Here is a 144,179-nt window from a genome sequence, read left to right as displayed (position 1 = left end):
GAGGCCGGTGTGCGTGCGTCTGTCTGCCTGACAGGTCGCGTGCTGAGTCACTTTGACTTGACCTCTCTGGCTTGTCACCACCCCCTCCCGCCCCCAGGAAGAATCCTCCTTCTAGGGGCCCACTCGCCAAATAGAAACGACCAACGCAGAGCCCACAGCCCCCCACCTCCTTCCAGGCTGTCAGACTCTCCGACTCTGGGCCACTGTCTACCTGGCGTAATCACCCCCGGGCCAGGTACCAGATCATTCGGACAGCCCCCACCCAGGCCCCAGGGTCCTGAAATTATCCACATTAGCCAATCCTAAGCGTGTCACCTGCCTTGCTTGTTCCCTCCTGCAGAAACCACAAGTAAGGCGCCTGTCACAATTGTCCCTCCTCCTGGGGTTTCGTCACGTGGCCCTGCACGGTGTGGCGTGCCCCTTCCTCCTGGGAACCGTGAGTAACAAACTCTTCTCAAAGGCATCGTCTCCTGATCTGTAGGCCTTACTGAACCTCAGATTTTCTCTAGATACACTTTATTTTAATGCGGCACTACCAGACCCTTTGCAGACAATTAAGAGTAACAAACAAATGGACTGTATACGTTGTCATGACATCTTCAGCAAAGTTAATGTTATTAGAAGTCCTTCCCCCCCATAAGATGAAGGTTCCGTAAGAGCGGAGGGCGTATAGGAAATGACCCTGAGCAGACCAGGCACCTGGGAAGTTCTCGGTATCTGTCTCCCAGACTGAGAGCTCAGGTCCAGTCATCCCCAAGTCTCGGGCTCCACCTTCCTACCGTGCTTGCTGTTTGGTCGGTTTGTCAAATTCAGCTTTTAGACTTGTCAGCTTCGCAGGGAACTTGTCAGCTCCAAACTCATCTTTCAAGCAATAATCAAGTTACACTGTGCACGAGACGGCCTGTTCCCGGAGTTATTTAATTAGAATCCGCAGCTATTAGCTGGGCGAGAGTCAGCACAGCCTATTTCAAAGCCAGCTACCTCTCTGGCGGAGGGTGGGAATGCACGGTGTGGGAGGGAAGAGGATGAAGTCCCTGAAGATACGAGGTGGACTTCTTATGTTGGGAGCGTGGAGCCTCTTGTATTTCCAGGGAAGCCCCTGAAGAGGGGAGGGCTAGAGCCGAGCTTGGCTGTTCACCCCACGGAAGGAAGGGCTGAGAATTTCGGAGGGCTGTGGTTCTGAGAGCAGCCTGGCCCAAAGGAAGTACACGGAAAAGTCTGCCCCAAGACTGCTGTCCTGGTTACGACAAGGTTCAGCTGCTGTCACGGAGGTGCCCCGCATGAGTTTGCATCTCTCTCTGGCTCGGTCTACAGGCAGACGGTCCAGGGCTGGCCTGGCAGGGCTGCCCCAGGAAGCTCCTCTCCCCAAAGCCCTGTCATCCCAGAGGAGCCACCCTGGGGCCAGGGTGGGAGTTTGCGTTCCCAGCAGCAGGACAGGGAGAGAAGCAGAAAGGGCCTGATTCTCTGCTAGGAGACACCCCAGAAGGACAAATCGCTTCCTGTCCCATCCAGGGCGGAGAGTCTGGTCACTCAACCGGCCCTGCTGCAGAGGATGCCGGGAACCCTAGGGTCTTGGGCAGCCACACGCGCAGTTCAAAGTCCGGTGTCTGGTTACTCCGAGTAGTGGATAATGCCACCGGGAGCCACATGGACACGTCTGCCACATCCCCTTTAATGTCCTCTCTCAGCACTGACCACTCTCTACCCTGAGTTCATGTTTTACGAGAGACTGTTCATCGCACAAGCTCTATGAAGTAATTTCATAATTCAGGAAGCAGGTGAGAACCCACCAGGGGTGTCAAATCGCTGAGGGACGCGATGACTGTCTCTGAAGCTCCCCACCCAGAGCCCACTGAGTACCTGCAGCCAAAGGTGTCTTGAGTCGCAGAAGTCGTCACGTTGGTCCCCACTCTTTAGAACATGAAGACTGTCCCCAAGAACCCACTTGGACTAAGGAGACCAGAGGCAGCCAGGGGCCCTGAGCTCACAGGAGAAAGTCTCATTGGTGGAGCATCCCATGCTCCCAGCAGACTGCTTCCCAGGCCCTGAGCTAGGGGACATTCAAGTTTGGGGATGCAGAGCAAAATGCACTAGTGGGTGTGGTCCTGGAAATAAGGGGTGCTGCTCCAAATGCCCACCCCTGCCTGCCTCCCCCACCTCTGTCCTGTATGTGCACAGCTTCCTTTGGTGTTAAAACCCTCCAGGTTCCTGTGGTGGGGGGGGGAATCGCTCCCCATGTGGGACATGGAAAAGCTAGACTCCTGCATTACAGTGGAGACTCAGCTGCAATGTTTGAGACCCCTAAGCTACTTTGGGGTCCCACCCCCACGCCATTTCCACTCCCACACAGGCCGGTTCTCGGGACTTTGTTACCCTGTTGTGAACTCTTGGTCATAAGCAACATAGGCCACAGGACCTAAATGTTCCCCTTGGCCCTTCTGAAAATGTGGGGCAATGTTAGTGTAGGAAGGTAGGATACAATCTCTACATTGCTTTCTTTTTTTTTTTTAACTTTTTTAAATGTTTATTTATTTTTGACAGACAGAGAGAGATAGAGCATGAGCATGGGAGGGACAGAGAGAGGGGGAGAGACAGAATCCGAAGCAGGCTCCAGGGTCCAAACTGTCAGCACAGAGCCCGACGCGGGGCTCGAACCCACAAACTGCAAGGTCACAACCTGAGCTAAATTGGGACACTTAAACAACTGAGCCACCCAGGCGCCCCACAATCTCTACATTTCTGTAAAAAAAAAAAAATTTTGTTATAACATTTCTTTATTTTCGAGAGAGACAGAGACAGAGTGAGAGCTGGGGAGGGGCAGAGAGAGAGGGAGACACAGGATCTGAAGCAGGCTCTGGGCTCCAAGCCATCAGCGCAGGGCCCGATGAGGAACTCGGACCCAGGAACTGCAAGATCGTGACCTGAGCCGAAGTCGGCCACTCACCGACTGAGCCACCCAGGCGCCTCCACAGTGGGCATTTCTGCCCTGCAATACTCCCACGACAAGTCCCTTAGGTGATTTTTCCATTTAGTTGTTCTGGTGAATTCCCTAGGACTGCATCACTCCACACTCCTCCGACCGTGACATGCGCGGCCCCAATTCTGTGCGGCGAGGATGCAAACAGAGTATCTGTGATACACCTTTCTGTGGCACCGACTTCATTACAAGATTTGGAATAACGGCCTCCCTCCTCCCCATACAAAAAACACAAGAGCAGGGGAGGAGAGAGATGCCTCAGGAAAAGCAGCCCAGTCTCTAAAGCTTCACCCAGCTGGGGACAGAAGGACAGACCCGCAGCTAGGGTGGCCTCTCCTCTTGTAGGCCGCGGACACGAGATACCCTCTTGATGGGAATCCACTGCAGAGAACTCTGAGGGGTGTGCACATTCCCGTTGTCCACGGGACAGTATCTGCTTGCCCGGGCCACTGTGTCCACACGGTGCACGCACGTTGCATCACACACACCCGCGTGGGTTTGGGTCCGATTCCTGGCCAGTGTCCTGCACCTGTCCCGGGGCTTCCTGGAGCTCAGCATCTTTCGCTGCACTTAAAATGCAGGGATGGGGAACCTGGGTGGGCCTCAGTCCCTCGGCATCCCACACGTGGTTTTGCTCAGGTCGTGATCTCACAGTTTTGTGAGTTGGAGCCCCACATCGGGCTCTGAGCTGATACCACAGAGGCTGCTTGGGTTCTCTCTCTGCCCCTCCAGCACTCGCACTGTCCCTCTCTTTCAAAACAAGTATTTATTGAAGTTGCTTTAAACTTCAAAAATGAAACAAAACAAAACAAAATAAAATGGAGGCATGGAGCCGTGGTTCTCTCATTTGGGTTTTATTTTACTTTACTGTTTTGAAAAATCTTTTTTTTCAATCTGTATGCAGTTTCTACACAGCGGTTTTCTGGCTCTAGGGACGTGCTCGCTGGCTCCCAGCGTTCTCTGTGCGTGTCTGAGTCTGTGGTGAATGGGTCACACCTGGCCGGGCTAATGGTTCTCATGATGCTGGTTCCTACAGAAGTCAAAAGGCTCCGCTTTGAGAATATGCTGGAGCTGCAGAAGGCTGGAATGAGGCTCCAGGAGAGGGCTGGGCTCTAGGCTGGTGGGAGACTGCCTGGACATTTTGCCTTCTTCTCTGTCATTACCTGAGGCAGCTGGGGGGTCCTCGGTGTCATGGCCTGGCTCCACATAAGGACTGAGTCCTTCCTCCTGCCCTATATTTTCCCATCGGCCCTTCATAACGGCTTTGAACTCTGCTCTCTTGCTTGGGTGGACGCTCATCAATTTCCTCCAAAGGTTTTCTCATTTAAGGGTCGCAAATACTAGAACATAGTTGCATTCCCCGCTCGGTATTTGTCCTGGCGCATCCCAGAAGAACCCCCCCCCCCGCCCCAGATGGCTGGAACTTGGATTGGGGAAGGGCTGTGGCTCATGGAGTCAGCAAAAAGGAAGGGCCTCACCATGATGGTGTGGCCCTCCACCTTGTGCTTCCTACAACTCCAAATCCAGCAGGTCACTATCCCACCGACACTCCTCCAGCCTGTGAAGCTGTTCTGGATCTGGTCCCACCCATCGCCCTGGCCAATCTCCTGTGCCATGTCCCCGGGCTTCCTGGAGCTCAGCATCATTCCCTGCACTTAAAACGCAGGGACGGGGCTCCTGGGCGGGCCTCAGTGGCTCAAGCGTCCCACTCTTGGTCTTGCTCAGGTCGCCATCTCACAGTTTTGTGAGCTGGAGCCCCGCGTCGGGTTCCGAGCTGATAGCACAGAGTAGACTTGGGATTCTCCCTCTGTCCCTCCCCCACTCGCACTGTCCCTCTCTAAGTAAATATTCATTTAAGTTTTTTGAAACGGTATCCCTTCCCACGTGCTATGTGTTCAGGGGTGTATATTTCTTGACGTGGGCACTCGCCCAATGGGACAGGATCCCGTCCTTGGTGTTATCTCTGGGGCTCTTTTTTAGGAGTTGGGGGGAGAGGGGAGACCCAGGAAATGGGAATTGACCTAAGCAGGGGCTGGCATGGCTGGCTGCCCAGCCTTCTACCCAGATCCATTCCTGGCATTAGAACTTTTGTTCCCAGGGAAAGTGGTCTCCTCTGCCCCACCCCTGGGCCCCACTGTGCAACACTGTGTCTGTATATTGTATACAAAGGTACTTGTCTTGTCACTTTGTAAACTACAATGGGCATGGATTAAACCAATATAAACAGATAAAAAGAATAATCAAATACAATAAAACCCAGGTAAAGTGAAAGAACAAAATAAAGACATGGACTGTGGCTCAGCTGCTTCCTTCGGTGCAGCTTCCTATCTTCCTTCAGGGTAGGTTTCAAATGGTGTTATTTGATATTTATTAAGGTCAAAGGGGTATGATTTTATTCCCTTTATTAGGTGTCACATAGCAAAACGCTGTTACTAAGAATCTGAATAACCTTTGTACCGGTCCCTTTTGGCTCGTGTTGCCAAATTGGGATCCTGGGGTCATTGTCCATGGCTCCCAGTATTCACTACTGGCGGTGGACCTTGTTCCCCATGACAGAGGCTGGGTCCTGTCGGTTCCCTCTGGGGCTCAGCCTATTGCTGGGGGTGTTGCTGCCGGATGATGTGCCCAAGCTCCAGTGGGGGGGGGCGGGGCGGGGCTAAACTGGAGCTGGAGGAGAAGGCTCCAGGGCTCCGCTAGGGGGCTGGGCTCCCTTTGGGGATCCTGGACTCTAGGCTGGCTGGGAGACTGTCTGGCATTTTTTCCTTGTGCTCTGTCTCCTGGTGCCCTTCGGGCCTCGGTTTCTCTTTGAAGAGTTCGGCAGGTATAGCGGGCTCGCTGGCAGTCTTTTGTCCTGCCACTGACCTGTTGTACCTCCTGGTTTGGGGAAGGACTGTGGCTGTGGGAGTCGGCAAAACGGGAGGGCCTTACCATGATGGTGTGCCCTGTGATGAGGGAGCATAAGGTAGGCTGAGGGCAAAATACAGGCCGGTACTGCACCCCTCCCACCCCCCTGGTTGGAATATGTTTGATAACCCCAGACAGTCCTGGCTACCCAAGAAGAAAGGAAAGGGGTTTAAGGGCTTGCCATGGTGATGTGTGGAAAGTAAGGCCAGTGGAAAATAAATCCCCTTACTGCCTACAGCCCTTTGACAAGTCCTTGAAACAGGCAGAGTGGCCTCCCTGTGGGAGTTCAGCTGCCCTGAGGATGACATTGTGGTGGGGGACAAAAGAGAACCTTAGCTTCACATGATCCCAACCTCGAGGATCCTTGAGGATCCTTTCTTCGAGGAAGTCTGCTTCCTTTGTCTCAAGTCCCCCACGATAGAAGCTGGCAATCATCCTGCAAGCTTCTACTTTTCTCTTTTCCTCCTTTACTCTCATTTCAGGGGCTTTTCGGGGAGTGTGGTCTTACTGGAACACTCTCCTGTCGATTGAGCAAGCTGCCACCCTCTAGCCCCGGCCACTCTGTGGGGAGGAGAGCGCCTGCCCTTTGGCTGCAAGTTGGTACCCTGGCCGGGATGGTAATGAGATCCAGAAACTTGATGTCCTGTCTTCACTCCTGTCCTTAGACAACGTTGTCTGCATAGGGCATGGGACAGCCACCTAAGCCACGAAGCCTAAGACTCCCAAGTGAGGTTTCCTCGTCAGGGGTCTAATGCGATCCCCTCCACCACTCTGGACTAGCCACCTGTGGCCGCAACAGCTCCACTGGGAGACAGCAGGAACCAGTACCTGAGTGAATTAAAACCCAACTGGGGACCGTTCCCTAGGGGAGTTGCTTGTGAAGACTCTATGGGTGGGACTGTCACTTGGACCATGATGGATTTCCCCCTGTGCTCCTTTCTGTCAATGTCCTCTACTAACTACTACTGAAATTACAAAACTGGGCAATTGATTCCCCCTTGTGAAACTTTTCTAGTGTTTTCCGTGGGTTACAAATGGCAGGTTCTTCAAGAACCTGGAGCCTGGCCTCTGTGGCATGCTCTTCAAAGACCAGGGAATCAGGACATGACCATCAGGGCCCTTTTCAAGCACGGCCTTCGGGGTAAGGTATTTCGGTCCATTCGCCAGGCACCCATCTGCAGTCTAGAATGCAACGGGGAAGTGGGGGGACACTAGCATCCCTCCTTCAGGAGCCCTTACTCAGCCAGTTGGAGGTCATGGAGATTTTATTCAAGGGACGCCTGGGGCACATTGACACCAGGAAGCTCTGACATACCGTGTGCATGGGGTGCCACCCAGGCGTCGGGGGCATGGTCAGCGGCAACGGAGCCTCTCTCTCTTTTCTTTCGACTTTTCTCTCTGGGAGGAGCATGGGGGCTTCTCCTCAGTCTCCAAAGATTCTCCCTTGGGATGCCTTTGTAACCCACTGGCAACAACTGGGCTTGCAAAATGCAGAAAGGACTGATCCTGTAACACTGTGTGGCCTTAGTAAATGGACAGAGGTACCCACCTCCAGGCCTTCATGGCTACCCGGACCCTGGGGCCCCTTGGGGAACGTGCTCAGGAACCAGGTCAGGAAACTCCCTCCTGATATATCGGAAGATAATTGTCTCAACAGGCCTCCTTCCTCCTAAGAGAACCCAGGTTAAGGGAGGAAACTCAGGCCATCCCTGACAAAGGGGACGCAGACTCTTTCTCTCTGTTCCTCCTCCTACTAGATGTGAGGGCTTCTCCCTCATTTATTTCCCGGCTTCACAGCTATGATTAAAGCCACGTGTGCTTAGTCTTCCTTGGACGGGGACATGAAGGAATATTCCCGAGCAGCTGCTAAAACTCCATTTGTTTTCCCCTCTTCTCTGGCCTGACCCAGATCGCCCATTTCCACTTTGGGGGAAGAGAAAACATGGCATCTGTGCCTCTGACAGAGCTGATGAGGTTGGAACCAGGAAATTGTCCTTGCCTGCCTTCTGCTGGCACCTCACCTCTTCTGCCTTCCCCTCCCCCTCCTCCTGTTTCTGCACCACCTTGGCTGTGGCCTGAGTACCTGGTTCCTATCCCATCCTCAGTGCCTCGGCACCGCCGGCTCCTTCTCCTACCCTCCAGGTCAAGGAGCCCAGAGCACCCCTGGGACCACCCGCCCCAGATCCCCCCCCCACTGGCATCCCGGGAGAACAAACGGATTTTCTTTTTTTAAGTGGACGCAGGTGAAAAAATTCAGTGTTGAAACTCACCTAAGTTTGGCGGACCTGTCTTTAGACTTATCTGCATTAAATAGAAAACGTTTTTTCTACCAAGGTTTGCCAAAGGTCAGAGAAGCTCATTTTATGTCGGTTGCAATTTGTTAGCACAAAGATGACTTAAAATAATGGTTAGTTGTGCCTGGTTCAAAGTTGTCACAGGTTAAGATAGCTTTCAAAGTCTTTGGTAACATGAAACTTTAAGGTTTCGTTGTTGCTGTTTTTTTTTTTTTTAACATTTATGCATTTTTGAAAGAGAGCAAACGGGGGAGGGCTAGAGAGAGAGGAAGACACAGAGTCCGAAGCAGGCTCTGGGCTCCAAGCTGTCAGCACAGAGCCTGACATGAGGCTCGAACTCACGGACCGGGAGGTCATGCCCTGAGCCGAAGTCCGACGCTCAACCCACTGAGCCACCCAGGCGCTTCAGTAACCTGAAACTTCGAAGTTTTCTTTCCAGTCTGCATGCAAAGGAGATGAAGTTCATTGGATATCTAGGGGTTTTTTTTGTTTTTTTTTCCAAATAGGACCGAGTGCTCAAGCATTGATTCCTAAATATAAGGTTTGTCTGCTTTGGAAACAAGGTTCTTTTTCTCAGTTGTCTGCCAGGAGAACCAAAGCTTTCTAAAGCATTCTAAAGCTTTCTAAAGATCAGGTCTTTGATGACCTCAAGTGAAAACGTGTCCTTGGTAAAGGAGCTAGGCTTTGCTAACAGCTCTATGATGCTACACGTTTGCCTGTAGGATCTCTCATTGCCACCTTCAACCTTGGTTGAATAAATAAAGTTGTAAGGTTTGTAATGACCTGCAATCCTATTTGGGACAGGCCTCATAACCTTCTAAGGTTTTAGCAGACTTTCCCAAGATTTCAATTGTAAATGAAGTCTTTCTGACCAGGTAGGCCTTTTCATTTGGTATGTTAAGTTACTCAGAAAAGCTCTATCAAATGATGGTAAACCTTGGGCTGTACTGCACGGGTAAATGTTGCAACTACCCCCACTCTACACGCGATTCCTAAAGTTTTCAGTGTTTTGGCATAAGGTCCTCACTTGATAGTCTGATTATTGAAGTGTTATGTGTTGCAGAAATAACTGAGTTTCCTCGTCAGCTGCATCCTTAAGGACCTCTCGATTCGGAAAAAGGGCTCTGTGGACAAACACGGGTTTGAAAGCGTTTGAAAACGGGTAAGAATGTCCAGAATTCAGAATTAAAAAGCCGCAATCAAACTGAACAAGAGTTGGGAACGTGGGACTGAACGAACTGAGGAAGATCAGAGTTTTGGGACTCTTGTCAGAGACACTGCTGGTTTTCCGATGTTTGCTCTTTCTGGTGAAGGAAACTTCCTCTTAAGATAGCTATGATCTACGGAAATGTCATCAAGCATTCCTTTGTGAGTGGAAGCGTTTATCTTTTCTCTCTGCCTAAACCCTCTGGCATTCACACCCTCCCAGTGAGTATCCTTTCCCTCGTGACAATCGTACTCATTTGCGTTAAGTCCTTGGAATGGGACACCATTGGAAATACTGGTTATTTTTACCAAGGCTTTGACTGGGACGTCCTATTTGAGAGCCATGCACAGACTCAGAGGTGTGAGCGTGTAGCTCCAAGGGACCAAGGTTGACTTTGGGAAACATGGAGCCATACAGCCCCTTGGAAATGTTGACCCGATACCTTGCTTCCAGAGTTCCCAGTAGCCTCCCCAGGTGAGTCAAGAATGTCACTTCCTGGCAGGTGCAGGAACCTCAGGATATCTCGGGGACCTCGTGAAGAGAAATTCGTCCAATTCCACAGATATTGCAGGCCTGTCTGACAGAAGTAACTGGCTTGGCTTCTGGCCCGGAGAGGCTACAAAAAGTTCAGTCTGGAGATTCCTGATAAAAGGTTCCGGCAGAGCAGACTTGAAAAGATCCTTATGATCCATCGCTATTCTTGCTGAATTTATGGAAACAATTGGGCCAAGGTTGTTAAAGCTGGACTTGTCCTACGAGTGAATTAGTCTCGATTTGGCCATCTCTGGAAATGAGGGTTTTTACAGAGACAAACTATGTTTCAAGAACGCATCGTTAGGGATGGTAAATCCTAGTTATGATTGTCTTTAAAAGTTTGTTGTTTGCCTAAGCTAGACAACTCGAGGTAAACTTTGTCACAGTAGCACAGGTATGGACAATCTTCTTGCTTGTTATTCTCTGGGAATAATAACCCCATGGGTATATGATTTAAACTACTGGAATGTGGGATGGATTCACCTATCAATAGACAAAGAGGCTAGTGGTTTATTCATCCTTCACTTGAGGCTGGGTTAATTCATAAATCTCTAAGCATGCAAACATGTCCCTCCTAAACCTGATCTGACAGTTACTAGAAACCTACCCCATAGAAACCCAAAAGACCTGGTTTATTCAAAGGATGGAAAGTCGAATACAACAGGGGATTTGACTCCAAAATAAAAGGGCTGCAGTCAAGTTACAGGGGCATTTTTCACGGGCACCTGTATCTAAATGAAACCTGTACCCCCTTTCGCAGGAAATCCATGAGTACACGAATGTGCCTTCTTCTTCCTGTGAACCTGTGGAACACTTGTTCACACCTCTTATGATGATGGCAACTTTCTTTTTCATTCTCTTTCCCCAAGTTCTACTAACAAGTCCTTCTTACAATGGGCCATTCAAAAGGACCACCACAGACATTTGAGGTACAAACCAGAAAGACCAACCTCATTCCTGCTGCCTCTTCCCACTCTCCTCTGAGGATGCTTCCCGCCCGACATCTAACATCTCACTGGCAGAACTGGGAAACACTAAGTTTGTAATTTGCTCTAACCAGTCACCCTCATTTTTCTCGGTTCCAGAAGAGTACCTCTGATTAATTAGCTGATTGCTTACTGAACCAAACAGAGTCTACAGGATGGCTGTACATACATCACTTGTTACACAGTTAAGGCCTTAAATGACTCTCAACATACTATTATAGTGTTAAATACGAACATAACTCGAATGCAGAAAACAGTTCTACAAAATAGAATGGCATATGTGCTAACTGCTGCACAAGGTGTAACTTCTACTCTCATCAAAACAAAATGCTGTGTGTACATTCCAGATGACCACAGAAACATTTCTGGATTTCTCACTGACATGAGTACCACATGGGACGACAGTTCCCAAGAGGAGACGGGTCCTGTGTGGGACCTCGATGCGACCGCGGTTAGGCTAATGTGTGCCCCTTTGTGGGTAAGAAAGAGGCACACGCCCCTCCTCCCACCTCTCCCTTTCCACCACCCCCCACTTGGCACTGATCTGTCTCGAAATATGTTTCCTGGATTATTGTTGTTATTGGAGATACTTTACAAAATTCCTCAGTTTTCAGGCAGGAAAAGTGATGGTATTTTACAACGAAACCGTAAGATGCATGCTTACCCGTAGAGACCCAGCTTTGCAGGGAGTGCTGCGTCAACACCTAGGATCGTGTTTACATATCTGCTGTCTTTTCAGCTCCTTTTAAAGACAAACAAGAGGCTTCTTCTGCATGCAGCGCGTAATGGAAACATCGCTCTATGCTGGGTGACTGAAGACATTTTTAAGCAAGATGTGCACATCATATTAGGATGAACTTTATTTTTACATTGTTGTACAATTCATTCGTAAACTTAAAAAAAAAATACAAACACATGATTTAATTGTTGTCCCAGAACAGATTTTTGTGGTGCTACCTGCCGCTTCCTCTACTCCTGCTCGTGTCAGAAATGACCGTTTCACTGGAACAATTTGCACGACTTGAGAGAAAGGTCCCAAGTGTGTCCTGACGGTGGGGAAGGAGGACACAAACGTCCTGCTCGGCGTCCTGCTGCCTATCCCCGGGGTGGGGGGTGGGTGGACGGCAGGCCCCCACAGCGCTGACCCTGTGGCAGGCTGGGGTCTAGAAAGAACAGTCCCACGAGAGCGCCACCCAGGGGGTGGGGGTGGGGCGCGGGAAAGCAATCTGTTGGCAGTTTTTGCTTCCCAAACGAGATTCCGGGCAGCGTGGCTCCAGCCTCCTTGGAAACACTCCCTGGAGACGCTTCCCAAGGTAAGCATGTAAATCAAACAAAGAATGATGAAGCCTCGCTGACCTGAGCCCAACACACTATACAAAGTTGGACACATGGGGAGAAAGGGAATTGGTTCCAGAAGCCCCCTTTCACTAGATCCGGCCGTGTGGCCACCAGACCACGCTTCAGGACACATGGACGGCAGTTTTGGAAGTAAGGGTTCTGAGTGGCCCGTGGTGCACGAAGGACGGCGATGGAGACAACGCCCCCGAACCCGACCCCATCGGCTTTGCTGTCCACCCTTTTTCATCGGTGGTCACCCCTTCAGAAAGGGCAACCTTGTGCCAAACAGCCTGCGTCTTTTCTGGAATAACCTCGAGTTTACAGGTAGACTCTACTATTGGTACAGAGGGTGAAGAAAGGCCGACATATTTAATATGTTATCACTTTACTTCAACTATTTGTCAACAGTAACACTGATATAGTTTGCAAATACACAATACATAGAGTGTGGCCTCACACGACTGACGCCAGATGGCATGCAGTACAATTCGACTTCTCCTGGTCAGAACAACAACCTTTAAACCGCAAGACAGAGAACGCCTCGGGGAGCCTGATTCTGCAGGAAAACCAAGAATCTAGGAACCGGTGGAAGCAGGGAGCCTCCCACCAGCCTGGCCTGGACCAGATGAGATGCACCCGTGCTTTGTACACATCCCTCCTTCCGAGCAGGTGCCCGGGAGAGAAACACGACATGATGGGAAGATAAAGGTGGGCAGGTTAAAGTCACACTTCTTCCAAAAAAAAAAAAAAAAGGCTAAACTCTAGATTGCTGTATTTGCTCTCTGTGGAGATTAACAAAGTGCTTGGTTTGCAGATTTGCTGCTATGGTGGCCTTGATGATATGACAAAGGGGCGGGTGGGGAGGGAAACGGGCGGGGGCCCCCGGCCGGCCCGCCAGGTGGGCTCCCCTCTGTCGTCCTGCCGTCTGGCCACGGCGCACCACGCCGTCCATGGCATGCGGAGCCTGTGGCCCGCGGAGTGCAGCACTACCTTCGCCCTTTCTGAAAGAGCTCTCCGCCGGGGCAGGGGCCGCGGGGCAGTCCTCCAGTCCCACGGCTTAGGAGTATAGCACTGGCAGCTGCACTAGCTCGAAAGGCTGAAACTACAAAGTACGGCCCGTGGGTGACTCAGTCACAGAACTGGACGCGTGTGGCACCCGGCCCCAGGGGAGCCGATGGTGTCACCACAACACGGGAGCGACAAGAGCACAGCTGAGAGTCATGTGATGCCCTGGCAGCTAACTGTACCATGGGAAGGCAGCGGGGGCTTTGCTGGCGAGGGCCGGCACTCGTTGGCCAGGAGGTGGGGGTCAGAGGGGCCACGGTGAGGACACAGGGGTTGTGCTAGCACATGGCCACATGGAATCACGATGATCGCGGCTACCGCTCAGAAAACAAAATGGGAAACACACACACCGCCCTGGGTTGCTACATGCTAGAATCAGCCCTCGGGTTTGGAGCGGTTCCCAGCGGAAACTCACTGGGGTGGGGTGGGGGTGGGGGTGGTGCCTGTGGCAGTTGGACACAGGATGAGTTAGTTATGGTGTTGGGGAGGCGATTATGGGAGCTGGCCGCCCTCATGTTGGAGATGGCCGCCCTCATGTTGGAGATGAACACTTCTGCCATGGATGGGTGCCCCCCTGAGAGGACTCTGAATGAGTGTGCATTAAATCATATGCATATAAAAGAAATACGGATCATGGAAATTCACAGTTATCACAGCCATTAAAGTGTCTAAGAATCTGTGGAACCAATATCCTCAACCAGTTCCTAACCACTTGTCCTGAGTTGCTACTGTAGAGTTTCCTGCATTTGTATCTATTTGCTTACCTGAAATAACAGAGTAGTTTATAATACTGATTACTTATGATAGTTTTCTGTTAATAAAATAAGGATTTATACAAAGCAATATTGGACTTTCTAAACAGTTAGATGCTATGTTACTTGGCACAGTTAGTAATGATTGCGTAAAGAATTTAGCCAGTCCCTGGAGGGACTTCTCCTCTTTTTTTATGAAAATATGGAAGTATCTGAATTTGTTCCTAGCGTTTACGTTTTTGGTTTACTCTCTCACATTCATGTAAGATACTGTCTTCCTAGCGGGTAAGTGGAGCTCCTTGGAAAGTCTATATTGCTAATTTTGTGGACTGAGACATTTCCTTTCACACACAAATACTACCTATACGGTATATATATATATATATATATATATATATATATATATATATTATATAAAGTTTACTTATGTATTTTCATCAACCATATCAGGTCTACTTAATTTTCTGCCCATTGTCAATAAAAGAGCAATAAATGCAGCAAGTTTGGTTTGTTTTTGTTTTTGTTTTGTCTTGTTCTGTCTCTGGTTTTTGTGTCTCGTTTCTTCTTTTCCTAGGCTGGGTTTTCATATGCGTGTACAGTTGGGGAGCAGAGGTGAGGGCTGCTTTGGGGTGGGGGACAGCTCAACATCTACGTGGCCGGTGGCGCCGTTTTCAAGGCTGATGGTGGCCGAGGCCCACCCCTTGGGTCCAAGTGGATGGAACCCAGGACACCAACGCTAAGTGAGATCGTGAACTTTGTTCCCTGCAACACAAGCCCCGTGGGCTCAGAGGGCTCCATCCAGGCCGCGGGGAGCAGAGGGGAGAGGTGGAAACAGAGGTGCCCTGGGTCTGGTCTGAGGCCGGCCGCCCCCAGGCATGGCTCTGTGTGGTGTGCAGGTGTTCCAAGGCAGTCTGGGACCCCGCCCAGGCTGTCTACACAATTGTGCTGATGCCGCTGGGCAGTGGGGCGAGGGGCTGCCCATGGTGGTGCACTGTGTGGCCATGGCCCATGTGGCCCTGGTGGCTGGCGTGGGCCGAGGGCAGCGGTGGGTGGCTGTGCACGTGGGCCCCATAGGGTGGGTGCCCCCCGTGGGGGCCGTGGTGGTACTGGTGTGCATGCTGGATGTGCTGGGGGGGTGGTAGTGGTGGTGGTGGTGGTAGGGGGGCGGGTTCTGCTGCACGTGGCAGTACTGGGCGTGGTGCCCGTGCTCCTGGGCCTGGGGCAGGCCCTCAGCAGGCCCCTGGTGGTGGCTGGCCCCAGAGTGCTGCACGTGGGGCAGGCCCGGTGGGTGGGGGGGTGGCTGGGGAGGGGCTGAGGGCAGGTGGGCCTGGGGAGGGGGCTTCCCTCTCTTACTCCCAAATAAGGAGCCCAGGAGGGAGGGTGAGTTAGGCATAGTCTGGTGTGGGTGAGATGGACACTCTCGTGTTGATGTAGCTCTCTGGCGCATGTGAGGACTGCTAATGATGGACCCCTAAAAAGGAAATTCATAGAAATCAAAATTAAAAGACCTTACAGCACTTATGTCAGAAGGATTTTTTTTTTTTTTGATGTAAAATGTTCACCCACTGACTGCTAAGCCTTAGTTAACTCTCTGGCTGCAGAGGGCGGGGCTGGGTGAGGCTGGGTCAGTGCCACCTCTTCTCATGCGACTGGGGGCCACAGGGACCCAGGGTGGCCTTCCACTGAGAGGAGTGGGGATGGGGTAGGGGATGAGGGAAGCTCCTGTCTGGTCAAAGCAGCAGCAGCAGAAACATAAGTGTGACTTCTGCTCTCGTCCTGATACGGAAGGCGGCCTGAGCTTTCGGATCAGAAAGACTGGCCCGGGGGTGCCTGTGAGCGCCATGTGCTGCGTGGAGTAGGCTGGGCTGATGTGCATGAAGAAGAACCCCGTTCCTGCTAAAACTGCACCATCTGCTCTGCCTGTGTGGGCCCCGAGCTTTCTGGGAAGCTGGTGGTAGGGACCGGGCGGGGGCTCGGGGGACCTTGTCCTTGTTGGAGGGGTGGGGGGGCTGCCTAGGCATTTCACTGCAGCTACCTACTGCAAATCAAACAAGGAAAAAGAAGGAAACAAAAAGGTCTGCAAGCTGAGGTTATGATGTGAACAGTAATATAGAAATGGTTGGCAGATGAATGTAATCTCATGAAATCCACACGGACTTTTTTCTTTCTCTCATGGCTTTCCTTCCCCGAGCTAGCTAAGCAATTCCATGATGTCCTGACTGCAGACACACAGCAATCAGAACTCCAAGAAGGAAGCGATGGGGATGGCGGAGCATGGAAGTCAAGAGATGGACAAAACCCACCCTCCCGCCCCCGACAGTGAGGGTGGAGGGTGCACAGATGCCTGGCGGGCGGTGATTCCCGCCCAGGAGCAGTGTCGGCAGGCCGGGTCCCCGGGGTGGGGGTGGGGGAGTGTCAGGAAGCAGGGATGTTAACCATGCTTGGGGGGGGGCACAGGGGACGGGGTTAAGCGGGAACTAAAACACGAAATCCAGAACCACCCCCACCTCCCATGGGTCCAGCCCAAACAAGCGGTGAGAGACACGGGCGATTCTAGGAGGGGGGAAGCTGGCATGCACTGGGGCTGAGGCAGGCATGGGGGACGGGGCGTGTCTGCGCCTCTGTGTAGTAGGGGGAAGGAAGAGCAAAACGGAAAAAAAAAAACCGAAAAAAAAAAGACAACAGATATAAACCAAGGATCAGGGAGGCAACACACGACAGCCAGCTGGACGTAGGCGCTTCCTACTTACTTCCACATTGCTCTCTAGCGATCCCGCACTGCTGCGACGCCCTCGCTTCCCTGCCCAGAACATGCAATACCAGAGGTTAGACACGGACATGAGGCCAGGCCGCCGCCTGCCTGGCCCTGGGTCACCACTGCCGCAGGACGGGGGGACGGTCAGAGGACTGGCTCCATAGGGAAGCCCCTGGGAGGGCAGTAATGAGTTTCAAAAGAAAAAAAAAAAAAAGGAGGGGGAGTTCAAAGAAAAAAAATCGTTTTCAACCAGCCCCAACTTGATACCACTTCTCCTGGACTGGCAGTCTGTTGGTGGGGAGGTGGGGGGTGGGGGGATGCCTCCAGGTGGGCTGGGGCGCGTGCACAGTGGGGGCCAGATGCCCTGGCTCCAGCCACCTGCCAACAGGGGATGGGACAGGGGCAGCTTCTCCAATGGCTCAAAACAAACAAGATGTGGTCCTATGTGGCCCTGACTGCGTGGATTTCATATACATATGTATATGCATATTCACACATACATATACATCTCCCCCCTTGCAGGCAGGGTGGGGTTGATGGTTAGGAGAAAACTAAACTTGGTGTCCTGTCTTTTCCTTCTGGGGAGCTCAAATGTACTGGTGCCTCTGGAGCCAACTGTTTCGTTTGTGCAGTGCCCTGGCCAGGGGCAGGAGGCAGGGTAGGGACTGCTGGGAGAGCCCAGAGTCCTGCTTCCCTTCTGCGGGTACCACCCTTCCGGATGCCACAAGTGCTCCCTCAGCTGTGAGCGCTGCCTGCCGATGGCTTTCTACTACCCCCCGGCACATGGCATATAGTAGGCACTCAATATATGTTGGCTGTGTTACAGGAAGGCTGTGTCTTCTTGGTTCTGGAGGCCTAAGGCTCAGCCTGGCCTCCAGGGTCCTTTTGGAGGCCCTCTCCATGGATTCCTGCAGGACACTGAGGCTGGCAAGAATGGTGGGTGCCCAAGCTTCGGGGTCCAGCCCTCAGGAAAGCAGATAGGAAGAGGGGACAGAGAAGGGGCCGCCCACTTGATGTTCTGGAGGCTTTCACCTGTGCAGCCCTGGCCACGAGCCGAACACATTTGTTCTTGGTCAAGCCCCGCAGCAATGCAGTACAGGTGTCCCTTTGTGCCAAGAAGGAGGAGGAGGTGGAGGCTGAGGCTCATGGACCGACTGTCCAATTCCACAGTGAGCGAGCGGGACTCACACCCAGGTCTGCCTGTCCATCTCTGGGGCTGGGAAGCTTGGCCATGCTGCCTTCTGAGTGGAATGCAGGCTGAGTGAGCCCAGGAGCCTGAAAGATGGAAAGGCTGCTACGTGCCTCTCTGTGGCCAAGAAGCTGTCCCTGTGCGGCGTAGAGAGTGGGTCTGTGGGTCCTTCAGGCCTCACCGTGGCGTCTGAGAGTACTGGGACGGAGCCTTGATCTTGGGCATACAACAGTGGACTCGGGGGACATTCGGACCCTTTCCTTGGCCTGCCAACCCCCAAACCTGAGTCCCAGCTGGGAACTTTGCTTGACTCAGGCATGTGTGAGAGGGCTTCAGAGCTCGCTCAGGACAGGGCCACACAGAAGATTAGGGCAAGAGTGTTTTCCACCAGTTGCTGAGGACCAGGGAGAACCACGTAGGACCTGGCCCTTATTCCCAGCTGGAAGAAAGATGAGGGTCGTCACATATCCTCATCTTTCAGCTCGTATGAGAAGAGAGGCTGGCCATCTTCCCTTCCTGCTTTTTGTCCCAACACAGTGGTCCAGGGACATAGAGCAGAATGAGGCTCTTTGGCTGAAGAGGTAACCCCACCTGGCACTCCTTTGATTCTTTAGCACAGTTTCTGCATCTGTGAAATGGGTACACGCCTTCCTCTGAGTAGGGTAGACGGGAGCATCAGATACTCGGGATCTTGTGGCACCATGCAGAAATGCTGAAGTCAGATCTCTGCTGTCTCTGCGGTTTTAAAATCAGCTCTCTGGCCCCTCGAAGCCTAGAGGGCTCCCTTAACTGAAAACCAGGGACACAGTAAGGCCAGCCCGTCCCACCAGTGCCCAGCAATGTCTTCCGACTGATGTGCTTCTCTCAAGGGGACTTAGGCCAGGCCTGGAGCTAGGTTTGGGGGCTCTGTGTGGTATCTGACCTGAAGTACAACAAAACCCTCCTCCTCCTGCCCCCAAGTGGGCCAAGACTTAGGACACTTTTAACTTGGATGTCTTTGAGTGATGCTAAGTTTCTCAGAATCCATCTTTTCAACTTCCCAAATAAACATGAGATGTGAGGTATCCCTACCTCACTGCTGTCTGCAGTCCAGTCCCAGAGCACCTAGTCATGGGCACACCCCACGACACCTGCTCGCTATAGACCTGTGTCCGGGTGTGTGCACACAGGTGCACATCATGTGCTAATGGAGGTGAAGCATGCTGGGAAAGTGGCTCTCACCCATGCACCCACACTATCCCTCACCTGCACTCTATCTCCTGCTATGCTCCCTCTCTCTTGGGGGGGGGGGGTCCTGCACCAGCCACAGGTGAGCCCTGCCCCGCCCAGTGCCTCTCCCAGAACCTGATCAGGCCCTGCCAGGCCAACCGTGGCCAGGATCAGTAACCACGTCTGGAAGGAGTTCCCAGCATGGCTCTTCACAGCTTTCTCCTGCTTCTTGGTATCGGCACAGAATGCAGCAAGGGCTCTCAACCCAGGGTCCTACCCTGTGGTCCTTAATAATGCTGGAGGCTGAGCAGGTGCTGCTTTGGACACTGGCCACCAGGAGCCACCAAATCTCCCCTGAGAGGGCTTCCCGGGTTCCCTGGGGCAGAACGTGGCAGGTCTCTGGCTAGGCCCTGGAGCAATGACAGGTGCAGGCAGGTCCCATGGCCTCTGGGAGACATCCTATCTCTGGAGACTGATGTTGGGCAGCTTGGCTGGGAGGGGAAGGAGGACCCTGGGGGCTTGGGGATAGTGTCCATCATGACTTGACTGATCTGGGCCAGGGGTTAAGGCCGCAGTCACACCTGTGTCCCCGGTCCACGCAGGCCCTTGATCGCAGTCCGACAGGGCTCTGGTGCCACTGAAATGAGCATGGATCCCGGACGAAGGAAGACCGTGTGGAGAGAATTGGTGGTGGGGGTTGGGGGATCCACGTCTGAGGTGTGTCGTCACCCGGAATGACGTGTGATTGCAGGTCCAGGGCAGACGTCCCCAGAGCAGTGACGTGCCAACAACTGAGCGCTAGCTTTCCCGAAGGGAGAGAGTATCACCGAGGCCTTGCCTTTTCTCCAGCAGCCCTCTTAGTGAGGGCCACGGTGGGGAGAGTGACATTGCCTCTGGAGAGCTTCACTCCGACCCAGTCTGGGGCACGTCTTCGGGTGCTGAGCCCAGCATCTTCCTGGATGGCTGCCAACATTGGCCGGTCTCCCTCTGGAGACTGCACGTGGAGGGCTCCCAGTCTGGGGCCTTGGCAGCTGCCAGGATTCAAACACACCCTCCAGGCTTCCTGGGGACAGGGGGCTGCCTTCCCGGGGGATTCTTCACATGGTCTCCTGGGAAGACTCAATCACTAGAGTTTTTCTTAGTTCAGAATGTCCAAACGACAATGGCAATGGCGACGATAGAAGGAAAGCAGCTGAACTTCAGCACTCTGTCCCTCACACAGGCCTGGGGGTGCAGCTCTATCTGACCCCCAGGAGCTGGAGCCCTAGGTGTGGCTGTCCACGCTGGGAGCCTCGGTTCCAACAGAGCCACTGTTACCTGAGGGACTGGACGGGACCCATCCGCCCTCCAGGTGCTGCATCAGGGAACAGAGAGGCCAGGCCTAATTCCACTGCACAAACCCAAACAGAGGTCCCGGCTACCAGCCTGCAGAGGCCCAGAGCTGTCCAATTACATTTAGCTGGGTTTAACAAGCCATAGGGAAAACCAGTGGTTCTCAACCCGTGGCACTTTGCCAACTAGGGGTGATTTTTGTCCCCCAGAGGACCCCTGTACATTTCTGGAGACATTGTCTGTTATGACTGGGGGGGGGGGATACTCTTGGCATCTATTAAGTATAGGCCCGGGATGCTGGTAAACATCCTGCAGTGCACAGGACAGCATCCTCCAACAGCACGGAATTATCTGGCACAAAACGTCAATGGTGCTGGGGTTGAGAAACCCTGGGTAAACCCTCATGCTGGCAATGGATTTCTGATTTTTACTATAAAAAAAAAATGACAGGACAAAATAAGGACAAAAAAATTCCAACTCAAAAAAAGAAAAAAAAGAAAAAAAAATTCTGGGAAATGAGTAAGCTGGAGGGAGGCAGTGCGGCCGGTGGGGCAGGTGTGGGATGGAGTCATGAGCGGGCTCTTTTAGTAGCAGGGCCCAGGGCTGGCCACGAGGTAATGTCCGAGGCAGGGTGGGGCAGGTGAGGCCCCTAGAAGTGGAGGGGGCTGCCAGGCCCCTGGAGAGGAGGCGGCTGATCTTGGCCCAAGAAAGGGTCTTTTCCAACAACCCAGGGCCTGCAATCAGGCTCCTAGAGCCGGGACACCCAGAGCCGCGTGCCCTCTGTGGGACAACGTCCTGTAACCTCTGCTCCATTGTAGCTGGAGCCTCCTCCCAGGAGAAGCTGCCTGTTGAGACGTGACTGGGGGGCTTCAGGGGCTGTCCCTCCACAGCTTCTCTGACAGCACTGCAGGCAAAGCAGGCTAAACAACATTCACGGGTGGCTGGCCCAGGGGACCCGGCCGGGCGAGCGGCCCCCAAAAGCTCCCTGACACTCTAGACACACCTCCTCCCCTGGGAAATCTGGGAGGCTCTAGGGGTGCTGCTTGCTTAGGGGTTAAGAGGCTGGCAGCAAATAAACACACACAGAAACAAAGAAACAGTAACAAAAACCACGGTTGTGCCAGGGCTCTCCCCCCTCCCCCCACCGCCACGACATCCAAGGGGCAGCTGCGGCCACTGCCCTTGGGCCAGATGGGGGCCCGGGTTTCCCAGGAAGGGAGACCTCCGTGAGGGAAATGAGACCAGGGACAGTGGGAGAGGGGGGTCTCCAAACACAGTTTCGAGGGCTTCACTCCATTTCATTCATCAGCATAAAACACAGGGACGCGGCAGCACAGAGGACAAGGGACACATCCATCAGTGGGGCCTGGCTCACTCTGTGTGAGAGCAGTTTCTGGAAAATAAATAAAAGAAAAAATAAAAACCCTAGAAGAAGAAAGGGAGAATAGGGGTAACCTCCTGGCTGTTCTGCCTTGACAACTGGATCCTGTTTCCTCTGGCCTTTTTGGGACACCCTCTCTGTGTGGTCAGATGCTACTACGGTCTGGGGACAGTCACGGGAAACCCAACGGCACTCCGTCCTAGCCCTGCCGCCACCAGCCGCCACTGCAGTCCTTTCCCGGCACGTCTGAGTGCCTGAGTGTGCTGGGCTAGGAAGGGGGTCCTGGCCCGCTCTTACCCGCTTCAGAGAGGTCCCGCAAGGAGCTGCTGAGGGCACTGCGCTTGAGGCCCTCACCGCTGGCTTAGCTGTTATCCAGGCAGGCTCGGCTCAGCGTCCCGTTGCCGGACTCCTTTTTGAGGCTGGAGCACTGGGACATGCTGGGCCGCACGACGCCTTTCTGTTTCTCGAGCTCTGCTGACACAGAGGGGGCGAGGGACCAGTGAGAAAACAAAGCCTTGAGGGGGAGGCTCTGGGCCCTCTGTGTAGGCTTGGCATCACACCCAGCTGCCATCTGTTTAGCCTGAGGAAAAGTCAGGGCCCACGGCTGTCTTGGGAAAGAAAGAGAAGGTGCGAACGCTGCCTTTGACAAAAGGGAGCCAGGAGGAAACTCTGAAAGGGAGGCTGGAGAGGCACGGGCCTTGGGGTCTGCAGGAAAGACCGTCACTTTGCAGGCTTGAGGGCTGGCAAGGAGACTGTCTGGCCTGGGTCTGCGGATGAGCAAGGGGTAACCCGACCTTGCCGTGGGTGGGGCCCAAAGGTGGGGGTAGTTGTGTGTCTCCAGGGAGTGAGGCTTGGAGCCAGGAGAGAAAAGATGATAATCAGGTCCGATGAAACCCACAGGATGGGCTTGGTGGTGACTTCCCTGACGTGGAAGAGGAAAGAAGAATAAGCACACCAAGGTGCAACGAGATCAGCTCCGGATCTCCGGGAAATCTCGTCTCGTGGGGCGACGGGGGAACCAGGCTCTCTCAGGCCATGCCATGTGGTCCCACAGGCAGGATGGGCCTGGGCCATGGAAGCCCTCACTCTCACGTGGAGGCCTCTGCTGCCCTCCCCACGCCACCTCCTCTGGCCTGGGTATGGGGGCTGCCCTGTCACAGGGCTGTGGGAAGGCCAGGTGAGACCAGGGCACCTCACTTTTGTGGGCCCCCAGAGTCCCTGGCACCAGATGGGAACCAACGGCCGCGTCCAGCAAGTCCCATGAGATGCCGGGGCTGCTGGCTCTTCCTCTCCAGGGGGCCTGGGACTTACACTCTATCCTGTGCTTCTCCATCTCCTGCACTTCCTTGATGGACTCCCGCAGGTCGTTGGTGAACTTCCGGTCTTGAGGATTGGGAGCATTAAAGTTTATTAACACTTTGATGTCTGCTCCAGGGACAGCAGATGTGAGCTGGATGCCATTGGGGTAGTCTACAAAGGAGAAGGGGAGGAGAAGAACCCATGGATCCCTGGGTGCTCTCTGCACTCTCTCTGCTGGTCAAGAAAATGCTAAGTCTAAGGGTCCAGGCTCTCAGCAGACATGTCTAACCAGGGAGGAAAAGCATCCACAGGGCAGACCAGAGAGACTGCCAGGAAATCCCCATCTCCTGACTTGGGTCTGTGTTGTTCTATGCAGAAGTCTGGGGCAGATTTGGCCAATCTGAACAGAGGTCAGGGCCCCTATTACTTCCTCAACCTGAAGGTCATGGAGCCTAGACCCTTCAAGTCAAGGTCCTTGGTCATTGCCTGAAGCTCGAGAATGGCCAGGGGTGGAGTCCGGGAGTCACAGTCAGTGTCCTGTGCTGGGGGGGAGTCTTATCTGGTCTCCCTGGGCAATTCTGAGTGCACACTGAGCTCTGTTCTCTCACAAGTGGCCTCCAGACCCTCAGTTCCCTTGGGTGCTTCATGGGCGCCCCATACCCAATGCACTCTATGCTGAATGCTCAGTCTTTCTGGCCTGTGACCTGCCTGGTGCCACCTCCAAGCTCACAGAATCTCTGTGGCTTTTGTCCCCTGGTAGCATCTCTCTCCTCAGTGGGAATCAAGCATAAGCTACTGGATGTTTGGAAGTTCTTGGTCCAAACACCAAACCCACTTTTGCTCAGACCTAAGTCAAGGCAGGGAACTCAAATGCCTAGTGTGTTCCCATAAATGTAGGAAGTAAACCACATGAGACTGAGCAACAGAGTGGGGGGGGGGGTGAGGGGCGTGCAGCCCATGACAGCCACATGACGTGGGAATGTGGGCCTAGCAAAAACCTTCTCGGTTTTCAAGAAAACTCAAAAATATCTAAAATTTTAGTTATTTTATTTTTTAATTCAATTTTTTTAATGTTTATTTTTGAGAGAGAGAGAGAGAGAGAGGCAGAGTGTGAGGGGGGAGGGGGCAAAGAGAGAGAGAGGGAGACAGAATCCAAAGCAGGTTCCAGGCTCTGAGCCATCACCACAGAGCCCGATGCAGGGCTCAAACTCACGAACTGTGAGATTATGACCTGAGATGAAGTTGGACGCTTAACGGGCTGAGCCACCCAGCTGCCCCCAATTTTAGTAATTTTAGATATTAAGTATCAGCTCAACAAATTTTTTTAAATGTGTAAACCAAACACATAACTGGGCTGCGACTGACCCACGGCTACCACTTTGAGATCCCTGCTATGAAGGCATGTCCCATAGAAATGTCAGTGTCGACTCTTGGGCTTATGCCAGGACCTTGGGTTCAGGGCTGAGGGCTGAGCCCTGGGAATGTAAAAACGAGGAGGGCACAGCCTCTGCCTGTGGATTCAGTCTGGTCGGGCCCACTGCTGGGAGCATCACAACCACCGCCACCACTTCAGAGAGAGGGCCTTCCGGTCAGGACGATGTGGGGTGGCACCATGCTCCCTGAGGCCACCTTCCACCCTGGTAGAAACCAAGGCAAGGCAGGGATGGCCCAGGCACAGGTCCCTGGTTCTTTTTCAACCTGCAGATTGAAAGCGGATCAGACGGTAGCTTGGCAACCTGTCTGAGAGGATGAGGGCTTCCCTGCTGCTGGAGATATCATGACGCTTGACTGGAACGGTCCTCCCCTGGGGCCAGTGCAAAATGGGCAGGGCAACAGGATCTCCCCCTCACCCCCCATCTCAGGAGGCCTGGCTCAGCCTACAGCTCAGGGACCTCCAACAGGGACGGGAAAAAGAGGGAGAAAGGTAAAGGGAAGGGCTTGGGTATCAGAGAAAGACCAGGTCAACAGAAAAAAGTCAGTGGGGGTGTCAGCTCCTCCCCCAAGTCCTCAGGCCCCATGGCCCACTCATACACAGAGAAGACTCCAATAACACCTAAGAATAAATCCTGCTCTAAGCACTTCATGTATGGACTCACCTAAGTCCCTGAGGTAGGTGCTATCACCCCACTTTACAGACAAAGGGAATGTGGCCCAGGGACCGCTAGGACCTGACGCATTTGCACCCGGGCTCTCCGCTCAGGACCGGGCTCCTGTCCTACAGCCCCCCAGGCCTTTCCTGCACCTGTTTGTTTGCCTGTGTTTGCACATCACTGTGCCATTTACTTGGTGTCTTCCAGGCAACATTTTATTGGCATAAATCCACTCCTCCCTGAATTAAAAAAATTTTAACCACACGGTAAGAAGACGTAGGAGCAAAAGCAAAGGCGATCACCACCATGTACAATGTTATCAAAATCTCCCCAGGTACTGTTGCTCGTTAGACCCCTGGCCTGCAACCTTCTCTCTGCTGGCGAAGCAGGAATGCGGAACACACGTGGGAGAGCTGGGGGAGATCCCCAGGGGGAGATCCTTGGGGAGCACAGCACTTCGTGACTACAAGGTGGGAGTTGTGACACCGTTTCCGCCACGTGACACACGGCCACGTGTGGACGAGTGCTCCAGCACGCACACTCGAGGCCGGGCCACGGCAGGCCCCCAGCACGGACTTACACTGGTTCTCAAAGAGCAGAACCTGCATGCCGTACAGGGAGAAGGACTGTCAGAAGCTGTACGTCACGGAGTTCTTCTTTTTCTGGAAGATCTTGGTCACCTGGGGGCAGCCAAAGACAGAGGCTGAGTTGTATCGCCTGCACCGCTCAGGGGCAACTCTGGGCGCTCGGGATTCTGACCGAGACTAACGTCAAAACCCTCTCGGCAGTGCAGAGGTCAGGAGGCCTCTGGGGCAGGGCAGGCCTGTGTGTCCAGGCACATCCTGACATGGATGCTGGCATCCGCTCCCGTGAATCCCAGCTGTCGTCCTGGCTGGCGATGAAGCCCCTCAGCAGAGAGGTGGCAGGCACCGTGCTGCACATGACCCCGAAGGCGCCAGGCCGGGCTCGGACACCCGGGACCCCACCTGAGCTCTGTGACTGCCTGAGAGATTTTGGAGGAGGAAACAGAGGATCAGGAATTTGAAGTCACTTGCTTGAGGTCAGGGACTCTTGGCAAAGACTTGAAACCCACAGGTCCAGATTCCAACCTCAGCAGTCATAGAGAAGTGGCTGGTTCTCAGGCAGGGAGGGGTCAGGGACAAGGGCCTCTAGCAAGAAAGCCCGGGGAATGCAGGAGAGACAAAGACCCAAGGGACAGTTTCCCCCCCATTGTCTCCAGGGGCATCTTTATCCCCAGTGGCCAGCATCCATGCCACCTTTTTTTGGGCAAGAGCTCCGCATTTTCCCTTTGGGGAACCCCCTCTCTGCCACCCGGCACTCCTGGGGGTGAGCAGTGACCCAGGTTTAGCCAATGAGACAGCACTGCACCTGCCTGGCCCCTGTGAGCGGCTCAGGCATGGGCCCGGGAACCAGTAAGACCTCTGCCAGGACTCTTCCCAAGAAAATCCCCCTGGTGGCTGGGGATGCAGGGAGGGGGCAGGATTAAGCCTGCAACTGCGGAGACTGACTTTCTCTTTGTGGACAGAGCTCCTGAGAAGGGACCCCACGCAGCTGAGAGACAGAGAGCCTAATAAAGCAGTCCCACTGACACTGTGTAAGCTTCTAGAAATAGTTGGGGCTGAAGCCCCACACCCCCCTCTGGGCTTTTACATAAGCTGACGAAGCCCTGTTTTCGTCGGCCGCGCTATGAGTTAGATTCTGCCTCTTGTAACCCAAGACCGTGGGGCTGACTCCATCCCCTTCACCTCCACCCCACGCACGTGGGTGCCTTTCCCCAAGCGCAGGCACACAAGGCCAGATGGGAGACCTGAGCTACAGTTCAAGGCTGCCCCAAACCACGGGTCCCAGCCATGACACGTTCTGGGGAACCACATACCACCAGGACGTCATTAAACAGGAAGATTTCTCACTGGTGCAGCCCGAGCTTCTGGGGCTTCTTTGGGTCTGGAACCTCGAAGAGCCGGCAGTAGCCGACCGGCCGCTGGTGGGGCAGAGAGAGCACCTGTATGGGGAGGAAGCGCTGCGTCAGCCCCCAGCCCCTCCGCTGCAGTCCCTGTGTGCTGGGAACCCAGCCTTGGGCCTGGCCTTCGAAAACGCCTTCTCCCACCAACCGCACACAGCAGACGTGTCTGGACTCCTTGCAACTTTCCCTGCTCTTCCTCAGGAGTTCTCCTGAAGGGCCGTGGAAAGCGTCCCTGCCTCTCGCGACACCTCCTTTCCTTTCCTTCAGGCAGGTCCCAGAAGTCTTAGAGCATCACGTGCACACGGGAGCCCCCACAGTGAGGAATTCGTGATTTCTCAGTCCCCATAAAGTGCCCATCACACACATAAGCCTGTTAGTCCCGGCAAAGATTTCTCCAGAGTGTCTACTTGAGATGAGGACACTGAGGCACAGAGAGGTTGAGCAACTTGCTTCAGTCACACAACTGGGAAGGTGCAGAGCCGAGAGAGGATTCCAGGCCCCTCCTAAAGAATCCCGATGCTTCTGATGGTTCCCTGCCCCAACTCCTGGGCCGGCAGCCACACCACCCCTTGGGGCCTGGCCTGGGCCTCCACGCGGAGCACGCCTGCCATGAGTTCACGTGAACCCCCACTCTGCCGAAGGCCGAGCCACTCGCAAGGCCAGGTACAACCTGTATGGTGTCTAAGGGCTGTGGTGAGAAGTCACTGGGAAGGCCCAGTGGTGGCTCTGGAGCACCCAGGCTCATGCAGGAGACAGCAGGTCTCCTGTAAAGGGATGTGCTGGCAGGGAGGGTTCACTCTGCAACGGGTGCCCTGTTGGTGGGAGGCCGGAGCTCAGCGCGTCAGGAAGATGGGAGGAAGGGCTTGGCCCAGGCTGGCGTGCTCAGGGAGGGGCATCATTTGGGATAAAAGCATGAAGGGGAGAGGGTGGCAGGAGGCGGGGCCGGAGAGGTGGGTGAGGGCTGGCCACGGCAGCGTCTAGTGGTTTGTCTCTAGGCCAAGGTGGGAAGAGGGGGGAGCAGACCGGTTTGCGACGCTGACTCTTGCAGTGCAGGTTGCCTGGTGAAGGGTAAAGACAGACACATAAGGAAAGTGCCACGTGACTGCAAGGCTAGCCTTGCTGCTCCTGGGGTGAGCAGGCAGGCAGACCTGCTCAAGGTGGTGACAGTGGAGTGTGGGCGGCAGAGGGCTGGTTGGGTGGGCAGGCCTGCAATGGCCCATCAGCCTCATCTGTTTTGGGCACAGTGCCTCAGGTCGGAGGCAAGCCTTGGCCTCTGCGCTCAACCGGGCCGGGTGAGAGGGAGGGACACCATCTGCCCTGGCCTGAGGGTACACAACCCTCCCCAGGTGGCTGCAGTCTGGGCCTGCAGAGGTTCGAGGCTGGGAGAATTATGAAAATCAAATTTCTTATCACTCTGGAAAGGAACTCAAGCAGCCAGAATTGTAGATCTGGGAACCAGGGCATGCAGGGAGGTGAACACAGAACATGGTGGACCTCTCTGCCCCCACCCCAACCCCAACCTGGTGCGGGATATCAGCCAGGATGTAAAAGCAGAGGGATACTCACACAGCCAAGCCCGTGATGCAGGGATCCAATCCATGTGGGAAACATTAAACAAACAAGAAAAGATATTAATGATCCAAAGCATGCACCTGGGACATGAGAGAGCTAATGGGATGACATCCGAGTAGGTAAGCACCCCTCCAGAGGCATGTTCCCATAGCCTTTGTCCAGACATGCCACACACAGCTCAGGAGACCTCCTCGCTGCCAGAACTTGGAAAGGCCGATAAGGGCATTCCCAGGCCACCAAGGGACCACTGCTCAACTTGGGCTGGTTTCTTAAGAGCCTCAGGCTCTCTTTAAATATAACCCAGGGCCAATGGTTATTATTCCCCAATATCAGGCAGGAGCCACCCTAAAGCTAAAGGAACCGCCCCCCCCCCCCCAACTATGCCCCGAAGAAGCCAGGTTCCAAATGGCATCAGGGCCCCTGTCCAAAGCTAATGCCAGTGGGGCAGGCCTGGGGTCGCATCAGGGGGGTGGGTGGGAGTGAGGGAGCCAGGGATGCAGGGCCACCACATACTCGCTTTTTCCCCACGATGAGCTTTCCCACCTTCTGCACCTGGGACACATGGTCCTCGTTGGTTTTCAGTTCCCGCTTGCGAATGCGCTCATAGATCCCAATTAGCATCTCCCAGGGAATGTCCTCACCATCGTCCACACCTGGGAAGGAGACAGTAGCCAGGCATCAGGGCGGGCCAGGGTCTGGGTGGCTGTGGCACCACTCAGCTTCAGGGCCCCAGGCTCACCCCTGATTTACCAAGTTTCTAAACCCAATCAGAATATCAATCCCTTTCATCAATCCTCAGCAGAACCAGAGACCTTCCAGACCCACAGCTACTGAACACCTTCAGTCAATTATGAAATGCCCTAGGATCCTTCCACCAGGACAAGGCCAGCATAGCCACCCAGATCAGCACACAGAGGGCTGTGCCAGCTTCCAGCCATGCTCCAAGGGCTTTATAAACATCAGCTTGCTAATCCTGACCACAGCCCCGCTGGGTGGGTGTGACTGTCTCCATTCCGCAGCTGGGAATGCAAGGCTCAGGGAAGGGCCCGGGGTTGGGGGTGGCTGTGAAGCTGGTGTTTGTGGCTTCAGGCTCCCACAGGCATGGGCCTAAGTTCTTGCTTTGCCCCTCACGAGCCGTGGGACCGAGTCTCTGCGCTGGGGGTCCTCTGTGAAGTGGGCCACCAAGCGCACGGGTGACTTCATGGAGGTCTCATGAAGAAGACAGAGCAGCGGCGGTGCGTTCCCAGAAAGCGAGAACTCCGTGCACCTGAGCAGCGCCACCAGCTGTTGTCCCACGTCACATGCGAAAGAAGCTGGGGTCTGGCCTTGAAGCCAGGTTGTTCTGACGACAGGCATGCACCCTTTCCGCTATACCCTGAAAAACTGCTGCGAGGAAAACTCGGCCCCACTCAAGAGAGAAACTCAACCCCATGCCAGTCCTCAGACCACAGACTGGCAGAGGTCCAGAGGTCTGGTAAACTGCGCAGTTGGCGAGGCTGTGGGAAGGGGCCTCCCAGCCACTGCTGGTGGGAGGGTCACAAATATACACTCAAAGCCCCTCTGGGCCAGTGGTTGCATCCGGGGGAAATTTATCCCATGGGCCATGATGCACAGACCAGGGCACTCATGGCAGCATGGTTTCCAAAGAGCAGAAGATTGGGATTCACCCATTTACCCATTAATAGGGGACTGGTTAAGCCATCCCTGCACAGGTGCAATGGAATACCACACAGCTGCCAGGAAAATGAGGATGACCACAGGGAACGGACACGGAACTGTAAGGGGGAGGGTGTGGCCTTGGGCACACAGGTAGGGGTGGGAGGGGCTCTGCTACTGACCATTCATACTTTTTTTTTTTTAGACTTACAGAGTGTGAGAGCGGGGAGAGTGGCAGAGGGAAGAGGGGGGGACAGAGAGAGAGGGAGAGAATCCTAAGCAGAGCCCAACACAGGGCTCAATCCCATGACCCTGGGATCATGACCTGAGCTGAAATCAAGAGTTGGACGCTCAACTAACTGAGCCACCCAGGCACCCCACACATTTTTTAAAACCAGACTATTTTTTAGTACTGTGTTTTAGAGCAATTAAGTTCACAGCAAAATTCAGGGGAAAGCCCAGAGATTTCCCCGTAACACCGGCCCCCACACACTACCAACTTCCCACACCAGAGTCATATATTTATTAGAAACAGTGAACCCACACTGACACACTATTATCACCCAAAATCCATAATTTACATTGGGATTCACTCTTGGTGTTGTGTGTTCGATAATAAACGTTTACCGACACGTCTCCACCATCACGGAGTCAGGTGGAATAGTGTCACTGCCCGAAAACTCCCCCGTGCTCTACCTCCTCCGCCCCTCCTCCCTCCAATCCCTGGTGACAACTGATCTTTTATGTCTCCATAGTTTTGCCTTTTCCAGAAGGTCATATGGCTGGCCTCCTATGGTATGCAACCATTTAAGACTGGCTTTCTTCACTTGGTGGTATGCATTTTTAAGGTTCCTCCCTGTTTTCTCATGGCTTTTTTCTTTTTAGTGCTGAATAATATTCCATTGTCTGCATGGACTACCGTTTATGTATCCGTTCCCCCACCGAACGACATCTCTCGACTGCTGCCAAGTTTTGGCAACTATGAATAAAACTGCTATAAACATCCTGTGCAGGATTCTGTGTGGATGTACGGGGTTTTCAATTCCTTTGGGTAAATACCAAAGAATGTGATTGCTAGCTTGTCTTACTTTGTGTGTTTTTTTTTTTTTTTTGAAACTATGTGAGGATAATAGCCATTAAAAAAAATTAATCTAGAAAACTTAAAAACAAACATCAATAAAAGAAAATCATTGCTCGTCTGGCTGCCATGCTGGTGAGCGATTCCTCCCCCGCTTACCCTCCAACCCCCCAAAGGCACTCCTGCTGAGGGTCTCCCCGGGGGAACCAGAGTGAGGAATTCCAGAGAAAATGCGCCCAGTGTGTACAGGGGGGAAGGTCTCCTCTACAAACACCAAGCTGGACGTCTGCCTGGTGCGGAGCACCAGCCAGGCTGTGGGAGACCAGAGTCCTGCCCCCGTGGACGTGACCTTGGGCAGATCCCTTCCCTCTGCCTTGGCTACCCTTCTGAACACAAGGAAGACTGAACAGAACACTCCTGAGTTCCTGGCTTGAAAAGATGGGATTTGGAGGGAATGGTTCAGGCTTGGGAGACAGCTGACAGCTCGATCTCCTGAGAAGTGGGATGATAACTCCCCCAGACTGCTGGGATGGTCGGGTGCAAGGCCGGATACAAACGACAAAGCCACTGATGTGAGGGTGGCCGACTGGCAATATGACTGAGAAACCCTTCCCTCCCCGAGCCTTCTCTCCTCTGGGCTAATCATTTCAGGCTGCTCCTGTTGTTCCCCATACAGGGGAGTCCCAATTATGTGGGTGAGGTCTAAAGGCAGAAAAAAAAAATCAGAGTCAAATCGCAAAGACCTTTAAACTGCAGCGCATGGGGTCACCAACAGCATGCAGCACACAGCCTGCTCTCTGGGCAGCGAGGGAGCACAGGCCTACACGCTAAGGCCACGGGGGACCCTGTGAAGACCAGAATCAGGCTCAGCCCTGTGAGGAGAGACAGCCCCTGTCCCATCAAAGCATCTGCTGGTTTCTCTCGCACGCTCTGGTGCTGAATTGCCATTAAGAAAATTCCCAGATTCCTTAGCTTCCTGGGAACTGTAGCTAAGACCTGAATTCCTTGGGGTCCACAGCACTCCTGAGATCTAGCAGAGGACCACACACCATGAGTGCTCTGGGCAGGGAATGGCCGTCTGGTTGGTCTGAACCAAGCCCTGCCCCTCGGCTTCCCTGACTGATCAGGTCCTGGAGCCCAGCTGGGAAAAGCGGGCAGCTTGGCACTCTTCTGGATGGGCACCCCATTAGCTGGCCTGTTGCAGGGTACCCACCACCAGGGGGCGCACCAGGACAGTTCAAACCCCGCTGCGGGTGGGGGGGGGGGGTGGGAGGGGAGGGCCTTCCTGCCCCAGGAAAGGGGACGACAGAGCGGTGGTTTTATAGGAAATTTAAATGGCGCAACAAAGATCAAAAACTTAAAGTTTTGTCATCAGTTCAGAAGACTTAAAGAACTGGGTAGGAAAAAAAAAATAGCTCAACAAGCTGACAAAGTTGGACCTGATTCAGACCAACTTTTTTTCCTTTTTTAAAAAAAATATGACACCCTAAGGGGATCTCAGCCTGCTGCAGCTTGGTGTTTCCCAAGGAAAGGGACATAGTCCCTCCTCCTCCTTGCAGGGACTCCAGGTAAACGAGGACATGCTGTCAGCTAACATGGTGCCACTTGGGAGACAGCTGTCTCCTTTTCAATTCCTTTCCTCTGCAGCAACACCAGGAAGGCCTTCCTTCCTGCTGCCCACCGTTAGCACCTGTCTAACATGGGCCACTCGCCCCGGCCTGGTGTTTTCGTGCACTGAATTCATTTTTACAATGGCTGCCTACGTGTGGCAAATGATACGGTCTTCCTGTTTACAGTGTGCTTATATAAGGTTCCTCTTAAAAATACACACAAGGGGCGTCTGGGTGGCTCAGTCGGTTAAGCGTCCGACTTCCGCTCAGGTCACGATCTCATGGTCTGTGAGTTCGAGCCCCGCGTCGGGCTCTGGGCTGACAGCTCAGAGCCTGGAGCCTGTTTCAGATTCTGTGTCTCCCTCTCTCTCTGACCCTCCCCTGTTCATGCTCTGTCTCTCCCTGTCTCAAAAATAAATAAAAAACGTTAAAAAATTAAAAAAACACACACACAAAAAGCAAGTCAGGGGATGCCTGGGTGGCTCAGTCAGTCATGTCCGACTTCGGCTCAGGTCATGATCTCACGTTTTGTGGGTTCGAGCCCCATGTCCGGCTCTGTGCTGACAGCTCGGGAGCCTGGAACCTGTTTTAGATTCTGTGTGCGTGTGTGTGTGTGTGTGTGTGTGTGTGTGTGTGTGTCTGTCCCTCCCCCGCTCCCACTCTGTCTCTCTCTCTAAAATAAAATAAACATAAAAAAAAGTCAAGTCAGTTTCATAAGGAACACGGAGTGTAGGAAAGGGCACAGCAGGGATGGTGGCACAGACACTCTGCCCAGCCCCTCCCCTGCCTGGCTTCCCCCCCTCCTGCCCTGTTCCCGACTGTGCTCCCACACATCACCCCATCGGCCTCTGTGGACCATGTCTGGCCTGGCCCTCCCGAGCTGGGCTGAGCTTGCCCACCTGTCGAATCCCTGTGCATCTTTGCGAAACAAGCTAAAACCATCACAGCACAAGACCCGGGTATGGGTCACTCTGTCCATGCTCCCAGTGTGTGTCACGGAGCGTGACAGGAGTCTGCCCTCTTCAGGATGACTCGTGCCGTGTCTGTGGAGCCGGTGCTCACCCAAGGCCCCTATGTGCGATGGTTGGGTGCGCTGGAGCCCAGCTCCCTTGCGCTGCCCTGAGCCCAGCACACTCACGTCCTGGCCCCACGCCCAGCTGGGTGTGTGTGCAGATTGTGGGACGGTTGTATGCCACAGTCCGGGTCCCGGGGCCGCTCACCTCGCAGATTCTTGACGAAGTCCTCCAGCTTCATCTTCCGCTCAGGTTTGACGTTGGGGCTGTACATGTCTGTGTTGAGCAGGATGATGGCAAAGGCCAGGATGAAAATGGTGTCTATGTTCTGGATCTGCCGAACCACCCCAGGGTTGCAGATGCAGTACCGCTGGCTGGGGGCCGGGAGAGGGAGCAGGGTCAGGACCACTTCAGTCAGGGCAGGGAGTGGGTCTAGCCCTCAGGCCTGGCAGTCACCCTCACTTGGGCCCTGGCACCTAATGGCTGAGGCCGGGTGCTGCCTTACAAGCCTCAGTTTCTGCATCTGGTAAACGGGGGTAAATAGCACCTGCCAGGCAGAGTGCCGCTCTCTCCACTCTCTCCTTCTCACACTGGTTACATCTCCCACCTGTATTTAGGCTGGCAATGCCTTCTTAGGACGAGGACTGCGTGCCCCAGTCTCCCTCGGGATTGGATGCAGCCCAGAAGGTGATTAAGTTCTGGCCAATGGGATAAGAGCAGATGGGATGCGGGCATCCTCGAGGCTGTACCTTAAAAGGCAGAGCCCACTCCTCTCCCCTGTGGTGGTGGGTGTTGGCCCTGCTCCCTGGGACCCGGAGATGAAGGGAGCCCGGCTTGGGCCTCCTTCACGCCAGCTCAGAGGGAGATGCACTTCCATCTTGTTCCAGCCACGGCTGCTGGAGCATCTTTGTTGCAGCAGCTGAAGCAACAGCCTCACTAATGTATTCTGCTTATTGTTCTCATTGCCTCAAATGTGCGCCCCTGCCCCAAACTCCAAGAGGCCCCCAGCCACTGGGGACTTCAGGGGGAGCTGGGTGAGGGGGGCAGATCAGAGAAGAGGAACCATGGGGTGCCAGGACTAAGGCAGTGGCTATCACAGCTCAGATGACGTGGGCTTCAATCCTGCCTTTTCCATTAGTGCCACCACCTCCAAGAAGCCCTCCTGGAAGGAAGTGCCTGAACAACCCCCCACTCAGGGCCCCAGAGTTGTCCTCCTATTGTGTCCTTATTCCCCACCTTGGCCCCACCAGTGGTGCTGAGCCTGGAGGGCTGGGTCAGTGGCTGACTCGTGTGTCCCATACCCAGCAAGGGCACAGAGGATCCCACCCAGTCACTGTGCACACAGTCCCGGGATGAATGACTGTAGGGTCGTAGCTGCCCTTGACTATGGGCTCTCTCATGCTAGGCATGGGCTAAGCGTGCCCACACGTCCAAAGGGGTTCAGTCCTTCCACTCTGTCCAGGGCAGGTACTTTCATTATCCCCACTCTATAGGCAAGGACGTGAGGCACAGAGAGATGAAGTCACTAGGGCAAAGTCACACAGCTAGTAAGCGGTGGAGCGGGTGCTACAGCCAGGCCTTGTGGCTCTGCAGCTTGTGCTCTGGGTCACTGTGTGAGACTGGCTGCCCTCTGTGAATGGGCGGACGATGGGGACACGGGCTCACGAGTGAGTGACGCTCATGAGGACCTGGAGGAAGACGGACTGTCCAAAAGTCTGCTTCTGGCAATAACCAACACAGCCCCTGGCATGCAGAAGGGGCCACTGCCTCATCTCCCCAGGCAAGGGCAAGGCCACCTGACCCTGCTTAGGGGAGGGGGTGAAGGGGGATGCGGGCCCTGGACCTGGGCTTCATGACCAGTAACCTTCCTCTTGCCCACACCCACCCACGCCTTGCCTCGCCCCCGACCTGAACGCCTCGATGAGCCGCTCCACCTTCTGAGCCTCCCCTTGGGCCCAGATGTGTGCCTGGAACTTCCGGAGAGCTTCGTCCAGCTCCATGGCGGAGAAATCCATCTCGTCTACCACGCAGCTGGAAAGAGACACCAAGGCCATGTCAGCGCCTGCTGCCCGCAGGGCCTCTGCCGGCCTTCCTGCTGGGGGCGGAGCGCAAAGGGAGTCAGTGCAGGGGCAGGTGCTGAGCTGCCTGGAGCCGGGAGGGCCGGCCGCCTCTTGTCCAGGAGGGTCCTCCGCCCGGCTTCCTCCAATCAGCAAACACTTCAGATTATGTAGCCCAAAGACCCCCATGCTTCTGGGATGTCTACAGACCCCACTGAAACTATGGGAAGACATTAGTGCTTATATCTATGTGTGTAATTTTTTCTTTTTTCTAAAAATTGTTTGAGAGAGACAGAGACAGCATGAGTGGGGGAGGGGCAGAGAGCAACGGAGAGAGAATTGCAAGCAGGCTCCCTGCTGCCAGCGCAGAGCCCGACGTGGGGCTTGAACTCACACAACTGCAAGATCATGACCCGAGATGAAATCAAGGGTCAGACACTTAACCAACTGCGCCACCCGGGCACCTCGTACGTGTGTGATTTTCTACAGAGGAGCCAGACAGAGCCTATGGCTGCTCCTGATAAAGGCCGCCGGGGCACAAACAATCGGCTCTCGGGGCGCGTGGTCCACAGGGCACAAAGCGAGACGCCCACAGGGCACAAAGCGAGACGTTACTGCTCCAGTCTGCTCGGGCTGTCCTCGAGAGATGCCAGGAGCACGCGACCATCTTCTCCAGGAGGAAGCGGAGGCCCAGGGTGCTACCTCGCCAGGCAGTGACTCTGCCCTGAGCCGGTCCTCCCACGTGGAGGGTTTGGGGCGAGGTGCCTGGGTTTTGCCGGGGATTTTCGAGAGGCATCTTGGAGAACCTCTGCCATCCTCATCTGCCAATCCCCCGAGTGGAGGCGGAGCTGACAGAAGGCACTGGTAACCGGGTTTTGGTTCATTCCACTCATCCCAGCGCTGCCCCCCAGCACAGCCTGCTCCGTTTCCTGAACAGAGAAGGCGGGGTCTGCACCAGGGACCCACTCAGCAGGCTCTGGTATCCAGTGTATCCATTTGCAACAAAGCCATGGCCACCTCGGGTGTGGCTGCAGAGGTCTCGGCCATGGGGGGGGGCCTAGTCCTCGCTTCCAGGGCCGCCCTCCCTCTGTTGGGTGCCATGGACTTGAGCATAAACTGTGCTGCCCCCAACTTCTCTGAGTGCTCACAGCTCTGGGGGCAGCATCCTTGGAGGCTGGGGCAGAGCAGGTGGGGGAGGGGGATGGGGCCACACTGAGTAATTTTGCTGACTAGCATCTGAGCTGGACGCCTGGTGTGGGGGGGTGGGGGGTGCGGTTAGGATTGCTACTTCCTCAGGCTGCTGCTATTTTCTGATGGGGAAGAACAATGCCTGGATTTCCTACCACCAGCAGCCAGCTTGGGGTGTGTGGGGGGGAATGCAGGAACGGGGGCAGTGGATGGAGGACTGGCACAAGACAGCCTTAGGCCCAATTCTCTAAGGACCTCATCTGCTTTCCCCTGGACTGCTTCCTGAGGCTGGGTTAAAGGGAGAGAGGGGCACTAGCCACACTAACAATGCAGCAGGCTTTTCCTGATGGGGGAACACAAATGCCAAGCAGGGAGAAAGCAGCCCAGGTGGGCATGCCCGGTGCCAGGCACAGCCAGCTGCCACCAAAGGCCTGGCTCACTGCATCCTGTGTGCCTGCGCATCTACCTGTGTGTACAAGTGGGTGTCTGTGTGCCGAAATGAGGACAAACGTGTGTACGTGAGTCCGTGTGTGTGTGTGGGGATGGGGGGAGCACCGAGGCCAGCCCCTCCCTGAGCCAAAAAAGAGGCCCCAGGCAGATGCCCGCCTCCTCCCAGGGAAGTGTAGAGATGGCGGGAACACGCATGGCCAGGCTCTTCCTTATTGCAGAGGCGCCTTGCCCCAGCAGGCCTGAGCCCGCCCCCCCTTGCTTTGTTCTTTCATCCCGTGGGGCAGAGCTGGACAGATGCAGGGCACTGCCCTTGTTACTAACAGTCCGCTCTTTACCCTGCTCTGATTTCTGCTCCTGGCCGACATGTCTGTGCAGCTGCCTGGTCAGGAAAATCTTCAACGGGCTGCAGGTGCTCCCCCAGGCCCTGAGCCACCCTGTGCCATGCTATTCTGCAGTTTTGGCTCCTCCTCTGAGAGAGGGAGTTAGCGAGACCCGGCATCCCCCGACCCCTGCGTGTGAGGGGAAGACACAGGGCTTGTGCACAGTAACTGCACTACAACAGACCCAAGGGTCCAAGCGCAGGGTGCCTGTCTACTCAGGGCAGTCTCAAGGAGGAATGGAGAGATTTGGGGTCCGAGCTTTTCAAACTGTCGGCAGTTTCCAGGGAGCTGGAAACCCGGCTTTCTGCAGAGTTCCAAGTAGCTGGGAGGGCTCTGGCCGTCAGCCATGGTTGGACTCTCACCCTGAGATCTCCCAGCCAGGAGAGGCAGGAAAGAGGCAGGGGAGGGAGGCACCGGGGGTCTCTCTGGGCTCCCCACCCTCGCCCTGAGGGTGTGTTGGGACAGCTGGCAGCCAAGCTGGGGAAGGGAGCCTAGACCTCCAACCCCCCAGCCCTGCAGTGGCTCGGCTCTGCTGGAGAGGGATGGAGGTGCTGAGGGTGTGTGCCAGGGGGCCCGTGGGGTCCATGTGTGACATATGGTGCCCAAGGGTGCAAGCACGCACGTATGCGGCAGGGTGTGATGTATGAACCCGTGGGGGGCATCCGTTTGTGTCTCAGAGCAATAAAGAGATAAGGGGAGGATTGGGTGTATGCTCCAGCAAGCAGGCGAATCTGACGCTGCATGCGCCACAGGTCCCTGCCCCCACCCCCCCAGCCGTGGAACTCACTCCAGCACATCTCTGTTGAACTGTTTCTGTCTGTTGCCCAGGAACTCGCCGATCATCTGCCTGCTGAGGCCCTTCTGCTGCAGCAGGAAGTGGGCCACCCCCACTGGCGTGTCAGGCACAAAGCCACGTTCGATGAGGTACTGGACGCCTGTCTCAGGCTTCCTGGGGATGGGACGAGAGAAGGGCTTAGCCCTGGCTGTCCTGGCCCCTCCTGGCTTGCCTCTCTCCTCCCTGGGTACCCTAAGTGCCCTATCCTGTTCCGCCCGGAGCCCGCAATATGGGGGAACCCGGGAGTGCCCAGACTGTGCACCGGGCGCGGGCTGGGACTGGGCCACTGGCAGGAGTGTGGGCACGGGTGCTGGAGCAGGGACCCTCCCCACCCCCCTACCACTCTGCACTGCCCTGTACTTCACAGCCAGGCAGACTGGAACCCCCTGCCCAGCATATGCTGGCCTGCCCTCCACCTACCGAGAGTAAACAGTCTCTAATAGGCGCTGAGCACTTACTCTGAGCACCAATGTCCAAGCACCTACACATATTAACTTTCTTCTCACACTCCCCCTGCCGGTTGGCACTCTTGTAACCTGGGCTGTTTAGGAGCCTGACAGCCCCGTCACCTCACCAGGGGCCTCAACCACCCTTGTAAGGACTTCCTGAGTTTGAACAGAGTCAGGTGCCTGGAATGATCTGTGCAGTAAGCACCGTGGAAGGTTCTCGTGACTAGCTCCAACTTATGGGAGAGGAAGCAAAGGTGCAGCATTGACCCCTCCTGGGCAAAGGGAGTTTCCGGGAAGGGCTGGGCTGGCCCTGCAGGGCTGAGTGTGTCCACCTGCACTGGGAGCCATGGGGCCCTGGTGGGCTGTGGTGGAGGGAGCCCCCTCAGGGGCTGGGCAGGAGGCCCAGGACAGGCTTGGCTGACCTCACAGGGTGGTGTGACGGGGCCACATGTGTGACCCTAGGAAAGCAGGTGTCCTCTGACAACTCCCGAGCCTCAGACGGGCCTGAGGAGCTGTGGAACCGCTGTGGTGTACCTGCCACCGTGCAGGGGTGAGATCAGCAGGGCTACCTGCTGACTGGGAGCCTCCCCCTCCCTTGCTCCAGCAGGTAGAGATCCGTGTACTGCTGTCCCCCAGGAGCCTGGAAGGTGAGAGCCAGTGTCCACCTGTCCCCGTAAACCATGAAGCTCCTGGCTGACAGCAGCGTCCAGCAGGTACTATATTTCCACCTGCCAGGGAAAGCAAACTTCCTGCTGCAAGGTGACCTTGCTATTTTTACCCCAGGATGACCACACACCCTAACATCACCTTCAGGAGTTTTGGCAGGGAGCAGCTGCTGGCCAGCTGGGCCCAGCACAGAAGTCGTGACAGAGTAGCATTGCTCCCCCACCCCTGGTGGGACCCTACCTCCACCCCCTGCCACATACCCCATTCCTCCCCATGACTCTGGTGTATCCAACCTAGAACTGCTCCCGTCCCAGGCCTCCCCAGCCACTCAGCTGCTCATGCTGTGGTCAGAGCAGGTCATGCTCCCTCACAGCCCTGCTTCACGCCAGCCCCTACAGGACTCCAGCCCTGTGGCAAGGGGTCACCACGGCAAGCCCGCAGATGGGCTTTCTTTAGCTCATGCGACATTAGCGGAAAGAATTCTAGTTAGTCGCCAGCATTTAGAAATTGGGAGAGGTCAACACAGAATCCAGATTTCTGGCTTCTCTTGAAAAATCAGGCTGTCTGGCACTCCTGGGCCTGTGATCCCGTGTGGCAATGACTGGAGAGCTGGGCTGGACCTCCTCGCTCAGGCACCCTGCATCAGCCACCCACCCCGGGGCCTGCCTGGTCCCTCCCCTGAGTCCCCAATATGGGGCCCAGATCCAGGCCCAGCCTGCCAACATCACACAGCATGTCAGACTTCCAAGATTGGGCTCCTCTACCCGGGGAGGAGCAGAATGCAGAGGGAAAGTGGAATGCACTTTGGAAGGAGAGTCTTACAAGGGGCCAGGGGAATGCGGATTCTTCAAAAATTAAGGACAGAGAGTCTACTTTTCACTAGGCCCAGCTCAGGATGATAGCAGTGAACGGGGCTGGTCATGAACGGATGCCTAGCACAAAGGCAGGCTCTAACCCTTGGTCTCAAGGACAAAGGGACAGAATGATGGCAGGAGGGTGTAGGGAAGTTCTCCTGCGGGTGAATCAGAGGACTTCTCTGAGCAGGTGACATTGGGCACCTGTCATTAAGGATCTTCCTAGGTGGAGGCAATAGTGCATGCAAAGGCCCTGAGGCAGCCATGGGCTTTGCAGGATTGAGGACCAGGAAGCTGCTTGAGGGTGGCTGATAGTGGGGGCATGAGGGGAGGGGCAGAAAAGCAGCAGGGAGGGTGGGCGAGACCCCACAGCACTGTGGAGGCCACAGGGGGAATCTGGTTTTCCTCTGAGTGGGCCCTGAACCCAGAGTGGGCTTGATTTGTTGTTGGGTAAACCATGCATTAAATCCAAATGGATACGAGACTCAGGGCAGATGGAGCCTCAGGACAGGACCATGGTAGGGGGTGGGGAGTAAAGACACAGCTCTGAAAGGCCCAGAACCACATATATGGGGCACATTTCAGACTCCGGGTTCCTCACACAGATATCAAGTAGGCACTGCCCATGGGCACCTACCAGCCCATGCTCCTTAGGGCAACAGGTGAGGTGTGGTGGTCACTGGTAACCTCGTGTCCCACTTTGGGCTCTGTGCCCAACCTTCAGCTTCTGCATCCTGAGCAACTTCAGCCTTCTGTATGGACTGCTCTGCATAATGGCTCACTTAGGCCACTGGTTCAGGGGCAGAAGTGCTTGCCAGGTAGGTCACCCCCAGGGCACCCTGAACCTCTGTGTGGCTGGCCTTGGGGGATGCAGGAATTACTTCTGCCCAAAATTCTGCAGGAGCACATGGTGACCATACAGGACACAACCTCTTTGCTTTGCAGGTGGGTTTGGAGGCTGTAAGGGAAGTTCTTCCAGCCAGGATGGCTGTGAGAATACTGAAGACACAGCATGAGGTTGGAGAAGTCTCTGTCTCCAGACAAGACAGCCCAGGAGCAGGCATGTCCCCATGCCGCAGGCATTCAGCTTCCCTCAACACAAGCCACTGAGCATAAAAAGAGCTTGGGATCAAAGTGGGTGGAACGGTAGGTTTATTGGCTTCTCACCTTTTGAAATCAACAGGTACCTATTTTAACTACTCCAGTGCCTTTTTTTATACAAGTTGAATTTCCCCTCCCTGTCCCCATATCTGCTCCTACATCTCTTCAACCAAGTGATCATTTAAGAAACGTTTTGGATGCCCTGTGGGTCTGCAGCCTCAGTGGGGCTGAGACCAGGCAACTATGCAGCTGTAAGTGAGGGGTTTCTGGGGCGGGGCAGCCTGCTCACATACTAAGATCTGCACTGTAGCCTCTGGCTCCTGCTGTCCTCTTCTAGAAGAAAGGGATTGTGGCAGCACGGAGCCAAAATAAGAGGCTCACATGCTTAGAACCAGGTTTGTCCTTTGCCCCTCATCACTCCTCCACCTACAGCACCCCCTAATACACCCAGAACAGTCTTTGGGGAATTTACAGCACAGTCAGCATCAGCACCAGGACCTGGACTCCTTGTCCTCAGTGCAGTCAGTGAAGGGGCCAAAGGAAATCTCAGGAAATAGGATTTGGAGATGGGGTATGTGACAGCTCTCGAACTGTCCACCAGCATGGAGACTCCATTCTCAGGATGAAAGATATTTGGCTATGACCAGGGCTCCAGGGAACCCATGGCTTCCTCAGGGCTCTAACAGTTCTGAGATTTCAGAATCGTAATCCCACCACAGCCAAGCACACATGAGGAAAAGGTTCATGGAGGAGCATCATGAATTTAGGACCTTAGCTTTAAGCCTTGTCTCTTCCTCACACTCAACCGTGCACTGCTGGCACAAGGCACAAGGTGTCCTTGGACTGAGGTCCCCAGAATTAGCTGCTAAATGAAAACCCAGTCCCTTTCTCCTGACACCTTGAAGAGCAAACACGTCACCTGGGGTTATGGTGCAGGCACAGTGGGCAGAAGGAGCAGGTGGCTTGTTGCTGAGTCAGAATTAGCTTGATTTTTTGTTCCTGCTTTCCTTCCCCACTGTTGTCTCTGCAAATTACTGATTTTGTGCCTGTGGCTTCCATTGAGTTTTCCAGAAAAAAAGAGTTATTAATGTAAACAATCTTGGCCACAGCAACAAAATGTCCTGACGTGTTGAATTGTCATTTTATCACCAGAGCCAAACCTTTGCTTTCAGTAAAAGAAAAGAAGATGCACTTTTTCTTGAGGAAACAAAGAAGTAATTGTATCCTAAAGTAATGTTGATTATTTAGTGAGAGAAAACTTAGGGTTGCCTGGGGCGCTCAGTCCATTGGGCATTCGACTTCACCTCAGATCATGATCTCGTGGTTTATAGGTTTGAGCCTCGCATTGGGCTCTCTGCTGTCAGCACAGAGCCCACGTAGGGTCCTCTATCTTCCTCTCTCTCTGCCCCACCCCCACTGGTTCTCTCTCTCTCTCTTCATAATAAATAAAGAAAGTAAAAAAAGAAAGAAAGAAAAATGAGGAGGGAAATTTTAGGACAAGAGAGAACTCCAGACTCAAAGTCTGTGACAGATCGTGACCCTGACATGACTAGAAGTCAACGTGATTAGAAGTGAACATGGCCAGAAGCTGACACAACTCAAGGACAGCAGAACTCTGCAGAATGACAAAAGATCTCTACAAAAAATGCATCAGACCTCAATCTTTCCCTGACGAGGTCAGAGAACAGTGAAACTATATAAGGATTTGCTGCCATGGGACTTTTGAGAGAATTTTTATGGGAGACTTCCTATCCCCAGAGCAGAAATACTAACATTCATATTTTACAATCTTTGGGATAGGTTCACCAATGTACTCAATCAGAAAGCACTCCTTAAGTTATAAATTATTAACAAGCAACAATGCACTTGGTTCCCCAAACAAAGAACTTATGATCTGGATATCTGGGAATGAGTACAGAAAACATTAAAAGCTCAACATTCTGAGGAGGCTAATGCCCCCAACCCCGAGGTAATCCTCACTCAGTCCCTTGTCCATTCTTCCCTTCTCCCCTTGAGTTCAGACGATGTATATGAAGATGTAGAATTACCCAAAAGAGAGGGGAAATAAACTTTTATAGTCAGCCTGTGCCTTTGGTGCCTTTACAGCCAAAAGATACTCCTCCCCCCACTCAAAAGGGTTAGAAGATATTGAGCGTCCAGAAACCTCACTGACTAGCTCTGATAAAGTCCTCACCCCAATGCAAAAGTACATTAAGGATGCCCATAAGACCGGTGACTTCCAGCCATTTCACACTGTCAGGCAAAATGGGCAATATGTCCATGAAGTCCTGCTCTGCCAAATAGTAAAAGAATTGCAGAAATCAGTTCAGTTGAATGGTCTCCACAGCCCTTTTAAAATCATCAGTTTAGAACCTATTTGTGGCACTTATTCCATGTCTGCCTGTGATGGGGGCTCTCTTATGAAAATCATTTTGAGCCCAGCCGTCCATGCTGTGTATGCCCAAGTGTTTTATATGCTTGTGTGACTAATGTCATGCTTAACTTTGATGCTGCTATCCTGGTGTCTTTTGAACAATTTTCTGGCCCAGGACACTATTCCCAACTAAGGCAGCTAGCCCAGCTTCGAATAATTGTCAAACAACAATGCACTAAAATAGTGTGTCATATTCTACACAGGCCATCCCTATTGAAGGGGACTCTAACTGTCTCTCCCCGTTTCTCCCAATATCTAACTTTATGTGGGAGCTTCTCTCTCATTCATTTCCTGGGCCAATGACTATAATGAATAGAGCCAATTGTCTCTGATTAGTGTACCTCGGGATGGAGACTTTAAGGAATATTCCCTAGCAGCTGCTGAAGCTCCTTTTGCTTTGGGGAATGTCCCTGTCTTCTCTGGCCTGACGTGGACTGCCTAATGCACTAGTGGAAAACCAAATAAAACAAAACAAAAATCTGTACCTGCTCATATATCTGAGCTGACAGGCTTTGGGACCATGAGAACTCTTCCTCTACCTTCTGTGCCTTTGTCTGCCTCCAGGCTACTTGGTGGCACCTCACTTTTTCTGCCTTCCCTTCCCCCTCTAACAATTTCTGCACCACCTGGGGTGAGGTCTGCATATCTGGCTCTTCAGTGTCTCAAGCAACGTTACCTACTACCTACACATTGTCAAAGAGCAAAAAATTTCCCCCTTAGACTTTCACCACCCACTTCAGATTTCCTCACTGGTTCCACAGGAAAAAAAATGACAATGGTAAACTTTTAAGAAGACACAAATGAAATAAAATTAGGATAGACATGCATTTTATTTATTTTAATATAATTGATTGACAAACTGATTTGCAGACAACACCCAGGGCTCATTTCTTTTAAATGATCAGAATTGAATAATAAATATTCATTCATTCTACTAAGGTTTACTGAAGGTCAAATTAGCTCATGTTATCTGTGTTCCAATTTGTTAGCAAAAGGATAACTTAAAGCAATCTTTAACTTTGTCTATCTCTACTTTTCATGGGTAATTGTTTAAATGCCCTTCAGGGACTTTGGTATCCTTCCACTTTAGTTTTTATTTAAATGATAAATTAAGTTAAATCCATTGGACATTGAGGTCTCTTCCACAACAAATAGAATGCTGAAGCATTGCTTAGTAAATATAGATTTGTGCTATGGGTTTCTATGGCAAAAAAAACCCCTAAGGTTACTAAAATCCATTAAAAATATAACTTGTGCTTCATAAGTCTGCCACCTACAAAATTTCTGATATAGCAGAGTTCACAAATGTTACTACTAAGTTTTCACTAGAGACTTAGGTCTCTAAGCTTTAAAATTCTGCTAAATGTAATTAGGCTAATGTAAATAAAGAAAGTCATTCTGTGTATAAAAGAGTAAGAGATATGTAAAAGAAGATACGAAAATAAAAACATATTTTTGTTAAAGATATAAATAAATAAATAAAAACACAATCTTAACAAATAGGGTTTAAAAAAACAGAATAGCATGCCCTTTTGAGTTTCTTACTTAAGGCTTGGTCAGAATTATGCATTCCTTTTAATCTATAAGGCAAAGCAATTGTAAAATGAGCACATAATAAGCTCAAATATATATCAGAAAAGGGGGGGATACCTTGGCTGTCTGCATAACAACCTCAGCTCCTTTTTGTGCTGTGATTATTCTTAACTTCTAAAATCTTAATCTTCAAGGACTAACCACAGCTATGCCACATCCTTCAAAATCAGAGAAACCTTCTCATCCTATGGTGCTATACAAAACCCCTGGAGGGGGGCCCACACAGACTTGGCCCACTAAACTTCCACATGGGTTGAGGATATTCCTGTGTTCTTTTAGGACTGTATTCTTTCTTGGACTTCTGTGGGTTCCCTCTCAGTTGGTAAAGCTGTACCATGGCATGGTGGAGACCACCATGATATCTTCCAAATGACCAAGACTTCCAGGGAATGAGTCTCGGAAGAATGGGAAACCACGCCCCCCTTTTTGGAAGAACCCTCTTCATTGACTCTTCACCCTGAAGCCACTTCGCAAATGCAAGTCTTTGTCCCTGATATAACATTGGGAAGCCTCAAATGTCTGTCTAACCAGGCAAGCATCCTCTTACAACACAATGGTATTGCATATACTTCTGAAATGCATCTGATAGCCATGATATCAATCACTGACAGGAATTCGATACAGGTAACCCTGATTCTTCTTCTTGCCTTCATTTGTCCAGGCCAAGCTCAATATTTAGATTATGCTCATCTACATAACACACCTATATGTGACAAGCTTAACACTCCTAGATGGGGATATACCTATTAGCAATAATGACATGGAGATCATGGGAGGAGCCAATCTTAACCCACCCTTCCAAGCTGAACAAGAGCACTGGCTTTATATGACTAGACCACAATGGTGGCTTACTTCAGAACCTCCTTAGGTGTGTTACTAAACTTAGTAGCTTATGTGCTTGTCTCAAATGAAGAATCAACTGGCATTTACATGTACAGCCCAAAACCTCTACAAGGCCAGACAATTTAAAATTTTTCTCAGCCACAAATTTTGATATACCTCAAAAACAAACTTATCTCATACTCCTAATCTTCTAGCTTGCTCTAATCTCAAGTATTCATACCACCGCTCGAATAATATTCTTTGGACAACCTGGTATGGAGAGACTGAGCATAATATTCGCTAGGTCACTTGGACCTTAATTGACTGGGTCCCAGAGGCCACCTTGAAACAAAATATTTGAATAAGACCATATCCTTCGACCAATCTAGTAAGAATAATATATTTTTTTGGAAGGACAGAGGTTGGTCTGGCCCTATATTTCTACTCATAAAGGAAAATGTAAAATGGTTGTTAATCTTTGCGACCTAGGCCTTCCCTTCTTGACTCATAGTGTTAGCCATGATGGAATTTATATAAATAAACATATTAACAAAACATGGGACTCCCTGACCAATTTGCATGGCCTACTATTTTCATTCCTTCTCCTTACATTCTCTTTATTACCTCCACTTTACAAACCCAACCAATAGAAAATAAGTATAACATTTCTACCACCATGGGTGGGTTTATGTCCCGAGTAAATAAATATAACATCTACCAATTAAATTTCCCCTCTTTATTAGTTCTTAGTGTGTCTCAGCCTGGGTTCCTATTAATAGCTCTGAGCCCTATATGCATCCATCAGGATGAGGCTCACTTTCCAAGCTTGTTAAACACTGGTATTCAGCTTTAAGGCAAAAATGATTTGTTGGCCATTTAATTATGGGCACCTTAGCAGCAGTAAGCATTATCCCCTCTGTCACTGTCACTGGAATTGGCCTGCATCAAACTGCCCATGTCCTCATTAAATTTGTGGTCAATACTACCAAAAAATTAATAAACCAAATTTCTATTGATAGACAAGCTTTGGCCTGCCTTGAAGCTTTTGAAGCTGCAGTGGAATTTATTGGAAAAAGGCCTTGTTCCTCCACTCTAAACTGCCCCGTGACCTTAACGACCAGCATATTTGCATAACTGCCATTCATTATGGTCACTCCCAAGCCTGGGATGCTTTCCAGACACACCTTTACAGTGTTTTTTTTTTTTTTTCCTTTGTATGCCTCTAACATTATAGGAAATTTGGTTGTGACATTGAGCCAACAGCTACAATATACAGACGACCAAATTAGAAATGAATGGCCTGATTCCTGGGCAATGTGGCATGACTTAAATCTTTTCTCACTTACAGCCAGCACACATGTCAAATTCTGGATAACTCTGGGAAGCAGAATACTTATACCGTGTCTCTTTTTATATCTTTGCAGAGTCACCCGCCAAGCCACCCAAAAACAAAACAAGGACCAGGAACTTGTCATGATGGTCTGTGAACAAAAAACTAGAGAAAACCAAGAAAAAAAAAAAGGTGGGACTGTAGGAATTGAGTATAGGAATCCCAGAGCTTGTACCAATGGGTTAACAAGGCTAAGGATGAAAGCATCCAAGTTTAGGTAAGCAGGGAAAAAGCGTCCTGAGCATGGAAAAAGACAGAGGAAAGGAAGTCGCAGGATGAAAGCATCCAGAAGAGGTAAGCAGGGGGAAAGCACCCCCAACATAGAACAAAGACACAGGAATAGGAAGACACAGAGTGAAAGCATCCAAGATTACGTAAACAGGGCGAAAGCACCCCCAGCATAGTACAAAAGCAGAAAGCTGCTTTCAGAAGATGGAAGCTCCAGAATAGGTATACAGGTAAAGAGGGATAAAGACAGCCTCAACAGGGTGAAATCACCTGGAGCAGAGCTAACCAGCAACAGAAACCTGCCTTCTTAACTCTGAGGTAGCATTCTCTGTCTAACCCGTAGGCAAATTAAGATAAACAGACAATGTGTCTCATGCCTGTCATGAAGAGCCATCTGCTGGATGCCAGGATTTGTTTTTTATATTGACCCAAACCCTAACACCACATAACATAAAAAGCTCCTTTCTCTCACACACATAGGTTAATAATCAACCTTTTATTCTTTCTATACATCCATCATGTTGGTAAGCCTTCTGATGCTAAAAATACAGAGCAAAGACCCTTACTCAGGGCTCTTTTCTCCTTCCTGACAGTAGCCACTCTTTTATTCAGTTCTGCATCCACTCTATTTCTAGATAAGAGAAACATTGAGAATCCAAGTCTACACAAAGGCAGGATCCTCCATGTTCCTTGTTTATAATCTTATCACACAGAAGAAGGACCCCACCTCCCCAAGTCTGGACAGAACATGATCAAATGCAAAGAGAGCAGGCTGCAAGCAGGGACACAGGATGGGGACTGTCACTTTGACAGCACAAGGGTGTATGGCAGGTGCTGTTAGGGTATTGGTCCTGGATTTGGGAAACTGAAGCTGGCAATGCACTAGGACAGCACTGCAGTCCTGCTGATGACACCTCATGCCCCCAGAGTCCACCTGCCCCTGCAGAAGAGTCGCATCTGTGACCCTGAACTCTGCCAGAGGATTCGGTCCTTCACCACAGTCACAGGCACATCCTCTCCTGGCAGCCTGGGAGCACAGATATTCTGAGGACCTCAAGCCCTGGGGACAGAGCTGGTCAGGGGGACACGGTCACACAGCAGACTTGAGCCTCGTCGAAGGAGGCAGAGCGCAGGAAGGCACAGACTCTGCAAAGGAAGATGCCTCATGTGGTGACCCCTTGGGGTCATGCTCATGGATGGAGTCAGTGTGCTGGGCACATGGCAGGGACCAGAGATCACCTGCTAAATGAAGAAGAAGTGAGTGAATGAGGGAGTTAATGAGAGAAGGAGTGAAGAAGTGAATGATGGAGGTCAAGTCCACACAGCAGGGGAATTTATTTGGGCTGAGGTCAGAGGGTGTAACAGCCTGGGTCCTAGAAGGTGGCACAGGGTGTGTCCTGCTCTCCTCCCATGGCTGGCCTTCCTTCGTGTAGCACCTGCTGATATCTGGGATCATCTCCATCTCCTCAGACAATGCTGAATGTTCCCAGGAGGTGGGAACCAGGCAGAGACCTGAGCAGGGTCTTCCAGGAGTGCCCTGCCCTAGAGGATCATGTGGCAACCTGCCAGGTGGCTCTTTATGTCTTGTAGGCACCAGGCAATGATTCACCTCATCTCTCAGAGAATCCAACAGACAACCCATCAAGAAGGCCAAGTTATCTCCTCCAGTCACAGATGTGGAAACTAAAGCTAACATCACAGCCTGGGTTCACTAGTAAAACAAGCTAGGTGAGCATCCCAGTACCCTTGACTTTCGATTGTCATAACATCAGGCCTGTATCTCAGCATTCTGGAACTCAGATCCTACCTCCTGGAGCACCCCACTCTCCTGCCATGAGGCCCCTCTGAACTCAGGGGAGCAGAGCTGAGCCATCAGCCTGGGACCAGACATGGTGGCTGGGAAAGGGAGGACCCTGGGCTCTGTAGGCTCTCCCAGTATGGGACCACCAGGGCTCTGTGGTTTCTCTTGATACCAGATGAGTTGGGCTCCATGAACTCTCCTGGTACTGGACAGCTGCTCCCCTTCAGGTCAGGACTTCTCACTGTGAATCTCCTGGGGCTTGGTTTCCTTATGTTGTCAACGGACCTGCTGCTCCCCAGATCATAAACCACCATCTGAGGGCGATCAGCACTGCCCCATAGGGTTTAATTTGCCTGAATTCCTTCCAGGAATGCCCCACATCTCTGACAACTGCTCCCCATGGAGGTCACCTCCCCTTGGACCTGCATGTGTCTGCTCTTCATCCTAGGAACACATGGACTTTGTAGTATTTTAGGAACAGAGGCTTGGGAAACGTTTCTCTGGAGTTGGGTTGTGAGTAACACTTTTCCCCTATGTGGTGCCACTGTCCAGCTTTCTGCATTTCCTTCTTTATGTTTTCACCAAAGGGGCAACAACCATGTCTTCCCTGGCATCAGGCTATGGTGTCACAGAAGAAACAGGAGCCTCTACCCTAAGGTTATGACCAATTTTACCAAAGGGGTCTAATTTTTTCACATCCAACTTTTAATCCTTTGGGGATTTCAATATCATATGAGAAAAATCCTGTTTCAAATAAACACAAAATACAAATATTAATCTGTCCCATCTTAGAATGTGTGGGCAGACACAAAGGCATCTATTGTGAGGTTCCAGTTATAGGAAAAGACACAAAGATAGCTGAGAACTTCCCTCATCTGGGGAAGGAAACAGGCATTCAAGTCCTGGCAGCACAGAGAATTCCCTTCCAAATCAACAAAACCAGGTCAACACCACGGCATGTCAAAGCGAAACTGGAAAAATACAAAGATAAAGAGAGAATTCTGAAAGCAGCTAGGGACAAAGAGGTCTTAATCGACAAGGGAAGACACAGAAGGGTAGCAGCAGACCTATCCAATGAAATTTGGCAGGGCAGAAGGGAAGGGTAGTAAACAGTCAATGTGATAAATGGGAACATATGGAGTGAAGAATCCTTTCCCCAGCAAGGCTGTCATTTAGAATAGAAAATGACAGAAAGGCTTTCCAAGACAAACAAAACCTAATGGAGTTCATGAACACTAAACCAGCCCTGCAGGAGACCCTAAGGGGAGATTCTGTGAGTGGAAAGCAGCAGAGACTACAAAGGACCAGAGGCCTCACCAAAAGCATGAAACCTTCAGATAATACAATGACACTAAATCCATATCTTTAACTAATCACTCTGAGTGTGAATAGATTCAATGCCCCAATCAAAAGACACAGGGAATCAGAATGGGTAAAACACAAAACAAAACCAAACAACAAGATCCATCTATATGCTGTCAACAAGACACTGATTTTAGACCCCAGGACACCTCCAGATTCAAAGTGAAGGTATGGGGAACCACCTATCATGCTACTAGAAGTCAAAAGAAAGCTGACCTCGCCATACTTCCATCAGACAGACTAGATTTTAAACCAAAGACTGTAGTAACAGATTCAGAAGGGCATTATATCATAATTTAGGGGTCTATCCATCAAGAGGAGCTAACAATTGCAAATGTTTATGTCCCCAAAGTGAAAGGCCCACATATATGAATCGATTAATCACAAACATGAATAAATGTATACATACAAATACCATGATTGTAGATGACTTTAAGATGCCACTCATGGCAATAGGCGCATCATCAAGGCAGAAAATCGGTAAGGAAACACAGATCCAATGTGTCATTGGACCAGACGTATTCAGATACACATAGATATATATTGGCCTTAATATATACCTTTATATACATGGATATCAACACCGATATATTGAGATCTTTTCATCCAACAGCATTAGAATGCACATTCTTCTTAAGTACACATAGAACATTCTCCAATATAGATCACATCCTGGGTCACAAAACAGCCCTCCACAAATATAAAAGGACTGAGATCATACCATGCATATTTTCAGATCACAACACTCAGACACTTGGAATCAACCACAAGAACAAAAATTGGAAAGCCTCCAAATGCATGGAGGTTACAGAACTTCCTACTCAAGAAAGAATGGGTCCACCAGGCGATTAAAGAAGAAATTAAAAACCATATGGAAGCAAATGAAAATGAAAACACGCAAACCAAACCCTTTGGGATGCAGCAACGGCAGTCCTTAGAGGAAAATACATTGTAATCCAGGTCCATCTACAGAAGTAAGGATGGTCCCAAATACAGAAACTAACTTCACTCCTAAACAAACTAGAAACACAGCAGCAAAGAAAGCCCAACGTCAGCAGAAGAAGGGAAACAAAAAAGAGTAGAGCAGAAATAAATCTTATAGAATCCAAAAACAAGGTTTCACACATCAATGAATCTAAGAGATGTTTTTTTTTTTTAAATAAGCAAAATTGATAACACCCTAGCCACACTTCTCAAAGAGAAGAAAGACAGGCCCAAACAGATAAAATCACAAATGAAAGACGAGAGATCACAACCAACCCCACAGAAATACAACAAGAATCCGAGGATACTATGAAAAAGTATATGCCAACAACCTGGACAACCTGGAAAACATGGACAAATTCCTAGACACGCACACACTACCAAAAGCCAAACGGGAAGAAATAGAAAACATGAAGAGACCCATAACCCGTGAAGACATTCAATCAGTTATTAAAAATCTCCCAACAAATAAGAGTCCTGGGCAGGATGGCTTCCCAAGGGAATCCTACCAGACATTTAAAGCAGAGTTAATCCTTCTTCTTCTTCTCAACAAGATACTAGCAAACGTAATGCAACGGTATATTAAGAGAATGATTCACCAGGATCAAGTGCGATTCATTCCTGGGCGGCAGGGCTGGTTCAATATTCACAAATCAATCAACATGACACATCCCATCAAGAGAAGAAAAGATAAGAACCATATGATCCTGTCAATAGATGCAGAAAAAGCATTTGACAAAATACAGCACCCTTTCTTAATACAACCCTCAAGAAAGTCAGATAGAAGGAATAGACCTTCAATCCCTAAAAGCCACATATGAATGGCCCACAGCTAATAGCCTCCTCCGTGGAGAAACACTGAGAACTTTTCCCCTGAGATCAGGAACACGAAGGGATTTCTACTCTCACCACTGTTGTTTAATATGGTGTTGGAAATCCTAGCATTAGACATCACACAACAAAATGAAATAAAAGGCATCCAAGTTGGCAAAGAGGTCAAACTTTCACAGTTTGCAGATGACACGATACTCTATGTGGACATCCTGAAAGCCTCCACCAAAAAAAACCTGCTAGAATGGATACATGTATTCAGCAAAGCTGCAGGATAAAAAAATCAATGCACCCAAATCGGTTGCATGTTTATACACCAATCATGAAGCATTAGAAAGAGATATCAAGGAATCGATCCCATTTATCACTGCACCAAACCATAAAATACATAGCATTAAACCTAACCAAAGAGGTAAAAGATCTGTATGCTGAAAACTATAGACAACTTATGAAAGAAACTGAAGAACACACAAAGAACCTGGAAAGTATTCCATGCTCATGGGTTGCAAGAACAATCATTGTTAAAATGTCAATACTACCCAAAGCAATCTGTACATTCAATGCAATCCCAAACAAAATAACAGCAACATTCTTCACAGAACTAGAACAAACAATCCTAAACTTTGGAGAGAACCACAAAAGACCGAGAACAACCAAAATAAGGTTGAAAAAGAAAACCAGAGTGGGGGAGGCATCACAATCCCGCACTTTAGCCTGAACTACAAAGCTGGACTCCTCAAACGCACGGTATTAGCTCCAAACAGGCACAGAGGCCAATGGAATAGAATAGAGAACCCAGAAATGGGCCCACAGATGTGTGGTGAACTAAGCTCCAACAAAGCAGGAAAGAGTAGCCAATGCAAAAAAGACAGTCTCTTTAGCTAATGGTGCTGGGAGAACTGGACAGCAACATGCACAAGAGTGAACCTGGACCACTTTCTTACACCTTACACAAACATAAACTCCAATGCATGAAAAAGCTAACCGGGAGACAGGAAACCATCAAAATCCTAGAGGAGAAAACAGGCAACAACCTCTCTGACCTCTGCTGCAGCAATTACTTACTTGAGCCAAAGGCTCAAATTACTTACTTACTTTCAGAGGCAAGGGAAATAAAAGCAAAAGTGAACTTTTGGGACCTCATCAAGATACTAAGCTGCCACACAGCAAAGGCAACAATCAACAAACATTAAAGGCAACCGACGGAATGGGAGAAGATATGTATTTGCAAATGGCATATCACATACAGGGTTAGGATAAAAAAGTCTATAAAGAACTTGCCAAACTCAACACCTGAAAACCAAGTAAGTGAAGAAAGGGGCAGAGGACGTGAATAGACACTTTTCAAAGGAGGCATCCAGATGACCAACGGACACATGCAAAGATGCTCAACATCACGCATCATCCAGGAAATACAAATCAAACCCCACTGGGATACCACCTCAGTGGGTCAGAGTGTGGTGGTGACATTCACAACTCTGGAAATAACAGATGTTGGCGAGGATGTGGTGAAACGGGGACCCTCTTGCACTGTTGGTGGCAATGCAAACTGGTGCAGCCGCTCTGGAAAACAGTGTGGAGGTTCCTCAAAAAAATTAAAAATACAATTACCCTACAACCCAGCAACAGCACTATTAGGAATTTTCCAAAGGATACAGGAGTGCTGATTTGTAAGGGCACATGTACCCCAGAGTTGATAGCAGTTCTATCAACAATTGCCACATTATGGAAAGAGCCTAAATGTCCATCAACTCATGAATGGCTAAAGAAGAGGTGGTGGTCTATATACAATGGAATAATACGACTCGGCCATGAAAAAGAATGGAATCTTGCCATTTGCAACACTGTGGAAGCAACTGGAAGGTATGATGCTAAGTGAAATAAGTCAGTCAAGAGAAAGATATCATATGTTTTCACTCATATGTGGAATTTGAAAACTTCACACAAGACCATAGGGGAAGGGAAAGAAAAAATAGTTACAAATACCTAGAGGGAGGCAAACCATATGACGCTCTTAAAAGACAGAACAAGCTGAGGGTTGATGGGGATGGGGAGTTAAAGGGGTGGAAAAAAGGGATGGTGGGCATTGAGGAGGGCACATGCTGGAATGAGCCCTGGGATTATCCGGAAGTGATGAATCACGGGAATCTACTCCCGAAGCCAAAACTACACTGTACACACTATATATTCCCTAACTGGACACTAAATTGTCAAATAATAAAAATAAAGAATAAATAAAGAATAATAATGAAATCAGGGGAGGGGCACCTGGGTGGCTCAGTCAGTTGAGTCTCTGAATTTGGCTCACGTCATGAGCTCTTGGTTCATGAGTTCGAGCCCCGCATCAGGCTCTCTGCTGTCAGCACAGAGCCTGCTTTGGATCCTCTGTCCCCCTCTCCCTACCCTTCCCTTTCTCCCTCACTTTCTCTCTCTCAAAAATAAACAAACACTAAAAATATTCTTAAGGAGTAAAAATAATACAATAACAAAAGCAGGGTGGAAAAACATGAGATTCAAGATTTCAACTCTATATTTCAACAGTAGTTTTAAGGATGTAAAATATGCTTTTACTAATATAGACAAATAGTCATTTCTGTAATGAATGGCATTAAGAGTAATAAAATATTTTAACTGTGAAACACTAATTCAGGATTTTATATGAATACTGCTTTTAACAATTAATCTTGGGACCCCTTGGTGTCTCAGTCAGTTGGGCATCCAACTCTTAGTTTCAGCTCGAGTCATGATCCCAAGGCCGTGGGATCAACCCCTGCGTCAGGTCCACACGAAGCATGGAGTCGGCTTGCGATTCATATGCTCCCTCACTCTCTCTCAAGAATCAACATTAAAAAAATAGTAAAACAAATGAAAAAGTTAATCTTAAGGCACAAGATTTAAAGTATAGAAGAGAAATACAGGATTACAGAATTTTGAGCCATTTTCCAGAACTACCATGAAGTCTAATAAAAATATAAAAACCGATTTAAAATTTCATATAGTTTTATTATTCCACTGGGAACAGCATATGAAGAGCTCTAATTTCCTATCTACACCATATTGGAAGGTAGTTAAGGACCCGAGAAGGAATCTAGCATTAAGCAACTAATATGTTTATGATCAACCAATTTGAAGATTTTAAAGTCTTCAAATACATGTGTGATTATCAACCAGGACTGAACATTCCCAGGAGGAAATAAGAAAGGGACTAAAAAAAATCAACTCAGCAGTCTTTCTCAGTTTTACACATGAAAGAATTTACATGCTAAATTGAAAAACTATGAATACTAAAGTTTCCCCTGAATAATATAAAATATATCTTGGGGTGCCACGGGGACTCAGTCGGCTAAGCATCCGACTTCGGCTCAGGTCACGATCTCATGGTTCCTGAGCTCGATCCCCGCATGTCAGGCTCTGTGCTGACAGCTCAGAGCCTGAAGCCTGCGTCAGATTCTGTGTCTCCCTCTCTCTCTGCCCTTCCCCCGCTCATGCTCTATCTCTCTCAAAAATAAATAAATATTGTTTTAAAAATGTATCTATTGTCGGAAATATTCAAAAAAGTAAAAATCATCTCCTACAAAGAATATTGCATACACTCTTGGAAACATTTCCTGCCTTATGATTCTGTCATGACAAAGAGTTCATATTAGACAAAAATTTATACATGTTGAGTTCATTCATTTGGTATGTGTGCATGTGTCTATTCTATGCAGATACTATTAAAACAAGAGTGGCACCTGGGTGGCTCAGCTGGTTAAGCGTCCAACTTGATTTTGGCTCAGGTTATTCAAGCTCTGTTTCAGGTTTGACACTAGCAGCACAGAGCCTGCTTAGGATTCTCTCTCTCTCTCTCTCTCTCTGCCTCTGTCTCAATCTCTGTCTCTCTCTCTCTCTCAAAATATATAAACAGTTGAAAACTTAAAATTAAAAGAAGATAATTCAGAATGCAGAAATACTATTTTATATATATTTTTTTCTTTCAGAGTGTGGCAGCTTAAGTGGCACCTGGGTGTCTCAGGCAGTTAAGCATCTTGATTTGGGCTCAGGTCATCATCTCACAAACCGGTTTGTGAGTCTGAGCTATGGGTCCAGCTCTGTGCTGACAATGAAGAGCCTGTTTGGGATTATCTTTGTCTCTCCCCTCTCTCCCTGTCCCTACCCTGCTTGCTCTCTCTCTCAAAATAAATAAATAAGCTAAAAAACAAAAAAAAACACAAATTCAGTGTTGCAGCTTCAAATTTAGTTTTTCATTTCACGGATAAAGAACCTTATTTACATCACCAGAAATTTTATTTAATGAAAAGAATAAATGTTTATTTCCTCTCTTTCTACTCAAAAAGACCTAAAATATACCAAGATTATACCACACAGTAAGTTAGCTTAGAAACCCCAAAAAGACAATAGCCAAAAAGTGAAAATTCGCAATCAACCTGGTATGGCCTAAAACAGATTTCACTTTGCATTCCTTAGAAACACAGGTTTTGCTAAACTAAATCTAGGATATCACCTTTATTAAACTGAAATGTAAGGGCAAAAATTTCTTCCAGTTCTTAACAGAAATCAGCTGTAAGTCATTCAGAAGAGTCTAAGCATATTTTTTTGTTACCTGGCTTTTTTTTTTCTTAATTTGCACTTAAAATATTCCCTCCCACATTTTATAATTTAAAGAGCATCTGCTCTGCCTTAATCCCACTATTGCTGCTGTGATTTTATGATACTTTCTCTCAACTCTTCATACTTTAAGTTCAACTCGCCCTTCTAAAATGAATTCTTCCCCTTCACCCCCCTCCTCATCTTCATATGCATCGAGCTATTCTTTCCAGCTGCTTTCTCCTTCTTTGCTTCCATAAAGGCATACCCGAGAATTGTCTACTCCCACCAAACTTTATAAATTTCAATCCTGTACCTTCCTCTCTGTTATCATTACACTGATTTCTATTATGATCTTGAGGACTTCCGTTTCTTCCTAAGATCCTTCTCATCATTATAAAGAGCAAGAGGATGGTATGGGGTGGGGGCAGTATAAAACAAAACAACTTACCTTTGCAAGACCAAGGACAGCTACCGTCTTGAGAGAAGGTTTCAGAAGAGATTTAGATGATGGTAATACAGGAAGATGATCACCATAAACTCGGGCTGGTGTTTTGGAAAGAGTTTCAGCCACATCTTAATTTTGAGAATCAGGATTGTTGTCCTCAGATAAGGTTCCACCTTCTGGTTTCACAGTGCCACGTTTTGGTTTCACTTAGTAGAAAACAAAGTAAAGAGGACATGAAAATATCTGTAACTTCAAATGAGTGAATAACACAAGAATGGACAAGAATTAGTGAATAATACAAGTCTTCCAATAGCTTACCGTTTTTCATGAATTGCCAAGAAGAATGCAGGAGTTTTGCTATGCATGGTTTCGGGACATTCTAGAATAGAATTAATAGCTTTAAGGATTATAAGAATCCAATTCAATAAAATAATTGTAATATTCACCATTACCAAATGAGCACCATTACACAAGGAACACAGGCTTTGGAATCATTCAAATGTAGATTCATATCTCAGTTATGCCATTTACTATTTATTACCAGTCTCCATTTTTTCATGTGGTGAGAATTACAAGAGATCTCATAGGTAGTCTCAAAATGTTACTCGCCATACCTGTAACTGATTAATATCAGGTAAATGCTTTACCAAAGTAATCTCAGATAAACATTGAACCCTAGGTAATTGAAAGCATGTTGAAAAAACTAACACTAAGAAATTTAAATATGTTATCTTGTGAGGTGTTTGCATGATTTAGACTGGCATGAAGTATCTCTTGTAAGAGTAAATATACAAACTTACTCTTCAGTGGTATCTTATGTCGGTAAGTTGGAATTGCAAACAGTTTAAGTTGCTTCTGTTTCTCAAAACACTAAAAAAATATGACTGTTCAAATGTAGCTCCTTCTGGGATGCCTGGGTGGCTCAGTCAGTTAGGTGATCCACTTTTGATTTCAGCTGAGGTCATGAACTCACTGTTAGTGGGGTTCAAGCCACACAGCAGACTCTGTGCTGACAGTGCAGTACCTGCTTGAGATTCCCTCCTTCCCTCTCTGTCTGCCCCTCCCTACTAGCACTTGCTCATTCTCTCTCTCTCTCCCTCCCTTTCCAGGAGAAATACAAACATTACAAAAACATTTAGCTCAGCTCCTTCCAAGAAAGAGGAAAAAAGAATAATAAACCTTGTGGGGAATAAGTCATGGATGAAACCACACACAGACAGTAGAATTCCATAACCAATATGTTGACAACAGAGTTGACAGAAAGTGATGTACTAAAAGGACACTAAAGAAATGTTTTTTGCAAGGAAACATTATTGTAGGAGTAAACCATGAAAAAAAAAGCATGGTGGGGGGAACACATAGGTGGCTCAGTCAGTTCAGTGTCCAACTTCAGCTCATGAGTCATGACCTCATGGTTTGTGGGTTTGAGACCCATATTGAGCTCTGTGTTGACAGCTGGGAGCCTGGAGCCTGCTTTGGATTCTGTGCCTCCCTCTGTCTCTGCCCCTAACCTGCTTGCACTCTGTCTCTCTCTCTCTCCCTCCAAAATAAATAAACTTTAAAAACATCAAAAATACCTTAAAAAGCATGGGGGAAGAAGAGGAAAAAGGAAAAAAAAACAGAACATGAGCAATCAATCAAGCATGAGCTTAAGACAAGGAAGAAAAGGAGAAATGTGAGCAAAATAAGGTAAGTGGAAACAACATACACTTTTTAACGGGTACATAAGTAGGATTGGGAATATACTATGAGCAATAGTCTTTTTTAAACCTTTTAAAGGTTATATATATATATATATATATATATATATATATATATAAACACTATACGTAAAACAGAGGCTTCGATTCACAGTATGTCTCTAATAATACTGACTTTTATCACTCTAGAGTTATCTGCTTACAAATACTGTAATAAAGAATTTAAGTTTTTTCACTATAAAAAATGTTTAATTACTGGCATCTATCCCTTCCGAAAAGCTATAAATTATTACTAGACTAACAAAAGAACAGAAAAAGAGAGGTTCTTAACACATCAACTTTCACTATGGAAAAAGAATTGGGAATGAGAATTCTAGGAAGAAATGTGAACCTTCAAAGGATGTATGTAATGGGACACAGTTGGGGTTACACAAACAAAGGCTGAGGACTTTTTCTCTGCAATTCGAAGCTCACAATGGGAGGATACTAAAAATAAACTGTAACCTTCTTTCATATGTAACTCTTGATTTCCTCAATAGAATTCACTTGCGTTTATACGTATTAAACACTAAAACGGAATATAAACTGAAGCCTGACTTTTTAAATTCACATATTTAACTGTGATATATCATGCGTATTTCATTGCTTTTCAAACTCCATTCTACGGAATTCCATTTCCCTACTCATTTGTTCACATTCAAAAACTATGACATTGCTTCTTCCAAGCAAGACTTTATTCTAGGAGCTCCAGAAGTCAAACAAGTAGGTTTCCTAACCTCCAGTAGCTTATAATGATTTAGGGGTTTTGAAATGAATATTTAAATAAATATCAGATGTCTGAAACTTTAAATTTTAGAATCTGACACAAGGACTAGGAGGAGATATTTTTAAAAGCTAGAATATGAAAGACTTCTGAAATTAGAAATTTGACAACTTGGCTATGAAGAGCCTCTGCTCATAGAGCTACTCTTTTCAGCAAAATACGTATCCTGCAGGGAGATGCACAATTTTAACTTACTCTTCGTGGAGTTATTTCAAAACTACAGGGAAACACCTTTGTGAGGTAAATGTTGAGAAATAATGTAAACATCTAACTTTCTACATTTTCTAATATTATTTTAGTCTAAATGTAGAACAAAGGATAGAGCCAAAGGAAAATCCTGTATCTTACCAAAATAAAACTTGCCCGGGGCGGGGGCAACCTACAATAGATACTTGGATCCAATAAGATTTCATTTAGGCATGAGTATTATCAGTCATGTTACTATCACAGTAAGAATCCTTATCCTTAACCAAATGTCATATTTCCTCCATTATGGGAAAGCTTTTCCCAATATAATTTGACCGTCATTATATATTTTCCAGCCCATTCTTTTATCAGCCTCCATCTCTAGGATTTACCAAAGTAAAACAAAATAAAACAAAACATTCAACGCATCATGTATGTGTAAAGAGGTTTGTTCTTGCTAACTTTCCATGACACACATAAAATGATGATACACAGTCTCCTCTTAAATTTTCAGAGTAAATAAGGGAGAAAACTAAATTCAGAGCAGGAAAGTGAGTTTCACATGAGGGTACTTTACCTTGGTACCAAAATCTAAGTCTTGGCTAGCTGATGTAGACCATGAATCATCAGGACCAGGTTTGTGGGAAAGCCTTTAGAGCAAAAATATACAACAAACACATGTTCATTTATATAAAAACAAAATTTAAAACATTAAGTGAAAGTTCAGCTATCTGTTTATTAAACAAAGTTTCTTGGTATAATTAAAAGTTGGCCTCTGGTTTTTTCATTAAGTTTTATTTTAATTCCAGTAATAGTAACATCCATGGTTATTTTAGTTTATTAATATAGTGATTCACCAACTCCATACTCACCCCGTGCTCATCATGACAAGGCAACTCCTCGATCCCCATCACCTCTTTCACCACTCCCACCACTCGCCTCCTCTCTGGGAACCATCTGTTTATTCTCTGCAGTTAATTGCCTATTTCTTGGTTTGTATCTCCCTTTTTTTTCTCCCTATGCTCAATTGTTGTTTCTTAAGTGCTAAATGAGTAAAATCATATGGTATTTCTCTTTCCCTGAATTTGCTTACCATACTACTCTCGGGCTCCATCCAGGTGATTGCAAATGGTAAGATTTCATTGTTTCATGGTTGAGTAATATTCCAGTGTGTGTGTGTGTGTGTGTGTGTGTGTGTGTGTGTGTGTGTGTATGGATTACGCATACAAACACACATACATACATGCAGGACATCTTCGTTCACTCATTTGTCAATGGACACTTGCGCTGGCTATTGGAAATAATGCTGCAGTAAACACAGGGATGCGTGTGTCCCATGGAATTCTTGTTTTTGTATTCTCTTGGGTAGTATCCAGTAGTGCAATTACTGTATCATAGGAGAGTTCTGTTTTTAATTTTTTGAGGAACCTGCATACTGTTTTCCACAGGGGCCGCACGCATTTGCATTTCCACCAACAGTGCAAGAGGTTTCCTTTGTCTCCACATCCTCGCAAACACTTGCTTCTTGTGTCTTGGAATATAGCCATTCTGACAGGTGTGACGTGGTATCTCGTTGTAGTTTTGGGGAGCATCTTTTCATGTGTCTGTTGACCATCTGTATGTTGTCTTTGGAAAAATGTCTGGTTATGTCTTCTGCTCATTTTGAACTGGGCTTTTTTGGTGGGAGGGGATGTTGACTTGTATCAATTTTTTATATATTCTGGATGCTAACACTTTACTGGATTTGCAAAACATTTTCAAATATGTTCTCCTATCCCAGAGCTTGCCTTTTACTTTTGACGGTTTCCTTCACTGTGCAAAACATTTGTGGGTTCATGTAGTCCCCATAGTTTATTCTTGCTTTATTTCCCTTGGCTCAGGAGACATAACTAGTAAAATTTTGCTACAGCCAAAGCCACAGAAATGACGGTCTGTGCTCTCTTCAAGGATTTTTTATGGTTTCAGGTCTCACACTTAGGTATTTAATTCATTTTGACTTTATTTCTGTTATGGTAAAGAAATTGGTCCAGGTTCATTCTTTGGCATGTGGCTTGTCCGTTTTTCCCAACATCATTTGGTGAAGAGACTGCCTTTTCCTCACTGGATACTCTTTCCTGTTTGTGGAAGATGAACTGACCATACAGTGGTGGATTTAATTCTGGCTTTTTGGTTCTATTCCATTGAGCTATGTGGCTATTTTTTACGCCAGTACCCACCATACTGTTTGGATTACTACAGCTTTGAAATAAACTTGAAAGCTGAGATTGTGATACCTCCAGGTCCTCATTTTCAATATTGCTTTGGCCATTCAAGGTCTATTGTGGTTCTATACAACCTTTAGGATTGTTTGTCTACCTCTGTGGCAAATGCTGTTGGTATGTTGACAGGGCTTGCATTACACCTGTAGATTGCTTTGGGTAGTGTAGACACTTAAAAATATGTATTTTTCCCATCTATGAGCATTGTATGTCTTTCTCTTTCTGTCACTTTCAATTTCTTTCATAAGTGTTTTACGGTTTTCAGAGTATAGGTCTTTCAACATTTGGACCCTGTTAAAGAAATTGTGCTTTATATACACAATGGAGTACTATGTGGAAATGAGAAAGAATGACATATGGCCCTTTGTAGCAACATGGATGGAACTGGAGAGTGTTATGCTAAGTGAAATAACCATACAGAGAAAGACAGATAACATACGGTTTCACTATTATGTGGATCCTGAGAAACTTAACAGAAACCCATGGGGGAAGGGAAGGGAAAAAAAGAGGATAGAGTGGAAGATAGCCAACTCATAAGAGACTCTTAAAAACTGAGAACAAACTGAGCATCGATGGGGGTGGGAGGGAAGGGAGGGTGGGTGATGAGTATTGAGGTGGGTACCTTTTGGGATGAGCACTGCGTGTTGGATGGAAACCAATATGACAACAAACTTCATATATTGAAAAAAAAAAAAACTTTAAGTTCTCTATTTTGCCTCCACCTCTCCTAACCTGTGAAATCTCCAGGAAAGACCCAGTCTCAGTTTCCATAACCAAGTGTGACAGGCAGGGAATTCTCTGAAATGGTTGAAAATTATATCTATAAACGTTACCAGAATGACTTCTCACCTCACATCTGTCAGAATGGCTCAGTTTCAACACACAGGAAACAACAAGGGTTGCTTAGGGTGTGGAAAAAAAAAAACCCATGTGCACTGGTCATGGGATGTAAATTGGTATCGCCACAATGAAAGCCAGTAAGGAAGGGCCTCAACAAATTAAAAGTACAAATACCATAGGATCCAGTAATTCCACTACTGGGTATTTATTTACCCAAGGGAAATGGAAATACTAATTTGAAAAGATATATGCACCCCTATCTTTATTATAGCATTATTTACAATAGGCAAGATATGGAAGCAACCCAAGTGTCCACCAACACATGAAAAGACCACACACACACACACACACACACACACACATACACACACACACAATGGAATATTATGCCGCTATAAAACAGAATGAGATCGTGCCATCTGAAATATCATGGATATACATAGACGGTAGGAGGCTAAGTGAAATAAGTCAGACAGAGAAAGACAAATCCTATATGGTTTCATTTCTGTGTAGAATCTAAAAAGGGGAACAAATTAACAAACAGAGAAAAAGCAGAAACAGACCCATAAATGCAGAGATTTGACTCTTGCCAGAAGGGAGGGGAGGTGGGGGGATGGACAAAATGGGTGAAGGGGAGAGGGAAGTTCATGGTTCGAGTTATAGAATGAATAAATCACAAGGCTCAAAGGTACAGCATAGGGAATCTAGTCAGTGGTATCGTAATAGCATCATACATTAACAGATGGGAGCTACGCTTATGGCGAGCATGATGGAACATCCAGAGTTGTTGCATCACATATTACATTGTGTGTCACGTAGACCTCCGTTTAAGTAAATATATCCAAGTTAAGGTTTCTATGTTATGAGTGGTAGTACTAACTAGAGATTAAAAGATGAAAAGTTCCCAAGGCCAACTTTGTTCCTACACTGGTCTTGCCTTATTTAGGTCCATAATAACTAGCAAGACCTTCCAAGCCTTCAGGGGCATTCAGCTACCCAAGGAGAGAGACTGCGATCAAAATGGTCCTGGTAGTTGTGCCTCTATTTCTTTATACACTGCCTGAATATTTTTTTCCCTATGAGCTCCCACTCCTACATCACTCTTCACCACGGTTCTGTGGCATTCCCCAACCTTTCAATCTTTAGCCTATGAAGGCACAGACTCCTACAACAAGGATGGGCTTAAATGACCGAGGGTAGGAGCCATGTCCTGCTCCTGGAGAATAAGATAATTGGGAGTCTCAGTCATCCACACAGTCACCTCAACATAGGCATGTTATCACCTATCCAGATGAAGCTCCCTTACTGGTTTGACAAGTCAATCCTAGCCCTCCCCAGCCCTACAGGTACATGGGAAGGGCATCACAGATTTAGGAAAAGAGGTGGAGTGAGGAGACAGCTTGCCTTGGGCCATAAATCTCTGTAGTTCAGAATCTCCACCCCCCACCCCCAATTCCTTCAGAGGATCTAAGCCATCCTCCCTCAGTTGGGGTCGAAGTATGGGATACCATATTTCTATTTGCTGTAAACAGACTCTTCCCAGCAGCTTAAATGATTTTTAATCTCTCTCATCAGAAAATCTGAGGTATGCTCGCACCTTTAATGAAACCAACACACACAAAAGCAGAAACCTGGTCAGGACACTCTTGAACACTCTATTTGAATATGCCATTCTAAACATCTCCCCTAATCCTAGGTCCTTCATTCCTGTCATTCACCTTTATCTCACTTGGCATGAACCCCCATATTCTGACATCTTTTCTAAAACTCTTATTCCTATCCAACTCAGTGTTGTTCATATTGAAACCTGGTCTCCTCTGCTAATTCGATTCTTACCCTCCGTCATTGTATTCATTGGACCCACTTCCCAGCTTTCTATTATTAAAACATTTGCCTGCAAGATGAAGACAAAAAAACAAAGAAAGAAAGGAAGTAAAGAAAAAAGAAAAGAACCCAAATTTAAATCTCATTTCTGTCACTTATCATATCCAACTAGGTCACTTCAATCTCTTTTGAGTTTCAAATTCTCCATGGGTACAACCATTGGACAAGGAGGTTAAACATAGGTTGAAGTACCAGAGGGTATTGTGATGAATTAATCTCTGAGGTTCACTAAATCTTGAGATTCTAAGTGCTTTTGATTTGGCCTCTGGAAAAATGGAGAGACCTTAGCTGGCACAATTGGAAAAATTAATGGAAAAAATACCAATAAAACCAGAGAAGAAAGTAAAAGGGCAAAAATACAGTATAGAAAAATCATGGGGAAAAATCTCCAAAAAAAGAAAAAGCTTCCTAGAACTGGTTAAGCATACTAGCCCAAAGAGAAACCAGCCTGGGAACTTAGGCAACAGAGAATCATATACCAATATCCTCGAAATAGAGGCTGAATTTAATTAACTAACATGGTCTACAACTAGGTATCTTTCCTTTACAGAAAACTCATTTGTCTCAAGAAGAGGAGATATCACGACATCTAAGGATATGCCTGACTTGATCTTGCTTATTATGTAAAAGCCGTGACACCATGGCCATAGCTGACATCCACCCTAAAATCTCTGATGGTAAAAACAAGGGAATTGTACCACTGCACTAATTACTTTTGTTAGCACTACTGGTCAAATATATAAGGCCAAATGCTTGGACTTAGTTCTTAAGAAAACCCTAAATTAGAGTTCCAACATCATTAGCTTTGACATTCTGAGTTGATCTGCCCTAGGATCTGTATCTTCATCTTAGTGCTGCTGAGGAACCAGAGAATGGATGTGGAAGCTACACAAGCTGACGGCAAACCCCTCGTTACTCATTAACTATGGAACCATGGGGCGGGTAATCAACCTCCCTGAACCACAGTTGCCAAAGTAATAAAAAGTAGGCTACAATAACACAGATACTTTGCAAAGCTATGCAATGAGTGTATAACTTAACAGATGTTGTGCATAGGATATAGTGTCTAGAGCAGGGTAGAACACTCAATAACTGCTTTTGTTCTCTGCGTTCCCTTAGGAAACACGTAATTTTCAGTTCATTCCTTTCCTTTCCTTTCCTTTAATTTTCTGTTTCATTTCATTTCATTCCTTTATACTTTGAGAGTGAGCGCACATAGAAGGAGGGAATGATATCTCAAGTAGGCTGTCAGTGCAAAACCGGACATGGGGCTTGAACTCACAAACGTGAGTTGAAATCAAGAGTCACACCCTTAACTGACTGAGCCCCCAGGTGCCCCAACAAATGTAATTTTTACAAATCCATAAAAATCCTAGCTGGATATAGAGTCTTCCTCAGCATTCTTATCTGCTCCTAAAGAAGAAAGCAAAATACATGTTAAATCAACAATTGAAAAATAGAGGAAATTACAAGTGTACGGCTTGTGATTTGTCAAAAAGTATTGCTTTGGGACCACACCTGGAAACCACACTACACTGAATGGTAATTATACCATTGGTCGGCTTAAAGCACTAAGAAATTTTACTTTCTCCTCTATATTGACCAAAGCAAGAATAGGTTTCATCGGAATTTGACACCTACAGGTGAGCTGATGTTTACAATGACCATCACTGATTGACTCTATGACACTGGAGGAAAATGGTATCATTAGGAGAATGATGATCATAAGCTGAAAATGTCAAACTGAAACGAGCATGATTTTTCTGGACCTCCACTATGAGAGGAGTTAAAAGAGAGTATGTTTACTTTGCAGTCACACGGCAGAACTTCCCCAGCCCTTCAGTAGAGACTGTTCAGATTTAGGATGTAACACCCCCTTACAAAGTGGGCTCTATAGAGCTAGAGCTCTATAGCTATTGTACTTTGCTTCATGGCCAAACCATAGCGAACAGACTTTCCCTGGCCTTATTTCCAATGGCAAGGTAAGTAAGAAGGATTTGGCATTCCAGTTTGATAAAGTCCTAACCTCTTGAGACTGTCTCCTTCCATTTCTAGAGAGTCTAACTAGACCCACCGCATATCACAGAGGAGGATGATCCTAATGTGAGTGCTGTGTAGTGGTTCATGATGTCATTTTTCTCAACCCTCCCCATTAGGTGACACACATCTAGAGAAATCATGTTTTTTTCATGGAAAGCAGAGGTCATCAGATCCTCTACTGATGAGCAACTAAACAAAACAAAGGGCAAAGAATATCTTGAATGCCTACATTCAATTACCGGGAAAATTTAATGTTCTAAACATTCAAAGATATCCACTGCATGATTCTTACTATATGACACTCTGGAAAGAGCAAGACTATGGAGGTAAGGGATGGGGTGAATGTAGGGAGAAATGGGCACAGCACAGAGGACTTTTAAGGCAGTGAAACTCTTTCACACGATACCACAAAGGTGGATTTACATCATTACACATTTGTGAAAACTCAGAATGTATAACACCAAGGCTGAACGCTAATGCAAATTAGAGACTTGGCCTGAAAATGATGAGTTAGTGTCCATATAAAATGCATCACAGTTCTCACGGTGCCTGGGTGGCTCATTTGGTTCAGCATCCAAGTCTGGATGTGAGCTGAACCTGACATGTGAGCTGAGCATGACCTGAGCTCATGATGTCACAGTTCATTGGATCAAGTCCTGCATCAGGCTCTGTGCTGACAACACAGGATTCTTTCTCCCCTCTCTCTCTGCCCCTTTGCTGCTCACACACATGCATGCTCTCTCGCTAAAAATTAAACAAAGGAATTGAAAAAAATATACTACTAAAATGGACCACTGTCGTGCAAGATGTTGACAACAATGGGAGGCTAGGTGTGTATGGGAGCATGGTATGGATATGGAGACTCTCTGTACTTTCTATTATATTTTGCTGTGAACTTAAAACTGCTGTGAAAAATAAGGCTTATTAAATGTATAAAACAACAATAATAAAAAAAACACGGTATCCATTGAAGCTACTCTTAGCATATATTAACGCATGATACAGTCACCTTAAAAATTAAGATAGAGATCAAAGTAACACAATATGGAGACTCTCTCCCATATGGAAGTATATGAAAATACATAAAGCAATACACAAAAATACAAAAGTTATTCATATACTTAGGCAAGAAAACAACTGGTGAATATGATCAAATATCTTATAACTACAAACAGGGATTTAGCACTATAGGAACAAAACCTGGGTTTTCCATATAATTAAGAGATTTTATTCTAATTTTAAATCAAAAATCATTATGTTGATCGTATCTTAGAATCATAATGAAAAGTTAGTCACATAAAAAAAGATTATAACGACCTAATATTGCCCTAGTAATTTTTGTACAAACGCCTACTTCATATGGATGATGAAACTGAAAGGACTACCATGGTAACCATCATATTACTTGCTAGTAAAATAAAATTTGAAGACACCACGAAAAATGATGTCAGGGCTATAATTCCTATGAAGAACAGGTTTCATTCATTCAGCAGGCCAAAGATGGCTACCCTCAGAACATCCTACTTGAATGACTGGCCCTTGGTTGTTCCCTGGGATCTTGGATTTAAGGAGGGTTCCCACCATTCTCTAGCTGCTTAAAAGTGGCTCACTCTGCCTAAGTGCTGGTACAATCAATGTGCTTAAGGCCGTACACTTGATTTCCTTCTGAAAACCTGGAATTTTGGGACATGCTAAGGAGAAGATGCCTATGTGATTAGCATTTGATGAGAACTCGGGCACTGAGTATCCATAAGCCTTGTACTGGCAGACAATATTTTACTTGTGCTGTCCTAATTTGATGTTGGAGGAATTAAGCACATCCTGCTAACTCCATAGAGAAAGGATTCCTGGAAGCCTGCGCTTGGTCTTCTCTGGCCTTCACCCCATGCACCTTTTCTCTGCGCTGATTGGCCTTTCTAGCCTGTCCCATACCAAACCACAGGCATGAGTACAACTATATGCTGAGGTCTGGGAGCTCTTCTGGTCAATAATCAAATCTGGGTGTCGTTGGGGTGCCTCTAACACAATGGCGTTATATGAAATTTTTATTATTTGGGTTGATGTGTTACACATGGTTACAGTCAGAAGGCTATGTCACAGAATATCTTTCTTGGAAACTCTTTTTCTTGGTATTTGCCTGGAAAATTCCTACATTCCTATATATCCATTTGAAGAAAGGCTTAAAAAGAATAGATGAAATCATGATGTCAGAAAGTGTGAAACAAGCAACAATCCTATTTTACTCAGAAGGAAAAAAAAGAGAATCCTGGTGGTTGCCACTATGTTCTACCATATACAATATCCTCTCAAATATGAAAAATTAGTTAATTTTCTCCAACTAACTAGGACTTAGTTCACTTTTCTGGCAGATAGGAATCAAAAGAAGTAACAGGGATTGTTCTAGAAAAAACAGAACTATCAGACCCAGTATAAAAACATACCACTGATTATAGTTTTTTGTTTGTTTGTTTCATTTCCTTAATTTCTTAGAAAACAGAGACAGGTGCAAGGTGGTATCTCAGTGTGGTTTTGATTTTTATGCCCATCTGGATGTCTTCTTTGTAGCAGTGTCTATTCATGTCTTTTGCCCATTACTTCACTAGATTACTTGTGTTCTGGGTGTTGAGTTTGATAAGTTCTTTGTAGATATCGGAAACTAACCCTTTATCTGATATGTCATTTGCAAATACCTTCTCCCATTCTGTCGGTTGCCTTTTAGTTTTCCTGATTGTTTCCTTCACTGTGCAGAAGCTTTTATTTTGATGAAGTCCCCCTAGTTCATTTTTGCCTTTGTTTCCCTTGCTTCTGGAGACGTTTTGAATAAGAAGTTGCTGTAGGCAAGATCAAAGAGGGTTTTGCCTGCTTTCTCCTCGAGGATTTTGATGGCTTCCTGTCTTCCATTGAGGTCTTTCATCCATTTTGAGGTTATTTTTTGTGTGATGAACACCTTTTTATGTGAACATGTTTTGATTTTTCTTGGGTATATACCTATAAATACAGTTGCTAGTTCATATGGTAACTCTGTTAAATAAACCTTTTTTGTTTGTTTGTTTTTGTTTTGTTTTTTCAACCTTTTGAGGAGGGGCAGGCACCTGGGTGGCTCAGCTGGTTGAGTGGACGGCTCTTGATTTCAGCTCAGGTCATGATCTCAGGGTTGTGGAATCGAGCCCTACATTGGGCTCTGCTCTGAGCATGGAGCCTGCTTGGGATTCTCTCCCTTCCTCTCCTCTGTTCCTCTACCCCACTTGTGCACTCTCTCTCAAATAAGTGTAGAACAATTGTTTTTCTAGTTTAACCTTTTGAGGAACTGCCAGAATGTTTCCAAAGTGGCAGCAACATTACATTTTCATCAGCAGTTTTTGAGAGTTCCCATTTTCCTGATTCTTGCCAATGTTTGACATTATCTGTTGCTTTTATGATAGCAATTCTAGTGGCTATGAAATGGCATCTTGTGGTTTTTGGTTTGCATTTTCTTATAACTAATGATGTTGAACGTGTCTCTTTTACTTTTGAGAGAGACAGTGTAAGCAGGGGAGGGGCAGAGAGAGAGGGAGACACAGAATCTGAAAGAGGCTCCAGGCTCCCAGCTGTCAGCACAGAGCCCGATGCGGGGCTCGAACCCACGAACCGTGAGATCGTGACCTGAGCCCAAGTCAGAAGCTTAACTGACTGAGCCACCCAGGCACCCCGAACATCTCCCTTTTAACGTGATTATTATCCATTTCTGTATTGTCTTTAAAGAACTAATCCATTCTTTTGCCCGTTTTTATATTGGATTGTCTTTTCATTATTGGAAGAGTTATTTAAATATCCTACATACAAATCCCTTAGCAGATACAGGATTTTCAGGTATTTTTCTCCTATTTAGTCACTTGCCTATTCACTTTCTTGATGGTAATATTTGAAGCATAGTAGTTTTTAATTTTGATGAAGTAAACTTAATCTGCTTTTGCCTTTTGGTGTCATGTCTAAGAAATCAGTGTCAAATCCAGTCACAAACATATACACGTAAGCATTTTTCTAAGAGTTTTATCATTTTAGCTCTTAGATTTTAAGTAATTTTGTATATATGCTATGGGGTAGAGGTCTTATTTTATTATTTTGCATGTGGATATCCATTTGTCCCAGTACCATTTGTTACAAAGACTAGTCTTATTCCATTTAATTGTCTGGCACCCTTGTAGAAAATCAGTTCACTATAATGTGAGAGTTTATGTTTAGATGCTCAATGTCAATACATTGATCTATATGTCTGTCCTTATGCCAGTACCATATCAAATTTTATGAAAACTTTTTCCTAGTTATCTTGCAAATTACCAGTCACTTATGTAATAATAAAAAGTCAATGTAGTAGAACTTAACTTTGCTCCTATAGAGATTTTTGTTTCTTGAAGAACCCTTTCACCAGCCTATGCCTTGCTGACCCCATGACTCGATGTGAAGTCAGGCTCAAAAACATAAAATGCTCTTTCTTTAGTGTGTTCAGACTTTTATTTATTTATTTATCTATATTTATATACATTTTTAGTGCGTGCACAAGCAGGAAGAGGGGGTGTGTAGGGAGAGAAAGAGAGAGAGAGAGAGACAGGAGAGAGGAGAGAGAATTTTTAGCAGGCTTCACACTTAGTGTGGAGGCTGACAGGGGTCTTGATCCCATGACCCTGGGATCACGACCTGAGAGGTTGAGGCTCAACTGACTGAGCCACCCAGGTTCCCCGCCTGTGCAAACTTTTAGTGTCTCAGTCAGTGCTGCCCACTTTCATTTCCATCAAATCTTGGCCATAAGATCTCTTGACTCAGTCTACCGTTTACTTCATTATGTTTTATTATCTCATTATAATGCATAGACTCATCCATAGTTTTCACCATCTAGGAAGGAAAAGATTAACTTTGGGTATTCCTCTTTCCTATTAAACAATCTTGCTAACCCATCATCTTGCAATTCACAATGAGATCCTCTTCTGACCTGGTTCTTGTGTGTAACACTGGTGTTAATCCTGTTCTTGCACAGATCCTACATTCTTGGAAAACACAGTAGCCTGTTTCCCCTTCTTTCACTTAAATAGAAAGATATGCATAGCTATATTTTATAGCTCAGCGTATAATTAATGGAATAAACATTACATCATTCAAATAATACAGCTGTACAAAGTGAGGTAGTATTAAGTTGATTTATCAGAGACAAATAGTAGATTGGTAATTTGAATGACAACAAACTTTTGAAGCCTACTTGTATGATATGGAGAAGCATTGTGGGACAACACAAAGATGAAATGGTCTTACCTCCCCACACAAAGAAGGTTGGAATAAGGTAAAGGAGAATGCCCACTTAATTTAAGTAGTACTAAAGGACAGTACATTTGTTTTGCTACTGAAAAGATGAAAAATTATTCCATGACATTCTCTTTATTTCCTCACTGAGGAAAGGAGAATGAAGATTGAGTATTCAATGGATTAAAAAATACTCAAAGCTGCCTATTTCCTTTAATTGAAATCAGATCAAAGGGCCAATTTTGGTTATCCAATTGACTCTTTCTAGTTTTTCAACTATTGTGCTTCAAATCGTATGTCTCTGTGCTTCTACCTTAACTTGAGGGGACATTCTAAAGAGGCATTCCTGCTTACTTGTAAGAATTGTTGGAATTGAAGGGAATCTTAGAAAAAGATCTTAGAGACAGGAAGAACGCAGAGGAGTAGGAGGACTATAGGCTTGCCTCATCCCACGAATACAACTAGATAACAATCAGCTCACCCTAAATACCCCAGAAATCGACCTGAAGACTGACAGAACAAACTCCACAACAAAAGGGAGAGAAGAGGCCACATCAAAGAAGGTCCTTGATGCAGAAATGTCGTCTAGAAGAGAAACAGATCCTGGCTTCTGCAGAGGGGAGGGAGTCAAGGATGTGGGTAAGGGTGAGACAGAGGAACGCACAAGGGAACGCAGAAAGAGAACATTTCCCCATACCCACTGGCTTGGAAAACGAGGGGCTGCATTTCGTGAGTTCTTGCAACCAGCAGTGCATAAAGTCTGGAGTTTTAAAGCGCATCCGGTTTAGCTGGTTTAGTGCCCTGAGGTATGCACTGCTCTTGGACAGAGGGCAGGCTAACAACGTGGGAGCATATAGCATGGGTACAGTGGTCTGAAGAGTGCCTGGGGCACACAGTGGGGAGATTATTTGCTCTTCTCAGAGCACGTCCCTCAGAGGCAAAGTTCAGAGAGACCTGTCTGTAGGAACAAAGCCGCTGGCTGGCACCATCTCCTTCTCCTGCCCCTCACCACAAACATAAAGCCACCTGCAGGAAGCAGTGCATTGCTAACTCTGGTTACCTAACTTGCTTACACAAAATGCCACCCCCTTGCACTCTGGTGGAACTACCTTTCTCAATCACTCTTGCTTGAGTTCCAGCACAGCTACCCCTCCCCCAGAAGACCAGGACAAATGCCTGCCCACACCACATCTCCCAACCAGAGAGTTTCCCTTGGCCTCAGTTCCAGGAGAGGTGGTGACAGGTCTCATTTCATAAGCAGACCAGAGCACACCTAGTTAAAACTCGCTATGTTCAGGCCAGGGACCAAACACTCACCAGACCAGGCAAGGAGAGCCTCTGCAGATGACTGGCCTGAAGGATAGCATAGCCAGAACACAACAGCAGAACACATGCAGCACACACTGGTGACACTCCCTGAAGTGCTAGACCCTGGGCATTACATGATGTCTTTTTCCTAAGTCCATTACTTTCGGGAGCATGTGACATAACTGGCTTCTCTAACACACAGAAGCTGGCAGATACTTAGATAAAATGAAAAGACAGAGGCATTTATCCCAAATGAAAGGACAGGATAAGGCCATGGCCAGAGACGTAAATGGGACAGATGTAAATAACACGCCTAATGGAGAATTTAAAAACCATGATCATAAGGATGTTCACTGGACTTGAGGAAAGAATGGAAGACATCCAAGAGACCCTTACCACAGACAAAAAAGAGTTGAAGAATCAGAGATGAAGAGTGAAGTAAAAATGAACAACAAGCTGGAAGAAGCAGAGGAACAAATTAATGACCTAGAAGACAAAGTAATGGAACGTAGTGAAGCTGAAGAAACAAAGACGAATTATCCAATGCAAGAATAGACTTAAGGCACTCGGTGACTCCGTCAAATGTAAAAACATTCATATGATAGGAGTCCCAGAAGAAGAAGACAGAGAGAAGGGGACAGATAATTGATTTGAAGACACAATAACTGAAAAATTCCCTAATGTGGAGAAGAAAACAGACATCCAGATCCAGGAGTCACAGAGAACTACCATCAAAATCAATACCCAAGACATGTTGTAATGAAATTTGCAAAATATACTGCTAACATCTTTTTTTTTTTTTAGTGTTTTGTTTTTTGTTTGTTTTTTTTTTATTTTTTATTTCCATGACAGAACGCAGACACAAGCAGGGGAGGGGCAGAGAGAGAGAGAGAGAGAGAGATTCCCAAGCACTCTCTGTGCTGTCAGTGCAGAGCCCACTGGAGGGCTTAAAGCCACAAACTGCGAGGTCACGACTTGAGCTAAGATCAAGTCATGCTTCACCGACTGAGCCACGCAGGTGCCCCACTGCTACAAATCTTAAAAGCAGCAAAACAAGTCATTCACTTCCAAGGGAAAACCCACAGGGCTAGCAGGAGATTTTTCAACAGAAACTTTGCAAGGCAGAAGGAAATGGCATGATGTATTCAAAGTGCTGAATGAGAAAAATCTGCGGCCAAATATACTCTATCCAGTAAGGATATCATTCATAATAGAATGAGAGATAAAGAATTTCTCAAACAAAAATGGAAGGAGTGTGTGACCACTAAATCAGCCTGTAAGAAATATTATCGGGACTCTGAGTGGAAAGGAGAAATCAAAAGTGACAGTATAAAGGCAGGAAATGTAAAAGCAGTAAAAATGTATATTTCTGTAAAAAAAAAATCGTCAAGGAATGCCCCCAAAAATGATATACAATATAATAGCTTATCAAATCATGGGGCGGAGAAAATAAATTAGCTCTAACTTAAGTGACCATCAACTTAATATAGACTGATACATGCAGAAGAGGTGATATACAAATTAATGCTTATCATATACCAAAACCCACTAATAACCATGCAAAGAAGAAAGAGAAAGAAATCCTGCTTTCAGCCCCACCCAAAGCCTCACTTCCCCTTCCCTTCTGGCAGGTGTGGCTAAGCAGGGTCCCTGTGACCATCCCTCCATGGTGTGAGGATGCCCTCTGGAGGGTCAGTCTCCTCCCACAGGGATGGAAAGGGAGGAGGAATGGGTAAAAGAACAGGGATGCTCCCTGGGGCTGAAAGTCATTCACTCATTCATTTCATTCATTCATTCATTCATTCATTCATTTAAGCTCCTATATGATAGGGAACTCACGGCCTAGTGGAACACGCCACAGCAAACACACTGAAGAAAGAGAAGTGGTGCTCTGCCCAGCCCACAGCAAGGAGCCTCTCTGAACAACGAACGGATGCTGAAGCCGAGAGGCAAAGGATGGGTAGTCGTTAACAAGACAGAGCCTCCATTCCCCCATCTGCAAAAGGGATTATCATGGCACCTCTATCATAGGTTGCTGTCCAGATGCAATGTTAGCTACTAATATTTTTATGGGCAGGCAGGGTGCACACGAGAGGGGCTGCAAGGCCAGAGAAACAGCAGAAGGGGAGGAGGGTCTGTGGGATTTGGGGTGGAGGAAGCTTTTGAAGGGTGACAGAGCTTCAGGGCACATAGGAAGAAGTGAGTGGAACAGACATTCAGGCAGAGGGAACAGCATAAGCAAGGGAATAGAATCTGACGTTTGAGACCCGTCTGGACCATTTCTCAGAGCTCTGTCAGGTTAATGCTTGGGATCCAGTTAGGTCATTCTGTGCAGACAGCCGAAACCAGGCCAAAGTCAAGAGGATCCAGAGCAGAAGTGACGCAGGGTCAGAGGTGCAGAGGTTCCCAGGAAGGGAGGACACCAGTCCTCCTTCCCCTCTGCCCTCCATCTCACCACGGGTTACTTATTCAGAGTGGTCTCTTGTCCTGGCCTCAGCCTGTCGGATGCCTCCCTCTCTCAGCTACAGTATGGCCTGACAGCTCTCCAAGTCTCTGGAGCCTTCTCTCCTTATTCAACCATCATTTATTAAGCACCTACTGAATGCCTGGGTGCTAAAGCTGGCATGGACCAGCTCCCACTGCGAATGGTTAAGCTGTTGGTAGCCTCAAATGGGTCTTGCTGGGAGATTTACACCATGGAAACCTGCCAACGCTGTTTATCAGGTACTTTTTCTCCCAGAGGGCCTGTTGCCAGCACACCATTGCCCCCTGTCCAAGCAACGGACACAGAAAGGCAGGCCCCTGCCTATAGGGACTCACACAAAAGGAAGACGATAGCCTACTGGAGCAGGCTGTGTAGTCTTCCAGGACGCAGGGGTGAACTGGGGGACCCATTCTGGAAAAGGGGGCATAAATGCCCACTAGAAACTGAACCAAGCTGTTCAAATAGCACTAGTGTGCCTCGTTCCCATTTTAGAGGCAAGGAAACAGAGGCACAGAGAGGCAGAGTCACCAGTCCACGTTCACACAGTAAGAAGTGGCAGAGTTGAGATTTGAACCTGGGCCACTGGATCTGGAGTCCTTGCTTTTCACTTCTGCCCTTGACTGTCCCATGGTGCAATTATTGCAATGCCCAGCCCCCCACCCCTGCCCCCCACACACACCCCTAAGCAGCCAGCACAGGGATACGCAAAACCAGGGAGGCCTGACTGGTTTTGCTGCCCAACTAGATTCCATTCTCCTAGGGCTAAGGTCTGTGTCCTCTCCACCCAGCTGCCCATGACAGTGCTCCTGACAGGAAGATATTGTGTTTGTTGGTCTTACTGTCTGAAGAACCTTCTGGAAGGGAGCCCTGGTCCCCCATGTGCAGAGCTAGTGCTGACTAGGAGGAAGGGGTGCATCGTGCAGCATGGAGAACGAAGAGGCTTTGGCCTTGGGGAACACAGCAGGGTCCGTTGAATGCCATGGCTAAGGTGCCCATAGGGGCACAAGGAGGACCACCCCACCCCGGCCACCGCCCACTGCTTCTCTCTTCTTCCAGAATAGCATGAGCACACGGACTTGCAGTGCCCCCAGCCCTGACTTCCCTGGGTCACATCCAGCCCTCACAGGATCCTCATCGCCACAAGGTAAAGTGAGCCTGGCCCATCAGCTGACATCAATGCCCCCGTTTTCCAGGTAAATATACTGGCACAGCGGCCAAGGATTTCCTGAGGCCTTCTCAGGTGCTGGGCTCCCTACACTCATCACCTCATAAAGACTTCTCCACAACCCTGTGGAGGAGTCTCCCCGTTTGACAGATGTGGACACTGAGACTCAGAAAGCAGACTTGCTTGGGGTGGTCCAGCCACCGGCAGATGTGGGCCAAGCAGCCCTGACCACAGCAGGGACCCTGGGCAGACTCCAGAGGGGCTGCTGAGCCAGATGGCAGCACTGCCGCCCCATCAGCTCCTCGCTGTCAGGTCAGGACTGGTGTCCCAGGAGTGGCAAGGAGTGCTATGGGGATGGGGCAGTGCCAGTCCTGGGGGGCAATGGAGGGGTCTCTCTGGGGTAGTATTCCTGCCCACAGGCCTTCTAGGGAGTCTTCCAGAGCCAGGAGAGTCACCTGACCTCCAGCTACTAGGGCTGGCTGAGACCCACCTCTGCTTCTCATGGCACTCCAGCTCAGGTGCCACCATTCTGACTTACATCCAAGCTCCCCTCCCCAACCCAGCTTCCAGAACACACTATTTGCAGATATTGATAGAGCCCTCCTCCAGCCAGGTTCCCTTCCCCACCCTGGGCAGTGCAGTGAAAAGCACATGAGCCTGGATGCGCCCCCCCCCCGCCCCAACCTCAAGGAAAGGACTAGGGGTGCTCTCCCCATGCCCCTCCGCCTGGTCCAGACAAGCAGTCACAGTCCCAGCCTCCGCACCCGCCCTGTTCCAGGACCCCACTGGAGGCTTGGGAAGTGGGGGGCACAGCTCACAAAGAGCCTTTTGAGCCCAGCGCCTAGGGGAGGCCCCTGCCCAGGCCTAGGGAGGGGATCTAAGGCATGAGGCTTTGCCCTCCAGGGCCTGGGAAAGGTCCTGGGGCCAGCCTGGTTGGGGGAGGGGGCGTCAGAGCCCAGTAGACTCCCTGGAATCCCGCCCCCACATCCTTGTCTCTATGCCCCCAACCCCTGGTCCTGGGGCTCCCATTCCCTCCCATAGGGTGACGCTCAGGGAGGGAGGGGGCTGTGGGAGCCCTGAGGGCTTGGCGGGGTAGGGGTTGGGCCAGGAGCCCAGAGATGGAGGCGGAAGGCCAGGAGTGCGGGGATGGAGGGGCTGCGGCTAGGGTTACCCTGGACGCCAGGGTCAACTCACCCATCTCCAGCCTGGTCTCAGCAGCGGAGGCAACAGCAGCAGCGTCGGCGATGGCTGCGCGGCCCTCGAGGCCCCAGCGGGGAGATACTGGCGTCTGCTACAGCCTCTCACCCCATCTCGAGCTCCTGCAGAGTCTGGGGCGAGCGCAGGGCATCGCAGGCATCCCGAACCAGCGCCTGGCCCACATCCCCCTCTCACGCCCCCACCTCCACACTTTCCTGCGGTCCAGGCACGGCCGCCAGGCTGCACCCTGGGACGCAGTGCGGGGGCGGGTGCCCCCGGAAGGGGCGTGTGGGACGAGAGGGGTGCGAAGGCGAGGCCTGAGCGCAGCAAGCAGAGGTGCCAGCTCCCGCCTGGCACGGAGGCTCCGGACCCCGCCCCACCCCCCCACCGGAGACCCCTCCCCTCCTTTCGCAGTGCCCAGCTGGGCCTGGAGGGGACATCGGAGCCCAATAGTCTCCCTGGCATCCAGCCCCCACCTCCCTGTCTCGACGCCCCCAACCCCTGGCCCGGGGCTCCCGCTCCCGCCCCTAGGGTCATGCTCAGGGAGGGTGGGGGCTGTGGGAGCCCTGAAGACGTGAGGGGAGGGGGGTTGTGTCGGCAGCGCGGAGTTCAAGGCGGAGGGCTAGGAGTGCGTGGATGGAGGGGCTGTGGCGCGGGTCCCCCGGGACGCCAATGTCAACTCACCCATCTCCAGCCTGGTCTCAGCAGCGGAGGCAACAGCGGCGGCGGCGGCGGCGGCGGCGGCGGCAGCGGCAGCGGCATTGGCTCCGCGGCTCCCGGAGCCCCAGGCTGGGAGATGGTGGCTTCCGCCGCAGTCTCTCGTCCCATCCCGAGATCCGGTGGCGGCTGCAGCGGGCTCCAGGCTTCGCGGGCGTCGCGGCCCCGGGCCCGGCCCCTATCCCCGCCTCACGCCCCACCTCCACCCTTCCCGCGGTCCAGGCACGGCCACCTGGCTGCACCCTGGGCTGCGGCGCGGGGAAGGGGCCCCTCGGGAGGCGCGCGTGGGGCGAGAAGGGTGCCAAGGCGAGACCCGAGCGTGGCGAGCAGAGGTGCTGGCTCCCGCTAGTTTCCGCGGCTTTGGACCCCGCCCCACCCCCCACCGGAGCCCCCTCCTCTCTGTTCGCTGCGCCGCGCTGGGCCTGGGGTGGGGGGGTGGGGGGCGTCGGAGCGTTGGTTACCGTTGACAGTTAGGCCTCTGTGCGCATGCGCAGTGGTTGCCTCTTCTGAAGTGCGCAAGCGCGCTTGTGTCTGGCGGTATTGCTTGTTGCCGGTTACCGAGAAGTGGCAGCTACCCAAACGCGGATCCTCACTGCTGGGGTGTTGTGGCCAGGCGGGTTTGGCCTGTCTCCGGCGCTAGTGTTGGGCTCGGGAGTTAGTGGAAAGGGAGGGCGGGGTGAAGTCTCTGTGGAGCCCGCAGGCTTCACAATGAAGAGGAATTGGGGGTTCGGGAGGGAGAAGGGCATGTCGCCCTTGGGCTCCGCTTCTGGCTTGCAGAGGCAGGGCAGGGGCGTTGGGCAGAAGAACAATGGAATTGACAACTTGCTGCTGGGTTACCATGTCCAAGACAGAGATCTCAGAAAGATCCACAAGGCTGCCTGTGTGGGCAACGCAGCTCAAGTGCAACAGATTCTGTTCTTGGGGGAAAATGGCGTGGATGATAGAGACAAGATGAACAGGTAATAGGGGCTTGGAGGCTGGCAGGGAGGAGGCGGGACGGACCTGGGAGAAGAGCATACCTGGCCTAGCTCTACCTGTGCATCCGAGCCCTCCCTCGGGGAGCTGGGTTCTCTTCCCTCCTGAGGTCCCGCTGCCCCTCGGTCGTGGGAACCCTATGTGGTCTAGCACCAGGCCGACAGCGTGAGCGGCAAAAACAGAGTCTTCAGCTGCCCTGGCACGTACCCGGTAATTCCTGAATAGACCACTTGACTCTCAAGTTTGACGTGATTTACCCAAATTTCAATAGTAATACACACGAAATTAAGTGTCGGCAGCATGTTGTTTTTAATGGACTCATTTTCATACTATAACATCATAGAAAAGCGCATAATGGGAGAAATAATTCCTGTAATCAACTTCTGGGCTAGAAATTCTTGGGACAAAATCCAGTATCCAGTTTATGTCTGTGTACACTTAGGTATGTATGCTATTTCCTGAGGGACCTTGGAAGGACATTTTCAAGTGGAAGATGGCTCTGAATAGGAGGACTCCTTTTTCTCAAAATGTGTACCCTTCCTGTATTTGTCAGTGTTAGGTAAAGCAAATGAAAGCATCCTGGTTTTAAGAATTTTGAGCTACACATGCTCTTCTTGTGATGTCATTAAGGAAATTTTTGGACTCACTATCTTGTACATCTGAAAGTGATAGAACACTGTATGTTAACAAACTGGAATTAACCTAAGAACTTATGTTTTTGTATAGGAGGTAGATTTGCCCTTCCAGATATCAAAATGTACCTGAAATTTCCACAAATTATTCATTTACAAACAGCTGAAAAGACCGATAAAGGAGTGGTGCAGAGTAGAACATGACCAACGCTCAAATATACATAAGACTTTTGAATTTGATACTGGTGACATTTCATATTAGTAGGAAAAGGTGAATTATTCATAAGTAGTGGAGAAACAGCCGATTTGGAGAAAACTTGTTAGAATTTTATCTCCCTAAAATAAGTTCCAGATGGGATATCAATTTAAAAATTGTAATATGCAAAATAAGAAAAGTGACAGAAAAAAATCCCACAAATGCCTATTTACCCATCCTAAGAATGACTTGAAAAGCAAGACTTTTGGGGGGTGCCTGGGTGGCTCAGTCAGTTAAGCCTCTGACTCTTGATTTCGGCTCAGGTCATAATCTCAGGTGTTCATGGGTTCAAGCCCTTCGACGGGCTCCCTGCTGTCAATGTGGAGCATGCTTGGGATTCTGTGTTGCTTCTCTGTCTCTCTCTTTCTCTCTCTCTCTCTCTCTCTCTCTCTCTCTCTCTCTCTATTTCTGTCTCAAAAAAGAAAAAATTGGGGCCCCTGGATGGCTCAGTTGGTTAAGCTGTCTGACTTTGCCCCAGGTCATGATCCCGTGCTTTGTGGGTTCGAGCCCCGCTTCAGGCTCTGTGCTGACAGCTCAGATTCTGTGTCTCCCTCTCTCTCTGCCCCTCCCTTGCTTGCACACTGTGTCTCTGTCTCCCAAAAATAAATAAATATTAAAAAATATTTTTTTAAATCAAGAATTCTGGAGATTGATTTAGCAACATAAAAAACTAAAAGCCTCCATCAGAAAATAATATTATTAAAATAAAAGACAATGCACTTGCAAATATTTACAACATATTTGTATCAGACAACAGAATCTATCTTCGTTTTACAGGAAAGTCTTTGAAATCAAAACGAACAAAAACCTGTAATTTGAAATCGTGCAAAGTATTTCTTTGCATATCTACAAGGGACCAGTGGACATAGGGAAATATACTGTCCCTGGGAAAAAAGAAATTTAAGTGAAAAAGGGACTGAAATACAGTTTTCCGTCTACAACCTTTGTGAAAATAGAGTGATGGTGCTTATACTGCCGCTTAAAGTTTAAGTTGTTTTCGACTTTCCAATAGACAATTTGGTGTAAGTACCACATTTAAAAAATATGTATTCCTTTTACCCATCAATTTTATTTCTACTAAAATATCTTTAGGAAATCACTAGAGATAAATGGCATACATTTTGCTTTTCTCAGCACTATTTAAAATAGCAATGTATTAAGAAGAACTCGTATAATGGCTTTTATAAGTAAATGTCATTACATCCATAAGATGGATATGTGATCATTGAAAGTGGCATAGATAATAGATATACACAGAGATGCAGAGCTGTGCTTTAGTTGATCATTAAGTAAGAACAAAAATCAGTGTGATCATAGGTACACACAAGCAGACTACGGTTTTATGTTAAGCCCAAAAATGCACAAAATGTGATGACATTTGTTATTTCTGAGCCTTTGTATTTACATGCATTTTTCTTTGCCTTCAAAGAAAATCTGTGCTTTCTACATGAAAAGGTGTATAAAGGTCCTATTAAAAGTTTATTATCAACAGAAAGGGTTTATTGTCGTTGAAGTAATCCTGGAGAAGAGCAAGGATATAGATCTTATATACATAAAAACAATTTCTCACTTTGTGTTAAAAAATATTTTTGGATGTAAAATAAGAAAAGTGAGTTAATTAAAATGTTTTTTGAGCATTGGCATATTTGGACAACTTTTGGCCTCTTCAGAAGTAAAGGGAGTATTTTTATTTGCACTTGTAGATTTTATTATGCATATATTATACATATGTTTTCTGTTATAGGTAGCTTTATTACGTGTAATAGGTAAATGATTTATATTAATCATGAAAATAAAATATATTAGTTGTGTCCTTGTGAAAAAAATAAGACCTAGCAAATATAAGTGATTATTTACTGTTTCAGAAGTATGCTTTCCTTTATATACCTTTTCTTTAAAAATATTGAACTCTCCAAATGTATTTATCCACTCTTTCCATCCATTTATTTATCACCTAGAACCTGCACATATATTATAGAGCGGAAATACTCTACCCAAGATCCTTTTGTTCTCAAAGACTTCATTTTGCACAGTATGAGTAAGATGAGGAATTTTATTTATTTATTTTCTAAAGATTTTATTTTTTTAAGTTTATTTATTTTTTGAGAGGGATGGGGTGGGGATGGGGGTGGGGGGAATGGAAGGACAGAGAGAGAATCCCAAGAAGGCCCCGTGCTGAAAGCAGGAACTTTTCCAATACACTTTTCAAAGAGTCCCAGCACGGGGCTTGAGCCAGTGAACATGAGATCATGACTTGAGCCCAGATCAAGAGCTGCAAGCTTAACAGACTGAGCCACCCAGGTGCCCCAGCTTTTATCTTGTTTACTTTATGTTTTAGGTGTTATTTATTGTTGAGGGTGAAAGCATGAGCAGGGGGAGGGGGAAAGGGAGAGGAGGGACAGAGCATCTAAAGCAGGCTCTGCACCAAATTTTATTTTTAAGTAATCTCTATACCCATCGTGGGGCTCAAATTTACAACCCTGAGATCAAGGTCCTATGCTCTACTGACTGAGCCGGCAAGGCACCCCTAAGATGAGAAATTTTACATTGAAGTATTAGGACTTAATCTCAATGGGAAGTTTTCCTCCTTCCTTTCAAAGTTTCTGAAGATAGGAAATTGTAAAAGATAACCTTTACCTGACCTTCTGAAATTTATGAGAGTAGTAACTACTAATATCGATCACTGGAAATACTTGATTTTTGTACAATCTGTAGACCTCAATATTTAATAAAATGAGCTGTTCCTAGTCATTGGAATCCTGAGTTTCCTGTGGCTTAAACTTTCTTGAGAAGCAAAGTAAGAAGTTCTTAAAAATGTTTTCCTTTTGCTAATTTAGTCCTCTTTTCCTATAATGCTTTTCAGAACTAAAATTTATTTAAGTGCCAATCATATGACTAGAACTGCAATAGACCTATTGTATATACCCTCATTTCACATAATGGAAGGCACCAAGATTCTATGGTGTCCCACTATTTTATATACCAATTATTTTTTTAAAGTCCTGCCATTTTCAGTTGGAAGACATTTTGAGTTATAAATTGCATTCCAATGTCAGAGATATTAAAATGTGACAAAATGAGCATGTTAGAATCATTGAAATGCAGTATTCTTGCTAATCCTTAAAACATGTCTGCAAATTAGGTGTAATTGTATCAAGGTACCTAATTGAAGTGTTGTCTATGTAAAGCAGTAGTAATGGTAAAAATTATATTATCCAACAACTATTGAGATGTTATTTGTGCTAGGAAGTGTTCTAAATACTTGCATAGATCCTCATTTAAGCATCACAACGAGGTCTTGTGAGATAACTACTCAGTATTTTATTTTATTTTATTTCATTTCATTTCATTTTATTATTATTATTTTTTTTTTTACTGATCTCTACACCTACTGTGGGGCTTCAAACTCACGACCCTGAGATCAAGAGTTACATGCTCTTCAGACTGAGCTAGCCAGGTGACACAAGACAACTACTATTTTTATCCCCTTTTGTTGAGGACATTGAGGATAAGTCTAAGCAATAACTAGTGAGTGACAGAGTTAAACTAGGATTCAAACCCAAGTGGAGCTGAATCCCGAGGTCATGCTCTTTGTCTTCAAACAGGCTGCTCTTTTATTAGCGTGATGAGTAATCACTACTAAATATTGTACTTTCTCCAGAGGAAAACTGAATCTTTGTTTTGGAGGCATAGGAATAACATGCTACTTAATGTTTACAATTTCCTGAATTAACTGCAAGTTTTGAGACAGTGCACTATCATTTCCTAAAAACTCCTCTCACTTTTTTAGGACTGCTCTCCATTTGGCCTGTGCCTATGGCCATCCAGAAGTGGTGACCCTCCTAGTAGAGAGGAAATGTCATCTTAACCTCTGTGATCATGAAAACAGGACAGCTCTCATGAAGGTATGTAGTACCAGCTATATCTGCCTGAGATAGATTTGATGTCATTACTTAGAATGAAAATGAAGTTATTGACTTGAAACAAAACGAATTGGTGAAACCTGTGGCATGCTTACTTTAAATTCTCAGAATTTACACTCTGTTCTTGGCATATCACTGACAGGCTGTACAGTGCCAGGAAGAGAAATGTGTAAACATACTATTGGAAAATGGTGCCGATCCAAATATTAGGGATGTGAGTGGCAACACTGCTCTCCACTATGCGGCCTTTGGTGATAATATATCCATAATAGAGAAGCTGCTGCTATACAATGCGAATACTGAAGCAAGAAATAAGGTAAATAACTGATTTATACATTATTTGAAATTTTATATATATACATGAATATGTTAGCCTCAAAATGTTTTATTTCACACACACACACACACACACACACACACACACTCACTCACTGAATTCTATACATCAGGCCCTGTCATCATGGAAATAACTCCAATGCCAAGTCAGAGAGGGCTAGAAAAAGGTAGTGCCCACAGAAAGGGCAAAGTTGTATCTCCCAGCCACCCTTCCACCCCAGAAAGAAAATGTTTCCATTAATGCCTACAAGTGGATGGTAGTCTCAGAGCCCATAAAGGACTAAAGGTCTAGAGGGGAGTGAGGTGATGATGGAGGCTGGGTGCAATGCAGGGGCTTAGGCAAGGGGTGCTGCTGGGGATAGGTGGGAGGAGGAATGGAGACCCAGACCCAGCAGGGAGAGCTTGGATGTGTGCAAGCAGAAGGAGAAAGCAGCAGGTTGTAGGTGCTAGGCACTGCAGGCCCTGGTGCTCTGAAGATGAGGGCATTGGGGTCAGGTCACGTCTTGACATCCAGCAAAGACATCTACTTGTGTTGGTAGCCACTCGGCCAGCCATGTACCATGTTGGGGTGTCCCACTTCAGAGAGTAGCTCCTGCTCAACCTTGTGTAGCTCCTCAGCAGGGTTGTAGCTGTACATGGGGAGTAGATGATGGCCACACTTGCTGGCCCACCTTCCTTTTCTTTGACATGCATTACCTTTCATTGCTGAAGCCCCTAGAGGAACACCCTTGGTTGACACGGGCAGGGTCAATTTTACGTATTTGGAAGTTCAAGGATTCCCTGAATGAAAATATTTGGCAATAACTTATTTATCTAAGATTTCTTCTTTCTTTCTTTCTTTCTTTCTTTCTTTCTTTCTTTCTTTCTTCTTCCTTCCTTCCTTCCTTCCTTCCTTCCTTCCTTCCTTCCTTCCTTCCTTTCTTCCTTCCTTCTTAATATTTTTTATTTATTTTTGAGAGAGACAGAGACAGAGACAGAACAAGAGGGGGAGAGGGGCAGAGAGAGAGAGGGAGACACAGAATCTGAAGCAGGCTCCAGGCTCCCAGCTGTCAGCACAGAGCCCAATGCAGGGCATGAACTCATGAGCCATGAGATTAAGACCTGAGCCGAAGTTGGATGCTCTACCAACTGAGCCACCTAGGCACCCCTAAGATTTCATTTTAAATGAGGATACTTCTAAAGAAACAGAGAATACTGCTTTGTTTTATGTATTTATGGCAAATATTTATGAAAACAATATATTTGTTAAAGGTAAAACTTATTTTGTTTTCAAATATTTTTCCCATCCAATTTTTTTTATTAGTGAAAAACAACACAGGAAAGCAAAATTTGCCCTAGGCTTTGTCTTAAAACTCAAAGAAAACAAATGCATTTTACAATAAAAAATATTGCTGCTGTTGACAAGTTTCTATTTGATAAAAAAGTGATTTATAAAAATGGGATTTATCTTTTATTGGCCAAGTCTTAAGAGATAAAAGGGGAAAGGAGGGAGCAGTCAGAACTAAGTGGGCCAATTTGGAAATTTGACAAGTGAGAAAAAATAACAAGAAGAGGTTGTTTGTTTTATTATTTTTCCCCTTCAGTTTATATGTTTAGTCAAGGAGTCTTCAATTTTTGAGGGGAATAGTTGTTACTTAGGGAAAGAGTGAGTTGCAAACCTGCCTAGAGACCAAGTGTAGGAGGACTCAGAGGAAATCAGATTGGCAGTGAACAGGTGGTTGATTATGTGGGCAAGGAGAAGAAAAACAAATAATTAACTGTCATATAATCCTATTCTGGCAGAAACACCCACTTAGGTAAGAGTCTAAACTCTGCTCTGAAATCTAGAATATCTTGATGGGAAGTAAGAAGTTTAAAAGTAATGAAATCAAGTTGCATTTTGACTTTACATTTAGTCCCTGTTCTACCTCTGCTCAGGGAAATTAAATGCAGTTTTGATAAGTCATTCTTTTGGCTAAATCTTCAAATGATAGAGGGAGTTGGCCACATAGATGAGACTGATGTGATAGTCTGCTGCATCAGCTCTCAGCTAGAATTGTGGTGGTGAATCCCTGTGCCCTGGGGAGGTTTCAATTTTTTTTAAACAAGCCTAAACTCTCCCCTGAAGAGTTTGAGTAAGTCTAGTAACATGTATACATAGACATGGATATTTAGAAATATTTTTTTTGAGACTGTTCTACAACTCTTGGTTAAGAACTACTGGGGTGTGTGGGTGGCTCAGTCGGTTAAGCGTCTGACTTCAGGCTCAGGTCATCATCTCACAGTTCACAAGTTCTAGCCCCGTGTTGGGCTCTGTGCTGACAGCTTAGACAGAGCCTGGAGCCTGGTTCATATTCTGTAGTCGCCCTCTCTTTTTGCCCCTCCCCTGCTCATGCTCTTTCTCTCTCTTCCACAAAAAGTGGACATTTAAAAAAAAATTTTAAAAAGCTAACTACTGAATGGAGGGGTACCCAGGTTGTTCAGTTGATTAAGCGTCCGACTTCCACTCAGGTTGTGATCTCATGGTTTGTGAGTTCGAGCCCCACATTGGGCTCTGCACTGATGATGCAGAGACACATGAGAGTCTCTCTCCCTGCCCCTACCCACTCGCTCACGCTTGCTCTCTCTCTCTCTCTCTCGCTCATATTCATAGCCATTTGGTTATTACAAGCAGTGTTTTCCTGATTGCAATAGGAGAAAATCTTGAATCTTCTTTATTAGTTGAAGCTATGTGACCGACTGTCTTATGATGTCTGTTAAATTCATATAGCCCTGACATAATCCAAATGGTAGTTTTAAACATGGAAATGTAGTTAGTGACAATACAGTTGGGAATTGTTTTCAGAATTTAGTTTCAGCATAGTTGTGAACTAATTTGTCTATTTGATTAACAGTCTGGGAGAATTAAACACAGATAGATTGCAGTTTTAATAAGCATTGGAAAAATTCTTAAGGTGGGTGTTACAAGTCTTTTTGTTGTGATTCTTTTAGACAGAGAGAGCGTGAGTGGGGGAGAAGGGCAGAGGGAGAGAGGGAGAATCTCAAGCAGGCTCCAAGCTCAGTGCCAAGCTTGATGCAGGACTCAGTCCCACAACTCTGGGATCATGACCTGAGCTGAAGTCAAGCGTCAGATGCTCAACTGACTAAGCCACCCAGGCTCCCCTCTTATGAGTCTTAATAGCAATTTTTATTACATGTTGGGGCCTAAATTTTTGGTAAAACGTGATACTGATACTTCAGGAAAGATTTACATACAAATATATGCTTTATGCACAACCAAAATACCCGTGGGCTATTGACTAAATTTGGCCCCTGGATGTGTTTCGTTTCCTCCATAAATTGAGTCAACATTTAAAATTATGACACTCATGCAGAAATATGGATTTCAGACTTTTCTTATAGAATCATACCTGGTACTTTGAGCCCATACTACTGTTTGGTATGCATTCCAGTGGCTGACTGTTTATATGAGTTATGTGTGTCTCCAGTTTGCTACTGTCCCCACTTAGGTTCTTCACTTACTCAAGTCACCTACTTTGCCTCCATAAGCATTGCGTTTACAATTACTGTTTTATGATATATATATATATATATATATATATATATATCCACACACACAAACACACACACACACACATATATATATATATATATATATATATATGTGTGTGTATATATATATATATATATATATGTGTGTATATATATATATATATGTGTGTATATATATATATATATATATATATTAGACTGTGCTAATCAGATCTCTTTTGGACACCAAGAAACCTTGGTAATTTTTTTTAAAGTTAATTTTGACAGAGAGAGAGAATCCCTAGGAGGCACTGGGTTTGAACTCATGAATCATGAGACCATGACTTGAGCCAAAGTCAAGAGTCAGATGCTTAACTGACTGAGCTACCCAGGTGCCTCTGTTTTATGGTCTATTTTGATAAATATTTCAAGGTTTTCAAGGCAATCCATATTAATTCATAATATATATTTTGTATTTTATGTTAATGTCTTCGGAATAGGATTGAATTTTCCAAGTTAAACTTTCTAAGTTGTTTTTGTATTGTATTCATTTTTTTAACGTTTATTGATTTTTGAAGGAGAGAGCACATGCATGAGTGGGGGAGGGGCAGAGAGAAAGGGAGACACAGAATCCCAAGCAGGCTCCAGGCTGAGCTGTCAGCATAGAGCCCAATGCAGGGCTTGAACTTACAAACCATGACATCATGACCTGAACCAAAGTCAGCCTTTTAACTGACTGAGCCACCCAGGTGCCCCATAAGTTAGTTTGAAAACAAGACACTTTTTCCTTCTGTGTACTATAAATAATCGTATTCCTGGGGTGCCTGGGTGGCTCAGTCGGTTGAGCGTCTGACTTCGGCTCAGGTCATGATCTCGCTGTCTGTGAGTTTGAGCCCTGGGTGGGGCTCTGTGCTGACAGCTCAGAGACTGTAGCCTGCTTCGGATTCTGTGTCTCCCTCTCTCTCTGCCCCTTGCCCACTCAGGCTCTGTCTCTCTCTGTCAAAACTAAATAACATTAAAAGAAACAACATTTGAATAATCGTATTCCTATTGGAATATTTGCAAACTGTATTAGATTAATCATGGTTACAGTTGAATAGGTTATGCCTATTGCAGCAATAGTCTCTTTCTTCTCAGCATTGTTCCCTAAAAATGCAAATAATGTAGTCACTTTCATTATGCTAAAAATGATCTGTATAAATCAGTGTTTGAATTTTTATTGATAAGCCATTACATTTTTATTTCCAATTTATAGTTTGCCTAAAATATAAAGTAAGTAGCTATTCCAGTGGAAACTGGAATACAACTAGAATACAAACAATTTTTTTAGAAGTAGATACGTATTAGGGTCCCAGGATTATTATAATTGACAATAAAATTTCATATGGAGCTTCATAACAGTTAAGATAAAAATTTAGCATTTTATAATAGGAGAAAGCCCATGGGCTATTTAATATTAAGTAATCAAAGTTCATTTGAAGCTTAACTCTTGGAGTTCTGAGCCCATCTCCTTAGTGACCCATTTGGAGCAGCGATGCCTTATGTTGACATCTCGGATGTCAGTGGATCCTGATACCACTGACAGAAGACAAGCAAGTTTGTATAACTTGGGGAAAAGCTTCACCTTTATCGGAAATCTCTCCAAACTATATCCCGGAAACTCTGATTCCTCAAATGTGAATGTTTGCCACAAAAAGGATTGTCAAATGGGGACTGAGAAGATTTAAATGTACTTCTGTAATGCCAGACATATAATGCAGTTTTATAATATTTCTCAAACATAGATGATCATGAAATCTTTCCATTGGGACATAGTACTTACCTTCTGGCAAAGTAGGTATTCTTTGGAAGATAATTTAAGAAACACTACTCCAGAGATCATCATTTAGGTTATTAATTCAGTAAAAGTACTTAAAGCATATACTGCTGTGTTTTGGAGTTTGGAGATACAGAGATAAGAAATAGCCCCTGCTCTCAAGAAGCTCTTGGTTTAGATAGGGAACAATAACTACAGTATACCATGATAAGTACTGTGATAGAAGCAACGATCTTGGAACCAGTGAGTGTTTGAAGTGAGTTTGGGAGAATGACTTCATATGATCTGTTGAAGAAGGTGGAGAAGGGCTATTTTATTAAAAACAATTTTTAATGTGTATTTCTTTTTGAGAGAGAGACAGAGAGACAGAATCTGGAACAGGCTCCAGGCTGTGCGCTGCCAGCATAGAGCACAATGCAGGGATTGAACTCACAAACCCTGAGCTCATGACCTGAGCTGCAGTTGGTCACTTAACCAACTGAGCCACCCAGGTGCCCCAGTGGAGGAGGGCTATTTTAAAGAGAAGCAGCAGCAGGTGAAAGCACAGTGGTGGGAAGGAAGAGGCCATTTTTTATTTACTTTTTGTATTATATGTTTCAGTTTAGAGGATCTTTTGTATGTTTTAAAATTCCATATGGAAAGGTGTAATTTTGTAAATTCTAAATTGTTTTTGCTCTTTTACAGGATAACATCACACCACTTCTAGTTGCCGTAAATGAAAACAAACAGCAAATAGTGGAAGTTCTGGTAGAAAAGGCAACAAATATACATGCAGAGGATAAATTAAAAAGGTGCAGTAGTTTTCTTTTCAACCTTTGTATGGTTCTACAGGGGTAATAATTATTCAAGTCAGGAAGATTAACTTCAGAAGAAGAAGATTAATTTATAATTATATAGTGAAAAATGTCAACACATCACCAGTTAGGTAGAAAGCAATTATTCTGACTGGGCAACATGAAGAACAGGGTATAGCAGAATTCATATTCCTTGATGATGTTGACTCATGTCATTTGCAGTGTTTATTTTTAAGTAGGTTCCATGTTCGGCGTGGAGTCCAGTGCTGGGCCTAAACTCATGACTCTGAGATCAAGACCCGAGCTGAGGTCAAGAGTCTGATGCTTAAACAACTGAGTCACCCAGTTGCTCAGTTTTTTGTTTGTTTGTTTGTTTTTTTGTTTTTTTTTCTGCCACATGATTTTGTATTAATTAAAGGGATTTCATTTTAGTTTTATAAAATGTGGACTCTCAGCTCTTAATTTACTTAATGGCACAATATTGGCCTTCTTAACCCTTTTATGGTATTTTTTAAATTTCTACTTCATAGAGGGACCTGGGTGGCTCAGTTGGTTAAGCATCCAACTTTGGCTCAGGTGATCATCTCATGGTTCGTGGGTTGAACCCCACATCAGGCTCTGTGCTGACAGTGCAGAGCCTGCTTCGGATTCTCAATCTCTCTCTCTCTCTCTCTCTCTCTCTCTGTCTCTCTCTGTCTCTCTCTCTCTCTCTCTCTCTCTCTCTCTCTCTCTCAGTGTCTCTGCCTCTTGCCCACACTCTGGTGTGCACTCACTCTCTTTCTCAAAATAAATCGTAAATAAACTTAAAAAAAAAAAGAATTTCTACTTCATATACATTTTCCTTCAAAGATGTTTATTGGGGTGCCTGGGTGTCTCAGTTGGTTAAGTCTATGACTTTGGCTGTGGACATGATGTCATGGTTCGTGGGTTCGAGCCCCACGCCGGGCTCTGTGCTGACAGCTCGGAGCCTGGAGCTGCTTTGGATTCTGTGTATACCGCTCTCTCTCCCTCTCCTTGCTTGAGCTCTGTCTCTCAAAAGCAAATAAATGTTAAAAAAAAGATGCATATTAAACATAGAGTTGTTGTGTCTTTTGGATGACACTTTTCTTTAAATTGCTTTTTTTTCCTTTTTGAGTAATACTGATGTCGTTAGGTGATCTCTAAATGATGATTAATTACTATTACCAAGTCTCATCAGGTTTTATCCTTTTTCATGTACAGTATATGTATTTTTGATTTTATTTTCAATTGGTAGGAGTAGAAAGATGAAAAATAACTTTAACCATATAGACTTTTCCTTTAATGAGGATAAGTTATAGGTGGGTGATAAAGAAGGAAGAGCTGTGCTTTAGATTCACACAAGACTAGGTTGATTCATAGCTTTCCTACTGGCTAGGTGTTGTGACCTTGGGAGTGTTACGTATCATCACTAAATATGTTTCCTGATATAAAAAGGAGGATAATAATATATCCTTCAAGGGTGGTTGTGCGTAAATCATATTTTATATACATAGCATTTAATTTAGTGCCTACCATATGCTTATCAGCATCGTTAACTATAATTATGCCTGTTTTGTTAGGATTTGCATTAAAATATTATCATTTCAAGCCTGCAGATAGTTTTTATACTTGCTTGACCTCTAGATGGCTTTGAAGTGCACTGTATCAGATTAAGGAAAACGTGGGGAATTATTTTTTTTAAATCTTTACCTATTCAGATAAGTGACCTAGCATAGTTTTTTGTTTATCAAAGGACATTAAATTAGCAACTCTATAATACATTACCCAGGTGGGACAAGAAGCTTCCTTTTTGTCCCTTCATTTTAGTCTTGGAGATCATTTACATAGATGAACACTGAAACATGTAAATGGTCGATTCTGAACAGATAGGCAAGATATTAACCTGATAAAGTATATCAAATCAGCTGTTTAAATAACTCTAAATTCCTAAGAGTGAAGTTATCTCTGTTATTTTAGAACAGCCTTCATGCTTGCTGTAAATTATGACTCAACAAATGTAGTCAGGCTTCTTCTTCAGCAAGGTATTGACCCCTTTCCTCAAGATGTATATGGATGGGCTGCAGATGAATATGCTTATATTAAGGGTTTTAATCTGTAAGTGTTTGTACTAAAATGCTAGTTATTACTAAACTGAGGTTTAAAATAATTTAACTGTTAACTTCGTATGTAACAGATGGGATTTCGTAGTTTGGTCAGGCAGTTTTGGAATGGCAGTCGGTTAGTCCACAACATTAGCCAGAAATCAAGCAAAGGACTAGACTAGTTGGAAGTAGGAATGTGTGCAGGATTCTTTATCTCAGGACTTTTGAGACCTTTATCCTCCAGGAGCCTAACCTTATCCATTTCATCTCAAGTATAACCCCTCTGCATGGGACACAAATAATGTTACATCTGTGTTTTCTAACTAGTAACTTGGGTCTTGAAATGTTCAGTTTTGTAGAAGACCCTCTACTTTCCTTTGAGGGATATCTCCTGTACTCTGTCCCTTGAATTTTCCAAGAACCTAAGGAGCACCCTAAGACCAAAGAGTCCTCTTTCACAAGTCATTTGGAGGGGAAAAAAAGGACATCCTGATCATTCTACAGTTTCCTTTGATTCTGTTGCTGCGTAATTGCTGTTGAAACTGGTGCTGTAGTCTGGTTGTGATTGACCTTTACTCCCAGGATTCCCTTGCTGATCCAGAGTTTACAGTCTTCATGGTGTTCCACACTTAGATTTCAAAGCTACAAAGTTTCTTTTGTTCACTGCACATGCACATATGCTCAGCAGCTATCCCAAAGCACCAGCACCCTGTTTGGGCAGCTGGGTCTCCTGGCTTTCGCCATACACCCCTGTCCCTCCACACTCAAAGACCTTATGTGGAACCCATATCTTAGCCTAGACTTTCCTTATGAGTTACCCTTTGAGGATCTTGTTTGTCTTTTTTTTTTTTTTTTTTTTTTGCCAGAAGATGTTAGTTGGGACCATTCTAGGCTGTCAGAGAGGTTCAAATGATGCTGCAGGAAGAGATCGGACTTCTCTTTCCCCTTTGTTAGCATATCTGTACCCCTGCCTTTTTTTAAGTAGGCTCCATGCCCAGCATGGATTCCAACATGGGGCTTGAACTCACAAGCCTGAGATCAAGACCCAAGCTGAGATCAAGAGTTGGATGCCCAACGGACTGAGCCACCCAGGTGCCCCTGGACCACCGCTTTAAATCCTGTGGAGCATCTTTTCTGAAGTCAAGGAAGGTCTCATCTTGCCCTTCCCAGAGTAATGAGCATCACCTAAGAGGTGGCCTGAGAGGCCATGTTTTGGGTATAATATCTCATTAAATCCTCTTATCAACCTTGTAAAATAAGGCAGTAATTTCCCTTGTTTTATAGAGGGAGATTTTGAGCCAAAGAGAAGTGGCTTCTCCAAGAACAAATAGCTATAGGTTATAGAGCTAGTTTTGGAACTTCTGAGTTCCAAACACTCCATTCTGGCAAGCGAATTCTAATTATTCTCATTTCTATTTGATGTGTATTTACTTTTGATAGAGGGAGACGGAGTACGAGCTGGGGTGGGGTGTGGTTGCAGAGAGAGAGGGAGACACAGAATCCGAAGCAGGCTCCAGGCTCTGTGTTATCAGCACAGAGCCCGACGTGGGGCTCAAAGCCATAAACCGTGAGATCATGACCTGAGCTAAAGTTGGACGCTTAACTACCCAGGTGCCCCTGGCAAGCTAGTTCTAATTTACTAAACTAGAATGCCCTCAATTCATGACTGGTTCATCTTCCTGTTTTTTTCTTCTTTAAGTACAGACTTAATGAAAAGCTTCTAGAACGTACAAATTTGAAGTATATTGGGTAATTCAAGTTTTGATATTTGCTCTGTTATTATTTGAAATACTCTAAGAATTTGATGTATTTGGTAAATGTTTTTCATATCAGCGTTAAAATAGTAATATTATTTATCACCCTTTTTTATACATTGCAGTTACGAAATAATTTGTCGACATAAAGAAGAAATCATGCTTAAAAATTCTTTGCAAAACAGCAATCCTGGTAAGACTTTACATAGTGAATTGCTCTTGGTGGTCCTAACATAAGTAAAGTCAGAATAAGGGTGTTTTGGTAAAGAAAGAACAATGAAGAAAAGAACACCAATGTGTAAATTGCATACGTATTTTTTTCTTTCTTAATTTCTTTCTTTATAGTCTAATGTTCAGAATGATTTAAGAAGTTAACTGTAGGTAATTGAAAATATGAGGCAGTATTATCTGAAAAGAAATTCATTATTTTAGTCATGACCCCTAAAATACCATGTGACATCTTTGTGTAATAAATATGAAAATGCTTTGTTAACTGTTTATTTAATTTTGAGAGAGAGAGAGAGAGAGAGAGAGAGAGAGCAGGAGAGGGACAGAGGAAGATAGACAGAGGATCCAAAGCAGGCTCCACCACTGAGAGCAGAGAGCCCAATGTGGGGCGCGAACTCGTGAGCTGCGAGATCATGACCTGAGCCAAGGTCAGATGCTTCACCAACTGAGCCATCCAGGTGCCCAGAGGAAAAAAAGATTTTTAAGTTAGCATGTTTTATGTTTCCTCCATAAACATATTATAACAAATTGCACTTGTTATAAAAATGGATCTTTTATAAAATGTTTACAAATGGATTATATTTAGAAAATATTGTTACCTAGCGATTTGTCTCATTAAAAAATGAACCAGCCCTAAAACTGGGAATTCTACAGTACTTTCCTGGTACCATAAACAAATGGCAAATAATAAGAACTGAAAATCTTAGCTAGTGTGCAGCACTCCCAAGGAGATTGTTTTTTTATAGATAGCTTCCAGGAGTACCGAAGAAAAGCACTGCCTTGTTGAGAGGCATAGGTTATTTCACATATTGTCTCAACAAGGTCTCACCATTATCATCTTCACTCCTCATAAATCAAGACAGAATGAGAGGAACGCTTGGGTGGCTGTGTCAGTTAAGTGTCCAACTCTTGATTTCAGCTCAGGTCATCATCATCTCACAGTTGGTGAGTTGGAGTCCTGTGTCAGACTTCTCTGTTGGGCTCTTTGCTGACAGCTCAGAGCCTGTGTGGCATTTTCCCTTTTTCTTCTCTCTCTGCCCCTCCCCTGTACATGCATGCTCTGTATCTCTCAAAAAAAATAAACATTTAAAAACAACAACAACAACAAATCCAGAATGAGATATGTTGACTTCATTAGAACAATGTTTTCTTCTGTTTGTTGGAGAATTGTCACGACACTGTAATTTTGTTAGAATAAGATACTCTGTTGCCATTAGTCAAAATTTTATCTTCACAAGTATTCAAATAGGGCAACTTGGGCTCCAGAAATTATAATAACAGCACAAAGATGTTTCACAATCACACACACACACACAAAATGCTACTGTTTCTCCCTAGTTGTGGGACCCAGTGCACTGTACAATCTGAAAAGTAAGAAGAAAGCTTTAACTTGGTAGACTGTTACCAAAGGACTTCTGTAGGTTAGTTTTGGAAGTTACAAGAAAGGTAAAGGTAGAACAGACAGCCTTTTGATCATTAAGGTGCTCATAACAGAATAGAGCTGTCCCTGCGGTTTTTGAAACAGAAAAGTTTCTGTGGTTTTTAAAAATAATTTTCAAAGGAATCATTTTTATTCATGTCCATTTGTTCACTTCACAAGTAACTCTTAAGTGCCTGTTAGCTACTAAGTGTTATCCTGTTGTTGTAGAATACAAACATTCAAAAACCAGTCTCTGCACCCCAGGACTTTGTTGTTACCACTGCCGTTTGTGTTATTTACTCTATTTAGTGCTTACTGGGTGCCAGAGTCTCGTAGTGCTTATAATTATCATTGTTATTTTGTATTGACATTTGTTCCAGTTACCGTAAGTTCCTGGTGAGGAATCCGAGTTTTCAAGGACTGGGTAGAATCTATGGTAAGCATGCAGAGTTAAGAGTTCAGTTTGCCAGGTAGAGAGGCAGAAGGACCAACATTTGTATGTTTGACAATGTTTGTAAACTATCACGATTACGTGTTTGGCGGAGTACACAGCAGTGCAGAGGCGAAGGTGTACGAGTGAACTTAGCAGGATTTATGAGCAGTTGGGTTTTGCTGGTAGAAAACGTGTGCTATGGGAATGGTTTGGAATGAGGTGAATACCTAGGTAAGACAAGCTTATGGAAGTTTGTTAGTGCTATAGAAAGGAGTAGATCTTACCCGATATGCCTTGGGAAATTTCTTCTGTAGAATGCTTTTAGCGGCAAATAATAGGTGACTTCTAACAGTGACTAAACCAGTAAGAACCAGAAATGTTTTGATGGTTCAGTGATGTCATCAGGATCCCAGTCATCTCTTGTTCAGTTTTGGAGTTGCTGGTATTTTTATTTCTCCTTTCCGGGGTGGCTAATTAGCAACAGCTCCAGGTATCATATTCTCACATGGCAACATCCAGTGGGTGGGAAGGACTGCTTTTCTTTAGGTGTTTCTTTTCACTAGGAAGAGACTTGCAGTAGACTTCCTCTAACATTTTAAAGACTAGGTTATGTCACATACTCATTCCTAAACTGGTCCCTGGTAAATCAGGTACTGTGATTAGCTTGGAATAATCCTTTCTCTTTTTGAAGCCAGGGTGAGGCCACCTTCTCTGTGTATGGAGACAATAAATATCCAAATAAAGTTGTGATTCTCTAGCAAGAATGAAGAATATGGAATGGCTCTTAGGGAGGGAGCCAGCAGTATTTGATGCAGGGATTTTGGAGAATTTGAAGCAGAAGACTACTAAGATTAGATTTGAGTTAGGACACTCTGGTTATGGCATAAAATACAGATCACCAAGCCTTTTTCCTAAAGAGCCAGTGAATAATTTAGGTGATGTGGTTTCTCAGCTCTGCCCTTGTGAAAGCAGCCATAGCAATATGTAAGTGAAGACATGGGGCTATGCCCCAATAAAACATTATTTACAGAACCAGATGGCAGGTTGGATTTGACCAGTGGCCGTAGCTTGCTGAACCCTCATATGAAGGATAGGTTATAGGAAACCACATAAAGAGACTGGGAGGCAAAGGAAGCTCTTGTTTTCTTAGCCTGGTATTAGTCCATTGTGAAACTTTCAGCTGTGTAGTTTGAAAACGTCAGGGGTTCAATTTATTCCATTAATTTTTTTTTCAGGGCCTTGTGTCTTTATCATTTGTTTTGCTTATTTTTTTATTCATTTAAGAAATAATAATATTTTGTGTGTTTTTTTTCCCTGCGAAAATTATCAGTTAAGAATTCATGTTTGACTAGGGCAATGGCAGGGAAAAGAAAGCAGAGACCGAAACAGTATAGTTAATACGAATCTGTGATTCCTGAATATGAAAAGTTAAGGGGTGAGAGAGAACTCTCAGAAGATTCAGAAGTTTCCAGGTTGTGTGCCAGCATGTAAATTGGACATGAAAAGTGTGTAGGACTTTATCAGATGAACAGAGGAGAGCAGCAGGAATGAGGACACAGTAATTATGACTTTTTGATTATTTTGGCAATGACTGCCTTTAATAGGTGAAGTATATTTTTAATTTTCTAAGAAATTAAGGAAAGGAAAGAAACAAAAAACTATAATCAGTAGTATGTTTTTATACTGGGTCTGATAGTTCTGTTTTTTCTAGAACAATCCCTGTTACTTCTTTTCATTCCTATCTGCCAGAAAAATGAACTAAGTCCTAGTTAGTTGGAAAAATTAACTGATTTTTCATATTTGAGAGGAACTTGTGTATGGTAGAACATAGTGGCAACCACCAGGATTCTCTCTCTTTTTTTTTTTCTGAGTAAAATAGGATTGTTGATTGTTTCACACTTTGTGACATCATGATTTCATCTATTCCTTTTAAACCTTTCTTCAAATGGATATATAGGAATGTAGGAATTTTCCGGGCAAATACCAAGAAAAAGAGATTCCAGGAAAGGTATTCTGTGACATAACCTTCTGACTGTAACCACGTGTATGACATCAACCCAAATAATAAAATTTCATATAATGCAGTTGTGATAGAGGCACCCCAACGACACCCAGATTTTATTATTCACTGGAAGAGCTCACAGAACTCAGCATATAGTTGTTGCCTATGGTTTGTTATGGCGACAGGCTAGAAAGGCCAATCAGCACAGACAAAAGGTGCATGGGTGAAGTCCAGAGTAGACCAAGCACAGGCTTCCAGGAATCCTATCTTTATGGAGTTATCAGGATGTGCTTAATTCCTCCAGCATCAAATTAGAACAGCACAAGTGAAATGTTGTCTGCCAGTACGAGGCTTATGGATACTCAGTGCCCGAGGTTTTCATCAAATGCTAATCACATAGGCATCTTCTCCTTAGCATGTCCCAAAATTCCAGGTTTCCAAAAAGAAATCAAGTGTATGGCCTTAAGCACACTGATTTTACCAACACTTAGGCACAGTGAGCTTCTATTACCGAGCTAGGGAATGGTGGAAACCTTCCTTAAATCCAAGATCCCAGGGAACAACCAAGGGCCAGTCATTCAAGTAGGATATTCTGAGGGTAGCCATCTTCGGCCTGCTGGTTGAAACCTTTTCTGCATAGAGATTACAGCCCTCAATTCATTTTTGGTGGTGTCTTAAATTTTTATTTTAATAGCAAGTGAAATGATGGTTAACATGGTACTGGTTTCAGTTTCATCATCCATATGAAGTAGGTATTTGTACAAAAAAGACTAGGGCAATATTAGGTCATTATCATCTTTTTTTATGTGATTAAGCTTTCATTATGATTCTTAGATACGATCAGCATAATGATTTTTGATTTAAAATTAGAATAAAATCTCAATTATATGGAAAACCCAGGTTTGACTCATATAGTGCTGAATCCCTGTTTATAGTTATATTTGGTCATATTCATCAATTGTTTTGTTGCCTAAGTATACAAATAACTTGTATTTTTGTATTTTGCTTTATGTATTTTCATATACTTCCATATGGGAGACAGTACCCCTATTGTGTTACTTTGATCTCTATCTTAATGTTCAAGGTGACTGTATCATGGTTAATATATGCTAAGAGAAGCTTCAATGGATACCGTGTTTGGTTGTTGTACTTTGTTTGATTGTTTTTTACATTTAATGAGCCTTATTTTTTCAGCAGTTTTAAGTAAACAGAAAAATATAATAGAAAGTACAGAGAGTCTCCATATACCATACCATGCACCCATACACGCCTAGCCTCCCCTGTTGTTAACATCTTGCACGACAGTGGTCCATTTTTAGTTGTAATTATTTTTCAGTTCCTTTGTTTAGTTTTGAGTGAGAGAGCATGCATGCGTGTGAGCAGCCAAGGGGCAGAGGGAGAAGGGAGAAAGAATCCTGTGCTGTCAGCACAGAGCCTGATGCAGGCCTTGATCCCATGAACTGTGAGATCATGACCTGATCTCAGATCCAGACATGGACGCTGAAACAATTGGGCCACTGAGGCACCCTGACAAGAGTGCATTTTATATGGACATGAACTCTTCATTTGGAGGCCAAGTCTCTAATTTGCATTAGTGTTCAGCCTTGGTGTTATACATTCTATGAGTTTTAACAAATGTGTAATGATGTGAATCCACCTTTGTGGTATCGTGTGAAAGAGTTTCACTGCCTTAAAAGTCCTCTGTGCTTGGGCGCCTGGGTGGCTCAGTTGGTTAAGTGTCCGACTTTGGCTCAAGTCATGATCTCGTGGTTCCCGAGTTCGAGCCCCGTGACAGGCTCTGGAATGACAGATCGGAGCCTGGAGCCTGCTTCCGATTATGTGTCTCCCTCTCTCTCTGACCCTCCCCCCATTCATATTCTGTCTCTAAAATAAATAAACGTTAAAAAAATTTAAAAAATAGTCCTCGGAGGTGTGCCCCTTTTTCCCTACATTCACCCCAACCCTTACCCCATAGTCTTGCTCTTTAAAGAGTGTCATATAGTAACAATCATACAGTGGATATCGTTGAATGTTTAGAACATTAAAATTCCCCACTAATTGAATGTAGGCATTCAAGATATTCTTTGCATTTTGTTTTGTTTTGTTGTTCATCAGTAGAGGATCTGATGACATATGCCTTCCATGAATAAAAGCATGATTTTTCTAGATGTGTGTCACCTAATGGGGAGGGTTGAGAAAAATGACATCATGAGCCACTGCATAGCACTAACATTGGGATCATCCTCTGTGATGTTCATTGGGTCTAGATCTCTAGCAATGGAAGGAGACAGTCTCGAGAAGTTAGAACTTTATCAAATTGGAATGCCACATCCTTCCTACTTACCTTGTCATTGGAAATAAGGCCAGGGAGAGTCTGTTTGCTATGGTTTGGCCATGATTCAAAGTACAATAGCTATGGAGCACATTTGTGAGGTGTTGTTTCATCCTAAAACTGAACAGTCTCTACTAAACGGCTGGGGAAGTTCTGCTGTGTTACAGAAAAAAAAAAAAAAAAAAAAAAAAAAAAAAAAAACCTCTCTTTTAACTTCTATAGCAGTGGAAGTCCAGAAAAATCATGCTAGTTTCAGTTTGACATTGTCAGCTTGTGATAATCATTCTCCTAACGACACCATTTTCCTCTAGTGTCATAGAGTCGGTCAGTGATGGCCATTGTAAACATAAGTTCACCTGTAGGTGTCAAATTTTGATAAAACCCATTCTTGCTTTTGGTCAACATAGAGGAGAAAGTAAGATTTCTTAGTGCTTTAAGCCTACGAATGGTATAATTACCATTCAGTGTAGTGTGGTTTCCAGGTGTGGTCCCAAAGCAATACTTTTTAACAAATCATAAGCTGTGCACTTGTAATTTCCTCTATTTTTCGATTGCTGATTTAACATGTATTTTGCTTTCTTCTTTAGGAGCAGATAAGAATGCTGAGGAAGACTCTATAACCAGGTAGGATTTTTATGGATTTGTAAAAATGACATTCGTTGGGGCACCCGTGTGGCTCAGTCGGTTAAGGGTGTGACTCTTGATTTCAACTCAGGTTTGTGAGATCAAGCCCCATGTCAGGTTTTTCGCTGACAGCCTCCTTGGGATATCTTTCCCGATTTCTGTGTGCACTCACTCTCAAAGTATAAAGGAATGAAATGAAATGAAATGGAAAATGAAAGGAAAGGAAGTGAAATGAATGAACTGAAAATTATGTGTTTCCTAAGGGAACGCAGAGAACAAAAGCAGTTGTTGAGTGTCTACCCTGTACAAGACAATATTTCCTATGCATAACATCTGTTAAGTTATATAGCATTGCATAGCTTTGCAAAATAGCTGTGTTGCTGTAGCCTACTTTTTATTAGTTTGGCAACTGTGGTTCAGGGAGGTTGATGAGTCGACCATGATTCCATAGTTAATGGGTAGCTAAGGGGCTTTGCCCATCAGCCTGTTTAGCTTCCACATCCATTCTCTGGTTCCTCAGCAGCACTGAGATGAAGATACAGATCCTAGGGCAGATCAACTCAGAATGTCAAAGCTAATCATGTCGGAACTCTAATTTAGGGTTTTCTTAAGAAACCAGATTAGTGCAAGCATTTGCCCTTATGTATTTGACCACTAGTGCTAACAAAAGTCATTAGTGCAGTGGAAACTAGTCCCTTGTTTTTACCATCCGAGATTTTAGGATGGATGTCAGCTATGGCCATGGTGTCACAGCTTTTACATAATAAACAAGATGTCGTCAGGCAGCTCCTTAGATGTGGTGATATCCCTTCTTCTTGACACAAATGAGTTTTCTGTAAGGGAAGGGTATTTAGTTGTAGACCATGTTACGTTAATTAAATTCAGTCTCTATCTCAAGGATATTGCTAGGATATTTCAAGGATTCTCTGTTGCCTAGGTTCCCAGTCTGGTTTCCCTTTGGACTAGTACCCTTGACTAGTTCTAGGAAGCTATTTCTTTTTTGGAGATTTTTTCCCTATGACGTTTCTGTACTGTGTTTTTGCCTTTTTACTTTCTTCTCTGGGTTTCTTGGTATTTCTTTATTTTTCCATTAATATTTCCTCTTCTGCCAGCTAAGGACTCTCCATTTTTCCAGAGGCCAAATCAAAACTACTTAGAGTCTCAAGAATTAGGGAACCTCAGATATTAATTCATCAAAATACCCTCTAGTAATTCAACCTCTGTTTAACCTCCTTTCCCAATGGTTGCTTACATGGACAGTTTGAAACTCAAAAGAGATTGAAGTGACCTAGTTGGATATGATAAGTCACAGAAATGAGACTTAAATTTGGGTTCTTTTCCTTCTTTCTTTCTTTCATTTCTTTCTTTGTTTTTTGTCTTCATCTTGCAGACAAATATTTTAATAATAGAAATCTGGGGAGTGGGTCTAATGAATACAATGAAGGAGGGTAAGAATCGAATTAGCAGAGGAGACCAGGTTTCAAGAAGAACAACACTGAGTTGGATAGAAACAAGAGTGTTAGGAAAGATGTCAGAATATGGGGGATTATGCCAAGTGAGATAAAGGAGAATGACAGGAATGAAGGACCCAGGAATAGGGGAGTTGTTTAGAAAGGCATATTCAGGGGCACCTGGGTGGCTCAGTCGGTTGAGCGTCCGACTTCAGCTCAGGTCACGATCTCACGGTTCATGAGTTCGAGCCCCGCGTCAGGCTCTGGGCTGACGGCTCAGAGCCTGGAGCCTGCTTCCGATTCTGTGTCTCCCTCTCTCTCTGCCCCTCCCCCATTCATGCTCTGTCTCTCTCTGTCTCAAAAATAAATAAACATTAAAAAAAAATTTAATAGAAAGGCATATTCAAATAGAGAGTTCAAGAGGGTCGTGACCAGGTTTCTGCTTTTGTGTGTGTTGGTTTCATTGAAGGTGCGAGCATACCTCAGATTTTCTGATGAGAGAGATTAAAAATCATTTGAGCTGCAGGGAAGAGTATTTTTACAGCAAATAGAAATATTATATCCCTTACTTCCACCCCAACTGAGGGAGGATAGCTTAGATCCTCTCAAGGAATTGGGGGTGGGGGGTGGAGATTCTGAACATCAGAGATGTATGGCCCAAGGCAAGCTGTCTCCTCACTCCACCTCTTTTCCTAAATCTGTGATGCCCTTCCCATGTACTTGTAGGGCTGTGCAGGGGTAGGACTGACTTGTGAAATCAGTAAGGGAGCTTCATCTGGATCGGTGATAACATGCCTATGTTGAGGTGACTGTGTGGATGAGTGAGACTCCCAATTCGCTTGTTCTCCAGGAGCAGGACATGGTCCCTACCCTCGGTCATTGGAGCCCATCCTTGTTGTAGGAGTGTATGGCTTCATAGGCTACAGATTGAAAGGTTGGGGAATGCCACAGAACTGTGCCGAAGAGTGATGTAGGAGTGGGAGCTCATAGGGAAGAAAATATTCAGGCAGCGTATAGAGAAATAGAGGCACAACTACCGGGACCATTTGATCGCAGTCTCTCTCCTTGGGTAGCTGAATGCCCCTGAAGGCTTGGAAGGTCTTGCTAGATATTATGGACCTAAATAAGGCAAGACCAGAGTGGTAACAAAGTTGGCCTTGGGAACTTTTAATCTTTTAATCTCTAGTTAGTACGACCACTCATAACCTCGAAACCCAAACTTTGATATATTTAGTTAAACGGAGGTCTACCTCACACACAATGTAATATGTGATGCAACAACTCTGGATGGTCCACCATGTTCACCATAAGTGTAACACCCATCTGGTAAAGTATGATGCTATTACGATACCACTGACTAGATTCCCTATGCTGTACCTTTGAGCCTTGTGATTTATTCATTCTATAACTGGAACACTGAACTTCCCTCTCCCCTTCCCCCATTTTGTCCATCCCCCCACCTCCCCTCCCTTCTGGAAAGAGTCAATTCTCTGTTTTTATGGGGCTGTTTCTGCTTTTGCTCTGTTTGTTCATTTATTCCCCTTTTTACATTCTACACAGAAGTGAAATCATATAGGATTTGTCTTTCTCTGTCTGACTTATTTCACTTAGCCTCATACCATCTAGGTATATCCATGATGTTGCAGATCTCATTCTGTTTTATAGCTGCGTAATATTTCATTGTGTGAGTGTGTGCGTGTGTGTGTGTGTGTGTGTGTGTGTGTGTGTGCTTGGTCTGTTCATGTATTGGTGGACACTTGGGTTGCTTCCATATCTTGTCTATTGTAAATAATGCTATAATAAAGATAGGGGTGCATATATCTTTTTTGAATTAGTATTTCCATTTCCCTTGGGTAAATAAATACCCAGTAGTGGAATCACTGGATCCTATGGTATTTGTGTTTTTAATTTGTTGAGGCCCCTCCATACTGGCTTTCACTGTGGTGATACCAATTTACATCCCATGACCGGTGCACAAGGGTTGTTTTTTCTCCACATCCTGAGCACCCTTGTTGTTTCCTGTGTGTTGAAACTGAGCCATTCTGACAGATGTGAGGTGAGAAGTCATTGTAGTAACGTTTATACATTTAATTTTCAACCGTGTCAGAGCATTCCCTGCCTGTCACATTTGGTTATGGAAACTCAGACTGGGTCTTTCCTGGAGATTTCACAGGTTAGCAGAGGTGGAGTCAAAATAGAGAACTGAAAGTTTTTTTAAAACAGGGTCCAAATTGTGAAAGACCTGTATTCTAGAAACCGTAAAACACTGATGAAAGAAATTGAAGGTGACGGAAAGAGAAAGACATCCGATGCTCACAGATGGGAAGAATACATATTTTTAAAGTGTCTACACTACCCAAAAGCATCTACAGATGTCATGCAATCCCTGTCAACATACCAACAGCATTTGTCACAGAGCTAGATAAACAATCCTAAACGTTGTATAGAACCACAAAAACTTGAATGGCCAAAGCAGTATTGCAAAAGAGGAAACTGGAGGTATCGCAGTCTCAGATTTCAAGTTTTCTTCCAAAGCTGTAGTAATCCAAACAGTATGGTGAGTACTGGCATACAAAATAGCCTCATAGCTCAGTAGAATAGAACCGAAACCCAGAAACAAATCCACCACTGTATGGTCAGTTCATCTTCCACAAACAGGAAAGACTATCCAGTGGGGAAAAGGCAGTCTCTTCACCAAATGGTGTTGGGTAAACCAGACAAGTCACATTCCAAAGAATGAAACTGGGCCAATTTCTGTACCATACACACAAATAATCTCAAAATGAATTAAAGACCTAAGTGTGAGACCTTAAACCATAAAAAATCCTTGAAGAGAGTACAGGCTGTCATTTCTCTGACTCTGGCTGTAGCAACATTTTACTAGTTATGTCTCCTGAGCCAAGGGAAATAAAGCAAGAAGAAACTATGGGGACTACATGAACCTATAAAGCTTTTGCACAGTGAAGGAAAACGTCAAAACTAAAAGGCATCCTCTGGGATGGGAGAACATATTTGCAAACATTTTGCAAATCCAGTAAAGGGTTAGTATCCACAAAGTATAAAAAATTGATATGAGTAAACATCCTCCCCTCCAAAAAAGCCCAGTTTAAAAATGAGCAGAAGACATAACCAGACATTTTTCCAAAGACAATATACAGATGGTCAACAGACACATGAAAAAAGGCTCCCCAAAACTACAACGAGATACCATGTCACACATGTCAGAATCGTTAAACTCCAAGACACAAGAAGCAAGTGTTTGCGAGGATGTGGAGACAAAGGAAACCTCTTGCACTGTTGGTGGAAATGCAAATGGGTGCGGCCCCTCTGGAAAACAGTATGGAGATTCCTCAAAAAATTAAAAAGAGAACTCTCCTATGATCCAGTTATTGCACTATTGGATACTAACCAAAAAAAATACAAAAAACACGAATTCCATGGGACACACGCACCCCTGTGTTTATTGCAGCATTATTTCTAATAGCCAGCGCAAACGTCCATTGACAATTGAGTGAATGGAGAAGTTCTATATGTATGTATCTGTGTGTTTATATGTTTTTCATACACACACACACACACACACACACACACAAACACACACACCCTGGAATATTACTCAACCATAAAACAATGAAATCTTGCCATTTACAATGACCTGGATGGAGCCTGAGAGCAGTATGTTAAGGAAAGTCAGGGAAAGACAAATACTATATGATTTTACTCATGTAGCACTTAAGAAACAACAAATGAGCAAAGGAGAAAAAGAAGGAGAGACAAACCAAGAAATAGGCTCTTAACTGCCGAGAACAAACAGATGGTTGCCAGAGAGGAAGTGAGTGGTGGGAGGGCTGAAAGAGGTGATGGGGATGAAGGAGTGCCCTTGTCATGATGAGCATGGGGTGAGTATGGAGTTGGTGAATCACTATATTAATAAACTAATATAACACTGGATGCTATTATTACTGGAATTATAATAAAACTTAATGAAAAAAACCAGAGGCCAACTTTTAATTATACCAAGAAACGTGGTTTAATACACAGATAGCTGACCTTTCACTTAATTTTTTAAATTTTCTTTTAAAATAAATGAACATGTTTTTGTTGTATATTTTTGCTCTAAAGGCTTTCCGACAAACCTGGTCTTGATGATTCATGGTCTACATCAGCTAGACAAGACTTAGATTTTGGTACCAAGGTAAAGTACCCTCCTGTGAAACTCACTTTCCTGCTCTGAATTTAGTTTTCTCCCTTATTTACTCTGAAAATTAAGAGGAGACTGTGTATCATCATTTTATGTGTGTCATGGAAAGTTGGCAAGAACAAACCACTTTACAGATACATGACGCGTTGAATGTTTTGTTTTGTTTTGTTGTACTTTGGTAAATCCTACAGGTGGAGGCTGATAAAAGAATGGGCTGGAAAATATATAATGACCGTCAAATTATATTAGGAAAAGCTTTCCCACAATGGAGGAAATGTGACATTTGGTTAAGGATAAGGATTCTTACTGTGATAGTAACATGACTGATAATACTCATGCCTAAATGAAACCCGATTGGGTCCAAGTATCTATTGTAGGTTGCCCCCCGCCCCGGGCAAGTTTTATTTTGGTGAGATACAGGATTTTCCTTTGGCTCTATCCTTTGTTCTACATTTAGACTAAAATCATATTAGAAAATGTTGAAATTTAGATGTTTACATCATTTCTCAACATTTACCTTACAAAAGTGTTCCCCTGTAGTTTTGAAATAACTCCATGAAGAGTAAGTTAAATTTGTGCATCTCCCCGAAGAATACGTATTTTGCTGAAAAGAGTAGCTCTATGGGCAGAGGCTCTTCATAGCCAAGTTGTCAAATTTCTAATTTCAGAAATCTTTCATACTGTAGCTTTGAAAACTATCTCCTCCTAGTCCTTGTGTCAGATTCTAAAATTTAAAGTTTCAGACATCTGGTATTTATTTAAATATTCATTTCAAACCCCTACATCATTATAAGCTACTGGAGGTTAGGAAACAAACTTGTTTGACTCCTGGAGCTCCTAGAATAAAGTCTTGCTTGGAAGAAGCAATGTCATGGTTTTTCAATGTGAATAAATGAGTAGGGAAATGGAATTCCGTAGAATGGAGTTTGAAAAGTAACAAAATACGCATGATATATCACAATTAAATATTTGAATTTAAAAAGTAAGGCTTCAGTTTACATTCCGTTTTAGCGTTTAATACATATAAACGCAAATGAATTCTACTGAGGAAATCAGGAGTTACATAAGAAAGAAGGTTACAGTATATTTTTAGTATCCTCCCATTGTGAGCTTAGAATTGCAGAGAAAAAGTCCTCAGCCTTTGTTTGCTTACCCCATCTGTGTCCCATTACATACATCCTTTGAAGGTTCCCATTTCTTCCTAGAATTCTCATTCCCAATTCTTTCTCCATAGTGAAAGTTGATGTGTTAGGAACCTCTCTTTTTCTGTTCTTTTGTTAGTCTAGTAGTAATTTATAGCTTTTACTAAGTGGTAGATGCCAGGAATTGAACAATTTATTTTATAGTGAAAAAAATTAAATTATTTATTACAGTACTTATAACCCGGTAACTGTAGTGTGATTAAAGTCAGTATTATTAGGGATATACTGTGAATCAAAGCCTCTGTTTTACGTATAGGTTATATATATATATATATATATATATATATATATATATATATATATCTTTCAAAGGTTTAAAAGAGACTATTGTTCATAGTATATTCCCAGTCCTACTTATGTACCTGTTGAAAAATGTATGTTGTTTCCACTTACCTTATTTTGCTCACATTTCTCCTTTTCTTCCTTGTCTTAAGCTCATGCTTCATTGATTGGTCATGTCTCATTTTTTTTTTCCTTTTTTCCTCTTCTCCCCCCATGCTTTTAAAGATATTTTTGATGTTTTTAAGTTTATTTATTATGGAGCGCGCGAGAGAGACAGAGTGCAAGCGGGGTAGGGTCAGAGACAGAGGGAGACACAGAATCCAAAGCAGGCTCCAGGCTCGGAGCTGTGAACACAGAGCTCAATGTGGGGCTCAAACCCACAAACCGTGAGATCATGACTCATGAGCTGAAGTTGGACGCTGAGCTGACTGAGCCACCTATGTGTTCTCACCACCATGCTCTTTTTTAATGGTTTCCCCTACCCTAATATTTCCTTGCAGAAAACATTTCTTTAGTGTCTGTTCTTTTAGTACATCACTTTCTGTCAACTCCATTGTCAACATATTGGTTATGGAATTCTGTCTGTGTGTGGTTTTCATCCATGACTCATTGCCCCACAAGGTTTATTATTCTTTTTTCTCTTTCTTGGAAGGAGCTGAGCTAAATGTTTTTGTAGTGTTTGTATTTCTCTTGGAAAGGGAGGGAGAGAGAGAGAGAATGAGCAAGTGCTAGTAGGGAGGCGCAGACAGAGAGGGAAGGAGGGAATTTCAAGCAGGTTCCACGCTGTCAGCACAGAGCCCGATGTGTGGCTTGAACCCCACTAACCGTGAGTTCATGACCTGAGCTGACATCAAAACTGGGTCACTTAACTGACTGAGCCACCCAGGAGTCCCAGAAGGAGCTACATTTAAATAGTCTTATTTGTATTTAGTGTTTTGAGAAACATAAGCCACTTAAACTGTTTGAAATTCCAACTTACCAACATAAGATACTACTGAAGAGTAAGTTTGTATATTTTCTCTTACAAGAGATAGTTCATGCCAGTATAAATCATGCAAACACTTCACAAGATAACATATTTAAATTTCTTAGTGTTAGTTTTTTCAACATGCTTTCAATTACCTAGGGTTCAATGTTTATCTGAGGTTACTTTGGTAAAGTATTTACCCGATATTAATCAGTTACAGGTACGGCGAGTAACATTTGGGACTACTTATGAGATCTCTTTTAATCCTCACCACATAAGGAAATGGAGACTGGTAATAAATAGTTAACGGCATAACTGAGATGTGAATCTACATTTGAATGATTCCAAAGCCTGTGTTCCTTGTGTAATGGTGCTCATTTGGTAATGGTGAATATTACAATGATTTTATCGAATTGGATTCTTGTAATCCTTAAAGCTATTAATTCTTTTCTAGAATGTCCCGAAATCACGCATAGCAAAGCTACTGCATTCTTCTTGGCAATTCATTAAAAACAGTAAGCTATTGGAAGACTTGTATTATTCACTAATTCTTGTCCATTCTTGTGTTATTCACTAATTTGAAGTTACAGATATTTTCATGTCCTCTTTACTTTGTTTTCTACTAAGTGAAACCAAAACGTGGCACTGTGAAACCAGAAGGTGGAACCTTATCTGAGGACAGCAATCCTGATTCTGAAAATAAAGATATGGCTGAAACTCTTTCCAAACCACCAGTCAGAGTTTATGGCGATCCTGTTCCTGTTTTACCATCATCTAAATCTCTTCTGAAACCTTCTCTCAAGACGTTAGCTGTCCTTGGTCTTGCAAATGTAAGTTGTTTCGTTTTATACTGCCCCCACCCGTACCATCCTCTTGCTCCTTATAATGATGAAAAGGATCTTAGGAAGAAATGGAAGTCCTCAAGATCATAATAGAAATCAGTGTAATGACAACAGAGAGGAAGGTACAGGATTGAAATTTAGAAAGTTTGGTGGGAGTAGACAAATCTCGGGTATGCCTTTATGGAAGCAAAGAAGGAGAAGGCAGCTGGAAAGAATAGCTCGATGCATATGAAGATGAGGAGGGGGGTGAAGGGGAAGAATTCATTTTAGAAGGGCGAGTTGAACTTAAAGTATGAAGAGTTGAGAGAAAGTATCATAAAATCACAGCAGCAATAGTGGGATTAAGGCAGAGAAGATGCTCTTTAAATTATAAAATGTGGGAGGGAATATTTTCAGTGCAAATTAAGAAAAAAAAAGCCAGGTAACAACCAAAAAATACTTAGACTCTTCTGAATGACTTACAGCTGATTTCTTTGAAGAACCGAAAGAAATTTTTGCCCTTACATTTCAGTTTAATAAAGGTGATATCCTAGATTTAGTTTAGCAAAACCTGTGTTTCTAAGGAATGCAAAGTGAAATCTGTTTTAGTCCATACCAGGTTGATTGCGAATTTTCACTTTTTGGCTATTGTCTTTCTTGGGGTTTCTAAGGTAACCTATTGTGTGGTATAATCTTGGTATATTTTAGGTCTTTTTGAGTAGAAAGAGAGGAAATAAACATTTATTCTTTTCATTAAATAAAATTTCTGGTGATGTAAATAAGGTTCTTTATCCATGAAATGAAAAACTAAATTTGAAGCTGCAACACTGAATTTGTTTTTTGTTTTTTAGCTTCTTTATTTATTTTGAGAAAGAGAGCAAGCAGGGTAGGGACAGGGAGAGAGGGGAGAGACAGAGAGAATCCCAAACAGGTTCTTCATTGTCAGCACAGAGCTCGATGCATAGCTCAGACTCACAAACCAGTTTGCAAGATGACGACCTGAGCCCAAATCAAGATGCTTAACTGCCTGAGCTACCCAGGTGCCACTTAAGCTGCCACACTCTGAAAGAAAAAAATATATAAAATATGTTTTCTGCATTCTGAATTATCTTTTTTTAATTTTGAGTTTTCAAGTCTTTATTTTGAGAGAGAGAAAGAGTAAGACAGAGGCAGAGAGAGAGAGAGAGAGAGAGAGAGAGAGAGAGAATCCTAAGCAGGCTCTGTGCTGCCAGTGTCAAACCCGACACAGAACTTGAATAACCTGAGCCCAAATCAAGTTGGACGCTTAACCAGCTGAGCCACCCAGGTGCCACTCTTGTTTTAATAGTATCTGCATAGAATAGACACATACACACATTTCAAATGAATGAACTCAACATGTATAAATTTTTGTCTAATATGAACTCTTTGTCATGACAGAATCATAAGGAATGAAAGGTTGCCAAGAGGGTATGCAAAATTCGTTGTAGGAGGTGATTTTTACTTTTTTGAATATTTCCGACAATAGATACATTTTTAAAACAATATTGATTTATTTTTGAGAGAGATGGAGCATGAGTGGGGGAAGGGCCGAGAGAGAGGGAGACACAGAATCTGACGCAGGCTTCAGGCTCTGAGCTGTCAGCACAGAGCCTGACATGCGGGGATCGAGCTCAGGAACCATGAGATCGTGACCTGAGCTGAAGTCGGATGCTTAGCCGACTGAGTCCCCCAAGCACCCCAAGATACATTTTATATTATTCAGGGGAAACTTTAGTATTCATAGTTGTTCAACTTAGCATGTAAATTATTCTTTCATGTCTAAAACTGAGAAAGACTGCTGAGTTTGTTTTTTTTTTCTTTTTTTGGTCCCTTTCTTCTTTCCTCCTGGGAATGTTCAGTCTTCCTTGATAATCAAACATGTATTTGAAGACTTTAAAATCTTCAAATTGGATGATCATAAATATATTAGTTGCTTAATGCTAGATTCCTTCTTGGGTCTTTAACCACCTTCCTATATGGTGTAGATAGGAAATTAGAGCTCTTCATATGCTGTTCCCAGTGGAATAATAAAACTATATGAAGTTTAAAATCGGGTTTTATATTTTTCTTAGACCTCGTGGTAGTGCTGGAAAATGGCTCAAAATTCTGTAATCCTGTATTTCTCTTCTATACTTTAAATCTTGTCCCTTAAGATTAACTTTTTCATTCGTTTTACTATTTTTTTTAATGTTGATTTTTGAGAGAGAGTGAGGGAGAATATGAATCGCAAGCCGACTCCATGTTTCGTGTGGACCTGATGCAGGGCTTGATCCCACGGCCTTGGGATCATGACTCGAGCTGAAACTAAGAGTTGGATGTGCAACTGACTGAGCCACCCAGGCGTCCCAAGATTAATTACTAAAAAGCAGTATTCTTATAAAATCCTGAATTAGTGTTTCACAGTTAAAACTTTTTATGACTCTTAATGCTATTCACTACAGAAATGACTATTTGTGTATATTAGTAAAAGCATATTTTACATCCTTAAAACTACTGTTGAAATATAGAGTTGAAATCTTGAATCTCATGTTTTTTTTCCCCTGCTTTTGTGATTGTATTATTTTTACTCCTTAAGAATATTTTTAGTGTTTGTTTATTTTTGAGAGAGAGAAAGTGAGGGAGAAGGGGAGGGGTAGGGAGAGGCGTACAGAGGGACCAAAGCAGGCTCTGTGCTGACAGCAGAGAGCCTGATGCGGGGCTTGAAGTCATGAACCAAGAGCTCATGACGTGAGCCAAAGTCGGAGACTTAACTGACTGAGCCACCCAGGCACCCCTCCCCTGTTTTCATTATTATTCTTTATTTATTCTTTATTTTTATTATTTGACAATTTAGTGTCCAATAAGGGAATATATAGTGTGTACAGTGTAGTCTTGGCTTAGGGAGTAGATTCCTGGAATTCATCACTTCCGGATAACCCCAGGGCTTATTCCAACATGTGCCCTCCTCAATGCCCACCATCCCTTTTTTCCACCCCCTTATCTCCCCACCCCCATCAACCCTCAGCTTGTTCTCTGTCTTTTAAGAGCGTCATATGGTTTGCCTCCCTCTAGGTATTTGTAACTATTTATTCTTTCCCTTCCCCTATGATCTTGTGTGAAGTTTTCAAATTCCACTTATGAGTGAAAACATACGATATCTTTCTCTTGACTGACTTATTTCACTTGGCATCATACCTTCCAGTTGCTTCCACAGTGTTGCAAATGGCAAGATTCCATTCTTTTTCATGGCCAAGTCGTATTATTCCATTGTAGATAGACCACCACCTCTTCTTTAGCCATTCATCAGTTGATGGACATTTGGGCTCTTTCCATAATTTGGCGATCGTTGATAGAACTGCTATCAACTCTGGGGTACATGTGCCCTTACAAATCAGCACTCCTGTATCCTTTGGATAAATGCCTAATAGTGCTGTTCCTGGGTTGTAGGGTAATTCTATTTTTAATTTTTTTGAGGAACCTCCACACTGCTTTCCAGAGTGGCTGCACCCGTTTGCATTGCCACCAACAGTGCAAGAGGGTTCCCATTTCGCCACATCCTCGCCAACATCTGTTATTTCCAGAAGTGTGAATTTCACCACCACACTCTGACTGATTGAGGTGTTATCCCAGTGGGGTTTGATTTGTATTTCCTGGATGATGCATGATGTTGAGCATCTTTGCATGTGTCCATTGGCCATCTGGATGTCTTCTTTGGAAAAGTTGTCTATTCACGTCCTCTGCCCCTTTCTTCGCTTACTTGGTTTTGGGGTGTTGAGTTTGGCAAGTTCTTTATAGACTTTTTTATCCTAACCCTTTATGTGATATGCCATTTGCAAATACATATCTTCTCCCATTCCGTTGGTTGCCTTTAAAGTTGTTGATTGTTGCCTTTAGTGTGTCCAGCTTTGTATCTTTTTTTTTAATTTTTTTAATGTTTATTTTATTATTTTTGAGACAGAGAGAGACAGAGCATGAACGGGGGAGAGGCAGAGAGAGAGGGAGACACAGAATTGGAAGCAGGCTCCAGGCTCTGAGCCATCAGCCCAGAGCCCAACGTGGGGCTCGAACTCACGGACCGCGAGATCGTGACCTGAGCCGAAGTCGGACGCTTAACCAACTGAGCCACCCAGGCACCCCCCAGCTTTGTATCTTGATGAGGTCCCAAAACTCACTTTTGCTTTTATTTTCCCTTGCCTTTGGAGACATGTCAAGTAAGTAATTGCTGCAGCCGAGGTCAGAGAGGTGGTTGCCTGTTTTCTCCTCTAGGATTTTGATGGTTTCCTGTCTCACGGTTACCTTTTTCATGAATTGGAGTTTATGTTTGTGTAAGGTGTAAGAAAGTGGTCCAGGTTCACTCTTGTGCATGTTGCTGTCCAGTTCTCCCAGCACCATTAGCTAAAGAGACTGTCTTTTTTGTATTGGCTACTCTTTCCTGCTTTGTTGGAGCTTAGTTGGCCACACATCTGTGGGCCCATTTCTGGGTTCTCTATTCTATTCCATTGGCCTCTGTGCTTGTTTGGAGCTAATACCATGCATTTGAGGGGTCCAGCTTTGTAGTACAGTCTAAAGTCCGGGATTGTGATGACTCCCCCACTCTGGTTTTCTTTTTCAACCTTACTTTGGTTGTTCTGGTCTGGGTCTTTTGTGGTTCTCTCCAAAGTTTAGGATTGTTTGTTCTAGTTCTGTGAAGAATGCTGCTGTTATTTTGTTTGGGATTGCATTGAATGTGCAGATTGCTTTGGGTCGTATTGACATTTTAACAATGTTTGTTCTTGCAGTCTATGAGCATGGGATATTTTCCGGGTTCTTTGTGTGTTCTTCAGTTTCTTTCATAAGTTGTCTATAGTTTTCAGCATACAGATCTTTTACCTCTTTGGTTATGTTTAATGCTAGGTGTTTAATGTTTTGGTGCAGTGGTAAATGGAATCGATTCTTTGATATCTCTTTCTAATGCTTCATGATTGGTGTATAGACATGCAACCGATTTGGGTGCATTGATTTTTATCCTGCAGCTTTGCTGAATGCATGTATCCATTCTAGCAGTTTTTTGGTGGAGGCTTTCAGGATGTCAACATAGAGTATCATGTCATCTGCAAACTATGAAAATTTGTCCTCTTCTTTGCCAACTTGGATGCCTTTTATTTCATTTTGTTGTGTGATGTCTGAGTCTAGGACTTCCAACATTATGTTAAGCAACAGTGGTGAGAGTAGAAATCCCTTCATGTTCCTGATCTCAGGGGAAAAGCTCTCAGTGTTTCTCCATGGAGGAGGCTATTAGCTGTGGGCCATTCATATGTGGCTTTTAGGGTTTGAAGGTCTATTCCTTCTATCCGATTTTCTTGAGGGTTGTATTAAGAAAGGGTGCTGTATTTTGTCAAATGCTTTTTCTGCATCTATTGACAGGATCATATGGTTCTTATCCTTTCTTCTCTACATGGGACGTGCCATGTTGATTGATTTGTGAATATTGAACCAGCCCTGCTGCCCAGGAAAGAATTGCACTTGATCCTGGCAAATCATTCTCTTAATATACTGTTGCATTACATTTGCTAGTATCTTGTTGAGAAGGTTTGCATCCATTTTCATCAGGGACATTGGCCTGTCATTCTGCTTTTTAGTGGGGTCTCTGTTTTGGAAATCAACGTAATGCTGGTTTCATAGAAGGAGTCCAGAAGCTTTCCTTCTGTTTCTATTTTTTTGGAACAGCTTGAGAAGAAGAACAATTAACTCTGCTTTAAAGGTCTGGTAGAATTCCCCTGGGATGCCATCCTGCCCAGGACTCTTATTTGTTGGGAGATTTTTAATAACTAATTGAATGTCTTCACGGGTTATGGGTCTGATCACGTTTTCTATTTCTTCCCGTTTGGCTTTTGGTAGTGTGTGGGTGTCTAGGAATTTGTCCATGTCTTCCAGTTTGTCCAGGTTGTTGGCATATACTTTTTCATAGTATCCTTGGATCCTTGTTGTATTTCTGTGGTGTTGGTTGTGATCTCTCGTCTTTCATTTGTGATTTTATCTGTTTGGGCCTGTCTTTCTTCTTTTTGAGAAGTGTGGCTAGGGGGTTATCAATTTTGTTTATTTAAAAAAACACATCTCTTAGATTGATTGATGTTTGCAACCTTGTTTTTGGATTCTATAGGATTTCTTTCTGCTCTACTCTTTTTTGTTTCCCTACTTCTGCTGACGTTAGGCTGTCTTTGTGCTGTGTTTCTAGTTCGTTTAGGAGTGAAGTTAGTTTCTGTATTTGGGACCATCGTTGCTTCTGGAGATAGGCCTGAATTGCAATATATTTTCCTATAATGACTACCTTTGCTGCATCCTAAAGGGTTTGGATTGCGTTTTTTCATTTTCATTTGCTTCCATGTGGTTTTCAATTTCTTCCTTAATCGCCTGGTGGACCGATTCTTTCTTGAGTATGAAGTTCTGTAACGTCCATGCATTTGGAGGCTTTCGGGTTTTTGTTCTTGTGGTTGATTCCAAGTGTCTGAGCGCTGTGATCTGAAAATATGCATGGTATGATCTCAATCCTTTTATATTTGTGGAGGGCTGTTTGTGACCCAGGATGTGATCTATATTAGAGAATGTTCTATGTGCACTTAAGAAGAATGTGCTTCTACTGCTGTTGGATGAAAGGATCTCAAGATATCGGTGTTGATACTCATGTATATAAATGTATATATTAAGGCCAATATATATCTATGTATATCTGAATACATCTGGTCCAATGACACATTGGATCTGTGTTTCCTTACTGATTTTCTGCCTTGACGATCCGCCTTTTGCCATGAGTGGAGTCTTAAAGTCGTCTACAATCATGGTATTTGTATGTATACATTTAATCATGTTTGTGAGTAATCGATTCATATGTGTGGGCGTTTCACTTTGGGGGCATAAACATTTGCAATTGTTAGCTCCTCTTGATGGATAGACCCCTTAATTATGACCCAATGCCCTTCTGAATCTGTTACTACAGCCTCTGGTTTAAAATCTAGTCTGTCTGGTGGAAGTGTGGCGACTCCAGGTTTCTTTTGACTTCTAGTAGCATGATAGGTGGTTCCCCATACCTTCACTTTGAACCTGGAGGTGTCCTGGGGTCTAAAATCAGTGTCTTGCTGACAACATATAGATGGATCTTGTTGTTTGGTTTTGTTTTGTGTTTTACCCATTCTGATTCCCTGTGTCATTTGATTGGCGCATTGAGTCCATTCATATTCAGAGTGATTAGTTAAACATATGAATTTAGTGTCCTTGTGTTATCTGAAGGTTTCATGCTTTTGGTGAGGCCTCTGGTCCTTTGCAGTGTCTGCTGCTTTCCACTCACAGAGTCGCCCCTTAGGACCTCCTGTAGGGCTGGTTTAGTGGTCATGAACTCCATTAGGTTTTGTTTGTCAGGGAAAGCCTTTCTCTCTCTTTCTATTCTAAATGTCAGCCTTGCCTGGGAAGGGATTCTTTGCCGCAGATGTTCCCATTCAGCACATTGACCATTTCCTACCCCTCCCTTCTGCCCTGCCAAGTTTCTTTGGATAGGTCTGCTGCTACCCTTATGTGTCTTCCCTTGTCAAGTAAGACCCGTTTGTCCCTAGCTGCTTTCAGAATCCTCTCCTTATCTTTATAGTTTTCCAGTTTCGGTATGGCATGTCGTGGTGTTGACTTGGGTTTGCTGATTTGGAAGGGAATCTCTGTGCCGCCAGGACTTGGATGCCCGTTTCCTTCCCCAGATGAGGGAAGCTCTCAGCTATAAGTTGTTCAAAAAAACCTTCTGCCCCTTTCTCTCACTCTTCTTCTTCTGGGACTCCTAGGATGTGGCTAATATTTCATCTCACCGAATCACATAGGTCTCTATACATGCCTCGTGATCTAGTCATTTCCTTCCTTTCTTTTCTCTGCTTCATCTTTGTCCACAATTGTATGTTCTGTTTCACCGATTCTGTCTGCTGCTTCTCCCGTCCTTGTTATATCTATAGATATATCTATGTATAGATATATAGGTATATATTAAGATATAGAGATAAATGTAGATATATAATTAGCTTTGACCCACGTCAACTCGGGACTACTAGGCTGTTTCCAAAGGGAGAGGAGGAAAGAAGCAAGTAGAAACAGAAAAAAGGGAAAAGAGAAGAAAGGTAAAGCAAAGGAAAGAAAAGATGGGCGCCTGGGTGGCTCAGTAGGTGAAGCGTCCGACTCTTGAATTTAGCTCACGTCATGTTGTCGCTGTTGGTGGGTTTGAAACCCCCATCAGGTTCTGCAGTGAGAGCATGGATCCTGCTCGGATTCTCTCTCTCTCCCTCTCTCTGCATCTCTTCTGCTTGATCACTCACTCTTTCTCTCAAAATAAAGAAATAAACATAAAAAAAGAAAAGGAAAGACAAAAGAATAATAACTCAAACGAAAACAAACAAACAAACAAACTAAGATAGAAAACCGGAGGAGAGTTGTCTCTTGGTGCCTGGGACTGGTGGCTGTGCTGGTCTAGAGCAGGGGCTATCTGGTCCCATCAGTGTCAGTCTCACTCCTATAGAGAAGCAGTTACGAGGCACAGAGTGTCAGGGTTTGGTGTAATGGGCCTGCCTTCACTGAGGCTCACTGTCCATTCCCTGAAGCCCCACGATGTTGGTCATGGGGAGAGACATGGCGACACCCCATCTATCCTGCCCACACGAGGTGTCTCAAAACTCACTGTTTAGGCTATCCTCACGGAATAGCCTGGGGAGCCGGCTTGCCTTGCTGCACAGTCCCCTGTGCCACCTGAGTACTGAGCTGGGATTCAAAACCCTGTAGGATCCCGCTTTGCTCGGACCTGGTAGTGGAGTTGCGCCACTCTGCCCAGTGGACAGAGGGCCTCTGGCTCGTGCCTGCACGGTCTTTTTCCCTTGGGCAGGGCAATACCTCCCCTTTCCACCATACTCAAGGTGTTCTCTCCCAGTGTAGCCCTGAGATTGCTACCAAGCCTAGGGGCGGCTCCCTCCCCACCAGGCATGGGAGGTGGTAGCTTTGGTCGAGAGAAAGTGTGGTCACCTTGAAAATTCTGTTTTTTACCCTCTACGGCTGTTTTCCAAAGTAGAAACTGGCTCTCTGGACCTCTCCTTGGTCTGTGGTCCGGACAGGCTTTCTCATATCCAAATGCACTTGCCACAGCCTCTCTCTCTCTACCTTCCTTTCGTTTTTCCACCAAAGGCCTTCCCCCACTCCATGCCTGTACTGCCCATTTAATTTCTCCCAATTCTCATACACACCCTTCTGTCCCGCCAAGCTGTCACTCTGCACCTGCGGAGATTTTTCTGTCCCTCTGCAGCCTGTATTCCTGGTATTCCAAGTGTTGTGACCCCAATACTGCTGTGTTTGAGGGACAAGGGAAATTCTGATCCCCTCCCCTGCCATCTTAACTCCCCCCTCCACCTTTTACTTTCCTTTTCGCAATTGCAAAGTTGGGTGCCTAATCGACTAAGTCACCAAGGCCCCCTAATAATACTTGTTTTCCATAGGAAGATGTTCAAAGGCCAATAAAATGGTCCTAGTGTCCAGAAAAGAATGGCAAAGTTAGAATGGGTTTTTGATGTTCTCATTTGGGGCTATAATAAGTTCCAGTAAACTCTAAGTGGAGACATCATATAGGTATACATTTGACCCTTGAACAAGATGTGTTTGGACTGTGGGAGTCCACATACAGAATTTTTTCAATAAATAGAATACCATACCGTAAATATATTTTCTCTTCCTTATGATTTTCTTTTTCGTCTTGGTTTTTCTTTCTTTTTTTACTTATTTATTTTGGGAGAAAGAGAGAGGACAGAGCACGAGAGTAGGGAAGCGGGGGCAGAGAGAGAATCTTCATCAGGCTCCACAATGCCAGCGTTCAACTCAGGAAGTATAGATCATGTCCTGAGCCAAAGTCAATAGCCTGACCCTGAACCGACAGTGCCACCCAGCACCCCTTCCTTACAATTTTCTTACTAACGTTTTCTTCAGTTCATAGTGTAAGAATCCAGTATGTAATACATATAACAGGGAAAACATGCATTAATCGACTGTGAATATTGTTGGTAAGCTCAGCATTCCGTTATCCTAACCCTGACCTCTCATGCTCAGTTTACAGAGTCAATGGCCAAATTAGGCCGAAAAGGTAGATTAGACCTAGAGAGCATATAGAAGTGCTTCTGTTTTAATATTCTGGTTTTCAATACATATATACTTTTTGATTTTTAAGTGTGATTGCTTTTAAAGTAGGAAATTCAGTAGGAATTTTTGTTGTTTTTTATTTGGTTTTGAAGTTTCAAAAGATATTTGTGGATTTTTGAGTACATGGCCATCAGAGCCAGTAACCCTTGCTTTGTTGAAGGGTCAACGGTATAGTGATTTGGTACTTTTGAGATCTTCTCAGTGAGATTAGTGTAAATGTTTTGACCTTAAATAATTGGTCCTTGTATACTGAGTACGTACCAAGCAGTTAGCTACTGAGTGTACAAGTGGAGGATTTATGTTGTTGTGGTCGGAGCAGAAAAGTAAGTCAACAGCAATCTGTTATAAGTCACTATAAAGGCTTCATCGATAGGAAATGGACAATGCCAGTTGAGAGAATATTAGGGGCCTTTGTAGTGAGGATGAGGATGAGAGTGGGAGTGGGAATTTTGGTAGTCAGAAAAGATCTGAGAGTGGCAAAAGGTGCCAAGTGAAAGATGAGAAGGCCCAGGCGTGTAGACCGTGGCGAGGGACATTCTGGACAGAGGACCACGGATCATCATTTTACTCCAACGTCTTAGAGTGACCAAGAAGTAGGAAGGCTCACTCCATCATCATAATCATTATTATTGTTGTGTGTAAAAAAGAAAATGTGCATAGTGAAATGAGTGCTTGGCTCATTTTAGGTGACTAAGGCATACATGTTCTTATACTTGCCATTTGAATGTTTACTACACATTCTGAAGAGTTCCATACCTATATCTACATTGTTTCTGCTACTAGTTCACCATAACTTTAAGAAAAGTTTTTCTTACTACTTTGCCATTCGAAACAACCCTTCTTTTGTCAAGAAAATGGTCAAACCTATGTTTACCTAAACGAAGCAGCAGCTACGACAGTGTTTTGTTGATACTCAACATGATATACTCCAAAGTTTCTGATCATGTGAGGTATGAATTGACACTGAAACAAATGTCTGCCATTTTATTAGAAGCAGTTTTCATTTATAGCAAGTACACTTTTAAAGATTTTGTTTCAAAACTTATTTCACATGTCCTTTTATTTTGGTCAGGAATGCAAAGGAAGGGGTTTTGTTAGTTCCTTTTTGAAATCTGCATACAAGCCAGGCTTCTGCCTTTGAAAGTATTTATTCTGGCCTTCCATGATCAGTTTAGAGAGTCAATAGCCAAATGAAGATTCAAAGGGACGCTGAATCAAGAGAGCATATATGAGGTTTTGTATTTAAATGTTTTGGTGTTCAATACGGTTTTCTTATTTGTAAGTCTGATAGTTATTAAAATCATAAATTCAGATATTTTCTTGGAAAAGGATTAGGAAGTCTTCACGCAACTCATTACTGATGCTCCTTTTAACAGTGTGTGTCTGAGAAGCCCAACAAAGATGTTCCTCATGTCTCTGGAGCTGTGGATCAGAAAGGGCAACGTGTATTAAATGGACAAGTAGAAGGTAAGAACTGTATTTTATTCAAAGGTCATTTGACAGAATGTTGATTTCAAACAGGAATACTGATATATTCTAATATCTAAAGAAAACGGCCTGTTAAGGGCATAGGAAAGAGAAAGAGATGTGAAAAGGAGATAAGTTGCATATCGTATGTGGTGTCAGCAACAGATTAAATTGAGAGTGCCACCAAAGGACCTAAATGGCTAGTTCCCTTTCAACACACTGGAAGGCCTAAGGAACCTCAGGAAAGAAGAGACGAGCCAAACAGGGAATGATGTGAATGGCGGAGACTACAGGGAGTAAATGAAGGGAAGTAAGCCGGTGTGTATTGTGTTTCTACTGGAAGGTGGTAAAATACACTAGTCCTTTAAAGGGAAGAGCAGACTATTTGAAATGCAGCAACACTATCAGGTGAGCTTCTCGTACCAGAATTTGTCAGAGTAGTATCCCCGAATGTCCCCACTCTTACTGTGATCCTCACTGTTGGCAAGACATTAAGGACTGACCTAGCTGATGACGCAGAGTTATGTCCTAACTACCATTGGGGAACGAACATAAGCATTTGTAGTCAGTGATAAATGTATATACGTTAATGCCATATAAAATGGGGGTACTTCATACGGTAGTATCATTTAGGGCAAAATAAGAGAATTGGAAGGAGGGTCAGATAGGGAGACATCAAGATAACTCATCTGACATTTTGGATGCCGTATTTGTGAGTTTTGATTATTTTGGCGATAACTGCCTTTAATAGGTGAACTATATTTTTAATGTTCTAGGAACATAAGGAAAAGAAACAAAAGAACACTATAATCAGTAGTATGTTTTCATATTCTGTCTGACAGTTCTGATTGTTGTAGAATGATCCCTGTTACTTCTTTGATTCCTATCTGCCAGAAAAATGAACTAAGTCCTAGGTAGTTGGAGAAAATTAACTGATTTTTCATATTTCAGAGAACTTTTATATGGTAGAATATAGGGGCAATCACCAGGATTTGCTCTCTCTGTTTTTTTTTTTTTTTTCAGCGTAAAATAAGATTGTTGCTTGTTTCACACTTTCTGACATCATGATTTCATCTATTCCTTGTAAACCTTTCTTCAAATGGATATATAGGGTTGTAGGAATTTTCAAGGCAAATATCAAGAAAAGAGATTCCAGGAAAGGTATTCTGTGACATAACCTTCTGACTGTAACCACGTGAAAGACATCAACCGAAATAATAAAATTCCATATAATGCAGTTGTGTTAGAGGCATCCCAATGACACCCAGATTTGATTATTCACTAGAAGAGCTCACAGGACTCAGCATATAGTTGTAGTCATGCGTGTGGCTTGGTATGGGGACAGGCTAGAAAGGCCAATGAGCACCGAGCAATGGTGCATGGGGTGAAGACCAGAGGAAACCAAGCGCAGGCTTCCAGCAATCCTTTCTCTATGGAGTTAGCAGGATGTGCTAAATTCCTCCAGCATGAAATTAGGACAGCACAAGTGAAATGTTGTCTGCCAGTACGAGGCTTATGGATACTCAGTGCCCGAGGTTTTCATCAAATGCTAATCACATAGGCATCTTCTCCTTAGCATGTCCCAAAATTCCAGGTTTCCACCAAGGAAATCAAGTGTACAGCCTTAAGGACTTTGCTTGTACCAGCACTTAGGCACAGTGAACCACTCTTAACCAGCTAGGGAATGGTGGGAACCCTCCTTAAATCCAAGATCCCAGGGAACAACCAAGGGCCAGTCATTCAAGTAGGATGTTCTGAGGGTAGCCATCTTTGGCCTGCTGGATGAAATCTGTTCTGCATAGGAATTATAGCCCTGACGTCATTTTTGGTGGTGTCTTCAAATTTTGTTTTACTAGCAAGTAACATGATGGTTACCATGGTACTGGTTTCAGTTTCATCATCCATATGAAGTAGGTATTTGTATAAAAATTACTAGGGCAATATGAGGTCATTATAATCTTTTTTTTTATGTGATTAAGCTTTCATTATGATTCTGAGGTATGATCAACATAATGATTTTTGATTTAAAATTAGAATGAAAATCTCGTAATTATATGGAAAACCCAGGTTTGATTCCTATGGTGCTGAACCCCTGTTTATAGGTATAAGATTTTGGATCATATTCATCAATTGTTTTGTTGCCTAAGTATACAAGTAACTGTGGTATTTTTGTGTTTTGTTTATGCATTTTCATATACTTCCAAATGGGAGACAGTACCCCTATTGTGTTACTTTGATCTCTATTTTAATGTTCAAGGTGACTGTATCATGAGTTAGTATATGCTAAGAGTAGCTTCAATGGAAACCATATTTTGTTGTTTTTGTTGTTTCATACATTTAGTAAGCCTGATGTTTTACATCAGTTTTAAGTTCACAGCAAAATATAATAGGAAGTACAGAGAGTCTCCATATACCATACCATGCTCCCGTACACGCCTAGCCTCTCCTGTTGTTAACATCTTGCACGACAGTGGTCCATTTTGAGTAGGAATTTTTTTTTTCAGTTCCTTGGTTGAGTTTTGAGCGAGAGAGCATGCATGCGTGTGAGCAGCCAAGGGGCAGAGGGAGAGGGGGGAAAGAATCCTGTGCTGTCAGCCCAGAGCCTGATGCAGGACTTGATCCCATGAACTGTGAGATCATGACCTGAGCTCAGATCCAGAGTTGGACGCTGAACCAACTGAGCCACCCAGGCACCCTGACAACAGTGGCGCATTTTCTCTGGACACGAACTCTTCATTTGGAGGCCAAGTCTCTAATTTGCATTAGTGTTCAGCCTTGGTGTTATACATTCTATGAGTCTTAACATGTGTAATGATGTGAATCCACCTTTGTGGTACCGTGTGAAAGAGTTCCACTGCCTGAAAAGTCCTCTGTGCTGTGCCCGTTTCTCCCTACATTCACCCCAACCCTTAGCTCCATAGCCTTGCTCTTTCCAGGTGTCATGTAGTTAGAATCATAGAGTGGATGTCTTTGAATGTTTAGAAAGTGAAAATATCCTGGTAATTGAATGTAGGCATTCAAGATATTCTTTGCCCTTTGTTTTGTTTAGTTGCTCATCAGTAGAGGATCTGATGACCTCTGCCTTCCATGACAAAAAGTATGATTTCTCTAGATGTGTGTCACCTAATGGGGAGGGTTGAGAAAAATGACCTCATGAACCACTACAGAGCACTCACATTGGGATCATCCTCCTCTGTGATGTGCGGTGGGTCTAGATAGACTCTCTAGCAATGGAAGGAGACAGCCTCAAGAGGTTAGAACTATATCAAAGTGGAATGCCAAATCTTTCCTTCTTACGTTGCCATTGGAAATAAGACGAGGGAGAGTCTGTTTGCTATGGTTTGGCCATGCTGCAAAGTACAATAGCTATAGAGCACACTTTGTGAGGGGGTGTTTCCTCCTAAAACTGAAGAGTGTCTGCTGAAGAGCTGGGGAAGTTCTGCCGTGTTACAGCAAAATAAAGATACTCTCTTTCAACTCCTCTAATAGTGGAAGTCCAGAAAAATCATGCTAGTTTCAGTCTGACATTGTCAGCTCATGATAATCATTCTCCTAACGATACCAGTTTCCTCCAGTGTCACAGTGTCGGTCAGTGATGGCCATTGTAAACATCAGTTCCCCTGTAGGTGTCAAATTCTGATAAAACCCATTCTTGCTCTTGGTCAATATAGAGGAGAAAGTAAGATTTCTTAGTGCTTTAAGCCTACGAATGGTATAATTACCATTCAGTGTAGTGTGGTTTCCAGGTGAGGTCCCAAAGCAATACTTTTTAACAAATCATAAGCCGTACACTTGTAATTTTCCTCTATTTTTCGATTGTTGATTTAACCTGTATTTTGCTTTCTTCTTTAGGAGCAGATAAGAATGCTGAGGAAGATTCTATAGCCAGGTAGGATTTTTGTGGATTTGTAAAAATGACATTTGCTGGGGCACCCGGGTGGCTCAGTCGGTTAAGGGTGTGACTCTTGATTTCAACTCAGGTTTGTGAGTTCAAGCCCCATGTCGGGTTTTGCGCTCACAGCCTCCTTGGGATATCTTTCCCGATTTCTGTGGGCACTCACTCTTAAAGTATAAAGGAATGAAATGAAATGAAACGGATAATGAAAGGAAAGGGAAGGGAATGAATGAACTGAAAATATGTGTCTCCTAAGGGAACGCAGAGAACAAAAGCAGTTGTTGCGTGTTCTACACTGGACCAGACACTATATCCTATGGGTAACATCTGTTCAGTTATATAGTCATTGTATAGCTTTGCCAAGTAGCTGTGCTGTTGTAGCCTACATTTTATTACTTTGGCAACTGTGGTTCAGGGAGGTTGATGACTCGACCATGATTCCATAGTTAACGGGTAGCTGAGGGGCTTTGCCCATCAGCCCGTGAAGCTTCCACATCCATTCCCTGGTTCCTCAGCAGCACTGAGATGAAGATACAGATCCTAGGGCAGATCAACTCAGAATGTCAAAGGTAATGATGTCGGAACACTAATTTAGGGTTTGCTTAAGAACCCAGGTTAGTCCAAGCATTTGGCCTCATATATTTGACCACTGGTGCCAACCAAAGTCATTAGTGCAGTGGTAACTAGTCCCTTGTTTTTACCATCCGAGATTTTAGGGTGGATGTCAGCTATGGCCATGGTGTCAAGGCTTTTCCATAAAAAGCAAGATGTTGTCAGGCAACTCCTTACATGTAGTGATATCCCCTCTTCTTGAGACAAATGAGTTTTCTGTAAGGGAAGGATATCTAGTTGTAGACCATGTTACATTAACTAAACTCACTCTCTATTTCGAGGATATTGCTATATGATTCTCTGTTGCCTAAGTTCCCAGGCTGGTTTCCCTTTGGGCTAGTATCCTTGTCTAGTTCTAGGAAGCTTTTCGGGTTTTTTTGGAGTTTTTTTTTTTTTCCAATGACTTTTTGTACTGTGTTTTTGCCTTTTGACTTTCTTCTCTTTTTTCCTTGGTATTTCTTCTTTTTTTTTCCAATAATTTCCCCACTTCTGCCATTTAAGGACTCTCCATTATTCCAGAGGCCAAATCAAAAGCACTTAGAGTCTCCAGATTTAGGGAACCTCAGAGATTAATTCCTCAAAACACCCTCTGGTCCGTCAACCTATGTTTCACCTCCTTGCCCAATGGTTGTTTCCCTGGAGAATTGGAAACTCAAAAGAGATTGAAGTGACCTATTTGGATATGATAAGTGACAGAAATGCGATTTAAATTCTGGTTTTCTTTCTTTCTTTCTTTCTTTCTTTCTTTCTTTCTTTCTTTCCTTCCTTCTTTTTTGTCTTGATCTTGCAGGCAACTGTTTTAATAATAGAAGGCTGGGGAGTGGGTCTAATGAATACAGTGAAGGAGGGTAAGAATCGAATTAGCAGAGGAGACCAGGTTTCAAGGAGAACAACACTGAGTTGGTTAGGAATACGAGTTTGAGAAAAGATGTCAGAATATGGGGGGTTATGCCAAGTGAGATAAAGGTGAATGACAGGAATGAAGGACCCAGGATTAGGGGAGTTGTTTAGAAAGGCATATTCAAATAGAGAGTTCAAGAGGGTCGTGATCAGTTTTCTGCTTTTGTGTGTGTTGGTTTCATTAAAGGTGCGAGCATACCTCAGATTTTCTGATGAGAGAGATTAAAAATCATTTGAGCTTCTGGGAAGAGTCTGTTTACAGCAGATAGAAATATGATATCCCCTACTTCCACCCCAACTGAGGGAGGATAGCTTAGATCCTCTCAAGGAATTGGAGGTGGGGGTGAAGATTCCGAACATCAGAGATGTATGGCCCAAGGCAAGCTGTCTCCTCACTCCACCTCTTTTCCTAAATCTGTGATGCCCTTCCCATGTACTTGCAGGGCTGGGCAGGGGTAGGTCTGACTTGTGAAATCAGTAAGGGAGCTTCATCTGGATCGGTGATAACATGCCTATGTTGAGGTGACTGTGTGGATGAGTGAGACTCCCAATTCGCTTGTTCTCCAGGAGCAGGACATGGTCCCTACCCTCGGTCATTGGAGCCCATCCTTGTTGTAGGAGTGTATGGCTTCATAGGCTACAGATTGAAAGGTTGGGGAATGCCACAGAACCGTGCCGAAGAGTGATGTAGGAGTGGGAGCTCATAGGGAAGAAAATATTCAGGCAGCGTATAGAGAAATAGAGGCACAACTACCAGGACCATTTTGATCACAGTCTCCCTCCTTGGGTAGCTGAATGCCCCTGAAGGCTTGGAGTGTCTTGCTAGTTATTATGGACCTAAACAAGGCAAGACCAGTGTGGGAACAAAGTTGGCCTTGGGAACTTTGAGTCTTTCAATCTCTAGTTAGTACTACCACTCATAACATAGAAACCTAAACTTCGATACGTTTACTTAAACGGAGGTCTACGTGACACACAATGTAATATGTGATGCAACAACTCTGGATGTTTCACCGTGATCGCCATAAGCGTAGCTCCCATCTGTTAATGTATGAGGCTATTACGATACCACAGGCTAGATTCCCTATGCTGTACCTTTGAGCCTTGTGATTTATTCATTCTATAACTGGAACCCTGAACTTCCCTCTCCCCTTCCCCCATTTTGTCCATCCCCCCACCTCCCCTCCCTTCTGGCAAGAGTCAAATCTCTGCATTTATGGGTGTGTTTCTGCTTTTGCTCTGTTTGTTCATTGATTCCCCTTTTTACATTCTACACAGAAGTGAAATCATAGAGGATTTGTCTTTCTCTGTCTGACTTATTTCACTTATCCTCATGCCATCTAGGTACATCCATGATGTTGCAGATAGCAGGATCTCATTCTCGTTTAGAGCTGCGTAATATTTCATTGTGTGTGTGTGTGTCTGCGTGTGTGTTTGTATGTGTTTGTGTGTGTGTGGTATCCAAACAGTATTGTGGGTACTGGCGTACAAAATAGCCTCATTGCTCAGTGGAATAGAACCGCAAACCCAGACATCAATCCACCACTGTATGGTCAGTTCATCTTCCACAAACAGGAAAGACTATCCAGTGGGGAAAAGGCAGTCTCTTCACCAAATGGTGTTGGGACAACTGGACAAGCCACATGCCAAAGAATGAACCTGGACCAATTTCTGTACCATACACACAAATAAACTCAAAATGAATTAAAGACCTAAGTGTGAGGCTTGAAACCATAAAAAAAAAAATCCTTGAAGAGAGCACAGGCCGTCATTTCTGTAACTTTGGCTGTAGCAACATTTTACTATTTATGTCTCTTGAGCCAAGGGAAATAAAACAAGAATAAAGTTTGAGGACTACTTCAACCTACAAAGCTTTTGCACAGTAAAGGAAAGAGTCAAAACTGAAAGGCAACCTCTGGAATGGGGGAACAAATTTGGAAATATGTGGCAAATCCAGTAAAGGGTTAGTGTTCACAATGTCTAAAAACTTGATTCATGTCAACATCACCCCCCTCCAAAAAAGCCCAGTTTACAAATGAGCAGTACACATAACCAGACACTTTTCCAACGACAACAACAGATCGTCAACAGACACATGAAAAGATGCTCCCCCAAACTACAACGAGATACCACGTCACACCTGTCAGAATGGCTACACTCCAAGACACAAGAAGCAAGTGTTTGCGAGGATGTGGAGACTAAGGAAACCTCTTGCACCGTTGGTGGAAATGCAAATGGGTGCGGCCCCTGTGGAAAACAGTATGCAGGTTCCTCAAACAATTAAAAACAGAACTCTCCTATGATCCAGTAATTGCACTACTGGATACTACCCAAGAGAATACAAAAACAAGAATTCCACGGGACACACGCACTCCTGTGTTTATTGCGGCATTATTTCCAACAGCCAGCGCAAGCGTCCATTGACAGCTGAGTGAACGAAGAAGAAGCCCTATATGAATGTATGTGTGTGTGTATATGTATGTCCATACACACACACACGCACACACGCACACACACATGCACACACACACACACACTGTAATATTACTCAACCATAAAACAATGCAATCTTGCCATTTGCAATCACCTGGATGGAGCCTGAGGGCAGTATGGTAAGCAAAGTCAGGGAAAGACAAATACCATATGATTTTACTCATGTAGCCCTTAAGAAGCAACAAACGAGCAAAGGGAGGAAACAAAAGGGGAGACAAACCAAGAAATAGGCTCTTACCTGCAGAGAAGAAACGGATGGTTGTGGAGAGGAGGTGAGTGGTGGGAGGGGTGAAAGAGATGATGGGGATGAAGGAGTGCCCTTGTCATGATGAGCACGGGGTGAGTATGGAGTTGGTGAATCACTATTTTGTACAACTTAAACTACTATAACTCTGGATGTTCCTATTACTGGAATTAAAATAAAACTTAATGACAAAACCAGAGGCCAACTTTTCATTATACCAAGAAACTTCGTGGAATAAACAGATAGGTGCCCTTTCCCTTAACTTTTTTAAATTTTGTTTTTAAATGAATGAACATGTGTTTGTTGTATTTTTTTGCTCTAAAGGCTTTCCGACAAACCTGGTCCTGACGATTCATGGTCTACCTCATCTAGCCAAGACTTAGATTTTGGTACCAAGGTAAAGTACCCTCCTGTGAAACTCACTTTCCTGCTCTGAATTGAGTTTTCTCCCTTATTCACTCTGAAAATTTAAGAGGAGCCTGTGTATCATCATTTTATGTGTGTCATGGAAAGTTGGCAAGAACAAACCACTTTACAGATACATGACGCGTTGAATGTTTTGTTTTGTTTTGTTGTACTTTGGTAAATCCTACAGGTGGAGGCTGATAAAAGAATGGGCTGGAAAATATATAATGACCGTCAAATTATATTGGGAAAAGCTTTCCCACAATGGAGGCAATATGACGTTTGCTTAAGGATAAGGATTCTTACTGTGATCGTAACATGACTGATAATACTCACGCCTAAATGAAACGTGATTGGGTCCAAGTATCTATTGTAGGTTGCCCCCCGCCCCGGGCAAGTTTTATTTTGGTGAGATACAGGATTTTCCTTTGGCTCTATCCTTTGTTCTACATTTAGAATAAAACCATATTAGAAAATGTAGAAATCTAGGTGTTTACATTATTTCTCAACATTTACCTTACAAAGGTGTTCCCCTGTAGTTTTGAAATAACTCCATGAAGAGTAAGTTAAAATTGTGCATCTCCCCGGAGAATACGTATTTTGCTGAAAAGAGTAGCTCTATGGGCAGAGGCTCTTCATAGCCAAGGTGTCAAATTTCTAATTTCAGAAATCTTGCCCATTCTAGCTTTGAACACTATCTCCTCCTAGTCCTTGTGTCAGATTCTAAAATTTAAAGTTTCAGACATCTGATATTTATTTCAGTATTCATTTCAAAGTCCCTAAATCATGATAAGCTCCTGGAGGTTAGGAAACGCACTGGTTTGACTCCTGGAGCTCCTAAAATAAAGTCTTGCTTGGAAGAAGCAATGTCATGGTTTTTGAATGTGAACAAATGAGTAGGGAAATGGAATTCCGTAGAATGGAGTTTGAAAAGTAACAAAATACGCATGATATATCACAATTAAATATGTGAATTTAAAAAGTCAGGCTTCAGTTTATATTCCGTTTTAGTGTTTAACATGTATACACGCAAATGAATTCTATTGAGGCAATCAGGAGTTACATAAGAAAGAAGGTTACAGTATATTTTTAGTATCCTCCCATTGTGAGCTTAGAAGTGCAGGGAAAAAGTCCTCAGCCTTTGTTGGTTTAACCCCATCTGTGTCCCATTACCTACATCCTTTAAAGGTTCCCATTTCTTCCTAGAATTCTCATTCCCAATTCTTTCTCCATAGTGAATGTTGACGTGTTAGGAACCTCTCTTTTTCTGTTCTTTTGTTAGTCTAGTAATAATTTCTAGCTTTTCGGAAGCGATAGATGCCAGGAATTGAACAATTTATTTATAGTGAAAAAAATTAAATTCTTTATTACAGTATTTATAACCAGATAACTGTAGAGTGATAAGAGTCAGTATTATTAGGGATATACTGTGAATCAAAGCCTCTCTTTTACATAAATATTATATACATAGATACATAGATGGATATGGATATAGATAGATAGATAGATAGATATAGATAGATATAGGTAGAGATATATATAATATACACATATATACACATATATTTACACTTATATATAAATACACACTTATATGTATACATATTTATGTACACCTATACGTACACACACACACACACACATATATATATATATATATATATATATATATATATCACACATATATAAAGACATATATCTTTAAAAGGTTTAAAAGGGACTATTTTTCATAGTATATTCCCAATCCTACTTATGTACCTGTTGAAAAATGTATGTTGTTTCCACTTACCTTCTTTGGCTCACATTTTTCCTTTTCTTTTTTGTCTTAAGCTCATGCTTGATTGATTGGTCATTTGTTTTGTTTTGTTTTGTTTTTTTCCTTTTTCCCTCTTCTCAACCCATGCTTATTACGGTATTTTTAATTTTTTTTCAAAGTTTATTTATTTTTGAGACAGAGAGAGACACAGAGTGCAAGCGGGGTAGGGGCAGAGACAGAGAGACACACAGAATCCAAAGCAGGCTGCAGGCTCCGAGCTGTCAACACAGAGCTCAACGTGGGGCTGATAACCACAAACCGTGAGATCATGACTCATGAGCTGAAGGTGGATGCTGAACTGACTGTGCCACATATGTGTTCCCCGCACCGGGCTCGTTTTTAATGGTTTACCCCTACCCTAATTTGTCCTTGCAGAAACTATTTCTTTAGTGTCTGTTCTTTTAGTACATCACTGTCTGTCAACTCCATTGTCAACATATTGGTTATGGAATTCTACTGTCTGTGTGTGGTTTCCATCCAGGGCTCGTTGCCCCACAAGGTTTATTATCCTTGTTTTTCTCTTTCTTGGAAGGGGCTGAGATAAATGTTTTTGAAATGTTTGCATTTCTCTTGGAAAGGGAGGGAGAGTGAGAAAGAATGAGCAAGTGCTCGTTGTTGTGATCTGACAATATGCAAGGTATGATCTCAGTCCTTTTATATTTGTGGAGGGCTGTTTTGTGACCCAGGATGTCACTTGGAGACATTGGAGAATGTTCTATGTGCACTTAAGAAGAATGTGCGTTCTACTGCTGTTGGATGAAAAGATCTTAATATATCGGTGTTGATATCCATGTATATAAATGTATATATATGAGGCCAATATATATCTATGTATATCTGAATACATCTGGTCCAATGACACATTGGGTCTGTGTTTCCTTACTGATTTTCTGCCTTGACGATCCGCCTTTTGCCATGAGTGGAGTCTTAAAGTCGTCTACAATCATGGTATTTGTATGTATACATTTAATCATGTTTGTGAGTAATCGATTCATATGTGTGGGCGTTTCACTTTGGGGGCATAAACACTTGCAATTGTTAGCTCCTCTTGATGGATAGACCCCTTAATTATGATCCAATGCCCTTCTGAATCTGTTACTACAGTCTCTGGTTTAAAATCTAGTCTGTCTGGTGGAAGTGTGGCGACTCCAGCTTTCTTTTGACTTCTAGTAGCATGATAGGTGGTTCCCCATACCTTCTCTTTGAACCTGGAGGTGTCCTGGGGTCTAAAATCAGTGTCTTGTTGACAACATATAGATGGATCTTGTTGTTTGGTTTTGTTTTGTGTTTTACCCATTCTGATTCCCTGTGTCTTTTGATTGCGGCATTGAGTCCATTCCCATTCAGAGTGATTAGTTAAAGATATGGATTTAGTGTCATTGTGTTATCTGAAGGTTTCATGCTTTTGGTGAGGCCTCTGGTCCTTTGTAGTCTCTGCTGCTTTCCACTCACAGAGTCGCCCGTTAGGATCTCCCGCAGGGCTGGTTTAGTGGTCATGAACTCCATTAGGTTTTGTTTGTCTGGGAAAGCCTTTCTCTCTCTTTCTGTTCTAAATGTCAGCCTTGCCTGGGAAGGGATTCTTCGCCGCAGATGTTCCCATTCAGCACATTGACCGTTTCCTACCCCTCCCTTCTGCCCTGCCAAGTTTCTTTGGACAGGTCTGCTGCTACCCTTATGTGTCTTCCCTTGTCGATTAAGACCCGTTTGTCCCTAGCTGATTTCAGAATCCTCTCCTTATCTTTGTAGTTTTCTAGTTTCGCTATGGCATGTCGTGGTGTTGACCTGGGTTTGTTGATTTGGAAAGGAATTCTCTGTGCCGCCAGGACTTGGATGCCCGTTTCCTTCCCCAGATGAGGGAAGCTCTCAGCTATAAGTTGTTCAAAAAAAACCTTCTGCCCCTTTCTCTCACTCTTCTTCTTCTGGGACTCCTAGGATCTGGCTAATATTTCATCTCACTGAATCACCTAGGTCTCTACTACCTGCCTCGTGATCTAGTCATTTCCTTCCTTTCCTTTCCCTGCTTCGTCTTTGTCCACAATTGTATCTTCTGTTTCACCGATTCTGTCTGCTGCTTCTCCCGTCCATGCTGTCACTGCATCTAGTTTACTTTGTATCTCCTTTACACCATTTCATGTTCAGCGTTCATCGTGACGATTCCTTAGGTCCTTGATCTCTGAAGCAGTAGATTGTCTGCTGTCTTCTATGCGTGGTTTCAAGCGCAACTATGCGTCTTATGAGTGTCATTCCAAAAATGTGCTCACATATATGGTTTCTGTCTCTTTTGAGCCCTTCTCTGGCTGTCCTTTCTTCCCGGAATTTTTTTGAGGGGAATTCTGCGATTTCGTCGTTTTGGCTAGATTCCTGCCCTTTATGTGTGTTAATAGCTTGTTCTGTGTCCCACACCTGCGAGTACTACTGTAATAAAAAGAGCTCCTACACTGTCCAGGGCCTGGCAGTTGAACAAATTTTTTTTGAGTGTGTTGTGTGCACTCTTTCGGTGCGTCTTTGGCTGCTGTTCTCGCTACTTGGAGTGGCGGTTTGGGCCTTCCAACAGGTGTGCTTTGATTTGTTTGTTGAAGTAATCCTGGAAAAAAGGGGAAGAAGATGGGGAAGAATCCTTAGCCCAAACAAAAAGAGAAATGACTGGAGTTGAAAAAAAGACCAGGAAGTGACTCAAAGGAGCTATAGGGCTTAATCCAGAAAGAGAGGGAGGAAAATGAAGAAGGAGATCGAGAAAAGTATAGAGAAAATGCACAATCAAACAAACAAAGAACCAGAACAGAGGATCAAAGGAAAAAAATATCTATAGATATATCTATAGATATATCTGTGTATAGATATATAGGTATATATTAAGATATAGAGATAAATGTAGATATATAATTAGCTTTGACCCACGTCAACTCGAGACTACTAGGCTGTTTCCAAAGGGAGAAGGGGAAAGAGGAGAGTAGAAAGAGAAAAAAGGGAAAAGAGAAGAAAGGGAAAGCAAAGGAAAGAAAAGATGGGTGCCTGGGTGGCTCAGTAGGTGAAGCGTCTGACTCTTGAATTTGGCTCACGTCATGTTGTCGCTGTTGGTGGGTTCGAAACCCCCAACAGGTTCTGCAGTGAGAGCATGGATCCTGCTCAGATTCTCTCTCTCTCCCTCTCTCTGCATCTCTTCTGCTTGATCACTCACTCTCTCTCTCAAAATGAAGAAATAAACATTAAAAAAGAAAAGGAAAGACAAAAGAATAATAACTCAAACGAAAACAAACAAACAAACAAACAAACAAACAAACAAACAAACTAAGATAGAAAACCGGAGGAGAGTTGTCTCTTGGTGCCTGGGACTGGTGGCTGTGCTGGTCTAGAGCAGGGGCTATCTGGTCCCATCAGTGTCAGTCTCACTCCTATAGAGAAGCAGTTACGAGGCACAGAGTGTCAGGGTTTGGTGTAATGGGCCTGCCTTCACTGAGGCTCACTGTCCATTCCCTGAAGCCCCACGATGTTGGTCATGGGGAGAGACATGGCGACACCCCATCTATCCTGCCCACACGAGGTGTCTCAAAACTCACTGTTTAGGCTATCCTCACGGAATAGCCTGGGGAGCCGGCTTGCCTTGCTGCACAGTCCCCTGTGCCACCTGAGTACTGAGCTGGGATTCAAAACCCTGTAGGATCCCGCTTTGCTCGGACCTGGTAGTGGAGTTGCGCCACTCTGCCCAGTGGACAGAGGGCCTCTGGCTCGTGCCTGCACGGTCTTTTTCCCTTGGGCAGGGCAATACCTCCCCTTTCCACCATACTCAAGGTGTTCTCTCCCAGTGTAGCCCTGAGATTGCTACCAAGCCTAGGGGCGGCTCCCTCCCCACCAGGCATGGGAGGTGGTAGCTTTGGTCGAGAGAAAGTGTGGCCACCTTGAAAATTCTGTTTTTTACCCTCTACGGCTGTTTTCCAAAGTAGAAACTGGCTCTCTGGACCTCTCCTTCGTCTGTGGTCCGGACAGGCTTTCTCATATCCAAATGCACTTGCCACAGCCTCTCTCTCTCTACCTTCCTTTCGTTTCTCCACCAAAGGCCTTCCCCCACTGCATGCCTGTGCTGCCCATTTTATTTCTCCCAATTCTCATACACACCCTTCTGTCCCGCCAAGCTGTCACTCTGCACCTGCGGAGATTTTTCTGTCCCTCTGCAGCCTGTATCCCTGGTATTCCAAGTGTTGTGACCTCAATACTGCTGTGTTTGAGGGACAAGGGAAATTCTGATCCCCTCCCCTGCCATCTTAACTCCCCCCTCCACCTTTTGCTTTGCTTTTCGCAATTGCAAAGTTGGGTGCCTAATCGACTAAGTCACCCAGGCCCCCCAAAGAATACTTGTTTTCCATGGGAAGATGTTCAAAGGCCAATAAAATGGCCCTTGTGTCCAGAAAAGAATGGCAAAGTTAGAATGGGTTTTTGATGTTCTCATTTGGGTCTATAATAAGTTCCCGTAAGCTCTTAGCGATGACATCATAAAGGTATACATTTGACCCTTGAACAAGATGCGTTTGGACTGTGGGAGTCCACATACATACAGATTTTTTTCAATGAATACAGTACCATCCTGTAAACATATTTTCTCTTCCTTATGATTTTCTTTTGCATCTTGGTTTTTTTTTAATTATTCATTTTGGGAGAGAGAGAGAGGACAGAGCACGTGAGTAGGGAAGTGGGGGCAGAGAGAGAATTTTCATCAGGCTCCACACTGTCAGCGTTCAACTCAGGAAGTATAGATCATGACCTGAGCCAAAGTCAAGAGCCTGACCCTGAACCGACAGTGCCACCCAGCACCCCTTCCTTACGAGTTTCTTAGTAACCTTTCCTTCAGTTTATAGTGTAAAAATACAGTATGTAATACATATAACAGGGAAAACATGCATTAACCGACTGTGTATATTGTTGGTGAGCTCAGCATTCCGTTATCCTAACTCTGACCTCCCATGCTCAGTTTACAGAGTCAATGGCCAAACTAGGCCGAAAAGGTAGATTAGACCTAGAGAGCATATACAAGCGATTCTGCTTTAATGTTCTGGTTTTCAATACATATATACTTTTTGCTTTTTAAGTGTGACTGCTTTTAAAGTAGGAAATTCGGTAGGAATTTTTGTTTTTTTTGATTTGGTTTTGAGGTTTCAAAAGATATTTGTGGATTTTCGAGTGCATGGCCATCAGAGCCCGTAACCCTTGCTTTGTTCAAGGGCCAACGGTATAGTGATTTGGTACTTTTGAGATCTTCTCAGTGAGATTAGTGTAAATGTTTTGACCTTAATTAATTGGTCCTTGTATACTGAGTACGTACCAAGCAGTTAGCTACTGAGTGTACAAGTGGAGGGTTTAGGTTGTTGTGGTCGGAGCAGAAAAGTAAGTCAACAGCAATCTGTTATAAGTCACTATAAAGGCTTCATCGGTAGGGAATGGACAATGTTAGTTGAGAGAATATTGGGGGCGTTTGTAGTGAGGATGAGGATGAGAGTGGGAGTGGGAATTTTGGTAGTCAGAAAAGATCTGAGAGTGGCAAAAGGTGCCAAGTGAAAGATGAGAAGGACCAGTCGTGTAGACCGTGGCGAGGGACATTCTGGACAGAGAGGACCACGGATCATCATTTTACTCCAACGTCTTAGAGTGACCAAGCTGTAGGAAGGCTCACTCCATCATCATAATCATTATTATTGTTGTTGTGTGTAAAAAAGAAAATGTGCATAGTGAAATGAGTGCTTGGCACATTTTAGGTGACTAAGACATACATGTACTTATACTTGCCGTTTGAATGCTTACTACACATTCTGAAGAGTTCCATACCTATATCTACATTGTTTCTGCTACTAGTTCATCATAATTTTAAGAAAAGTTTTTCTTACTACTTTGCCATTCGATCCAACCCTTCTTTCGTCAAGAAAAAGGTCAAGCCTCTGTTTACCTAAACGAAGCAGCAGCTACGACAGTGTTTTGTTGATACACAACATGATATACTCCAAAGTTTCTGATCATGTGAGGTATGAATTGACACTGAAACAAATGTCTGCCATTTTATTAGAAGCAGTTTTCATTTATAGCAAGTACACTTTTAAAGATTTTGTTTCAAAACTTATTTCAAATGTCCTTTTATTTTGGTCAGGAATGCAAAGGAAGGGGTTTTGTTAGTTCCTTTTTGAAATCTGCATACAAGCCAGGCTTCTGCCTTTGAAAGTATTTATTCTGGCCTTCCATGATCAGTTTAGAGAGTCAATAGCCAAATGAAGATTCAAAGGGACGCTGAATCAAGAGAGCATATATGAGGTTTTGTATTTAAATGTTTTGGTGTTCAATACGGTTTTCTTATTTGTAAGTCTGATAGTTATTAAAATCATAAATTCAGATATTTTCTTGGAAAAGGATTAGGAAGTCTTCACGCAACTCATTACTGATGCTCCTTTTAACAGTGTGTGTCTGAGAAGCCCAACAAAGATGTTCCTCATGTCTCTGGAGCTGTGGATCAGAAAGGGCAACGTGTATTAAATGGACAAGTAGAAGGTAAGAACTGTATTTTATTCAAAGGTCATTTGACAGAATGTTGATTTCAAACAGGAATACTGATATATTCTAATATCTAAAGAAAACGGCCTGTTAAGTGCATAGGAAAGAGAAAGAGATGTGAAAAGGAGATAAGTTGCATATCGTATGTGGTGTCAGCAACAGATTAAATTGAGAGTGCCACCAAAGGACCTAAATGGCTAGTTCCCTTTCAACACACTGGAAGGCCTAAGGAACCTCAGGAAAGAAGAGACGAGCCAAACAGGGAATGATGTGAATGGCGGAGACTACAGGGAGTAAATGAAGGAAAGTAAGCCGGTGTGTATTGTGTTTCTACTGGAAGGTGGTAAAATACACTAGTCCTTTAAAGGGAAGAGCAGACTATTTGAAATGCAGCAACACTATCAGGTGAGCTTCTCGTACCAGAATTTGTCAGAGTAGTATCCCCGAATGTCCCCACTCTTACTGTGATCCTCACTGTTGGCAAGACATTAAGGACTGACCTAGCTGATGATGCAGAGTTATGTCCTAACTACCATTGGTGAACGAACATAAGCATTTGTAGTCAGTGATAAATGTATATACGTTAATGCCATATAAAATGGGGGTACTTCATACGGTAGTATCATTTAGGGCAAAATAAGAGAATTGGAAGGAGGGTCAGATAGGGAGACATCAAGATAACTCATCTGACATTTTGGATGCCGTATTTGTGAGTTTTGATTATTTTGGCGATAACTGCCTTTAATAGGTGAACTATATTTTTAATGTTCTAGGAACATAAGGAAAAGAAACAAAAGAACACTATAATCAGTAGTATGTTTTCATATTCTGTCTGACAGTTCTGATTGTTGTAGAATGATCCCTGTTACTTCTTTGATTCCTATCTGCCAGAAAAATGAACTAAGTCCTAGGTAGTTGGAGAAAATTAACTGACTTTTCATATTTCAGAGAACTTTTATATGGTAGAACATAGGGGCAATCACCAGGATTTGCTCTCTCTCTCTGTTTTTTTTTTTTTTTCAGAGTAAAATAAGATTGTTGCTTGTTTCACACTTTCTGACATCATGATTTCATCTATTCCTTTTAAACCTTTCTTCAAATGGATATGTAGGGATGTAGGAATTTTCAAGGCAAACACCAAGAAAAGAGATTCCAGGAAAGGTATTCTGTGACATAACCTTCTGACTGTAACCACGTGAAAGACATCAACCGAAACAATAAAATTCCATATAATGCAGTTGTGTTAGAGGCATCCCAATGACACCCAGATTTGATTATTCACTAGAAGAGCTCACAGGACTCAGCATATAGTTGTAGTCATGCGTGTGGCTTGGTATGGGGACAGGCTAGAAAGGCCAATGAGCACCGAGCAATGGTGCATGGGGTGAAGACCAGAGGAAACCAAGCGCAGGCTTCCAGCAATCCTTTCTCTATGGAGTTAGCAGGATGTGCTAAATTCCTCCAGCATGAAATTAGGACAGCACAAGTGAAATGTTGTCTGCCAGTACGAGGCTTATGGATACTCAGTGCCCGAGGTTTTCATCAAATGCTAATCACATAGGCATCTTCTCCTTAGCATGTCCCAAAATTCCAGGTTTCCACCAAGGAAATCAAGTGTACAGCCTTAAGGACATTGCTTGTACCAGCACTTAGGCACAGTGAACCACTCTTAACCAGCTAGGGAATGGTGGGAACCCTCCTTAAATCCAAGATCCCAGGGAACAACCAAGGGCCAGTCATTCAAGTAGGATGTTCTGAGGGTAGCCATCTTTGGCCTGCTGGATGAAATCTGTTCTGCATAGGAATTATAGCCCTGACGTCATTTTTGGTGGTGTCTTCAAATTTTGTTTTACTAGCAAGTAACATGATGGTTACCATGGTACTGGTTTCAGTTTCATCATCCATATGAAGTAGGTATTTGTATAAAAATTACTAGGGCAATATGAGGTCATTATAATCTTTTTTTTTATGTGATTAAGCTTTCATTATGATTCTGAGGTATGATCAACATAATGATTTTTGATTTAAAATTAGAATGAAAATCTCGTAATTATATGGAAAACCCAGGTTTGATTCCTATGGTGCTGAACCCCTGTTTATAGGTATAAGATTTTGGATCATATTCATCAATTGTTTTGTTGCCTAAGTATACAAGTAACTGTGGTATTTTTGTGTTTTGTTTATGCATTTTCATATACTTCCAAATGGGAGACAGTACCCCTATTGTGTTACTTTGATCTCTATTTTAATGTTCAAGGTGACTGTATCATGAGTTAGTATATGCTAAGAGTAGCTTCAATGGAAACCATATTTTGTTGTTTTTGTTGTTTCATACATTTAGTAAGCCTGATGTTTTACATCAGTTTTAAGTTCACAGCAAAATATAATAGGAAGTACAGAGAGTCTCCATATACCATACCATGCTCCCGTACACGCCTAGCCTCTCCTGTTGTTAACATCTTGCACGACAGTGGTCCATTTTGAGTAGGAATTTTTTTTTTCAGTTCCTTGGTTGAGTTTTGAGCGAGAGAGCATGCATGCGTGTGAGCAGCCAAGGGGCAGAGGGAGAGGGGGGAAAGAATCCTGTGCTGTCAGCCCAGAGCCTGATGCAGGACTTGATCCCATGAACTGTGAGATCATGACCTGAGCTCAGATCCAGAGTTGGACGCTGAACCAACTGAGCCACCCAGGCACCCTGACAACAGTGGCGCATTTTCTCTGGACACGAACTCTTCATTTGGAGGCCAAGTCTCTAATTTGCATTAGTGTTCAGCCTTGGTGTTATACATTCTATGAGTCTTAACATGTGTAATGATGTGAATCCACCTTTGTGGTACCGTGTGAAAGAGTTCCACTGCCTGAAAAGTCCTCTGTGCTGTGCCCGTTTCTCCCTACATTCACCCCAACCCTTAGCTCCATAGCCTTGCTCTTTCCAGGTGTCATGTAGTTAGAATCATAGAGTGGATGTCTTTGAATGTTTAGAAAGTGAAAATATCCTGGTAATTGAATGTAGGCATTCA

General features: G+C 45.0%; 1 protein-coding gene, 1 long non-coding RNA gene and 1 pseudogene across 2 annotated transcripts; 1 reads left to right on the top strand and 2 right to left on the bottom strand.

Annotated features, from left to right (window-relative positions):
- Positions 1-14,989: 14,989 nt before the first annotated feature.
- Positions 14,990-40,266, bottom strand: LOC122236325 (annotated as a pseudogene).
- A 40,812-nt stretch (positions 40,267-81,078) lies between these two features.
- Positions 81,079-142,154, top strand: LOC122236323 (ankyrin repeat domain-containing protein 26-like). Its single transcript, XM_042977190.1, has 13 exons — positions 81,079-81,518; positions 86,213-86,327; positions 86,488-86,661; positions 92,692-92,798; positions 96,783-96,850; positions 103,660-103,696; positions 109,270-109,342; positions 112,254-112,314; positions 112,427-112,629; positions 124,176-124,266; positions 128,119-128,155; positions 132,735-132,807; positions 141,066-142,154. The coding sequence occupies exons 1-13, from the start codon at positions 81,268-81,270 to the stop codon at positions 141,198-141,200; spliced, it is 1,425 nt and encodes a 474-aa protein (XP_042833124.1). The 5' UTR covers positions 81,079-81,267; the 3' UTR covers positions 141,201-142,154.
- On the bottom strand, positions 136,110-138,872 carry LOC122236324. Its single transcript, XR_006214391.1, has 3 exons — positions 138,548-138,872; positions 137,691-137,816; positions 136,110-137,215 (listed from the first exon to the last, which is right to left on the bottom strand). It is a non-coding gene; the product is annotated as an uncharacterized LOC122236324 (long non-coding RNA).
- Positions 142,155-144,179: the final 2,025 nt, after the last annotated feature.

The sequence above is a fragment of the Panthera tigris genome (assembly GCF_018350195.1).
Source record: "Panthera tigris isolate Pti1 chromosome F3 unlocalized genomic scaffold, P.tigris_Pti1_mat1.1 chrF3_random_Un_scaffold_90, whole genome shotgun sequence".
NCBI lineage: Eukaryota > Metazoa > Chordata > Mammalia > Carnivora > Felidae > Panthera > Panthera tigris.
The sequence above is the reverse complement of the archived record's forward strand: the minus strand, read 5'-3'. Positions and strand labels throughout refer to the sequence as shown.

Coding starts and splice junctions, on each gene's coding strand:
- LOC122236323 (XM_042977190.1), top strand. CDS start 81,268: ATGAAGAGGAATTGGGGGTTCGGGAGGGAGAAGGGCATGTCGCCCTTG. Junction 112,630..124,175: donor CTGTCCTTGGTCTTGCAAAT/GTAAGTTGTTTC, acceptor TCCTTTTAACAG/TGTGTGTCTGAGAAGCCCAA. Junction 124,267..128,118: donor ATTAAATGGACAAGTAGAAG/GTAAGAACTGTA, acceptor TTTCTTCTTTAG/GAGCAGATAAGAATGCTGAG.